This window comes from Cydia splendana, chromosome 6 (genome assembly GCF_910591565.1).
Source record: "Cydia splendana chromosome 6, ilCydSple1.2, whole genome shotgun sequence".
Lineage (NCBI taxonomy): Eukaryota > Metazoa > Arthropoda > Insecta > Lepidoptera > Tortricidae > Cydia > Cydia splendana.
In genome coordinates, this window is record NC_085965.1 from 10,671,595 (window position 1) to 10,815,773 (window position 144,179).

Below are 144,179 nucleotides of genomic sequence, written 5' to 3' on the forward strand. Positions count from 1 at the left end.
CTCCAGCCGGCCTACTACCGTTAAATCCATGCAGTTTTCTTATATACCTATTTTTAACATATCAGATAAGGCAAGTTGCTTGACGTAGTTAGATTAATTTATAAGTTAATATCATTATTGATTGCTTTCTAGATACCTATTTCCAATATCTAAAATACCTGTCTTTTCACGTAACTGAATGTTGAACATGTTTCGCACGCGACTGTTCAATACTTTAGCTATCTAAAAATATCTCTTGATATCTAAAAATCGTAAGATAACAACAGCCATAAATATGTTGAAAATTTCTTGAAAAGCTCTCACTCAATGGACGCGCGTGCGTTGCGTGCAGCGTCGCACAATATTTATTGATAATAATGGTGATTATACATTGATAATTTACAAGGAGTGGCTTATAATAAGGGCGAATGATATAAAAATTCAACTGTTTTTAAGACAAGTCATTTAAGTAAAGTTTATGGATCAATAACAGTTATATAGGAATTTTAAAACAACCGTGACACCGTAATAAACAAAGTACCTACCTGTTGTGACATACATAGTTCCCAGTGATACCCCAATAGCTGAAACTATTATGTGTTTCGACATCGTGATATCATTGATAAACTTGATAAAATTTCACTGGATTAAAGAATTTTCCATCATGTTTAACTTTACAGGGTAACTGCGGATTTCATGTAAATAGTAATTAAGTATTTAAATTCGCTCACGTTACCGACCACACACTTTAAACTTATTTAATTGTTTTTATTTTCATTATTCATTCATTTTAATGTTATTGTGACTGGTATTTAGGACCCTAGCACAAGAAATGCGCCCGAAGGGGGCCAATCTAATGCTGCTTTTGATGGTTCGCTAGAAGATACAAATAAAGATGTATCATCGGTGGACGTGTCGAATGGAGTCAATGCTGTAAGTACCTACTTAACGGGCGATTGTGCGTGTTTAACTGGTTGTTTAAAAATTAAAATACTTACTTACCTACGAGGCAATGTTGTTTTTCTTTAGGTATTTTAAATAGCTTTTGGTAAAATCTGCTAATTTCTTTCGTTTGTTTCAGATTCCGACAATTAATGTCGTTGAAGATGTGCCATATTCGGAGAATAGTAAACGACCATCAGCACCAGAAAAAGTAAACATTGTATCCCTTGAATCAGATACGGTCAGTACATTCATTTATAGCTGGGGACCCGGCGATACTAAATGTGTAGTTACTCGAACGTCGTACTCGTCGTGGAGACCTATTGGAATCAAATGATTAGAAATTAAATAATAAATAAATAAATATTAGGAGTCATCTTACACAGATCAACCTATTAGGCCCCAAACTAAGCAAAACTTGTACTATGGGTGCTAGATGACGATGTCCTACATACTTATATAGATAAATATATACATACTTATATACTACATAGAAAAGACCCACCCAGACCCAGACTCAGGAACAAAAATTTATGTTCATCACATAAATGCCCTTGCCGGGAATGCCGGGATTCGAACCCAGGACTATTCACTAGGTCAGACCGGTCGTCAAAAAAAGTTTGATTAAATGTTTTGTGACTAAATCAAAAATTCTGGAAATATCCATTTAAATCTTATCTATGTATTAATGACATGAAAATTGAATTCCATAAAACATTGTGGTTTTCTGTACAGTTCGTTTTTTAGCATTAGAAAAAAGGTAAAGAAACTTGACGTGTCTTTTTATTGAAAAACATTTTCGAAATATAAGTCACGCCAAATATGTAACAATTATGAATCATAATACGATAATTTACATTCTATTCCTTTCATAAATAATAGTTACTGATTTTTAAAAAGCGTTTTTCAATTAAAAGACACATCAAGATCGCTTAGTCTTTTTCTCTAATGCTAAAAAACGAACTATAGTGAGGATAAACTACTATTTAAATTATTTATTTGCCCATTTAAGTAATTTATTTATTTACAGAAAGAAGACCGAACACAAAATCGTCCAAAATGGGACAACGCCATAGAGTTCCTAATGTCCTGCATAGCCACGTCCGTGGGCCTCGGCAATGTCTGGCGGTTTCCCTTCGTCGCATACCAAAACGGCGGGGGAGCCTTCCTCATCCCCTACATCATAGTGCTTTTAGTTATAGGAAAACCTATGTACTATCTAGAAACAGTACTTGGACAATTCAGCAGCAGTAACTGTGTAAAAATATGGGCTCTTTCGCCGGCCATGAAAGGTAAAGTGTTACAGATAACCACTGATAACAATATAATTTTTACAAGCATTAATAGGGGGCAATTTAAGCCATAAAAATAAGACAGGAAATTGATATTCGATCTCGTGTATGACCTTAACTGTCGTCAACTCTTATCTCCGTTCATTTACCTACATACAACTCTGTCTTCGGCATTAACCCTCTCTCACTCTCCTTAGCATAATTAACCCTGGTAATGCATTATTACAGAAGTGCTCGCTATAATTGTTAAGTAGTATAATTTATATTTCACGTAAGTGCTACTGAGGCTATAGCATAAAATCTCTTGAAACATACAGAAATGACATTTTATCCTTAAAACTATTTACTTATCGAGATTTACCTATTAAAACTGTTTTTTTTTTTAACTATGTATTCGTGTATAATTTTAGGTACCGGCTACGCGCAAGCCTTAGGAGCCGGTTATGTACTTTCCTACTACGTGTCCATCATCGCGCTATGTCTTTATTACTTGGCGATGAGTTTCCAATCAACGCTACCCTGGGCCGTGTGCCGGGAGGAGTGGGATAACTGCGTGCCTTCGGGAGAGTCCGTCAATGCAAGCCAATTGGAAGGAAATGCAGTCAGCAGCGCTGAATTATACTTCACGTGAGTTTAATACTAAATACCTAAATACCTAAGGTGGTGGTACTGGTGCTCAACGCGCTCCCAGTACTTACATGTCATCTAGAAACTTAAGTCATTGTCAATAGAGGTGAAAGCAGAGTGTCATCTATTGGGCATTAGCATGTCGAGCACTAGTACCACCACCTTACCTACTACAAGACTTTGAGATGACTTTTCTATCATGATGTCTGATCATACATAATTACATGCATCAGTACCTAAATAAGTGTATAAATAAGGGTTTTCTTTTTATGCAGATTGCGAATAAGTATGTTGCTGTTGGTTGTCCATAAAGAAATAAAAATACTTACATTAAATATCGCATTAATCTATAGATTTTTACGATCAAGCATTACTAAATCGATAAATATTAAACTATCCCGATAATAGCAAGGTTAATCTATAGTATATCTAATTTGATTGAGCTCTTCATAACAAACGTGAATCGTAAATCATATTGTAATAAATAACTACAACAAAGTCAACAAAACAAGCTAGAATGATAAAATTTCGCAATACTAATCCGTGATAAACATTAATTTACAAAAACATGAAAGTTTCTTGAAACAACCTATGAGCCTCGTTTGAACTTTAACCCAAGGGCAGTTCTACTGATCCCGTTCTGCTGCGCGAAAATGGTTTTAGGAAACCTCGCCTGACTTTTTAATGAAGGACCATTAACTGTTACAGATTTAGGAAAAAAATTACAGTCAGCGACACTATCGTCAATAGTATTATTATTATTGCCAATAGATTCCATTTCTATTCAATATCAAAGGCCTCCTTAGAGACCAACCTCACAACCTGAGTTAGGTTAGAGCACTAGAAGAGCCCCAAATTAAATTAACGATTAATCGACTAGGTACCCTATAAGTTTATGTTGCGCTAAATCGTCTAAATTGTTGTTTTAATTGGTCATTGAACCCGCCTTTTCTCGACAAGTTTTATTAGATATTTTACCTACTCTAAGTATCCAACGGTTGAAAATGTCTTAAGAGTTATTATTTTGTTAATTCTACATTTGAGAATCTCCCATTTTCTTACAGACACACGGTACTTCGTCAATCAGATGGCATACACGACGGAATTGGTTAGTACTACCCTACCTTATTTGGGATTAAAATGATTTTTTACAGTTAAATATCATAATTTTGATAGACTATGGTTTAGTAACATAAAATGCAATTACCTACAGGGTTGCCGATTTGGGATTTAACGATATGCCTGCTGGTGTCATGGATTATCATCTTCTTTATTGTGGCTCGAGGAGTCAAGAGTTCGGGCAAGGCTGCCTATTTCCTGGCTCTCTTCCCCTACGTCGTGCTCTTCATCCTGCTTATCAGGTATGACACCTTTAACTAAAAGCATTTTATCCAAACCCATAAACCCAAATATAGGCACTTAATTATTGCAGCCACTATTAAATTCAGTAACACTATTTCTTTAAGAATATTATGTTTTTGTGTTTTATTCTTGAATCTAGTCATTCCCTTATTTAATTTTGTTTACATGAATTACAAGTTTTAAAGATATTTTATACATTCTACTGCATTTTTTTAATTTTTTTTATTTTTTCATGCCGTGCCGATACCGTACCGTGCCGTACATGCCGATTTTTTCCCGAACTTACTCGATGGCATAATAATAATTAATCCCCGTTTTACAGGGCTGTAACTCTTCCTGGTGCAGGAAAAGGCATAATGTTCTTTATAACACCTGAGTGGGGGAAAATTCTAAGATTAGAGGTTAGTAAAATAAATCCAAACATCTAGGTTTTTATGGCAAAAATATCCAAGAGTTTATCGCATTAAACAGCAATGTGAAAATTCTTATACATAATCACTCTTTTGTATAGGTAATATATTTCTGTACCTACTTTTAATCCTTAAACGGCTTTAACCATTTCAGATTGACATTCGTTTCTAGTCATTCGATATCGAACCCTAATTCTCATTGTAAAGATGTGTTTTTGTTTTAAGTATGATGGCAAGTATGTTGCCGCTATGAACTTAAGGGTTAAGGGATTTTATTATAAAGGAAAAATATTAAAACGAATATAAATAGGTAGTATAAATACACTTGGACTCGTTGTCAGGGGAAAGAGTTGTTAGTTTTATATTTTTGAAGAAAACCTTTCTCACTATTAGGTATCACGTTGTATATGATGCTACACGTACAAATCTTTTTCTGAATTAAATTCTATTTACAGGTGTGGTATGCTGCCGTGACCCAAGTATTCTTCTCGCTCTCCGTGTGTTCTGGGGCTCTCATCATGTTTGCTTCTTACAACGGATTCAGATCAAACGTTTACAGGTAAATTAATACAAGAAAAATTTGATGTTCTTGGACTTATCATTGATGTTATCGAGATAGCACCAAATCGGTACGGGTACGGGTGGTAATCCAGATAGGGGGCCCCGTCTTTCTCCAGCGGAACATAATATACAGGGTCTCCCATAAGTGACACGTCACAGTGACACTGGAGGTAGACCAGGCCAAGAGGACCCAAACCAACTTAACATCACCCCAGTAAAAGTGGCACAATTTTCGAGTTATTGCCAAATTAAGGTTTTTCAGTAATTTTGACCGTTTTTAACGTTGTTAGTGCCAGTGTGCACTCGGAAAGGTCTCGAAGTTAATTTTTTTATGTGTACGGCATCATGAATAGTTAATTCAGATAATAGAATAGGTATTTTATCGATAAACAGTGTAAAATGCAAAAAAATACTGGTTTAATCTTGACTTAAATTCACAGCGAAACATTAATTTAAGAATAAGAATAAGAATAAGAATAAGAAATGTTTATTAGCACAAATAATAATTAATAACACAAGATAAAATAACACAAAACTAAGATTCAATTACATAAATATTTGTGCCAAAAGGTCCCCACTCAGCTTTTTGTCACGTTGTGTATCCTAGGACACACAACGTGACGCTGATTTTCAGTGAGGCCTGGTAAAAGACTAAAGCTAAAACTAAAACTAGGTATATGGTGGCAGAACCAAAACATTCAACAATCAACAATCAACAATGAATAAATAATAATTATAAGGCTATTGATTTTATACATATGTATGTATCTTCTTTTGTCGGGCGCGTATGTGTATTTATGTGTGTGTGTGTATGAGTGTGTGTGATGTTTATTTGTTGGCACGGTTGCCTAAGTGCTACAATTTTTGTTTATCTAGCAGAAAGTTCCGGAGTTTTACTTTAAAAGAGGCGACTGATAAACAATTTCGTACTGGTGGTGGCAAGTCGTTCCAGCACTTTGTGGCAGCAAAACGGAATAATAATAATAAAATTTCGACTTTGACCACCTATCATGAAAAAAAATACTAGAAAAGTAATGAGCAAATAACGTCAAGCTATTGAGCATGTTATGCAGATTCAAAAATGGTATGACACATGTACCTTCCAGCAATAACATAGGATTTATTATCATCTTTCGAAAGCCTCATAAAAAATAAGTTAAAACTAGGAAATCTGCAATCCGTTGCTACTTAGTAAAAATAATGATTCATGTTAAGATATCTAATCCTGGATACAGAAATAAAAAAACGCCTATTCAGTATTTGCCGAATGCCTAAAAGAAAGAGATGGAAAATGGTTATCTCCTTTTTTAAGGATATCATTGAGTTGATAAAGGTTCAAAGAAAATAAAATACTGCAGGTTGAAGTTTAATCAATTTATTAAAATAATTTTATTTTTGTTTTTGGCGGGAAAGAGGGGGGCCTTTGCCCAGCAGTGGGACACTCCTATAGGCTAATAAAAAAATAAAAAAAAATTTTTTTACAATAGGTGCTCGTCTGCTCGAATTGTTTTACCCCGGCTCGTATTGGCACCGTCTTGTAAAACTTCAAGTTAATTTTCTTAAATAAATTTCGGATATGTTTCGTGCTGCCTCGAACATGCTGCCGTAGTTTCTCTTGGGACGTTATTGGCTTGGAGTAAAATTTATCTTTTAAGTATCCCCAATAAAAAAATCTAATGGGTTTAAGTCCGGGGAACGTTAGGCCATGCCACTGGTCGGCCGATCCATCTTCTTGGAACTGGAACCACAGCAAGATGGCTGCCCAGAACACTACGCTCGCAACCACCTCACACAGAAATTCCCAGATGGATCAGCCGATTGGGACCAGTGGCATGGCCGCCGCGTTCCCCGGACCTAAACCCATTAGATTTTTTTCATTAGGGATGCTTAAAATGCTTAAAAGATAAAGTTTACTCCAAGCCAATAAGGTCCTAAGAGGAACTACGGCGGCGTATGTTCGAGGCAGCACGAAACATATCTGAAATTTATTTAAGGAAATTAACTTGAAGTTTTACAAGACGGTGCCAAGCGTGCATACGAGCCGGGGTAAAACAATTCGAGCACCTATAATATTGTAAAATAAAATTATTTTAATAAATTGATTAAACTTCAACCTGCAGTATTTTATTTTCTTTGAACCTTTATCAACTCAATGATACCCTTAAAAAGGGAGATAACCATTTTCAATCTCTTTCTTTTAGGCATTCGGCAAATACTGAATAGGCGTTTTTTTATTTCTGTATCCAGAATTAATTAGATATCATAACATAAATCGTTATTTTTACTAAGTAGCAACGGATTGCAGATTTCATAGTTTTAACTTATTTTTTATGAGGCTTTCGTAAGATGATAATAAATCATATTTTATTGCACGAAGGTACATGTGTCATACCGTTTTTGAATCTGCATAACATGCTCAATAGCTTGACGTTATTAGCTCATTACTTTTCTAGTAATTTTTTTTCACGACAGATGGTCAAAGACGAAATTAAAGTTTCGCTGTAAATTTTATTCAAGATTAAACCAGTACTTTTTTGCATTTTACATTGTTTATAGATAAAATACCTATTCTGTTATCTTAGTTAACTATTCATGATGCCGTACACATAAAAAAATTAACTTCGAGACCTTTCCGAGTGCACACAGGCACTAACAAGTTTAAAAACGGTCAAAATTCATGAAATACCTTAATTAGGCAATAACTCGAAAACCGTGCCACTTTTACTGGGGTCATGTTAAGTTGGTTTGGGTCCTCTTGGCCTGGTCTACCTCCAGTGTCACTGTCACGTGTCACTTATGGGACACCCTGTGTAATATAATATATAAATTCTGAATCTTGTAATCGCCGCAGACGAGAAAGTCTCGGCAGCTCAGTTGGAAGAGTAGCAGGATAGTATCTTGAAGTCGCGATTGTAAAATATGTATTGTATCAGATTCCCTGTGGGAGCGTATGTTCGGATCCTACCGGCTGCGCCATGTAAAATATGTATTGTGACGGAGGAATAAATGACACACGTAAGCTGGTTGTAAGACTGATCTTTATTTTATTCCACTACCCACACATATCCAAGTAGGTATATGACAGCGATAACGTGTGCCGCCCGTTACTATTTCCTTCATTTCAAAAATGTTGACCATACCCTTAAGAAGCAAGGGGACGGCCGGTTCTATCCATACAGACGTAGTCCCCATTTTCCTCTCTGGAAATTGAAATTATGAAAAATATAATTTGATGTTTATACTAACCATAGCCTCTACGTTTGGCTTTATCGGATTTTTTGTTATTGTACAAATTTGAAGCGAAAAACACATTTCATACAAAAATTTAAATGCTCCTAACACTAACACTTAAAATGTTTAATAAATTAAAAATTCGAGAAAAAAACAAACGAAGGGGCATAGCTGTGGGTGATATAGGTACAACATATTGTGTCAAATTATTTTTAATAATGTTCATATCCAGAGAGGAAAATAAAGACGACGTTTGTATGAAAAGTCGCTTTCGCGCGTGTCCTCCATTTTCGTCTTAAAGGTAACCCTTTCATAACATCGTTTTGTCTTTCAGAGATTCCATGATCGTAACTACGTTGGATACGTTCACAAGTTTAATATCGGGTATAACAATCTTCGGTGTCCTCGGCAACTTGGCTTACGAATTGGGTTACGATAATGTGGAAGACGTCGTAGGTAGCGGCGGAACCAGCCTTGCCTTCATTTCATACCCTGATGCCATCGCCAAATCACCGTTTGTACCACAGGTAATTTTTAATATTTAATGATTTATGAATGAACAGAAGATCACAAAAACTATAACCCCGTTGGCCCATTTATAACCTTTAGAACAGTTCTCCTCCAAGGGACAGGCTTTGCCTAAAGTAAAAATTGTATCCAAGTGAATATTTCTCAAAGTGAAAGTTTTATTTTTTTGTACTAGGTTCTTCTGTCAATAAAGATACTTTGTGAGTACCTCTATCATCTACATAGAGCTGGCAAACCCTTGCCTTATATAACCTGATTTAATCTAGTTTATGATCATTACCTATGATTAAGTACTAACTTAAATAAAAATTGCTTGGCAGCTATTCGCGGTTCTGTTCTTCCTCATGATGGCCGTGCTCGGCATCGGGTCCGGCGTCGCTCTGCTCTCCACGCTCAACACCGTGCTGCTGGATGCCTTCCCGAGAGTGCCCACTATCTACATGGCCTGCGGCGCGTGCACCGCCGGGTTCCTCGTTGGACTCGTATATGTGACGCCGGTAAGATTATTGATCCACTAAACTGATAATCTTAATTAGATTCCAAAAAAGTGGGACAATGTTGCCACTTTTTACTAGCGCGTCTTGTATTTATGTAGAAATATGTAAATAAAAGTACTTTTTTAAATCGAAGGGGTAAAATTAGCAATAAATAAATTATCTTAGCGTGTTTATTTATAAAAAGCGATTTACTATTTTACAAACAAATTATTGCAGTGGCAACATTTTTTGGAATCTAATTACGATTTGCAGTATACACTACCAGAACTTAAGGGCTTGCGCAAACCGGCATATCGCGAGCGCCCGCCAGTCCGGCGCTGGAGGCAGAGGGAATATATGATGCTTTCCATTAAAGAAGGGTTCTTGTGCTTCAAGTGCAATAAGGACTTTTTTTATCTGAAATTCCAACAGAAATTGATTTTGAAATGTTAAGTATGAGGTTGAATTTTGTGAAATTTCTGACACCCTTATGCCCGGGTCAAAGAAGTCGTTAGTAAAGTTGGGTTCATAATAGTCATAAAACATATCTTCGTATCTTAATGATTGTGTGTACTTGCCTATCATTTACTTATTCGTCTCGATGGTACTCAAATTGAAACAAACGAGAAATGTCTAAAATGAGTAGTCTCGAATTTCAACATTTTACAAATTAGTTTCTTGATTTCAGGGTGGACAATACATTCTTGAGATTGTCGATTATTACGGAGGAACGTTTATGCGACTTTTCGCTGCCATTGCGGAAACCATTGCTGTCTTTTGGATTTATGGTAATTTCGTTTATTATTTAATTTTTTCTTGCTTTAATCAATTAGCCCGAAATCATCGAAATAAATTGTGTTTTCAGGTCTGGAGAACCTTTGCGTCGACATTGAATTCATGTTGGGTATTAAGACTGGCTGGTATTGGCGCATATGCTGGTCTATCGTGACCCCAGTTGTGATGATCACTGTCTTCATGTACGCGATGGTGACCACTGAGGCTCTTGTCTTTGGAGGCACATACGTATACCCGAGGGCTGCTTATAGTACGTATGAGCACAGAATAAATAATAGTACTGCCGTACAGAAAGGAAACTTCCTACAAAGCCGAAGTTTGACAGCGGTTCAGGGTCGAATCATGCTGTCCCTGTCTAATATATGGCACTATCCCTTTCGGCTATTTAGGGTTGTCAAAATTTAAGCCATTTTCTTATCTGTGGTCGTGCACGCAAAGGGACGTCAAGTTGTGTCAACCCTAATAATTGCTCCGAGCAATGCTGAGCCGAGCGGAGCCGAGTTTGGCCGAAGTCAGGAGTTTCGCACCCCTGGTATAAGTATCTTAATAATTGTAATATTGTTCGTAACTGACTTACGATGCCTAAGATACATTTGCTGTGACAAATGTAGGACGGCTACCGCGAAAATTGAAATTCAAACGACGTCTAAATATTTGTATCTTTATCGCTATAACAATATTAGAGTGATAGAAACGCAGAAAGACACGAATTTCGACGGACAGCGTTTGCCCCAGCCCCAGCGTTAACCCATTCAGCGCTAATCGCGACACGTTCTCGTTTTGCCTCTACGAAGCATTTTCGCTGCATACCGGGAAACCCATGTTATCGGCTACGACCGTAGCTCAGCGGTGAATGTGTATACCTGTATTTACAGTTTGCCTGCAGGTATGAGTCTCTAATAGGGAATACAAAACCCGGGCCGGGCTGATTGGAAAGCCGGGTAACAACGGGTTACCGCTGTCAGAGCTATACCTAAGTAGTAGGAGCTTATATTGATACCTACTAAGTGACTACATTTTTGTTTAATTTACAGTTGCTGGTAACATGCTGCAATACGTAGGCATGGCGCTGATCCCTATCTTTATTGTGGCCTCTTTATGGAAGTACACATCTCGTACATTTACTGAGGTTGGTATTGATAAGAATATAAATTATGATTAAAGCATAGGTAGCCATCTTAAATACAACAATTACAACACAACTCCAATGACTTTTTAGTTCACTGTACCAACCTAATCAACCTAAAATCATTAAATTTTCTGTTCATTTTAGAACTTGTAAAAAGATGATTATTAAAATTTATCACTTTCTTGCTACCTTATCTTCTAGCCATCCACAAACTAAATCTTGCCAAAACAAATTTGACTTGTAAAATGAAGATTCAATATACAATACATACAATGGAATGGGAGAGCTTTTTATAGGCCTTTGAGTGGCTAGATTAGTATTTTTTTGTTTCCAATACCTGTTTTTTTTTTTAATTACAGACTGCGAAGCGCGCGTTCAAGAAGAAGCCCAATTATGGTCCATCGGAACCGGATCTGCGTGAAGACTGGCGGCAGTTCAGCCTGCAGGCCAAGCGCGATCGCGAGTCCGTCAACAACAACTGGTTACAGCGTATCGGGCGAAGCCTCGTAGGAGGACATCGGAAGAATAAATAAAGCCTAAACTAGGGGTCGATAAACTTTTGAGAAGAAGTTTTGGGAACCGAAAATATCCACAAACTATGATGTTTGAGGTCTAAGAACTCTGAAGTGCTATGTTTCGGGTGACCTGAAGCCGCGGTTTGCCGACCCCAGCCCTAATTTAAACGTTTCTAATGATATCTCAATGTATTAAATTTAATAAATTATATAATTTATTTGTAAACCGTTGTTTAATTTAAGGCCAGGGGGCCTAGCCAAAACGAAACGCTAATAAATGTATCTCTATAACTCTACTATGCAAGTGTACACGCTGGTAGGGGCCTTATCAGATAAAAATAAACCGTTGATTATCTCCAAAATGGAGTTAATTAGAATTGTGGAAGGTCTTTAGGAATGTCTTTGAGGAAGTTAGGTACTTAATTTAAGCCCAGGAATGCATCCTAGGAGTTTAAAAAAAACACGGTTTACCTATAGGAAATAAAACAACACACTTGATACCACCAGAATATGTTTATTAATTATTATTAAATAATTAGTTTATTACATTTTATAACTATGAAGTGCATTTATGCACTACCTACTGTAGAAATTGTAAAGGTAATGTTCCGATAAAAATCCTAATTATTGGGAACAAAATAAAAGGAACATAATGTTAAAATTACGCTTTACCGATACGTAAGTAAATATGACTAATTCCGTCAAATGAGGACTTACTTATGTTTAGATTTTTTCTTCTTCTTACTAGACTTCTTCTTATGCTTACGTTTCTTTTTCTTTTTCTTGTGGTCATCAGAATCGGAGTCGGAATCGCTATCGCTGTCGCTAGCGGCTCGTTTCTTCTTTTTCTTGCTGCTACGCTTCTTTTTCTTCTTGCGTTTACGAGTATCCGAAGAGGATGACGACGATGTATCAGAGTCACTTGAGGATTCACTTTCGGTATCAGGTTTCTTTTTAACGTTAGCTAAATCTAATTTGATTGTTTCTTCTTCTAATTTAGGTTTTTTAACTTCGCTGGTTACAGTTTGTGACATCGACCGCTCGCGCTTTTTACCGACGGCATCGTCTTTTCCTTCATGATCAGACTCTACTGTCTCGTCGTAATCAGGCTCAAAGTGTGCTTCGTCCAAGGTGGACTTCTTTCTCTCTCGTTCAGCAGTCGTTTTTACGGCACTAGACATACCTTTATCTTGACTGCGAGAATCGACACCTGGTTCAGACTTTATCTTTTTAGACTCCCTTCCACCTTTATCTATGTCTTTTCGTTTTTTATCGCGATTTGGACTACGACTTGAAAATTTCTCTTGCAACCCCCTAGCGTCCGCTATCAAACGAGGCTTCTCCCCTTTTGATTCTATTCTGCTGACTGAATCTGGTTTTTTACTTCTATCTCTATCAACAGTTACTCTACGATACGGTTGTTCCTTCTTAGGTGTTTTAGACCGAGATTTTACTCGCTCTACTGTACTATGCACAACACGCGGTTCTCTCGATCTACGTACGTCATCCACTTTACCACCTAATCGTTCTTTTACAGACAATCTAGGAGGAGGAGTTTTAGATGTTCTCTTCTTGGTTTTATCATTTATTTCTATAGATCTATGTTCGGGATCTGCTACCGGAACGGTAATTTGAATATTATTCAAGGAACCTTTCGCCTGTGCGGCGTCGTCATACAGTTTGGCTCTATCGCTGCTTATTTTTTTTATTTCGATTGGTCTGAGGGAATGAATTGCCTTAGCAAATATGGCATTTTCAGCACGCTTCAGAACTTCTGAAGTTACTTTACCCGAATCCTCCTCATCGGGTGAGGTTATTTCACCCGGTTCTTTCTTTTCAGTATTGTCATCATCAACTTCCCATTTTGATAGCTCGGGTAGAGGCGCCAACATTTCCTTTTCGGTTGTGCCTTCTATATCTGCTTTCAAATCTAATTCGTCTGCAGTAATTTGTAATACAATTCCATCAAAAGGCTCTTCTTTGGGTCCGGGAACAACGTTACTCTCAATTATTGCCTCTTTAACGCCTTCATTATCTTCATTTTTAACGTAATTTTGTATTATTTCTTTATCTATTGCTTCTGCAGGTTCATCGCCATATAAATCATTTTGAGGTTCGTCTTTTACTACTCCCTTTGGAGATTCCGGTTTTTCATTTATATTGTTTTCACCAAGTTCATTGTTTATCTTGGTTTCATCGGCAATGTTATCACTGTCTACTTTATTTTGCTCGCCTACGGTGTCATCTTTATTTTTAGATTTTTCAACTTCGTCTTCCTCTTTTTCTTCCTTGTCGTCTTTTTTAACGATATCTTTGTCCTTTTTATCCTTTTTCTCTCGTTTTTTCTTTTTGTCTGTATCTTTTTCTTTCTCTTTTTCTCTCTTCTTTTTCTTTCTTTCCTTATCCCTCAATTTCTTTTCCTTCTCTTTATGCTCTTTGGCTCTTTCGGAAGACGTTTTATCCCGAAGTCTGTCTTCTTTCTTATCTCGCTTTCCATCACGGTCTCGATCACGAGAGCGACCTCTGGATTCGCTTCGCCGCTTATCGCGTGTGTCACGATTACGTTTGGGTGACCCACGAACTTTTTTCTCGGGTGTAGCTCTTTCATGCTCACGTTCTCTCTCTTTTTCATATTCTCGGTTCCTTTCGTGTCTATCACTACGAGGCCGTTCTTCGCGAGGTCGGTCTTCACGGAGCCTGTCTCTTTTCTCCATATCACGCGGTCTTTCGGCAGGATCCCTAACATCCCCATAGCGTTCCCTATCACGACCTTCTGGGTCCCTGTGTCTATCCTGCTCAAAGTTAGGATTACGTCTTGAAGGGCCTCTGTTACGAACCCCAGGTCTATAACCAGGACGCATTTCTCTTCCCGGATTGTTTTCATCTCTAAAGCCATCGCGGAAAGCAGGATCGTGGTAATTCGCAGGAGGTGGTTCTCTTGGGTCAACACTCGGCGGCCTGAACGGTACAGGACCTTCACGAAAACCATGAGGTGGGTTATCTCGAAAACCGCCATCCCTAAATGGAGCATTCCTAAAGTTTTCTCTAAAGGGCGCTGGCGGTCCTCCTCTAAAACCAGGATCACGGTATGGTAGGCCCGGGCCCACTTCACGGAACGGTTGTCCGTCTCTATACGGCATCGGGCCTTGGTCGCGGTACGGCCCGGGGCCTCTATAATTATCACGGAATCGAGGTGGATCGCCTACGTGAACAGGAATTTCGTTTTGCGCAGGCGGCATCGGCATATCCCTGTACCCTGGGGGACCTTCTACAAAAGGTGCTCTATAAGAATCTCGATAATTAGATGGCGGCATCCTCTCACGATCAATTGGTCCAGGTGGGGCATAAGGTGGTTTTTCGAACGGCGAAGGCTCAAATCCAGGCACTGGAGGTTCAAGTCCAGGAGGAATGTCTTCAAAGGGCGGTCCGTCATATCGGCCGCGATACCCAGGAGGCGGCTCCTGAATAGGAATACTCGATAATGGTGGAATGGGTTTTGGCCCCATGTTAGGGTACATCGGCGGTGGGCCATTGTTTCTTGGTCCATATCTGAGAAAAAATAAGACATATATTAGATAAAACCCTTAAAATACAGTGTTTTTTTAAACTCCGTTAACTTCGGGATATGGCTAAGTATATTTAAGGAAACTACTTAAATGGCAAAGATATTTTAAAAATAATTTTGAACATAGATCGTCTGAGATATACTAAACACCAATCAATATGTAAACAGGCCCTAAAGCAAGTACAAGCTCGCAGGGGCCTTATCAGAAAAAAAAATTGACTATCTCCAAAATGGAGTTATTAGAATACCGGTGTCTTTAAAAGTTCTTTCATTTGAGCTCAGGAATGCACCCTTGACATTAATGGAGTTTGAAATAAACACGTTGTATATATACAACGTAGATCATATCGTATTTTATAAAATACGATATGATCTACCTCTCATCAATGATTTTCAAACAGCTCTCTTCGTCACTAATCAACGAATGAAAATTGCCTCACGAATCAAACCTAATTGTCTAAGTTATAATATAATATGACTATTTATATCTTGACTAAAATTCGCGAGAGCTCGTAGAATTCTCACCACAGAATACCTCGTAGCAATGCGTTAAATACCATGCCTTGAAAGGGTTGACACCCAACAGCCTTAATTCTGGATAAAAAAAATGGTCAGTTGAAATTTAGCTACAAACTTACTAACAGTGAGTTGCACCACGCACAATTAACGAACTGATCAACTTTATTATGACATAGAGAAGTGACAAACATTACATATCTGCAAATTTTAACTTACTAAGATGCCACATACCGACGGATTGGTGCAACCGGCCTTATATGGGGTAGAAATGCAACTAATCGTAGACGGCAACCCGCTATAAAATAACCAGAGATCCTTATTAAAAATGACGAGATGCCGCGTGTCACCAGTTATGGTTCTATCCACTTGATACAGTTAGCATCAAGTGTATAGTTTGTAGCTTTCTAATAGACCCCCACGGCTAATCCTTTGTCTATTGTTAAGTAAAACCGCACTTGCTACTTGCTTACGCACCTCGATGCTACATTTTAGACTGGTTCTGTAGCGTTCGACTTGCCGGCACTCAGTAACCGTAAAGACCACACGGCGCGTACAGAAAAACGTTACGGCGCGTTACATGGGGGGGTGGGGGGGTCAAAAATGTCCAAAAATTGCGTTACGTAATACTTGAACGCTCCCCAAGGTATTTTTTTGCAGGTAAGTAGCAAGTGCGTTTTTACTTAACAATTGACAAAGGATTAGCCGTCGGGGTCTATTACAAAGCTACAAACTATACCTAGCGGATGAGACTATGCGAGATGAATAACTCCACACTATTAGTAAAATAATTGGACGTAATTGTGCGAAATTTATCCATCCTTTAAAATTTGTCTTTTCTTTTTGAAAAATTATATTAACAGGTTTTTGTGGATATGGATCCTTTTCCCTAAATGACGTCCAATTAGCGTGTAGCAGACAATTTTGGCGCGTCGTTCTATCCGCTACTTTATATGCTGACTCGTACCAGCGAGCGGCGAGACACTTACCAGTTCTGCAGTTCGCCTGAAAATCGTATTAAACACCTGCTTTGCGACTATCGTATGATATATTAATCGTAAGCTAGTTTTTACATGACTACGGCAAAGCAAAAGGGTATATTATATAATGTTTATCTGTTCATATGAGGGATCATAACTTCTAATAATTAATCCCATGAATAAGCAAAGAGTTCTGTTCAACAAGCGCCTGATGATTACCAGATACGATAATGTCATGCGATTCTTCATCGGCAACCGCACGAGAAATGTGTGCCATATCATTATGGTTTTTAATATTTTTTCCCTTACGCGAAACACTCTACGGCTTCCTTAACCCCCAAATCTTATGATCATAAGATTTGGGGGCTAAAGTTTACGAAAACTCGCGCACATAATTTACTAAACATTTATGTACCTAAGGCCACCTTGCTTTAGAAAGCTAGCCCTGTGCTTTAACCTTTTCGACGCCGTGTCAAACACAAAAGCAGTCACCCGGACGCCACGTCACCGAAGTGTCAAAACTGAAATTAAACTTTATGCATATGCACGTAGGTGACATGTTGCTCTGTGGTCTGTGACCGATTAATCAGTCTTTGGCGTTGAACCTGCGGTGCGGATATATCGGTCATTGGCGTCAAAAAGGTTAAAACGTACTAATATCAAACAATACGTTTTTTTTACATTTTATTTTACCCCTTTGCCTACGTTATTGATACGTAGCAGGGACTGAAAAGGTACCTTAAAAAACGGTTTTGACTGGTCTTTTTAAAGGTACCCGACCGTTAATAAAGTAGCATTTCGGTACCGATATCAATACTTAAGGTATTCAAACAAGCTTCCGTCCAATCGGTACCTGTAAATACGGTTTTGACCGTAGCCGTTAGCGATGGCCACCCGATTGAGCCGAAAGCCGCGTTTTATTAATTTAAGTTTTATTAAATTTATTACTTGTATTAATATAAGTAAATATAAAGGTACTTTATAAAAATGTCTATCAATTCAAAAAATTCCTGACATTTTCGTGTTCCGTCCCCATTCCTGACAGGCCAAAATTCCTGACATGTCAGGAAAATTCCTGTCATCTATTTATTTTGTTGGTATAGAGGAACAACTTCGAGAAAGAGTCGAATAGAAGGATACAGCTGGGCTGGGCAGCATATGGGAAGCTGCGTCGAGTCTTCACGTCATTAATCCCACAAAGTCTGAAGACAAAAGTCTTCAATCAGTGCGTCCTACCCGTGATGACATACGGAGCCGAAACGTGGACACTCACGGTAGGACTGGTCCATAAATTCAAAGTCGCTCAGCGAGCTATGGAAAGGGCTATGCTCGGAGTCTCTCTGAGGGATCGTATTCGAAATGAAGTCATCCGTCAGAGAACTAAAGTCGTCGACATAGCCCACCGGATTAGCAAGCTGAAGTGGCAGTGGGCCGGTCATATTAGCCGTAGAACCGATAACCGTTGGGGTAGGCGAGTTCTGGAGTGGAGACCGCGCATCGGCAAACGTAGCGTAGGACGCCCTCAGACTAGATGGAGCGATGACCTTCGCAAGGCGGCTGGCAAGAGCTGGATCAGAGTTGCCGCAAATCGTGCTCAATGGCGTGCAATAGGAGAGGCCTATGTCCAGCAGTGGACGAGAGTAGGCTGATGATGATGATGATGATGATGTTATAGCGGCAACAGAAATACATCATCTGTGAAAATTTCAGCTGTCTAGCTATCACAGTACACGAGATACAGCCTGGTGACGGACGGACGGACGGACAGCGGAGTGTTAGTAATAGGGTCCCGTTTTACCCTTTGGGTACGGAACCCTAAAAACGGCACATTTTTCGGTCTGGTACCTCTACCTGAAACGGTCAACCTTAGCGGTACCGTTTAAAAAGATACCTATTACATGTTATTTAATCGGGTACCGTTACTGTTGGATACCTTTTCAATTGATATACCTTTATTTTAGGTTACCGGTCTTTTGCCGTTTTATTCGGGTACCGTTACCTACTGTTGGATATTATACCTATTCTATTAAGACCTTTATTTTAGGTACTGGTATTTTGCCGTTTTATTCGGATACCGTTACTGTTGGATACCTATTCAATTGATACCTTTATATTAGGTTACCGGTCTTTTGCGGTTTTTCAGTAGTACGTACACCAGTTTTGATTTCTAGCATTGACAGACATTGAGCTAGGCCGCGGAAGGACGAACAGACAACCCGCACCACAGTATTGAAGTAAAAACATGCAGACCTAATTGGGTTGAGAGCCTCTGTATCGATGATATAAATAAACGGACACGTGGGTGTTGGACTACGCAAGACGGAAGGTTCTGCTTCATTAGCTATAGCCATCTGACTGACAAACGACGAAAAGTCACTACTTGTTTCGCAGCTAATGAGGGCCTTTAAATTTAATTTGTATTACTGTCCTTTTTCTTAGCGCTTTCCCAGTTGAAAGAGAGAAGCCCGGGATACATCGGTAAATTCCAAGAATTAGAACACATTCAGTGCCAGCCCGTGCTACGCGCTACGAGCGTAGCCGATAACACGGGAAAAACCGTATGTAGCGAAAAGCGCCTACGAACAGTGAACTCCCCTAGGGAGTCGCTGGCAGTTAAAGTGTTAAGAGAGCGAATCCCATCTCATATTCCTACCTACCTAATAGAGGAGAAACTAGACCTTATTGGGATTAGTCTGGTTTCCTTGCAATGTTTTTCTTCAACAAAAAGCAATTAGAGAATTATAATTAAGGGGTCATCCATTAATTACGTCACACGTTTAGGGGGAGGGAGGGGGGTCAAGAAAATGTGACATATTGTGACATGGGGGAGGGGGGAGACACAAACTTTGTGACGTCACTTTAACTTCATCAGTAACCGAAATTTTTTTTTAAATTATTTTATTCGCTGTACATTTAAATAACAAGTTTTTAAAACGATAATCGTTTTTATTCTTTTAATTTTCTTTTTTAAGCAGTTTTGGGTTATAAAATCTATATATATAAAACAAAGTCGTGTTTGTTCCAGCACCCATAACCCGAGAACGGCTGGACCGATTTTCATGGTTTTTGATTTGTTGGATTATTCTCGGCCCAGAATAGCAGAATAACTGTTAAAACCATTGAAAAAATTGACGAAAACAAAATAATAAAAGAAAAATCATTCCCATACAAAATGTTCCTAGGTATCTTACCTGTCAAACATTTGATGTTCATCCCGTCGATACGGTAAACTTTTACCTCAAATTAAAGAACGTATTTAAAAAAGGGTTTCGAACCGACAAGATATATCCACAATATTAGGATTACGCCGTATTTGAGATTTTAAAATTGTAAAATAGTGACAGTAATGACAATCATTGACATATTTATATTTATGCATGCACTATAGTGATGAGGCTAATAACCATAAGGTTACATCACGTTTGTCAAATGTAGCGATTATACGCGAATTAGTCGAATCGATTTTAATGCCGATTTTTGCAACTTTGTATTATTTGTTTGTATTATTAAATAACCTTTTTTTCACATCGAATCTCATTTTATTGTCATTTGGTTTTTGTTTTAATTGTATCGTTTTTTTTTTGTCGATTTTCATCAACTTACGGAAATGTCATATGAATCGAAACGACAGACTTGACCACAGATGAGTATTAATCGAATAACTTTTTATTCGACTAATTAATCGAATAAAAAAGTTAATCGTCAAATTTAATCGTCGATTAAATTATTCGCGATTAATTTAGTCGACCTAACATACGATTGAAATTGAATTAATCTGAATATTAATCGACTAAATTTTCGATTAAATCTCGATTGAAAGTTGACAAGGGGGCATTTTTGTACGTAAAAAAAAATGGGAGCCAAACACTTTGTCATAAAAGTCATCATGGGTGTCGTTTTATAGGTTTTAGGGATTGCCGGTTTAGAAAATGATAACTGTTTTAGAATCCAAGATGTCGACCGTGCACTTTGTCATAAAAGTCGTCATGGATGTCGTTTTATAGGTTTCAGGGAGTGCCGGTTTTGTAAATGATGACTGTTTTGGAATCCAAGATGTCCGCCGTGCACTTTGCCATAAAAGTCATTATGGGTGTCGTTTTATAGGTTTTAGGGAGTGCCGGTTTCGAAAATAATGACTATTTTGGAATCCGAGATGTCTACCGTGCACTTGATCATAAAAGTCGTCATGGATGTCGTTTTATAGGTTTTAGGGAGGGCAAAATTCGAAAATGATGACTCTTTTGGAATCCAAATATGTCTGACGTGCAGTTTGATATAAGGTGTTTTCGGGTATTACCGAATGTCGGATAATTCCGAAATTCAGATGAAAATCACCCTTAATTCCATCATAATAAAAGTCTCTTTCGGAATTATCCGACAGTTTTCGACATTCGGAATTACCCGAGTAAACCTTAAAAGTCATCATGGGTGTCGTTTTATAGGTTTTAGGGAGTGCCGGTTTCGAAAATGATGACTGTTTTGGAATCCAAGATGTCTGCCGTGGACTTTGACGCGATTAATTTAGTCGACCTAACATCCCAAGTAGCATGGAAGTGTCGGCAACATCAATATAGCAGCCAATTAAGAACTTAGAGTGATTTAAGGGACGTATAAGAGTGTCAGAAAAGATTTAAGCTGTATAAAAGGTACTTTACAGACATTATACGGCTCAAGCTGTATAAAATCATTATAAAGGATTCTGCGGAAGCATGGGGTGCTTTATCAGAATATAAAAAATCTACTATAAAACTAAAAGTGTTGTGAGAGACTACAAGCTAATTCTATCGTAAAAGCTGTATACAGGCTGTATTGTAGTAACACTTGGCACTTTTAGCTGTACAAAAGTATCTGTCAACTCCGTTTTAAAACATTAAGGGTTGTGAAACACTACAAGCTAATTTTATCGTAAAAGCTGTATACAGGCTGTATTGTAGTATCACTTGGCACTTGTAGCTGTACAAATGTATCTGTCAACCCCGTTTTAAAGCTATTTCTTATGGCGTAATCTTACTCTCCTATAAGAATAGTAGTTGTATAACTTCTGTCTGTAAGGGTATTATAAAACCAAATGAATAAATGGCAGCTATAGTACAGCTTTTTTCTGTATTACTGATAGAGTCGCTTATAACAATCTTTTGGCGTAATTTTACACTCGTATAAGTATAGTAGTGTAATGATTTCTGAAAATAAGTGTATTATAAAACTAAAGGAATATATGACAGTTACAGTACAGGTTTTTTATTTGTTATACGGATCTCTAAAGAGAATTATAACTTATGTACGGAGAACCGAAATACAGCCAAACGAATACAAATATTCTATTATAAAGCTGTTTTAATAACAAAAGCTGTAAAAGACACTCCATTTATTACACAGCACAGATTATAATGCTCTCCAACTATCCTGTAGGCTGTTTAAAAATTGTCGCCATTTTACAATAAAATAAAAACGTATTTGTAAATATAATTAAAGAAATACTTGCAAATATTTAGCAGACTAACGCCGTGTTATGATTACCAGCTAAAATAAATTGACTTTAGCCTTAGAATTAATATTTATAAATATTTTTGATACTCTAACCTTAAAAACAAACAGGAACTTTACCGATTTTTGATATTTTCCTTATGGTTTCTCTTTGTTATTTTGCAGGCGCGTAATTATTTTGCCAGAAAAGATACACAGGTTCACAATAAATAATAATCCGCACTTACCAATAATGTAATATTCCATTCAAGTCCTGTATAATATTTACTTTTACTTTTACCATCCACTATAACACTTTATTGTCGCCATTACTATATTACGAATGAACAAGATTAAGACATTTTAGTTTCTTAAATGATTATTATTCTCTTGTAATTCTTTCTTAGAACTCATTTAAAACTTATATTCTTATATCGTACTTATAAGAGATTATCTGTAGTGTTAAGGTTTCCTGTTACACCGAAATATAGCTGTAATGCAGCTATTATGCAGCTTATGTATTGCTTATACAGCTACTCTACAGCTCTAATAACGCCAAAGGCTGTATAATTTGGGCCCTTTTTTTACTTATAAGGGCTGTATAAGCGCTTATACAGCCTTTGTACATCCTAACTGTACAGCTTATAGTGTACAAATAAACTTTAATACAGCTTATATACAGCTTGCAATGCTACTTGGGATACGATTGAAATTGAATTAATCTGAATATTAATCGATTAAATCTCGATTGAAAGTTGACAGGTGGTCATTTTTGTACGTAAAAAAAAAGATGGGAGCCAAACACTTTGTCATAAAAGTCATCATGGGTGTCGTTTTATAGGTTTTAGGGATTGCCGGTTTCGAAAATGATAACTGTTTTAGAATCCAAGATGTCGACCGTGCACTTTGTCATAAAAGTCGTCATGGATGTCGTTTTATAGGTTTCAGGGAGTGCCGGTTTCGAAAATGATGACTGTTTTGGTATCCAAGATGTCTGCCGTGGACTTTGTCATAAAAGTCATCATGGTTGTCGTTTTATAGGTTTTCGAGAGTGCCGGTTTCGAAAATAATGACTATTTTGGAATCCGAGATGTCTGCCGTGCACTTTATCATAAAAGTCGTCATGGGTGTAGTTTTATAGGTTTTAGGGAGTGCCGGTTTCGAAACTAATGACTCTTTTGGAATCCAAGATCTCTGCCGTGCACTTTGATATAAAAGTCATCATGGATGTCGTTTTATAGGTTTTAGGGAGTGCAGAATTCGAAAATGATGACTGTTTTGGAATCCAAGATGTCTGTCGTGCACTTTGACATAAAACTCATCATGGATGTCGTTTTATAGGTTTTAGGGACTGGAGAATTCGAAAATGATGCCGTGCACTTTGTCATAAAAGTCATCATGGGTGTCGTTTTATAGGTTTTAGGGAGTACCGGTTTCGAAAATAATGTCTATTTTGGAATCCAAGATGTCTGCCGTGCACTTTGTCATGAAAGTCGTCATGGGTGTCGTTTTATAGGTTTCAAGGAGCGCAGAATTCGAAATAATGATTATTTTGGAATCAAAGATGTGTGTAATGATAATTTGAAAACTTCGCGTTATATTCCACAAGCTTATTTGAATGCAAGACATTGACATATTTTAGTATAATGTTGCCTGTTTCGTACAAGTCATATAATAGTGAACCGATAGAGTCTGTGCGGAAAGAGAAGAGTCGTGGGATTTGAGGGCGCGCCAGTGCTATTTGATGGTTTTTGCTATGCTGACAACACTGGTCACGTGATTATAGTACGACACTAAAGGTCATGATACTTGTATCCCTTTTGTTCCGGTTTTTTACCACGGCTTACTAAACGGAGCCTGGTGGTGGTGTCGGCTCGTAAAATCAATCCTCTGATTTAGCGCAGGCACTAGTTTTCTTTTTAAAACACACTCTTGTTTTTCACTCAGATACTAAAAAGTGACAGTGCGATTGACAAAACTGCTAAAACTAGTTAAGAATCTGCCCAATACAACTGTAATTTTAGTACCAAACAAGATAGAGTCTCATTTATGTACTGCCTAATCTGTGCAGTTCAACAGTTAGTTTAATACAAAACCGGGTAGATCGGGTAGAAATTGGGCAATAGAACTGTAATTTTACTATCTGGGATATATTTTATCTGGGATTTATTTATTTTATTGTAAACTTGACTTGTAATGTATGTGTACATTATTAGTAATAAATATGAATATGAATAAAAATAGTGCAGTAGGTAGGCCTTATTGGGATATGTCCGGTTCTCTCATCTCACGATATTTTACTTCGCCGAAAAGTCTGCTACATATGAAATATAATTTCGTAACTAACAGAACCTAGTAAACGAACTTACAAATAAAGAAATATTTTTATGAAAAAGTTTTATTCTTTGTAATCGAAGTCTGAATTAAAATATTCACTTTATATGTTTGAGCTAGCTTCAGAACAACCAGGGACTGATGTGAGGAACTGGATGTGCTTGAATCCGGCACGTAGATTACGAATTCTTGCATATCACCTATTTAGCGGTCTTTTATTCGAGATACCGTAGGTACTTTTACACAATCCTGAAAAAAAAATTACATATAAATATGCATAAAATGGCAAGTATCAAGACTATTTGCCAGTTATTTTAAAGATCATGAACGACCTGCATATTTATGAAAATTAATATATTTTGAATGAATATACTTACCGATTATGTACCGGAAACAAGTTACTTAGGGGGCTTATTAAATAGGTAAGTAATTATTTAATATTAAATACAACATCAATACCCGTGAATAACGGAAACACGTTCCGCGACTTTTTGTAAGTCGATAGTCGGCTTTTAGCCGTTTTCTTCCCGCTGACAAAACCGAACAATGTTAAATATAATTTTTCTTGTGGTTTTATGTACGGTTTCATCGTGTTTTGAAAATATTTTATACATAAAACTTGCGGTTTTTGTTAATAAAAATATACAATGACAGAAGTTTGTTTACTTTTTACAAGACAGGTGTCAAAGGTTTGATTGCCATATAAAATTTAAAATGTTAGTTCCCGTTTCTGCCACGACTCTTCTCTTTCCGCACAGACTCTACAACTAACCGAAAAAAATTAGGTACGTATACGTATTTGTTGATATAATGCCTGTAATACAATCATTGTGTAATCCGTATTTAACGTGCAAAAAAAAAACAAATGCATACATGTACCTAGAGTCAGACCAAGAATAGTCTGCAGCGGATTTGATAGCCCTCGCAGTGCAAGTGTTATTTTAAACGTCAAACTTCTATGAAATTATGACGTATAAATGACACTTGCACTGCGTGGGCTATCAAATCCGCTGCAGACTTTTTATGGACCGACTCTAGGTGAAACGAAGTTCACCGGGTCAGCTAGTTACTAATATTTATATCGTCAAAAATATTTTGATAAAATATTAATAATACTTAGGTACTTACTTAATTCGATTTGGCGATTTCGTAGAAAAAATGTGACATCACAATAGGGGGGAGGGGTTTGCCAAATGTGACCAAATGTGACAAGGGGGGGGGGGGGTCAAAAACCTAGAAATTCGTGTGATGTAATTAATGGATGACCCCTAAGCAATAAATTCAATTCTACCATAATAATAAAATTAACCTACCGGAAAAATAATTGAGATCTATGGGTGCCAAGTTCTAGTTCGCTTGGGATGTAATTAAAGTTCAGGATTTGACTTGGCAAATTTTTACGTATCTGGAAACCAGATATGTTTATTTTATCGGCCATACCATAACGTCACTTTTCATAAAAATATTGACTTAAAAAATCACATGTGTAATGCAATAGACATTCTGTCCTAAGGCATCGGACCCCGTGAAAACGAACTCGCCAGAAAAGTAGGTTAGGTTAGAAATGGGTTAGAATTGCGGCACCCACAAAGTCGAACTGTTGTCGAAATATTAGTTGAGCCCCTATTCCCACGATGGGGCCTAGTCAAAAAATATCCTCATTGACATTTATCATAAAAATCCTTATTTATCAATAAGTAACGCTTGGGGAAAAGTAGGTTTTACGAAAAAGTATCATTCAATTTTAAGTGACAGTTATACCAATAACATTTACTTTTTATGTACAAAACTTTTTTTTTCTTTTTTTGCGATGTTGATATTATTGATCTAAACTCATATTACATTTTTTTCTTTATTTTGTCCTTAGAAATATATGCGTGGTTCCTCGTGAACAGCTATGATAGAGATTAGTCTAAAATAACAGACACGTATTTTTTTACCAGCACAATCTCAACCTATTAGACGAAACTATCCTCCAAAATTTAGGATGTTTTTTGCTTTTTAGGGTTCCGTACCTCAAAAGGAAAAAAACGGAATCCTTATAGGATCACTTTGTTATCCGTCCGTCTGTCTGTCAAAGCCCTTTATCTCGGGAACACATGGAGGTATCGAGTCAAAATTAAAACCATATACCTACTCAAGTCTACAGCCCCTTGAAGCTATAGAAAATCAAACTAAGTAAACGTAAAAATTATATACGACCGTTTATGCCTCAAAAAAAGATATTTCGACACTCTCAAGGGAATCAAAATTTATAGGGTGCTTTCCTTTCGCCTAGAACTATGAAATTTGGCAAGTGATACCGTCTTAAATATAGTAAACAAGTACCTATAGGGAAAAATCTAAAAAATATACATTTGTAATTAAATCATAAATTCCTGAACTATTTATAATAGGTATGTACCTGAAAATTTGTACGGAACCCTCAGTGGTCGAGTCCGACTCGCACTTGTCCGGTATTTTAAGGAAAATATGAGTTTAAGTAAGCCGATATAACAAAACACGTGCTCATTTTTTTATGTTCTAATTTCTAATACATATATTGTGTCTCTGTGAGCTGTAGACCCGGCGATAAGCTTCAAAAATTTTAGAATAAAGAATACTTACTTCTTCGAGTAATTATCACAGCGAACTCACAAAATTTTAAGTGCCATAGAGCCTACTGGCGCTTAAGAGGGAAGTCTCGTACTCGTCCATACAAAACGTTATTCCACTTCTAAACATTTTCCATTCTCCATGATTTTTTAGTATGTTATTGACACAACGAAGAACTAGGTTTATAGGTTTTCCTTTTTTCAAAATTTGCAATACAAAACGAAATATTAAAAAAAAGCGAGACCTATAAGCCTAGAATATATTATGTTGAAGCGATCGACATCAAAATCAAAGTGATTTGTTAAGATTGAATTAGTAGAAAAAAATCTCCCGAAATGAGAGCTAAAAAAATACGTCTCTGTTATTTTTTATTTTAGACTACTCGCTAACACGACGATCGGTCTAGCCTAATGGCTACCCATTCCTATGACAACCTATGAAGCCCTGCCTATGAAGCCGACCGTTGTGCGTTCAAATCCCGGTAAGGGCATTTATTTGTGTGATGCTGATCAGCACGGATATTTGTTCCGGAGTCATGGGTGATATCTATGTATTTGAGTATTTATATAAGGACCGTATCGTTTATTATGGGTACAACTTTACTTAGCCGTTTTTCTGGTATTATATTTTTATTTAAAAATGGCTACAAATATAATGACCACCAAAAAATACTTTGGTACCTTAAATAAAAAAATCATGCTTACCAAAAAAAATTACTGAACACCAAAAAAATAAGGCCTAAAAATACAAAAGTACCACCACTTTAATTACGACTGCACTTCAAATTGTATTCAAATACCAAATATATTGAATGATCACCAAAAATTATTAATGATCACCAAATCTTGAAGACCAAATTAATGCGATATTTTCACCTAAATAAACCACTATGATTACCAAAAAATTTATACATATTACCAAATAAAGTAAACTGATGCCAAAATTACTAGCCCCTCCCGCTCAACCCCCCGTAGCCCGCACCGCATACCTACCTAACCTAATCTACTTTTCTAGTAGCATTTCGTTATGCTACTAGAAAAGTAAGTTAAACTGCTATCAGTTAAGTGGGTTAGGTTAGGTTAGCACTGCGACCCTTACAGAAACGAAATGGTACTAGAAAAGTAGGTTAGGTTAAGTTTCAACTGCTACCCATACAGATACGAAACGCTACTAGAAAAGTGGGTTAGGTTAGGTTTGAACTGCGACCCTTACAGAAAAGAAATGCTACTAGAAAAGTGGGTTAGGTTAGGTTTGAACTGCGACCCATACAGAAACGAAATGCTACTAGAAAAGTGGGTTAGGTTAGGTTTGAACTGCGACCCTTGCAGAAAAGAAATGCTACTAGAAAAGTGGGTTAGGTTAGGTTTGAACTGCGACCCTTACAGAAACAAAATGCTACTAGAAAAGTGGGTTAGGTTAGGTTAGAACTGCGACTGTTACAGAAATAAAATGCTACCAGAAAAAGGTGACGAAGTGGATTAATTAATTTAAGGCGCGGTGTGTAGTAAAATGCGCTTTTTTGTCACCATATATACAGACTTTTACAAGGATTTCATGCATTATTTTCTAGTATGTATAACTTCAGTCCTTGAACTACGTTATTGCTTGTCAGAAACACGACGGCTCATAATTTTCTCGATAGAATCTTAAGTTGAAAACATGCCTAACACTGTCTTTATTTCCTTATGTTAGAAGTACTACGACGAAAATGTATATGAAACTTACTTCAGTCGATAGCTTTTAAGTAAATCTTCATTATTGCTTGTCCTTTTATCGATACATTAAATTTTTCATTCATCATTTTATGAAATTCATCATTTTGCCTCCTAAATTACACCCTACGCGGCAATACCTTGCGCCCATTCCTCACGCCAGTACGCCCGTGATCACTGTCAGCGTCGGACCTATGCTAGTTTAGCGGATGTTTCATAAAATGGGTAATCACAGTATAAATATGCAAATATGTTATACACACAATGTTTTTCAACATACTTACGAAGAAAAGCAAAATAATTCTTAAATACGGTGACATTTCAGACATTCGTCCGTCATATTGTCATTTTATAACAAGTTGAGCAGCAAAGGCACACACCCATCTAACCAATCCGGAATTCAGTCACGATTGATAAATTGTGTAAACATATTTTAAAAGGCTATTAAATTAATCAATTGATTGAATTTTTTTTTAAACATAGATACAGGATTCAAATATGTGGAAGTGTTTAGTGTATGGTGGTAACCATTTCAACACTTTTGGTTTCCGAGATACCTACATGCGTTTTTGTGGAAGTGGTCGAAAAATGGCTATAATGGTTTTGTGTTTAATTGGATTAGGTAATTACATCCTAAGGAAAATAAGTGTATCGTAATAAAAAAAATGCGAGTGTCATGGGACAATCGGTTGAAACGAAGTTAAGAAAGAGTCGTGACGGAAACTCGTGACGGAAAACTCTTATACTTTTTTTCGCCTAGGCTCCATCCGCCAAGTCCGTACCGTGCGATATGGAACTTTGTTCCAAAAAATGCTTTATAGCCATTTGATTGATTTTGTGATATAGTCCTAATATATAAAATAAGGCTAATAAAGGAATGAAAGGGGGAGGCCTATGTTCAGCAGTGGACGTCTTATGGCTGAGATGATGATGATGATGATGATGAATAAAGGAATACAAGACAAGTAACATTTCTGTTTTGTTGAAAATAATTATAATTTATTTGTAGCTCAAGAAAATTTTAAAAATTAGCGTAATAAATTCGTGTAGTTTTGAAAATTGGTACAGTTATACCTTGTGATGTCCAGATAGACATACTAAAAGTCCTCGAGGGTAGGGGGTGTGTGGAGGGTGTAGCGGGGGTTGAAGATGTGAGAATAGGTAATACGCAACTCATGTCAACTATTTTTCGCACTATTTTTTATCATCAAGTGATGATGAACAATAACAGCCACATTTTGCCTCTCATTAAGCATCCGGACAAATCTGTCGGTCGAAGAATTGTAGCAGCCAGTCATTTCTTTACAACATCACTCAATTTAAGGAGTCATCCATTAATTACATCACACGTTTAGGGGGAGGGAGGGGGTCCAGAAGCTTTTTTTTTTCAATTTTTGTTCATAGCTCATATCTGTACGAATAGCATTATAATTACTCCGGACAAAAGTAAAACATAAACTTTACTACAATTTTAGTTATTTTTATTTTTACGTTACATCAATACTTTTGGAGCTAGAGGTTGTTAAAATTAACAAAGAGATAAAAAAAGACGAATTAAAAAAACGGGATTTTTTCGTAATTTATCATATCATAAATATTTTTTTGTGTTTAGAATAAGCAAGCTTAGCGAGGGCATGTCGGGCCATCATCAGTATGGGTTCCGCAGTTACCCGTACGTCAAAATAGTCTGAGTGATTGCAAACACTCAAAAACGGCTGGAGCTTTCAGGTTTGCTATATTTTTCCTTGAAAGTATACTAAGCACTTTCACGATTTTTTCATATTTTTTGGACACATATGGTTCAAAAGTTAGGGGAACTAGAGGGGAAAATACCACTTATTTTCTTTCAGATAGATTATTTCCGAAAATATTATGCTGATCAAAAAATGGTCCTTAAAGACCTATCCAGCGACACCCTACCCTATAGGGTTGAAGCAAAAAAAATTTCATGCCCACTTTTCATATAAGGGAACCACCCTATTAAATATTTTTTCAAGTTTTTATTTTACGACTTTGTCAGCGTAACTGATTTATATATTCTTGCTTATTCTAAACTAAAAATATGATTTATGATGAACAATTACGAAAAAACGACGTTTTCTTAAATCGACTTTTTTATATCTTTGTTAACTTTAACAGCCCTAAAGTATTGATCGTAACGTCAAAATAAAAATAACCAAATTTGTAGGAAATTTTATATTAAAACTTTTGTTATTTATTTGTATGCTATTCGTACAGATATTCGAGATATGAGCAAAAATATGAAAAAGATACCTTCACCCCCCTCCCCCCTACACCCTCAGCACACCCGCTAAGCTCGAGGACTTTAAGTATGTTTATCTGGACACTACAAGGCATAACTGTGCCAATTTTCAAAATTATACGAATTATTTCCGCAGATTTTATTTATTTACTTGAGCTATTAACTAACTCGAATGTCGAAGTAGAAGTGTTTTTTGCCATTACAATCTTTAAATTCTCGACTTTTACTCGTCAATTCAAAATTTGAAAAATAGTAAGTAATTACAGTTAGAGTTATAATTCTTTTTTGTGAAGATAGCTAATTTTATCTACTTATTGGAGCTATGCATAACTCAATAGTCCCACAAATTATCTTAGCTTTGCTAGTATTCTTCCTTATTTTCACTACCTACTTGCCCGAAATTGACTGCTAGAGTTAGACCAAGTCTGCAACGATTATGATAGCATAGGCAAGTGCAAGTGTTATTCATAATTTCAGAAGTTTGACGTTTAAAATAACACTTGCACTGCGTGTGCATTCAAAATCGTTGCAAACATTTCTTGGTCTAACTCTATTACATTTTAAGGTCTATTAGTAAGTACTAGTTTTTGTCTCATAATAATTTGGCATCATTTGATTAGATTCTCAGTTTGTCGCGGTATACACTCATATTGTTTATAATTAATAATTATTTACACTCACCGTCTTACCTACTATTTATAATTTCATTCACTCATCAAAATACGAATTTGCTAATAAATCTTATGCAATAGTAATTGCCGGAAAAAATCCCGGAACTGACAATTCAGAATACCGATGTCGTCAGAATAAGGACGTAGACGTGATGCGCGGGAACGGTGCGGTGCGCCGCGCGGGGCGCCCGCCTGCCCGTTCTACCACTCGTCTGCTTCACCCCCTTGAAAACGTAAAACTCGAGTATAAGAGCGCCTTAATAGTAGAGATGCACCGGATATCCGGTTACTATCCGGTATCCGGCCTATCCGGCCTAGATTTTACTATCCGGCCGGATACCGGATAGTGACCTACAATCCGGCCGGATACCGGATAGTAACATTGCTTGATTTCGGAGTAAACAAATTGGATTTAAGAAACAGACACGGTCATAATCGTACTTGTTTATTATTTTAAAACAATTTAATAATTCTACTGACTTGCACGCGCACTCATTTCGAACCTAGAAATGAGTCCGCGCAAACGTTTACTAGGAAACAGGTCAAACCTGCAGAATACGCACCTGAAAAACCGAAATGTAGGTATAGTTCCGCTAGCCGAATATTCGGCTGCCGGATACCGGATATTCGGCCGATGCTCAGGCCGAATATCCGGTATCCGGCCAAACAACTATCCGTTACATCTCTACTTAATAGGATAACGATATATTAAATGATTGCACATTTTTAATTAAAATGTGGTTACAATTTTGTGATCATTTACTATTTTTGCGTTTACAATGCTTATTTTGGAGCCATTTGCTTTAATAGGATAGCAAGATTTAAAAATTTGGTTATCATTTTACATTAAAATGGAGTTCTAATTTTGGTGGTCATTTACTATTTTTGGGTTTACAATGATTATTTTGGTGTCATTTTCTTTAATAGGATAGCAAGATGTAAAAATTTGGTTATCATTTCACATTAAAATGGGGATTGAAATTTGGTAATCATTGACTATTTTTGGGTTAATAATGATTATTTTGGTGTCATTTCCTTTAAAAGGATAGTAAAATGTAATAAAATTGGTAATCATTTCACATTAAAATGGTGTTATAATTTTGGTGATCATTCATGATTTTAGGGTGGTAAAATAGATTTTTTTGGTATTAAATTTTACTAAATCTGGTGATCAGTTAAATAGCAGCCTTTAAAAATTACACATATAGTTTAATTAGTGCTTTAATAATAAGTAACATTTCGTCCTGGGAGATCACGTAAAGGTCGTAAAGCATATGGTTTTGGACAATATTTACCTAATCCCCCCGAGTAACTACAACGATTCTGGACAAATACTACAAGAAAATTTGCGGTTTGCGAACAAGACGAGATATTATACAAAAAAAATCGTACTATGTAAACAGCAATTACATATGATTCGTAAAGCGAAACATATGGGCATAGTCTAATCATTTCTTTTATTTGGAAAAAAGTTTTGGATCCTTGCATGGTGGCCTTTTACAGAATATGGCATGTTACTTACGACAACCCCGACTTTGGTATACAATATAACCATCATGGAGCGTTTCTATCGACCTGCGGGCGCAGCAAGGTTCCATTTTTATCGCCTATCACTATGCGCGTCCCTTTCGCACTTACATACTTGTTAGAACGTGATAGGCATGGTGACAAGCGATAAAAACGCGACCGTGTTACGCCGCCTGCTCTAGCCATGGTTCAACGCCATGAATGTCCGTTTGGCTTTGGATTTCGGTAGATTCTTTTAGCTGTTTCCCTCATTTCGCTTGCGTCAGAAATTGACGGGAATCCAAAATGTTGCATAAAATGTCGTTATCATGTAAAAATTAAAATTCACCACATTTATTCTGTGGATGTTCAATTGAGCAATCATGAAAAGGCCACTTAGATGGCATGTTTTGGCAGCATATTAACCTTTTGTTTCTTTAAATCGTACCAAGGAATTGATGAAATAGTCTCAAATTAAGCTCGATAGGCTTGTCCAAATTATATCTGTTTGACGGTATTAAAATCATCATAAAGTCCCTAAAATAAAATAAATGTAAAATCTTCTTATATCAGATATGGCTTAAAAATACCCCCAGATTATACCTTTAAAACATAGCAATACAAAATAATACACACGTCAACAGTTAGACAAGGTTTTATCTGTACCCATAATAAACGATACGGTCCTTATTATATAATATATACTCGTATATATCGTTGTCTGAGTACCCACAACATAAGCCTTTTTGAGCTTACTCAATTTGTGTAGGTAATAATGTCTTATACAAATTAAATCAAATCTTAGCCGGACAGTTGGATACCTCTCCTTGTAAGTCTATGAAAGGGGCTGTCATCTGGCCTTATTAATATTACGGTGGTTATTAGTTATTAAACAAAAATAATGTCCTTAACCCTTAAATCCATAGCGACACCATTCTTGTCATCTTACTTTATTAACACAAAAACGCATTTCTACCATAACAATTACGTTTAATATCGAATGACTAGATAGAAATGTCAAATGGTTTAAGGGTTGACTCTCTTGGGACTCTCCTATAACTCTTTAATTCTCTTTAAAATTACGCTTTATGAGCAAGCGTGATAAAAAAAAATCTTTGTAGCTGTAATAAAATCTCCGTATGGCCTGAAATAAAAGTAAGAAAAAATGGGTACCTGCAATTAGTTCATATTCCTGTAGAGTAGACTAAAGATCATAATATTCATAATACCTGTGGGTGGGTGGGTCCTACTGATAGTTCCTGAATTGTCAAAAACTTGATTCATAATAAAACTGTTTATTTTCTGTACAACGGAACCAAACGGAAAAGCGCAGTCTTCCTCAGGCACTTTAGATTGTGGGTCGTTTTTTGTACGGTGGTTGAGGGGTATCGATTGAGAATGTGTCATGCAGGATTTTTTTTACTTCCAATTTGGAGATCTTATAAAGACTGTACACGATGTAATCCGGCCCTGCATGATGTGGTAAATTTCACAAGCGGGTTCTCTATTCGTAGTTGCTTTCCTCTGCAAAGCGGGAAAACGCTGGGATCGGCCACGAGCGTAGTACTACGAAAACGTTGGCCGTGAATGCGTTAAATGAATGTGTATTTTCAGCAGCACTTTTTTTTTTATAATTTGTGGATGTCATACGACATAAATAAAAATACAAACAATCTAACGCTAGGTTGTATTGTATTGTACGTGACTTTTAGCATTGTATCATGCACTGTACCTATATATTTTTGTCCATGGTCTTCTGACAGTCTTTTAGACTAGACAAAAAAATTCAGAATCGCTCTCCTTCTTGATGCGACTGGCAAATCATATTACTTTTTGGCAACCGGGTTTTTTAACCTAATTAGACCCCGCTGAATCCGAATTTGTGGAGAACCTTTTTTGTGGACAATTGTATGTTCAATATTTATGTATAATATCGTTTTGCAACGGACCACCGTTTACGAGTTATTTACGAAAAACTAAAAAAAAGTGACCTGTGAACTGATTGTAATTAACTTTCTTCCTTTAATATCGTTTTAAATATTGATCCTGGAGAATTTTATGTAGATGATTTATTCTTAAAAACCTATTTTGCTATGGGACACCGTTTACGAGTTATTTACAAAAAACTAAAAAGGGACTTTAAAATTGATTATAATTAACTTACCCGCTGCTTTGTCTTTTTAAATATTGATCCTAGCGAAAAGTGTTCTACATGTTCCTTGTAGCAAATTTTATGTTTATTATTTATTTATAAGATTTATTTTTGCTATGAGTCATACTTTACAAATTATTAACGATAAAATAAAAACAAGGAACCTTAGAATTTATTATAATTAACTTTCCCTCTTTATTATCTTTTTAAATATTGGTCCCTGCGAAAAGTGTACAGAATCTTTTTTGTAAAAAAAAATGTGTAGATTATTAACGTTTAACAACATTTTTTTGATATTGGCCACCGTTTACGGGTTATTTACGAAAAACTAAAAAAAGGGACCTTAGAGTGATTATAATTAACTTTCCCGCGTTAATATCTCTTTAAATATTGTTCCTAGCGCAAAATTGTACAGAATCTTTCTTGTAAGCAATTTTATGCAGATTACTTATGTAGTAGATCATTTTTTGCTATGCGCCACCGTTTAAGAGTTATTTACGAAATACTAAAAAAGGGACCTTTAATATCAAATATCTCTCTTCCGGTCAAGAATTCGATCAAGCAACCGGCAAATTCGGATTCAGCGGGGTCTAATTAGGTTAAAAAACCCGGTTGCTCAAAAGTAATATGATTTGCCAGTCGAAATCGATTATTACAAAAATATGACCAGTCTATTTACCGAGTTTTCCTGATAATTTTATTTAATTTAATAATCCAAATTATACCTTATTACATTGTGTTTTAATAATAGCTAACATTTTTCTAATTGAATTCAGGTTGAGGTAGTTCGGACGTGTTTTAACTTTGGTGTATTTGCCTTTTTCACAGAAAAAATGGCTGCTATATAAAAACAAGTTTTATTGCTTGGAGTAGACAGTCTTCCTGACTAGTACTAATGAGTAAAAAAAAAGATTCTGGAAATATAAATACAATTGTGGCATTGTGGCAGCGGTAGAGAGTGAAGATTAACAAAAAATAAGGGTACGGTGGAGTATTTTCGGCGAAAACTCACACACCCCAACACTATTATATCCGAATATTATGAAAAATAACAGAACTGCTTGAAAATGTGCATTCGGTAAAAAGATTTACCATATCATGCATGGCCTGATTTCATCGTGTACAGTCTTTAGGTTGTCTTAATCTGCTGATTTCCTACAATTAATATTTAATTAGGTATCTATCGTTAAAGGCGCAAACTTAATTTTAGCTTAGGGCGCCGCCGCCGCCGTTTAAGGTTGCAGCAAATGTATGTAACAAATTTTACCTAAAAAAATACCGGCCAAGTGTGAGTCGGACTCGCGTTCCAAAAGTTCCGTACATTAAGTCCGACTCACGCTTGACCGCACATTTCTAATAGGTTTTCCTGTCATTTATAGGTAAAGAACTATTTTGTGTATTTTTTTTCTAAATTTTAGACCCAGTAGTTTCAAAGATAAAGGGGGGGGGGGGTCTATTTTTGGCTATTTTTTTAAATAACTTCTAACCTAGTTATTATAAAATTATAAAAAAAATATTTGAAATTTTCAAAATGAGCTCTTTCATTAGATATACAGGATGATTCATGAGACGTGAGCAGGACTAATCCTGGACACTCAGTAACTGATAATAGATCGATCACCGTCGTATTTAGGTGAAACAACCAGACTTTTTCCTATTTTTTTACTTTTTGGTGAGGGTAAATTTAATTCTCTACAATCAGAGTCACCCTACAAGACCTAATTAATAAACTTAAAACCTCTTTAACCGTAATGACAGCATTTTAATTCCGAAGAAAATAAGCTGTCAAACTTGAGTGAGATACAACTTTTCAAAAGTAACATGCACGTCGTAAATAAAATAATAACTTTTTTTCAACTCGACTAGAAAATTAACGTTAACCTCACTAATACTGATACGAAACAGTTGCTTATAATTTACGAATACGCAGTGTTAGTCCTGCTCACGTGTCCTGAATCAACCTGTATAACACGATATTGTTTGAAAATCTATTTTTTAACTTTCTCATTTACCCCCTAAAAGTGGCCCCTATGTTTAAAATTCATTTGTTTACGTTACATGTCCGTCTTTGGGTCACTAATTTACATATGTGTACCAAATTTCAACTTAATTGGTCCAGTAGTTACCGAGAAAATAGGCTGTGACAGACGGACAGACAGACAGACCGACGCACGAGTGATCCTATAAGGGTTTCGATTTAAGGTACGGAACCTTAAAAATATGTTGTATTACTTGTGTTTTAGCAAAATATACCTATGTTTTGTTTTCTTGCATGATCTCTACGTGGCTCAACCCAGAAACTTTCAGTATTACCCAAGTATTCATTGTGGAAAAAGGGGACACAAGGAAATTTACATCTTAAGTTAAATTCAATATTCTCGAATGGTAAGTACATAAAGCTTCTGTAAATAATGCATTACTCATTATCTGATGAATCTATCGACTATTTCATGCCTAACCGGACGATGACGTCGTATGGTGGTATCGTTTCCTGGACAGCAATAATGTTTTGATCAGATTACAGATCCTGATCGTATTTATTTGCTTATTACAATCACAAAGCTACACATTCCAACAATAAAGCTTGGAACCCCAGGGTTTAACAGCCACCATGCGCGTTGTCGACCATTATAAAAGCCTTATTTAATAAAAATTAATGAGTTTCGTTGGAGAATTCTAACAATAATTAACGATTTACAAATATAACAATAATTTTATATACAAATAAACCTTACATTCTAACTTAACAGTAAGCAATACAAATGAAACTCAAGCTTCGAAATGTAAATAGTTTATTATGTTATCATCACAGTTATTAATATCACAATCATGTAAGCAGATTCATATTATAGTTATAGTACCTATTGTGTATTTACAAAATATATTTATCACACAATGTATAACATGCAAGCTACCACAACAGGCAAAAGGACTCGGCAAGATTTTAAACCCTCCCGAGATCTAAAATATAAGGTCCCGATATTAGATAATTAAATGAGTAGGTGTAGGTACGCAGACTTTTGAGAATATTTAATAAGCAGAGAAAATAATCTTGCATAACGCATGTTGATATTTAATTTCAGCGTCGGCGACGTCTGAGGTTATTAACAGTTTATGTTCTAAGTCAAGTATGGTATCATTTTCGACTAAACACTAAAGTGTCATTCTATGGAACTTGCTAACTATGTAAACAAAAGTCATTAGTAAATTCATCATTCAGAGACAATTTCAATATGGCGGTTTGTTTACATAGTTAACAAGTTCCATAGAATGACGCTTTAAAGGAAAGGTGTAGGACGTAAACTTCATCTAAATCGGTTCTAAGGTTATTGTTTCCCATACAAACTTCCACCTCCCTTTTCACATTTTTAAGGGATGATTTATGAGATAATAAAAACTATACTATGTTCTTCCCCGGGACTGCTCGCAATATTGTATTGAGATGACAGCTATCACAGTTCCCAAGCTATTTAAAAAGTATTTATTAGTACATAGTATTTAACAAAGATAATAGTCATTTGAAAACTGCAGGGTTTATGGGCCGTGTCGCCAAAAGTTGTAATACAATAAACAGAAAGCGGGCGTAAAGCACATAGGTATAAAATTTTTCGTCAGTTATCAGTACATTACGATACAAGTGCGAAATGTAGGGAATCGTAAGGGGTGGCGATAAATTGAAACACGACCGAAGGGAGTGTTTTAAATCCACACGAGTTGCTAATTACCTTTTCGCATGTGTATTGTACACCGTTTTACAGTACATATGGCCCTTTCATTTTCAACATAGGCACGTACCTATTGTGCTAATTACCGCACTAGGGCGGTAAAGTAGCAACATATGTACTGTAAAATATTATAGAGAGAGACTCGTTATTTTACATTTCAAGAGTTTAATTAAACTATTAATACATCAATAAATGTAGTGCTTAGATTAAAATAGCACAATAATATATACATATGTATAATGAAAAACGGAAATATAGCCAAAAAGAAAACAAATATTGCTATAACCTCTAGCCGGGTCTATATTAGGTGGCATAATAATTGCTTGTCCTTATCTAATGTTACGCATAAAACTAATTTCGCATGATTGTTATCGTGCTGAAACTATTACCATTTATGAAAAATTATAAAACAAACCTAACCTACTCTATTCTAAAGTGTCATTCTATGGAACTTGCTAACTATGTAAACAAACCGCCATATTAATATTGACTCTGAATGATGAATTTAATAGCGACTTTTGTTTACATAGTTAGCAAGTTCCATAGAATGACACTTTACACAATCTATGCAAAATATTTTCGAAAATACTTTCTGTTTCAGCTGGAGAAAAATTATGCGAAAAGAGTTTTATGCCTAACATTACATTAGGACGATCAATTATTATGCGACGAGATAGGTACCGCCTCTGGCCGGGTGGCCACGTCAAATAAACTTGCCATGATAAATGCAATTTCGATTTGTCAAAATTAAAATTCAAGATCGAATCGAATATGAGACCTTTTTATAGGTCTCTGGGCGGCTAGAGGATATCAGGTCAGGATACTGTAATATTTTAGGTAAGGTTGACGAAATATAAAGTGAGCCGATCTCTCGAACAAGTTCGAACAAGATCGGCTCACTTTATAAATATAACGAAATCGTCAACTTTAATTGTTACGGTTACCACCAGTTTGACACTAACATATTCGCTAGCTTGTGCGTAACTTACTTTCTATGCATCTCGCTCGTACTCGCATATTAGTGCGAGCGAAATATATATATAAAGTAAGTTACGTAAACGTTAGCGTATTTGTCAGTTTGATACTGCTAAGGCAGTCGTGGTAAGGCTACTGAATTATTGACTGATATTTTCGATCGCGTAAAATAGTATAACATCATGCTCACTACATCTTTCTCGGCATTTTACAGTTTTTTTTTTGACATATCACTGTAATTTCGAGTGGATACAAGCTGGTTTCTAAATTTCTATCTTAACTACTACACATTTTTATATTTAAGATGAAAGGGGACGACCGCTTCTCCATACAAACGTAGTCCCCATTCTTCTCTCTGGATATTAATATTATGGAAAATATTTTTACATAATTTGATGTATATTTTTCGATTTATTGATTGTTGTAAAAATTAGGAGCGAACAACAGTTTTCATATATTTTAAATGCTCCTAACTCTTATAATAATAAAAAATAAAAAAACAAATGTAGGGGCATAGAGTTAGACTTAGATAAGTCTGCAACGATTTTGATAACATACGCAGTGCAAGTGTTATTTATATGTCATAATTTGATAGAAGTTTGACGTTTAAAATAACACTTGACCTGCGTGTGCTATCAAAATCGTTGCAGACTTTTTTTGGTTTATCTTTAGCTATGGTTGACTATACAACAAATTGTGTCAAAATATTTTAACACATATTTAAGGCGATATACATCAAAACCACTTAGTGGGACGTAGGTAACACAAGGTAAACAAAAAAGGTTGCTACTCAAATTAAACATAAATTTAAACAGACAAAGGTACAGTCAACTGTAAAAATATGGGTGCACAAATCATCTCAAAAATATGTTCCATAGCTCTTATGTCAGCGAATTAAGAACTATGGGGCATATTTTTACAGTTGACTGTACATGTTCAGGGATGGAGGGTGTAATGTGGAGTTCAATAGAAATGGCAAATAATGTAAACAAACCAATTTACCTTCATTTCTTCGTAATCTTGCACTTTTTGCGGGCAACCATGATTTAATCAACAGTTAATATACATAAATCTGTTATTTATATCAATTACTAGAGTCTGTGCGGAAAGAGAAGAGTCGTGGCAGAAACGGGAACTAACATTTTAAATTTTATATGGCAATCAAACCTTTGACACCTGTCTTGTAAAAAGTAAACAAACTTCTGTCATTGTATATTTTTATTAACAAAAACCGCAAGTTTTACGTATAAAATATTTTCAAAACAGGAAAATTATATTAAACATTGTTCGGTTTTGTCAGCGGGAAGAAAACGGCTAAAAGCCGACTATCGACTTACAAAAAGTCGCGGAACGTGTTTCCGCTATTACGGGTATTGATGTTGTATTTAATATTAAATAATTACCTATTTAATAAGCCCCCTAAGTAACTTGTCTCCAGTACATAATCGGTAAGTATATTAATTCAAAATATATTAATATTCATAAATATGCAGGTCATTCATGATCTTTAAAATAACTGACAAATAGTCTTGATACTTGCCATTTTATGCATATTTATATGTAAATTTTTTTTTAGGATTGTGTAATCCTACCTACCTACCTACCTACGATAAAAGACCGCTAAGTAGGTGATATGCAAGAATTCGTAATCTACGTGCCGAATTCAAGCACATCCAGTTCAGATGAAGATAGTTCTATGAGTGTCCCTGGTTGTTCTGAAGCTAGCTCAAACATAAGTGACATTGAATATTTTTTATTCAGACTTCGATTACAAAGAATAAAACTATTTCTTATAAAATATTTCTTTATTTGTAAGTTCGTTTACTAGGTTCTGTTAGTTACGAAATTATATTTCATATTTAGCAGTGACTTTTCGGCGAAGTAAAATATCGTGAGATAAGAGAACCGGACATATCCCAATAAGGCCTACCTACTTATGCACTATTTTTATTCATATTCATATTTATTATTAATAATGTACACATACATTACAAGTCAAGTTTACAATGGGTGAAATATATCCCAGATAGTAAAATTACAGTTCTATTGCCCAATTTCTACCCGATCTACCCGGTTTCCTATTAAAATAACTGTTGGACTACACAGATTAGGCAGTACATAAATGAGACTCTATCTTGTTTGGTACTAAAATTACAGTTGTATTGGGCAGATTCTTAACTAGTTTTAGCAGTTTTGTCAATCGCACTGTCACTTTTTAGTATCTGAGACATAAAAACAAGAGTATGTTTTAAAAAGAAAACTAGTGCCTGCGCTAAATCAGAGGATTGAGTTGACGAGCCGACACCACCACCAGGGTCCGTTTAGTAAGCCGTGGTAAAAAAACCGGAACAAAAGGGATTCAAGTATCATGACCTTTAGTGTCGTACTATAATCACGTGACCAGTGTTGTCAGCATAGCAAAAACCATAAAATAGCACTGGCGCGCCCTCAAATCCCACGACTCTTCTCTTTCCGCACAGACTCTAGTTAAAATATATGTTAATTATTAATATTTCAATGAGAACAACCATCGTAAAACTTTTAGGTTATACCACAGAATAAATAGTACTACCGTACAGAAAGGAAACTTCCTACAAAACCGAAGTTTGACAGCGGTTCACGGTCGAATCATGCTGTCCCTTTCTAATATATGGCACTATCCCTTTCGGCTATTTAGGGTTGTCAAAATTCAAGCCATTATCTTATCTGTGGTCGTGCACGCAAAGGGACGTCAAGTTGTGTCAACCCTAATAATTGCTCGGAGCAATGCTGAGCCGAGCAGAGCCGAGTTTGACCGAAGTCAGGAGTTTCGCACCCCTGGTTATACGTCAAATGCTAACAAAATCTGTCATATTTGTTAATTTGACGTTTCTATTGAACTCAACTTTAAAAGTTCCATTGAGACAGAAATAACCGATACTTGTATGGGTCATTCCTATCGCAACTGAAAATTAACTTTCATTAAACCAGATTAAAATAATAACGAGTATAAAATAATAATTCTAAAAATTAACAACAGGTACAACGTCTTATTAAATCCATTTAATACAATGAATAGGTATAACAGGTACCCGTTTCATGATCAGCTTGTAAGTTGTAATACTAGGGCTCTCCATCTAATATTTAAGAGGCTTCCACCCCTTCCACAATTTACAAACTTTCAATGAAACTGTTTCCTGGTACAGTAAATCCCCCTACATTCACACCGTAACAACTGTCACTTTGCGATTATAAAATTTAATTGTGTCGATGAAAAATAATCAATAATTATCAATTAACTCCTTACCTCACTAACATGATGCCAAAAAGCGCTATCTCAAAAGAAAATTCATTGCTAACTTATAATTTAGTTCTATAACTGAGAATTCCATTTTCTTAATCATATGTTTTTGAGATAGCGCTATTCGGCTTAGGAGGGCAGTATATGGAGTCCACCAATAGCATCAAAATTCAACACAAATATGTTTTTTTATATTATTCAGGCTAAAACAAGCGCCAACTCGGTATGGTTCCTTTAATCGATTCATTTATGCGCTTTATAACATCACACAACTTTTTTCTTATTCTATTTTATATAACATGATTAGAAAATTACAAACGTAACGTGCATCACAGCAGAAAATATCACAGATCATTGAAACAAGTATACATATTCTTATACTATAATGTACAATGTAATGTTATAGTAAAACTTAGCATTAACAGTCTTAAGTCTTATATTAAAACGTTTTAATAAAACAAGTCGCTCGCCTTCCGTAGACACCCGTAGATTGTGTTGATCGTTGATATACGTTGCGCTGCAAATCGGCATCTCCGCTCATAAGTGCTCGTCGTGATGCTCGCCTTTTAAATCAATAGCGGTATACGGGATTCGCTGTTTGTAGTAGATTTGTGAAGAATATCAACGCCTAAATTAGCTTGACTTCGGTTGTCCGAAACAAAACGCAAGCCTACGCACTTCGCGAACACAGGTTCAATCCGCAGGGCAATTTCATTACGTTATATAGTATACACATTTTGATATAAGACGGTAAAGGGCGAATGTCGAGACTATCTAGACTTTTACAATCGTACCTGGGTCCGTACGGCGGCTCAACGTTTCGGCGCGGCGGCGACAGCAGCTCGTCGTATAGTCCGGGATACCTAGAAAAAGTAACTAAAATGAATATGTGAAATTCAATGGAGCTACTAAGCTAGCAAAGTGCGGCGTCCAAGCCAGTGGCCGTGGGTTCCGGTGCCGGCGTACCGGAGTTTTTCGGAATCGGAACTTAAATACTAAACGGTATTATTTTATGTTTGCCATTTAGCTTTACTAGGATATACAAAACATAGTGCAGAAACGGGAAGCATCGTCATTAGTACTAGTTTTCCCTCTGGATAGGGACAGTTCGAATCTAACGGATAATTAAAGTGATTTCATAGAAAAACCCAGTTATAGTGTGTTCAATTTTTTCAGATAATATTGCCAAGCAGACCCGGGCCTTAGGATGCAACCTGAACGCGCTAGTACCAGACTCGTCAGTAGAAAAAGGCGCGAAATTCAAATTTTATATGGGAACTCAACTTTTCACGCCTACATTTTTTTAAATTGCCGCTTTTTTCTACTGACAAGATCGCAGTGTCAGAGTATAACTTAAAATAACGCAATATTTACCGATGAGGCGACATCGCTCTAGGCGGCGGCGATCGCATCGCCGACCTACGAGGCGAGCGCATCGGCGAACGCAGAGGCGAGCGGTGCGGCGAACGGTGCGGCGAGCGGAGCGGGGTGCGGTGCGGCGATCGAGGCGGCGAACGGAGCGGCGACCGCGGCGGGGAGCGCAGCGGCGAGCGGGGCGGGGAGCGCAGCGGCGAGCGCAGCGGCGAGCGGTACCGCAGCGGGGAGCGGTGTCGGCGACGAGGGGATGGCGACCTGGGCCAATAAAGTGAGCCTTGATAAACGCTCCAACAGCGACAAATGTTACGGTATGTGCGAACTTTGCTGTCTTCTTAAAGGTTTCTTTGTTAAATATTTTTCATCATGATAACTACACCATCACAACTACTAAATGGAACTTACTCAAACAAGGAGGCCATAAATAATTCTTTGGTAAACTCAACTTATAGTGATTTATCGTTCATATCATTTGACAACCGCGCAAACCTACTCTAGACTTGTTCATCTCATGGCAATCAATAGGTAAGTGGCGCCAGATAGCAAGTGTAAGCTTACCTCGTCAGGGACAGAGACCGGTCGCGGGTGCGGCGCCGGCGCGGCGACCACGGCGAGCGGCGCAGGCGGCCGCGCGAGATCGAGCGCGACCTGGACGATACAAATTCATAATATACTTCACACTCACATCTAATGACCTTACTGATAGGGTATAGCGTTTTAGTTACATCCATTTATCCCCTCGAGTATAGTTGGAATTCTCTGAGGCGATTTCTTGAGCTCAAACCCTTAATCTGTTAAACAAAAGGTATTGTTTCCGTTATGTAGTGGTTACTACTGCTACTGCTAATAACCCCGTCGTAAGTCAACGGAAACAAGCCCGTTTAAAAACCAATTTTACCATCCTATTTATATAGTTCAAATTCATGAACTGCCCATTCGGAGCTAACACGTTTTGTTATCTATCTCCAAAAAAACGACCTGAATGCGGGTGAGTGTTTGTTCTCCGAATAAGCTGTTAAATGAATTCGAACCTTAATATTATCACGATAGTTGTTTTCCAAACGACATTGTTGGCACGTGCCGAAGACGGCTCGGCATAAAAGAAACAAAGCTTTTGTTTAACAGATTAGGGCCAGGCCCCGTAGACAACATGCCAATCGCTAACGCTCCGTAGCGAACGAAACGCAACTGTCACTGTCGCACTAATAAGGAAGAGTGATAAAAAGACACAAAAGCTATTCGATGGCGAAGCGATAGCAATTGCCGCCTGAACCGAAAAAATCATCTCAGAAAATTCCTACTATACCGTGAACGCGATATCAAGTCAGCAGAAAAGTTACCTGGGACTGAAGGCCTTGATACATCTTACTTAATTCAGTCGTCCCAACTAGCATCCTCAAAGTAGTGCAGTCAGACTACATTTACTTTTAAGAATGTTACTTGCTAAACACGGTTACACAACACATAATACTAAGTAGGTAATTTAGGATTCAGAATTAAGTAAGGTGTATCAAGCGTCTTAGAAGTTTTTGACATTTCAAAGTGCTGATGGGACTCGAGTAGAGATGGGCGCCGGCGGGTAAATACCGGGAAAATACCCAAAAGTACCCAATCTACCCGATATTTATCCGTATCTACTCAAATTGTTGGGTATAAAATTTTTTTTCGTATAATTGAGGAAATTCATTATATAAATAAGATATATCAATATTATTATCGTGTAAATATGAAAATAAGTTAAAATAAAATATACCAATCACAATCACACGAAATTTTTAGACAAAATTAATATATATTTATTTCAACGAGTGCAGTTCACTGTTTTGTGGTCTAGGAATGTCAATTTATAACGTGTATTTATTTATGCTATTTTATAATGTATTATTTACATTTCTTTGTTAAGTTGTTATTTCATAAAGATACTTATTATTGATATTATTGATCCAGCCACTCCAGCCGTTTAGGAAGAGTAGGGTGACAAACGCACATACAGGAGAATTATTTATATTAAGATATTAAACATTTGACGAATTCCTTAATCAATGAGAATATTATTATACTTTTTATAGAACTACCTACTACAAGACTATAAAAAAAGAGTTATTTACATTATCTCAATTCAATTTATTACTCCGTTTCCAACTTTTATTTATACCCACTCATTTGGGTAGAAAAGGTAAATACCGGGTAGATTGGGTAAATACCCGATATTTATCCGCCGCCCATCTCTAGACTCGAGCGATTAATATTCGCAAAATAATCCGACTAGTTCCACTAAGAATATGCAAGCGAGCTTTAAAAATTTAATGCCGATAAAAGGGTCATAACATAACGTAGACATGAGTGCAGTCCACAAAAATGGAAATTTTTATTCATGCAATTAAGTTTTAGAAAATAAGTAAGTAGTGTTTTTTTTAAGGAAATTAACCTTGATATAACTGTAAAATTGCTAAATTATATAATTATGCTTTACTGCCGGTTAATGTTGAAGTTATATAATTATAGCCACAAAATATCAGCTGATTAAATATTTACACTAAAGAAACAACAGAAAATAAATTTATCAATTTCTTTGAGAGCAGATTCCAGGTCTCTGTTTCACCTGCATCAGATCAATGTTACCATGTTCTGACATGTTATTTATGTAGCAGGAAGATAAATTTTAAACCCATAAGACCGTTAGTTGCTCAGATCCCTCCATCAACTAACAACCATTTTCGAACTAACTCGATTTATACCATGATAACAGACGAAAAATGCTCCCGATTGAGATCTTTCAAATCCTTGATAGAAAACAAGATAAACACAAGATATATATACGTTACGTGCAACCCATTAGGTATATTTGTCAGCGTTAAAAAAAGTACCGATCTCATATCTACTTATAACACAAATGGGAATTAAAGGAATGATTTAACATATGGGATAGAGCAGGCACAAAAGATAACTAGCTAGCGCAACCACCACAATTTACATTATAAACGTGTATGTACATGTACAACATGCAAGAATATACTGCCGGAATAAAGGCCTCGGCATATTAGTGAATTTATCTAGAGAGGTTAAACAACTAACGATGATGCACAAGCAGACTACAGAATGATAGGACCACGGGGACACGAACGACCGAGGCTGAAGCGCAAAGCATGAGGGCGGGGACACCCCGCCACCACCCGCGTCTGTTCCTTCACGGGCTCCGACAGCGAAGTATCTGCGACAAGCATGCGGCCACGTCGGGTCTACGATCATGCAGAGGCGGCGGCACATGGCACGCACCTAGAGTACCGGTGGCGGCTGGGCGGGCGCACTCGGGGGCTGCGCGGGCTGCGCGGGCTGCGGGGGCTGCGCGGGCTGCGGGAGCGCGGCGGCGGCGAGGCGCTGGGCGGGCGGCGGCGCGGCGGCGGCGGGGAGGCGCTGGGGGGGCGGCGGCGCGGCGGCGGCGGGGAGCCGCTGGGCGGACGCCGCCGCGAGTTCTCGCGCCGCGCCGCCCGCATCTCCTTCTCGCGGATCATCCGGTTGAACGCCTCGAGCGGGTCCTCGCCGTGCCTACAGAACAAAACGACGTCAGCGCCTTCGCTCTCCTCGGCCCTCGGGTCGCCCGGATTTTTACGAGTGTCCTTTAATTATTTTTTTATAGAAACGCGTGGCAATCTTTTGTTCTGTGGGCTCGCGGTCGAGTCGATGACCCGCGGGGAAAACTCGAGTGGGGAGGGGAGAGAAAATCGACGTGTCTTATTTGCGAATCAAATATTCGGAACGTCGAATATAATTTCGATACTCAAAAATATTGTTGGATATAGTGAACGGTATCGCTGAATAAACTGTCAATTTATTACGAATGTAACATGAATTATATAAGAATCTTTCATCTAATTTTAATAGCAGAAAAGTTACGCTCATAATAATCATAATGGCATAAAGTTCATCGGCAATTACCACAGTGATTACTGATGAGTGATGAACTTGATAGTAAGTATTATCGGAATAATGGAACATAATTATTAAATGTAATACAGCATAATTCACACCTAACAAGTTTACTAGTGATGGTGAGTATCAAGCTTTTAAAAAGAGATTACCGATTATGCTGATATATCGCGGCTTCGGATTACCGTCAACCGGGATGATTGGTATGGCGGGGCGAAAAGGGAAAAAAACCGGGAACGACATTTACCTGATAAATTCTTAAAAATTACGCACATAAATTGTATCATGCAAAATTTACTACTATTTTCAATCGCATGATACAATTTGTGTGGGTTGTTTTTCGTAAATTATCATATAAAGGTCATTCGTACCTATCCACTCCGTCATCCCTATTTACCCCAGTGGGCGGGACACGTTAGTTTAGTTTGAACTGGCAGGTGTGAATCAGCCTGTGGTGCGTCGGCTTGCGATAGTTACCCGTTGGGCTCGTCCTTAATGCCGGGCGGCGGCGGCTGGTAGGGCTCGGGCGGGAAGCGCTCGTAGGGCGGCCGGCCCGCCCCCGGCCCCGGCGGCCCGCGGCGCCCCGCCCCGCGCGAGTACCCCGGGCTGCACAATATCACACTCATTAGTTAACTCTTTAGGGCCACTTGCACCATCCCACTAACCCGAGGTTAAGCGGTTAAACCGTTAACTTAGTGTCAAATTGTACTGGTAACTCCAGGTTTAACCAGTTAATGGTGGAATGGTGCAAGTGGCGCTTGACCGCCAAAGACGTGAACTGACGCGCGCCGCTCCAGCCCAATATTCATTATCTTAACTAGTACAATGCAATGTTGACACATGTTTATATTAACTTCACTAGTAACAAACGATGTACCGCCGACCGGGGTAAATATATCCTTAGCTTGATAATAATAGTAGATTCTGTATGATACAATTTGTGTGGGTAGTTATTAAGAAATTGTCAGGTAAATCACATTTTAAATTTAGCCCCTATTCACCCCAGCCATCCCTATTCACCCCGGTTGACGGTACTTCATAAAATCTAACAAGTGGATTTTAACCTAAACTGCTACTAATAGCTGTATCGTTTTAAAGCTTTGCAAGTATATCTATAACAGCACTTTACAATAAATAAACACTTTCCCTAGTTGTATAGATAGCACTTTGGAAGCAAAACAAAATATTTACAGTGAACACTCACTCGTTAAATCTGTGTCCTGGTGGCGGCACCCCTGCAAGGAACGGTGGCGGCGCACCGCGGTTAAACGATCCCTGCAACAAAATTAACGTTTAACCATGGTGTTGTTAACCTTTAATATTATCCTACTTTTAATTTGAACCTTGTATTATAGTAAATTAGGATGAATTTCGTTTGTTGGAGAAAGCAATGAAACAAAAGAAAGGTTCTAACTAGATTGAAACAGTGTGTACATTGTAATGCATACATGCATAGGTGCAATGAAGAATATTTACTTACATATTTACTTAAATCCAAAGAAATCACAATATTATTTTACAGTACATATTACTACATATGGTCCTATTTTCCCGCACTAGTGCGTAAAATAGCACTTTTCGTGCGATGTCAAAAGTTTAAAGAGCCATATGTACTGTAAAACGTTGTACGATACACGTGCGAATTTCCTCTTTTCCGCACTTGTATCGTAAATAACTATTTTAGAAACGCATTTTGACGAATAATGAGGACCCATAAATGCATTTAAAATGTGTTCTCTTGTAAATATGTAGTTGAATTCACAAGAAATATTAAGTTATTTATTGATTTACCTGAGATGCCATGGGATCCCTTCCTTCATCAATAGTGGGAGTGCTAGCACGCTGCTCGTCAACTCTGGGTACCTAGTGAAAGCAATACTAATTTAGCACACATTTTATTTTTATTTTATTGTATTGATCAAATAAGTAACACAGCATTACAGTAAAACCAAGGGACTGTGAAACTACAAATTAAAAAAACAAGGAGACAAAGAAAACAATAGACACAAAAATTACATACAAATTAAACATTGGATTTGGGCGACGACGTAACAGCGTAACGACGCATAAGATTCTATGCATCATTGGTACATAAAAAACTACTAAACCAACAATGAGGATCGCCTTAAATGGCGTTATTCATAAACGCGTTACTGGCCTGAGTTAGCTATGAATCGTTTGACTTTATCTGTCATTTTGACTTATGTATATGTAAGAAAGGGATAAAACATAATTTAACTAAATCAGGGCCTTAAAGTTTTAAGAATACGGAGGTTAGTGTGGAAATAAGCCTCTTAAATAAATATTTTTGAAGTGAATAGTTCTTTAGCGGCGCTGTGCACTTTTTGTGATGGGGAAAAAATGTTAAACTCGCGACAGCGTAAGACGTAAGACGCTTCGTAAGACGGACACGTGACCTGATCGAAAAACTGTTACAATGTCATTGAGTTTTCAATTCTGCCGGTACTCCCGGAGCGCAACCCGTTGTATTTATTTTATACATAACAAACACTACAACTTCACAAAAGAATCGTAAGGTAGACGACTACTTATAGTGATTTAGGAGCGGATATAGCAAATGCAACAATAAGAAAGTTAACCTGGTGTCAAATGAGTGATACTTACATTCATTGGCATGTTGGGAGGTTCATCCATGCCAGGAGGTTTCAATCCTGGCGGTCCTGAAGCAACAGAGATATTGAGTTAAATAAAATCTCCGGTTTTAGATTATGCATTGAAAAAAGCGTTAATTTTTCATTAGTTTTTATAGACATCACTAAAGTTTTGTTAATAAATTGACCCATGATAGTCATGATTAACAATGAACTTGATTTAATTTGATTACTACGAGTAATTTCATCGACTTTTACTTATTATTACTGTTTGCCTGATTAGTTTTTTTTTTATTTTATCATTTACCTATTACAATACTGGAAACGGGAAAGATGAACTCTTAGTTATTATAATTGCATTAAAAAACTTCCCAGTTTTACTTGTTAGGAAGACATGAAGATATTTCTTCCTATCTGCATCGCAATATACTCTCTCATAAAGTATTTATTTTTCTATAATAATTGTGAAAAAAGGTCATAAAACTGCTTTAAGCAGAGAAATTTCTAAAGTTTTACTCAAAAAAAGAGTTTTCAATATTCTTTGTAAACTGGCCGGTTCATATTTATCGGTTTAGATACTGGATCAATCCAAAAAATCTCAATTTAAAACAAGGACACACAATAGTCTTTGTTTTCCACCTACCCGATTTCTTGGTCCAATGTCATTGCGTCTCACTCTCTCATTACGCAAAATGGGAGACGCAAATACACATTGGACCGGTGAAATTACACACTAAGATAAAAAACGTATTTAAACAAGATCAAGACAAATGAAACATTCGACGTAATATGTTGTAAAACAAATGATTTTCAGTGTCACTCGAGAGCTCCCGCTGAGTGGACACTAGACACTTTGAACAGACAGGGCGGTCGGTCGGCAGTACCGTGTCTTTTGCGCGGCCTTGGGGCGTCGTCGGGGCGGCGCGTGCGGCGGTGCGTGTAGCGCGGCGGCACCAGCACGGTGATGTTGTCCGACGAGCCGTCCGACGAGTGCCCGCACACATCTACCACATGTTACAGCTAGTCAGGCGCGTGTGCACCGTGCTTAATGGCGTGCGTTGAAGACGCATCAGTGTTTACAAATTCCATTTTGACAATATGTGTATAGTTGATATTTTTTAGGAGGACCAAAGTACCGAATGGAACTGGAATGGCTTGCGATGTTAATAGTGCATATTTGCTTCTCTTTATTAACGTAAATGAAGCTCCGTTTGTATAGAGATAGGTACAAGCAAGAAAATATGAAGTTAATAGGCACCATAAAACTCAATTGCATATAATAAGGATTTCGACCTCTGGCTAAAATTCCGATATCATATAAAGATAAACAAACATATTAGTGCATATAAAACTGCATAACATAAGGATTTCGACCTCTTGCTTAAATTCCGTAATCATTTAAACAAAGAAGTCAGTACAGATAAAATCTTCTTACACGGGATTATTTTAACGTAATATTGCGGCAATTATTCAAGCGGAGCCCATGATCGCCCATCACTCGTAAATTCACATGCAAATTGCGTTAATATATAAGTATACCTATGTAACACGATTATATCTATTGTAATTTATCAATTTTGCGCCTGTTTACACCATGATCCGTCGACGTTAAACGGTAAGATCAAATAAAAAATATCAACTATATCAATAACTTGCGTTCGAATTTAATCCTGTAAATTACTGGTAGAATGCTATTACCGCTTTGGTTTCGTGCGTATCATTAATTATTAAAATTTACGTGCAACTTTATAGATTTTGTTTAACGTGCACCGATAACCCTGCTGCCGTAACATGCGACAAACCATTCTAAGTAAACTAACTAAAACTCTAGCGAGACCGTAATGAGTTAGAAACCTGACCAAATTTAAGTTCAAACGGGATACTTACAACTGAGCAACATTTCCAATAATCCAAAATTTGATTATTTCTAAAAAATATTGTGAAGTGAGCGGCAATAGTGACGATTAACTGCCGCCACATTGTGATTCCGTTTTTAAACTCCGTATATTAGCGATGTTAAAACATTAATTCGTCGGCGTCGTTTGCAAGCGGGCATAAGTATTTATCAAATTAATTATATTTTAATCGTCATCGTCGTCGACGACGACGCCCCACCTGATGAAATCTACGTTGCGGGTTGCGGATTTGATTATATTTCATTTATATGACTTAGATTATCTAGATAATAAGTATCAAGTGGTCAGTACTTACGATATTGCTTGCATAATCAATAAGTTACTGACAATAACAGACAGTTTTACATATCCCCGAAAGTCAGTTTATTTAGTAGCACGTGTATCACTACTACGTGTCTGCAAATTCTACAGTGTAAGTCCCAGCCAAATACGTAATCCCTATTCATAGAAAAAGAACACTAAGTACAATTGTTTCATCCGTTAGCGAACTACTTGTCATAGACAAATATACAACACACATTAAACTATGTAATTACACTTTTTGTTTGTAAAAATACTCACACGACTCAAATTTAATAAACCCATCCACCATTGACTTTCATTATATAATAAAACTACCCAAACAAAAGATACTTTGTCGATTAATTAAAAATGTTGTATTTAGAGCTTAACTCAAGTCCATACAAGAATGGTTGACTAGTATCTTTTGGGTGGGTACTCGATAAATGTGCGTGCTTACCGTTGTTGGCCAGCGGCGGCGGGCCGTTCAGGGGTTGCTGCATTGGCACCACTGGTGGTGGTTGTTCTGTGGACATTTTGTATTGTTATAAAAGTTTGATACTAGAATATAATCTTTCTCTAATAATTTCTCAGGAGTTATTTTACTTAAAAAATAATTGCGTGTGTATAAAATATTTATATAGTACAACGAATCAGTATCATAGAAAAATATTTTTCTTATCAAGCAGAAACGTCTGCGAGCGATACTAGTTTTTTTTTTTATATTAACACATTCGACACCGCGTACCCGACTCTCGGGCACTCGTAAACTTTACTCAGATGCCGGCATACCCGCTAGTCGGGCAAGAGCTATAAACCTACACGCGACGCCGAAGTGCCCGACAGGCGGGCAAGCATTGCTTCTTCACTACCTCAGGGCTGCCACTGCCACTAACAGAAAAAATTGTAAGTCTTCTGATTATTATGTGCAAAAGTGTGTGTAAAAGTTGGTACAGTTGATTATTATATTTTATTACTTCACTTTGTATTTTTATTTACTTTACCTAATGCGATTACAAAATAAAAATTCTTATTAGTTGGTTACGTGAAATTGCATACACGGGTATGTATCAATAGGAGTTAGAATTTTCGTAAATAGTACAACCTAATTTGTGTTTACGAATATTTAGTAAGTATAGGTATACATCTATTTCATGAGTACTCATAGGATGATTTTTGTGAAACAAAATTCGGAGAAAAATAAACCAAGAAATTCAACTAAGTACCTAACAACATTCTAACTTCTAAGCGGCAGTTCTCAGAAAAAGACAATAGGTCAGTCATCATAAAACAGCACTGCACTGCAACTGCGTGGAAGCAAAACGTAACAAGTAGCTTTGAATAGTTACGATAATTAGTACGTTCGTACACATACAATAAAGTCGCAACTTCTTTGACAAAAGAATGTAGTTACTGTGATCATACACTTAACCCTGGAGATGTTGTTTACCATCCCTTATCTATTTGAAGTTTGCGACCCGGGTTTTTTTTCAACCCGGTCTCGGTGTAAAATTCCAATCGGAGCCATTCCGTAATGGTTTGTGATGTGCTTCGGACGTTGTTGTGTTGTGTTAATTTTCATTTTGACGACTCGGCTTGTTTTTTGGACAACTGTGATTTCTGCTTTCTTACTGGACTTTGTGGTTTTGCCTGTTGATGATTTGGCTTTGTGTGGTTTTATTCATTTCCTACTGCCCCACTGAATGCATTGTGATAATTGATAAAACGGGGAGCCTAAACAGATGAGACAGCAGATTTAATTTTATCCACGTACTTATACGAAAGTTACTTGGCACAGCCCTGAGCGTCCGCCGCTTGCCCGACTAGCGGGTTCGCGGCGTGCGGCATTGAGTTGCACGTCGTTGCCCGACTAGCGAGTACTGTCGGTTTCTGGGGTATTGTTTGAAATTTTGCCTGGTTGCGAAAGTGTAGGAAAAATAGAAAAAATAGAGTCCTGCCGGAGTTGTACATTTTTCCATATTTCTATAATATAAAAATGTACTGCATTACCTGGCCTAATAGAAGCAACTTTAGAAAGTGAATTTAGGTAGTTACCTAGATTGGGGAGGACGGGCGGCGGCGCCTGCGCCGGGCGGTGCGGCGCGCGGCGGCTGTAGCCCGTCTGGTTCCGGAACGCCGACACAGAGTTGCGCAAGAACCTAAAATGTTCACAATTCATAACGATTTTCTATGTACATTTTATTTCAAATTTTCTTACGTAGCTAACCTACCTTGCCGCACAAATTTGGACTTATTTCAATCTTTTTAACCTTTTGGACGCCAATGACCGATATATCCGCACCGCAGGTTCAACGCCAAAGACTGTCACAGACCACAGAGCAACATAGACCTACGTAAATATGCAGAAAGTTCAATTTCAGTTTTGACACTTCGGTGACGCGGCGTCCTCGTGACAGCTTCTGTGTTTGACACGGCGTCGAAAAGGTTAAGCAATATGTGACGTTCCACGGGAAAAGGTACCTTATGAGGGTTTCTAGTTTCGGAGATATGAAATGTTTTGTAAAGAGGTGAAAAAATGCTCAATTTTTTTTTATTGTGTGATCTGAAACCTTAATGCGTAACGTTTGTTTACCTGTTTTTATTTTTGTTATAAGTTAGTTATAAGCCTAGTAATGTCGTCTCAGAGTTTAGTAGAAAAGGTACCTTATGGAAAAAAGAATGAAAATTCCCAAAAAAACTAGTCAATACGGGAAAAGAAGTTTGGTAGAGAACTGTATTAGCATTCTGCAAAACTAATTTGATAATTTCAGTTCTGGTTGGGGCGCCTCGCAAATACTATAACCGTACATCGACCGACATCACAAATCCAAGTAGCCTGCTATTATACCAAAGTTACTCTCGTCAAGTCTTTCTTAACTAGAATAATCTTCATTTGGTTTGGTCGCATGCAGTAAATCAGCCATTGGTTGGTGCTGAAAAATGCCAATACCCGACGCATTACCTTATGGAATATCTGAGGTCATTGAACCTCAATGCCGCTTATCTTCAATAGCAACCGAAATATATTATTGATAAGAAATAGACGATTTATACCATCTGAACCCCAAAATATTATTAGTTTATCCTAACTGTTCCATCATCATCATGCCTCATCATGTAACTTAATCACAAGGTACCTTTTCATTACATACAAATTATTGGTCTTTTTTAAGATTATTATGACGAAGAACTAATTAAATTTGGGGCAGTTTAATGTAAATTAATATTTTCTATTCATAAAAGATAAACTGTAATATGATTGATATTTTGTAGTGATGTATTATTAGATTTATTTCCATAAGGTACCTTTTCGTAAATGTATGGAGCAAATACTGTTATTGTTATGTAAGTTTAAAGTGGCATAAGGGGTTAAATATAGTATTTAGTTGGGGTTTTAGGATTTATTTCATTTGAATGACATAATTTCTTTCATATGTGCTCAGAAAAATTGATTGTGTGTCACATTAAAAGTAAAAATATTCAATTTTGTGATTTTATATGAAAAAGTCAGAAAATACATTTTCACCTCTAAATCGGTATTGTTTTTGGCTTAAACTGTCTGTCAGTGTCGTTTTCTAATAGATAAAATTTAAATCTTGAGAGTCATTGCAATCAATCGTGAAAATTAAATAAAACTTTAATTTCAAGAGATTGGTTAGTATACACATAAATCAGTCGATATCAAAAGTTTCTATTTGCATTACAGAACAAGTCGCAATATTTTTTTAATCTCAGATATATAAGGTATTATTATTTGTAGTCAACTATGTAACTTACTTCAGGAACATAGTTTTTTAGGCGGCTAAACTTAAAACTTCTCTATCGTAAAGTTGCTCATTTCACAACATTATTTTCAAAAAATCATATCTCTGTAACTACGCAACCTAGAAGGTTGATCTTTTGTGTTATCGATAGCTTATTTATTGTAGATTACTGGGGTATGCATAACTCCATACCCGCCATAAGGTACCTTTGACCGTGGGACGTCACATATAAATTATGAAATTTTGTATAGGTAAATATTACAGTTTCTGTCACTCCTAAAACTAAGAAAAATCTATAAATTAAGTTTCCTAAAATAGTAAATACATGCGGAAAACTAAAGATTGAGTTAGTAAACTTGTTACCTATTCGGAATTAATGTTGTGGGCGCGATCTCCTTTTCGCGACAATCTGGGCACTCATGGTCCTCAGACTCCAATAATGCTCCTCGTATGCCTGTGATCAAAGGTTATAGGATCAGAATATATTTGTGATAATGTCAGCCATCATTTTTACAATATGAGACTAACCTAAAACTGAATTTTCTAAGCCCCGTAAGGGTGTCCCTTATTTTACGTATTTCAGAAAGTAATACCGCATACCCCCTAAATCGATTTCTTTTATCCCAAAACACCCTGAAAATAAATTTCAGGAAATTCCTATAACTGTCGCCCGTGCAGACTTTCATGCAATTCTCCCATACAATGCATGAAAATGACCAAAAAAATTTGACCATCTGTAAGCTCTTTCGTCGCTTTTAGCTCTTGCGTTTCTACACATACTTCACTTGTAGAACAGAAGAAGTGAAACTCTTCCCTTCTGTGTCTAAGCGACGTACGCATACAAATACCAGATTTCTTGCCCTAAGACGGTCTTCCCTGCAATAATTTTTTCTCAAAAATGGACGGCAAAGTCGACTTTGCCGTTTAAAAAATAGGTTGCGAAGCGCGTAGTTTATGGTCAGTCAAAAATTAAAAAGTTAAAAACATTGCAGTCTCGATTTTGGGACTGCAATGTTGCATACAAATTCCATTATTTGTCGAGTTCCAAACTTTTTAAAAGTTGAAATGCCCATATCAAATGAAGGCACAGGCCCATTAAACAGCCAAACAGATGATTAGTACCGCGACTATTTAGCTGTCTCAAATAGGTTGGCGTATTTTCGGCAGAAAAATACACTTCTATTTTTTTATTAAAAAAATAAAAAGGCGGCAAAGCTAATTTTTTCAATTGTTTTTACTTTTTTCTGTGAAAATATATACGTAAGAAAGTTGCTTTTGTAAAATATTTCTATGATATTTATATTTCTTGCACCATTTTTGAGAAAAGCACTATATATGACTCGGCTGGAAGGCTACTTGCTGGCTTCGGATTCAATTAAACGGACTCCCAAGGTCGTCCGTTTAAAACGAATCCTCAGCCTGCAAGTAGCTACTTCCGAGCCTCGACAATAATGTACTATTATATGCCGGTCTTCGCCATATTCACCTTAAAGTAGGTTGGCCCTCAATCAAGTTTATATTTACAAATCAGTTGCCCTTAGCAAAACCTTCATTCTTAGCCAACACTTGTCCTCAAACAACAGAGTTACACAGTAGACTAGTTACTCTATGTTAGTATACTCACACTCGTCACAGAAGGAGTTCCCGCAGCAGGGGATCATGACGGCGTCGGTGAGCAGGTCGCGGCACAGGCTGCAGATGAGCTCGTCGGGGATGCTGGGCTCGGGCGCGGCGGGCGCGTTGGCCGCCAGCTCCGCGCCGCCCGCGCTCTCCGACGCCAGGTACGCCTCACTGCAAGTTTAAAAAAACAACTTACTTCTAATAATAAATACTAGATTGTATCACTAGAATACAATCCTGCGCATAGGGAGGAATGTGTATGTACAGTACGAGGGTTGCACTGAAAATGTCGGGAATAGAGAAAACTGTCGCATCTAGACGGTCAATCTTTATTTTAATACATACTTAAACTCAAACTGACCACGCATATAAATTTTCTTTTGAAAGTAATCATTCTGTAATGCACACGGCTCATAATCCCAAAGTCCTTTTTGTATGGCGATTTTGGGGCCTTAGTGGTTTTGTATGAAATTCGTGGAGTAGCCAACGGAATTGAAGTTTTTTTACATATATATATATATATAAAAGATTTTTTTACTGTTGTCATATGAATATTTAGGAATGTCGAAATCTGCCGATATGCAACTTTTTTGGCAGTCTTTTTAATTAACAGCACAAATGCGATTTTAATTTTTGACGTCGCTTTGGAATGACATGCTTCTTTAAGATCACCCATGGGATAAAATGAAAGTGACTTTCATATTTAATTTTAACTGCAAACGAGCGTACGATGAACTCTAGTTCATAAAAAAATAACAGAAGCCCATTGTAACTTTTATTTGTTCGCTGAGGGCATATTGAAAACCGTTTAAAAATATGATCCGAAAAATCACTTGGCCAAAAATTCAAATAATGTTCGACATACAATTTTCAAATTGCCAGTAATTCTTAAATACAAATGACAACCAAATGGAATATACCTTAAAAGTTTTATAAAGAGTTACATTTTTATAAATTATATGCCTGTTTCTATTATGTTATTTCTAAGTGTCCCATTCCCGAATATTTCAGTGCGACCCTCGTATACGACGAGCCAGCCTCTAAGTATTACAACAGAAAATTCCACTGATCACTCCCAAAATGCAAATAATCCCCATACCCGAATAGGTGATGTGAAAAATATTGAAACATTCTCAGCTAAGTAGCGTAGCATATCTATGGTACTTGCCCTGTATGTCATCTGCATTACACCAATGATTAAAAGTACAGCAGTACAAAAAGAAAAACTTTTTCATCGAAAACGACTGTACGGCACGAGTATTGATAATTTAAGTGACAAGTCAGTCCTCAAGTGACACATGCACTTTTAGTGATAGTAAAATGTAAATTGCGGATTGAGACACGCCTAATTATACTAAGGCGTAAAAGTCATAAAACTGAGTTGGCTTAGGTCCATCAACCTACTTCGCAATACACAATTAGAAACGCGAATTTATGGACAACTGGAAGGCCGCATTTATTAGCGTTATGGTGCTTGCCTCTTGCCAGTAGTAAAAAATATAAAATAGAATGCAGTACAATATACTAACACATGTTTTGTATAGTATAAGTAGCATTATCAGTATCTTGAACATGGTTATAACTTCAGTTACAACTAACTAGGTAATTAATAAACAATAAAATCTTGCAAGTTGTATCAATATGAACTATTATGAGTATAGGTATTTAATCCAGATGACAATATAAAAGACATACTACTATACACTGCTATAAGTACATACTGCTATTGAATACTTTGGGGTCATAAAGAATAGGTAGTCAGTAATATTTTTTTTTTCAATAATGTAAATTTTGACAGAAATTTAAAACTTATCAGACATTAATAACATTATCTAATATTAATGTACAAATATGTAATGTAATAAGGAAATTGGTATTTAAACACTGATCATATGAATTGAGACATGCTCTATCAATCTTGGTAGATCAAGCCAATCTATATATTACGCAATCTAACAATGTTGAAGCAATACTCACTGATCCACGGCAGGTACAGCAAAGGTTCCACTTGGGGTCATCATGGCTCCCGGGGCTTTAGGTCCGTCAACTGGGACCATAAAACTACGAGGAATTCCTGTACTTCTTCTTATCTCTATTGGGTCAGTCTGAAAAAAGTTTTTTTTTTTATTTTAAATTATTTAAATCTACCAGATGATCCTGGTTCCATACTAGAAGTTTCTTGTTGCTATTCTGAATATTCTTCTCTGCGAATTGTGTTAGAAAATATGTACCTACCTAATGCTAACTTGTATAGTAAGTAAATGGCACATGATGAAATGGGCTGATAACTACCATGAAACTGCATAATTGGCAAATTTAGATAGAAAAAACTACAGTGAGTAACCCAAGGAAACATTACCATGACAAGAAATGGCAAAAATTTATTAACACAAAGTGAGCATGTGCGCGAGGAAATGCCACTTAGATATTGTCAATGTCTATTTAAATTACTACCACTCTTGATTAAATTTCAACTTACTGAATTAGCTATAGGGCAATCCTTGATCCAATGTCCATGCTTCTGGCACTTGTAACAAACATAATTTGATGGCACTACACCTCTCTGATTTTGTCCTCTAATTTTTTGATAACTGAAAATTAAAAGGTTAATGATAATGACACATTCAATTGGTAATTATAAAAGCCAGATTTTTTAAGACAACAAAGAACTACATTCTGATCATGATGGTGGTGAAAATGGTTGTTTAATGCCAGTAAAAAGCCTAGCCCTATGTCCTAAACTGGATACTAGCACAACTAGCAAGATAGTGAAGTTGACAATTATAATTATCCTACATTGCTTTCTATTGCTTTAACTCATTCTTCTTTTTTTGTTTACCCATACCCATACCCTTGATACCCATGACATAAAACAGAAAACCCATGCATAATATAATAATACAAACATACTATGCACTGTGCAATATGATTCATAAGAGCTGGTGTGAGATTTGTACTGAAATGTCAAATCCCCATTATTGAGATAACAACCAAAACTCACTAAATAATTATTACAAGTTCAGAGTTCAGAGCCATAGTGAACCATACTAGTGCCAAAACAAGGTTGATTTTTGTTGAATAAATTTTTGCAATTAGTGAGCTTTTGTTGTCACCTAAGAATATACAAACCACATCAGCTTTCAGCAGTCCAACCTGTTACATATTATGTAAGTACCTTACTAACTACTCAAGAGAACATGCAAATGCTTTTAAGCTAGACCTGTACATGATAAGAATTATACTGAGGAACTGGAGCTCACAACCAGAGAATATTGAAAGAAAATCCATTTTAGCCTTACTTGCTAGGGTCGTAGTCAAAAGTGGACTGAGAAATCATAGCATTTATTTTATCCTGTTCGCTACCTTCCATGCGAGACAGATCAGCCAGCCCTTTGTTAACAGAGACATCTTTGTGCAATGCCGCATTGTTGTTAGAGCCTTCCCACTGTTTCTTAGGTTGCTGGGACAGTGGTACTCGGGCCACTAGGAGTGATGTGTTTTTAGGAATTAAAGTACCGTCATCACTGTACACTGTGAAATAAAAAAGGAGTCTAGTAATATAAGCATACTCAATGGCTGCCCAACATGTTTACTACTATTGCTTGCATCAAATTTTACATCATGAGTTAAAATTATTAAGAATAGAATGTACAATGAGACAAAGTAAAAATTTGTTTTCTAAAACTAGCCATTTCTGTAATAGAAAATAGTATAATAAACTTACAAATAGATAAATTTAGGGGATAAGGATCACAAACATGGTAGACAGTTTTAAGAACACAAGCCATAATAAGCCAAATCATGCACTGCTACTACCAATAGGTTTGTACCAATAGGAGACTAAAACATATGTTTTGTAATTCACCACTCACCTTCCTTAGTCTGAGCATTAGTTATCTGCAGATCAAAGTCAGATGTCTTTCCAATCCTTTTCTGCTGGGAAATAGCAGCTTTCAAATCTCCTACTGATATATGCAGACCATCGAATGTGACCGTGTCATAATCTAGGGCACTTTTGAACTTATAGTGCACAGACATATCCGAAGATGGACGTAAGCCAATTTGTTACTATCATGTCAAATAGTTTGAATTTGCTTATATTCTATTAAAACTGCTTGCTGATTACTAACCTAAACTATACCTACGATAGAGACAATTTTTAAAATCTGTCACGTATTTACTAACTAAATTAAATATAAACTTCAAGATTAGCTTAAGTATGTCATGGAATTATATTTAGTTTCCTGAACAAACCATCACAATCACAATCACATTAAACAAACGCTATCGACGCTTGCAAACGCGAACTGTGATCGGCAATATCTCCGCCATTTTAATTTAATTTTTAAGTTTTTTTTTTCTACCAATGTTGAGCCTTGAGGTCCGTTTCGTACTAGTGCATAACTTACCTACTTAAAAGCGATAACACACTATCGCACCGCACCGCGACCTTGGTGCGTCGCACCCATAAGTGAGAGCGAGAAAGAGATATCTGCGTCACCACTTTAACCCGTCCCAGAGTCAAGGTTCGGACCAAAGAATATAATACTCACTAGGAGAAGAACGGTAACTCCATACAAAAAAATGTCCCCAACCGTTTATACGTTTATACTAGTGGCGCCGTCGTTGTGTACCAATGGAACTAAAGTTGACAACCGGTTTAGCCTGGCGGGTATTGGTAGGTATAGGTAGTATTGGTAGTAATTCTGTTGATAAACATATTTGTTATCTTCATATCACGAAATATATGAAAGATGCAAATATTACCCCTTGTTTGTGTTATTATCATTTGATTTAAATAAAAGGCATAGAATGTATGTTTATAACATTGTATTATTTTATTTATTAAAAAAATGTTTTACATATAGAAATATATACTGAAAATTAAACCCTGACAACTTAATAAAAAAATAGACATTAATAAAGCGCATTCACAAAGTTTTCAGTATAATACAAATAACTTTAGGCATGCCTACCTATTACACTTTACACACACAGATACACTACACTTTACACACGGCATTTTACACAGATTTCCAACTTGTATTCATACATTTCTTCACGGTTAATTAATACGCTTTCCAGATGCGTTATGACGCGGTTCCTTCTGAACCCACTAAAGCTATGAATTTCACTCAAATATGTATCTTCAACAGCCGTTGCTCCGCATTTAGCACATTTTCTATGTGCATTGCTGTAATCCATGTAGGTACAGACTTACAGAGTCTTAAGTGGTAGTACCGCTACGTTGTACTTATTATTTAAAGATTTAATAAATAAAATTTTCGTTGTGAACTTTAACCACAGCAGTTGGACAGAGTCATTGACAAATATTTTTTTTTATTATGGTGGGTAGACGTACCTACGCTCCATATATTTTATGAACATTGATAAAGACAGTTGGAAGCAAATATTCATTATAAAACTTAATCGCGTGTAGTTAAGTTTTAAGTGTTTTAAGTCCCGTTTTATGATTAATAATGTAAAAAATTCGTGAAAATTTAAATCTTAGTTGGGAGCAATGTTGCTGTAGAAAAATGTTTTTTTTTGATTACTGGCAACTTTTTCTAGGAGGCCAAAGCACACATAGAAGCTTCAGGCGCATACATGCGCAATTATTTGGGGACATAACTTTCTTAGGAAGTGAACAGGCCTTGGTTCGGACCCGATATACGGAACATTGTGTGATCGTGTGTAAACGGTTTTACTGTCTACTTCAACTTATTTATTGTACTTGGCAATTTTACCACCGGATGTAATATATCAAATAAAGTTCATTTTATATTTTATAAGGTTCCTAATATACTTTGTACGTGTATTATTTAAATACAAGCTTGAAAAAGATTTAATAATACAACTATTTGTAATATCTTGACAAAGTTCTATACGAAATTTATTTGTTTTGTGTATATATGTAATATAACATTTTTGGCAAATTGCCATGAACTTCCGGTCTGAGATAAAGACACACGCGGATCTATCGAGAAAAGAACGCGAATAATTATAAAAATAACTAGAAAAGAAAGACTTATTTAATAACTTTACACTGTCTGATTAATAAAAATGTCCAATATCGGTGCTCCGGACTCTTGGGAAAATCAAGCCGATGTCATAGGTGAACAAGGTGCAAAAGATTCCAATGATGTGTCTACAAAATTTTCCACGTTGAATGTAAATGCCGTGGAGTTCGTGCCTTCTTTTTGTATGCCTTCTCAGGCAAACGAAACCTCCGAATCCCCCTCATCACCACAAAAATCTGAAAGCGGTTCTACGAATTCTGCAGATAGTCCCGTCCTGAACGGTAAGTCGGTTGTCTTGTCATTTTAGCTATCTGCATTGAAGCATTAGAACTAATTATAACATAGTTTGCTGAGTATAATGATCTAATTTTCTAAAAAACGCACGTAATTAATTCATGACACTACATTTCCAAAATGTAAACGCTGAGTGCAGTATATATTTTTTTTTACAAATCCAGTTTTAACGGGTTATGTCGAGACACGCGGCGCCTATCCTATACCTACTTTTGAGTTCGCAACTTTCACCTAAGATTTAATTCTTCTACATTGAAATTAGCGTGAATTATCAGTTCTGCCCACTAGTGCGAGCCAATAAACACTATGCTGACGTAGATAACGACCATTATTTGATAAGAACTCTTGAAATGCAAGATTCACGCGACATACGTAAGTAAAAGCTTTCTTTTTGACGAATAAATTTGCTTCAATGTGTTTATCTATCAGTATTAATGTGTAAATAAAGTCAGTATACGCATTATAAATCACTAATCAGACAAAGGTAACCTTTCTTTACCTTTGCCTATGTCATTTGGCCTACCTAATAAGGTTATGATTCACTATTTGTGAATAGTAATAGATTATCAAGTCGTACTTATCATTAAAATATTTTGTAACTAGTTTACTATATGAAAATCATTATGTGGAGGCACCGATAACCTTGATATTTTTTGATGGATAGATCTGTAAATGTTTGTTCTGTGTGATGTCAACTCTTGACTGCTTAAAAGTTTCTTTTTCGTTTCAACCGCTTCCAATCCAATTCCCTCTCTAAACGAAGGCACGAACCCAATCTTCGGATATTTGATCATGTTTATTTACTCAACTGGAACATTTTTACATATTCAGTTTATCATGTCTGATTTTCTATTTGCTGTGATCATTAGTTTATAATGTGCATGTAAGTTTGTAATTGTGTTATTCTAAGTGAGTCCATTGATTAGTTAGAGGTTTGTCCTGTTACAATAGTGTGAGGAAATACATCTTGCATGTTTTTAAAAGTGCTTAACACTTTCCGTGCCGGGTTCCCCGTTTCCAGTGCAAAATGAACACACATACATCTTCTTGGCAGTGAATGTGTTAAAGGCTAGCCTTAGATTTGTCACTTGGGCACACTTAGAAAGCATTTGTATGTATTGTTTTATCTTACTAAAGTTTGGAATGAGTGGTTTAATTAGAATCTGTCTAAAGATTGCAAGTTAAATCTTTTTTTAATGTACTAATTTTTAAGATTTTATTGAATGCTAAAAAGATTTATATTTGTGTGTACCTGGAAGACTCAATCCAATAGGAATTGACTCATACTTAATCAATATTCCAATGAGTCATACATGTTAATGTCATCAATTTATTCTCTCTTATGCTACCTATACAGACAATGTTTTTTTTATTTTTTGAAAATCCTATGGGTCTAATGTCTAACCCAAAATGATAAGGTATCGTCTGGGGTTGTCCCATTCGTTTTTCGTCAAGTTCTTAAATTAGTCCTATTCTGCTTTCGCCACTCATTCTACATTTGTCACAATAGTCGGTGGCTTTCAATGTAGAATGAGTGACGAAAGCAGAATAGGACTAATTTAAGAACTTGACGAAAAACGAATGGGACGACCCAAGACGATATCAATGATAAGTACCTAAGTGGTTTTTAAAACCAGGATAGCATACATGATTCATAGATTTCTCATTTCCATGAACTGTAATCTGAGAAATCAGGTGTCATCTTGCATCCCTTAATATGAAAACTACTAATAGTTTAGAGATGGTTTCCATAGATTTGATTCTTAAATAAATTGATCCTGCATCTTTAGTCTTTATTATCTGTTAAAAGGGTTACAAATATATGAAAATCCTGAAATAGCCTTATTGTCCACTTGAAATGCCATTATTTTCTAATTCTAATCTAATTTTGTACTCTATAACTATGTCATACTTAAAAAAGTATTTAAAATTTGAGCAATTTCTTCAGAATCAAAAGTACTTAAAATGCTGTTAGAATCAGTAGTATTTGTGATTTTGAATTAAACACTCAATTACACACTATATCCTGAAAAACAAATGTCATTGACAAGTGCAAGATGTCAAGAAAGTTACTTTCAGTTAATACACTAGATTCCTCCGGGCCGCTCAAGCTTGTTGTCGCCGCAGGTTGCGGGGACGGCGGCGGTGACAGCGGCGACGGCGCGTCGGCCTCGCCGCGCGTGGAGGAGCCGCCGCCCGTGCCGCCCGCCGCCGCGGCCGCCGCGCCGCCCGTGCCGCCCGACGTGTCGCCCACCGTCGACAGCTGGGAGGCCGAGGCCGACGACGCGCTGCTCACACCAGAAGACAACAACGAACCCGATGAAGAAGAGATCGACCAACAGGTTCAAAACACTGTAATTGGCATGATTCTTCTTTTGCGTTATTAATAGATCTAGCATGAGATTAGAATGGGGTCAATTAACTTTTTTCTTATGCTTGTTGGCTTATAATATGTCTTACCACCAAACTTTTTTAGTCAATTTATTGGGTATAATAACATGTAAGGCATAAGTTTACAGTCGAGAAGGCAATAAACTAGTAAGTCTCCCTCCTGCCTGACAAGTAAACACAGGAAAACGTTGTTTGACCATGTCACAGCCTGACCAGCCAGCTTTGTAAGTTACAGATTCGCCAAAAATTTAACGCTTTTAGCTTAAAGTACTATTATAAAAAAAGTAGTAGTAGTAGTACTACTTGGCCTGATATTTTTTTTAATAATAGTTGATTAGTTTTAACTTTGCTTTGTGCATGAAAGGTATTTAATTGTTGATTAGAATCTACTAAAACATGTGAAATTAGAATTGGTTCATATTAAACTCAAGAATATTAATCATAATAACCAGAAAAGGCATGGATTGATACGGGTATTGTGTTTTGTATGTAAATATGTATAATTGTAGTTACTTGATCTAGCATGTAGTCACATTAGCTTAGCACAGTAACTGAAATAAATTACTTGTTTTTGAGAGAATTCAACTGCTTATATGATTATGACTAGTTACTAATGAATGATATTTATAGCTTATCAACATATGAATTGTAAACATTATATCTATTTGCTTTTAGTTAAATCTGCTTGTGGTTGATTAGTTATTAGTTGTTTGTTTAATTTTTTATATTCTTTAAAGTTTTATCGCATAAATATAGGAGCATTCACACATGTTGTACATAAAGTAAAAAACTCATTTCATTTGGTACATATTAAACTGTTTGACTACAGAGTGTGACAAAAAAGTAGACACACCTACAAACATACACTCAAAGAATATGTATAGGCATCAATCAGTTAAAAATCAGACACATTATCTTGCAAATAGTAATACAATTTTAATGCAATTTTATTCTTGTTACCTCAGGAAAATGATGAATTAGGCGAGTTGGCAAAGAAAGTACCCAAGAAGAAACCCCCCAGAGTGGAAGACACCCGGAGCAAGAAGGAACATGTCAATGTTGTGTTCATTGGTCATGTCGGTAAGACCACATCACATTAAATACTTTCGTTTTGTAACTCAACCTCGTAAGACCCAAGCCAATTTTAGCGCTTTCGAATTTGGAACTTTCTTTTATTTCTATAAGAGTTCATAACTCGAATTTAATTTGTACTTGTACATCAGCCTTGGGCAAAGTGCTTAGTGGACAAGCATGGTGACAATGCACGACATAGCAAAAATATGAACTTGTGTGGGCCCAATTTTTATATTGACTTGCTTGTATCAAACGATACAAGGTTATCAAACAAATACTTCAGGCCACAGCCGCACACTTCGGCAACATTAGAGGCCTAGTTTGCACATATACTCCATGTAATTAAGAATTTAGAAACCTGGAAACTACACTGAAACTGCCTGTCTATAAAAAGTGAAGCCAGTATGCAACTATTTCTATCTACATTGTTTGTAATTATCTATCTCATTAGCCGGGTCAATTTCCTAGCGCGTAAGCTCGCTCTGTGTGGACTCGACTATTGACGAAAATGCATCATGGTTGTTGAACCATTTTTAAAATACAACTAATTGCTCCACTGGCGTTATGTTATGTTATAATGGTATGTTAGATTTACATATGTAAGCTTATTATAATGTATTTAATTTATGTTTCTAGATGCTGGTAAATCGACAATCGGCGGTCAAATTATGTCGTTAACGGGTATGGTGGATAAAAGAACTCTGGACAAATACGAAAGAGAAGCGCGAGAGAAGTCCCGAGAGTCATGGTACCTTTCTTGGGCACTCGACACCAACCAAGAAGGTATGCAACTATGTATTATTTTCACATTTTTATACTGTTATCCATTGCAAATCCTTTCATTCGCCTACCGACAAAGAAATGAGCGTAATAACATTTATCAAATTAATTTTATTAAGTATAAGTCACGATCGTAAAAGTTTAAATCGATTTTTTACAACTTATATCTTCCTTTACTAAGTCAATGGGTTATTCCCACTAGTTACCACAAAGTTGTTACCAGTGCTAAAAGGTGGGCAAAAAATCCCAGTAGTTATAGTTCGTTTTTTTTAGGATTATAAAGAAGGTAAGCGATTTTGACGTCTTTTTTATTAAAAATCACCATTAAAAAATAAGTGACAGCAAATATGTTAGAATTATAAATCATATACGATCTTTTACATTCTTTTGCTTTCACAAGTACGAGTAATATAAACTATTTTTTTAAAGCGTTTTTCAATATTTTTTAATAAAAAGACACGTCAAGATTGTTTACCTTCTTTCTAATGCTAAAAAAAACGAACTATACCACTGGTATTTTGTTCAATTGAGAATACATTAGCAATTTGTTTTGTGCAGAACGCGACAAGGGCAAAACCGTGGAGGTGGGGAGAGCATACTTCGAGACTGAGAAGAAGCATTTCACGATCCTTGACGCCCCGGGGCACAAGAGCTTCGTGCCCAACATGATCGGTGGCGCGGCGCAGGCCGATTTAGCTGTGCTGGTACGTATTTTATCTACATATCAGTGTAAATCCAATGCGGTCAAATCCGTCTGACGGGAATTCCGTGTACGAGCGCGTTTTTAACTGTAGTACACTTGTTGACTTCACACACTTGTTTACAGTTTTGTAGTTGCAGCAGCAATAGGAGATGATATCTGTAGCTGACAGTTAAAAAAAAGGAATATCCCGCAAACGGAATTGGCCGCATTCATATTACTATAATAATTATGGGGAAAGTTTGTGGACTCATGTGTAGGGTTACCAGATGACAGGAATTTTCCTGACATGTCAGGAATTTTGGCCTTTTGTCAGGAATGGGGACGGAACACGAAAATGTCAGGAATTTTTTGAATTGGTAGACTTTTTTTATAAAGTAAGAACCTTTTTATTTACTTAAATTAATCCAAAAACATTGTAAAAAAATAATAAATGAGACCCACTCAACTTATCAATTATCATTGTCAGGAAATTCTAAATTTGTATCTGGTAACCCTACTCATGAGCTGCTGTCACTTTTTATTGGCGCGGAGTATTAATGTCAAGTTTAAGTTACCAATTGTGACCAAACAATAGCAGTCTCTAATGCCCAGTGGTGTATACTTCCTGATTCCCATGAAAGTTCCTGTGTGAATCAAATAAAACCATGAGTGTTTTATTAAATTAGGACGTAAGGTTTGTGTCATGATTGTTTTATATAATGCATTATAAAAGCGTATGGCATCAATCGGTCATTAATTGACTTGGAAATTTCGAATCGACCGCTGACAACAATCGATACTTCCATGCCCTAACTAATTACGGAAATGACCTAACTAATTATACTAGCGAAACTGACACAAACAAAAAAACGCGCAGGTGGAGCCGCGGGCACAGTTTCTATCCGTTCTATTTTAGATACTAAACCGTAATTAAAATGTATGCAATTATAAAATTTACTCCAGTACATGCCATTATGGTGGTTAAATGTTATGATATCACATAATTATAATGAGCTTTTAATGGTATGTGGTACTTGTCGATAAGCACACGCGACAGGTCAATGAGTGTGGAGAATGCAGTGCATTATTTCAAACAGTTACAGTTTTAATACGTAAAGCACGATTGTATTTATGTGCAACTTCAAAAGAAATTACGGTTTTTTCATTTGAATGTTTTATTTTTCAGGTAATTTCAGCGCGTAAAGGTGAATTTGAGACTGGTTTCGACAGAGGAGGGCAAACTCGTGAGCACGCTATGTTGGCCAAGACTGCCGGTGTGAAGCATTTAGTAGCTCTTGTTAACAAAATGGATGATCCCACTGTCAACTGGGATGAGAAGAGGTATGTATTGATAACATTTATCTCGTAAGACTCATTGTACATTACAGTGTACATTAGTATTCGTTGCAATCTAATTAGAACCTTTTTCTGAACGGAGCTTATGAAACAAAACAATTTCTTTTGTTTCATAGCTTTTACAAATGAACGAAATTCATCCCAATTTACTTTTCCAACATGGTTCAAATTAAAAATAGTAAAATGTTCTATGGTGGGCCTTACGAATTACGAGGTATATTACAAACAGGGCCCCATTTTAGAAAATAGAGAACAAAACTGCCGTTAACACTTTGGTATCTCCCAAATTTCGACTAATTACTTTCTTATTATTCACCAACTCCTTTCTTTTATTACAGATACAATGAATGTCGAGACAAAATCATGCCTTACCTCAAAAAGCTGGGATTCAACCCAGCTAAGGACCTCTCCTTCCTTCCTGTGTCCGGCCAAACTGGACAAGGCTTATTGGAAAGAGTAAGTGCCTAAGATTTGCTTTCTATAATAGTCTATTATGTCATCAAACGCGTCAAAGACCACACCAGCGGGCTCAGCACTGTTCCATTTTTATCGACTATCACTATGCGCGTCCCTTTCGCACTTACATACTTGTTAGAACGTGACAGGCATGGTGACAAGGGATAAAAACGCGACCGTGCTAAGCGGCCAGGAATAAAGCATTTACCTGGTTTGATGATGCTTGTGCTTAAATCCTTTCTTAGGTGAAGTAAATAATATTTATCTACTTGTTTTTCAGTAAGTACTCAATTGTTGTACATATTAGATTACGTTTTGTAAACTACATAGATAATTTCCTAATATAACCGTATCGTAACCGTGGTATTTGTCAGCGCAGTATTCTTTAACATAACTTTACATTAAATATATCCAGGTCGCATACACAATGGACGTAAACTCGTAAATTCATCAAAGTGCCTGCATATAATATAAACTACCCGTACATCAACCCACATTCAATGTATGAATAGTTTAAAAATTTACGGATGACCAAAAATGAAACGAATTGTCGCGTCTGCTACACACTGATCACCGAGTGTGATCGCGCGTTTCAATCACTGCGGTTATTTACACGTCTACCCGAGTCTATTTACACGTCTCCCCGAGTCTATTTACACGTCTACCCGAGTCTATTTACACGTCTACCCGAGTCTATTTACACGTCTACCCGAGTCTATTTTTGACTGGCGTATTTTCGGATGTTGTTGTTGATCGGACTACGGTGATTAGTTGCAGTTGCATCTTACAAGAACTGTTTGGATTCTTTTTTTAGTTAGTTCTCTGTATGGGCTGGAAAACAATGATTTTGCTCTTTTTACTATTAGTGTAAATATCCATTTATGGCCTTCCCGGCCTTTATTTAATTTACCAAATAACATACCTTTTGTAGGTATGGTCTACTCTTCTCATATGTGAAGAGTAGACCTACATGTCTACCACGAGTTTGCATTTGACATTTACGTTAGACTGCACCAATACATCAGTGCGAGCGAGACGGACTGCGATCGAGTTTACGCAGTCACGTCTAGCGTCTAGTTTACAACAGACTAACGAATCAACCAAAAAAAGGTTAGCAAAACAGCACAAATCAAACATTTTACATGAGAACTTCCTTAATAGGGGGTATTACTGCAATGTTCTGCCGCCAGAGTGCAGCACTAAGCTAGCTAGTAAACCATAGAGGAACTTATACATACTGTGCCTTAAACTGTTTTTCACAGACAATAAAATATGACATTGATGCATCAAGGCGGTTTGTTAACAAGGGCCTACCGGGAAACGCGAAAATCGAAATTTAGTTATCTGCCTCTTTATCGCTCGAATATGCAAGAGTGATAGACAGGTTAGATAACGAAATTTCGATTTTCTTGTTTCGCAGTGGTGGGTCATTTTAAAGTATTCTAGAATAATATAACAGTAAACTGAGATCGTATGTTAGGATTATCGCGTTATACTAATCAATGTAATATTTTTTTGTTACTTGCATTTTTTTTGGAATACTGCTCGGTTACCCTTATGTAATTCTGAATACTATTGTAGATATTTATTTGAAAGGCCAAACAACTTCCTTTCCTTGATTATAATATGTTTGTAAGGAAGGAAAATGCATTTTATGACGTGTAGTGTGTACATACATGATATCACATTTTTCAATGTTCAAGTTACTTGCCTTGCACAGATTTTATATTTGGTTTCAAGATTACTGTGATTAGATTACTTACACTAAAATTTAAGTTAATTATTACTCCATCCCCATTTATGAAATTCAGAAGATATGTCATTTTAAGTTTTTATAATTATGGTGCAATCAAATCATATATAAACTGGTCCAAAAACCGCGGCAAGGTGGCGTTTTGTGTGAACCAACCTTATCGTGTGACAATAAGAGTATGACTTGTCGTGTGTGAGTCTTATATGAAAAGAGTAACATATGTAATTATTCTAAAAATGTTGTAAGTTGCAGGCGTACATAGGCTACGGAATCTGCTTACCATCAGGCGGACCGTATGCTTGTTTACCTTTGCCACCGACGTAATGAAAAAATAATTCAGCCTATATACGTCCCACTGCTGGCCACAGGCCTCCTCTCATGCGCGAGAGGGCTTGGGCTATAGTCCCCACGCTGGCCCAATGCGGATTGCCACCGACGTACTATTAAAGAAATTTATTTCGTTATCCAGGTATCGGAAGACATCTGCCCCTGGTACCGCGGGCCGTCGTTCATCCAGCTGATCGACGAGCTGCCGTCGCTCAACCGCAAGATGGACGGGCCCTTCATCATGCCCGTCGTCGACAAGTACAAGGACATGGGCACCGTGCTCATGGGCAAGGTGGAGGCGGGGACCACGAGAAAGGGCAGCATCCTTTTCCTCATGCCCAATAGGGTGAGTTCTGTCATTATTTCGCAGTTGCCCAATAGGGTAAGTTCTGTCATTATTACGCAGTGGCGGATTTGCCCCAAGTCCCAGTAGGCCCGGGCCTTGAGCGGCAAATTGTGACAAAAAATTCGCTGATGATAACATGAAATAACTTAAATCGCGCTGCGAAAGGGTCGGCTATAGGGCCTGCCATAGGGCAAAGACTGCAAATCCGCCACTGTTATTAAGTTGGCTGTACACATTCGTCGAGAGCCTCTGAACCGCTCCGATCCTATCGGAGAAGCGCGAGTCGAGACACTTGTCTCTTCCTTGAAGAAGAGAGAGACGAGAAGGGAACAACATGTACACACTCGTTCTCGGCCTGTCTCGGGGTTCTCGACGAGTGTGTACAGGCCGCATTAGGCGGGTCCACATAGAACGCGCCGCCTCGCGAGGGAATTGGCGCGCCAAGCAGCTCGGTCGGTGGACACGTGCCTCGCCCGAGGCAATGCGGCCGAGGCACGTCTACACACACCGAGAAGCTTCGCGCGCCAATTTCGTTCTCGTTCTGTGTGGACCCTATTGATATGTGAAATGAAATTAGGCACCGTTTTAACCATAGGGATGGATATAGGATTGTTTTTAATATATTGAGACAGAGATATAATGCTATGAAAGCCAGGGCCCGTTTCTCAAAAGCTTGTAATTTGTAATAATGTCACTTTTTGACAGCTTTTGTTAGAAAGGGACTTCCACTTGTATTACAAGTTACAACCATTTGAGAAACGGGCCCCTGTGCCCTGTTTATCAAAAGCTTGTAACTTGTAATACAAATGGAAGTCCCTTTTTGACAGCTTTTGGTAGAAAGGGACTTGTATTACAAGTTACAAGCTTTTGAGAAACGGGCCCCTGGTCACAGCTAGTAAGAGGCCAATTATGGGCAGCATCCCTACTGTAAATAATTTGAATACTTTATAGTTTCAAGTTTAATTTTTCCTGCTGCTATAGCAATAATATAAATAGGTAAATAAGTTACTTAATAGAAAAAACACACACTTTGCACTGAGTTATATATAAAAATAGAGACTTCAGTGTTTAGTACGCAGAGTATTTATAACAGGAATACATACCAGTAAAAAAAAATTAAGTCAACACAATCAACCTTAATTTACTATTTAACGTCAATTAGTACTTGTCCAAATTTGTCTTTACCCGGAAACACTAACAATCTATTGTTTTCCACCAATGACATCATCACGGAAACTGGCCGGTTTTTATTTTACCTAGAAATAGATTGTACAAATGTGCCATTTTCAACCAAAAGGGTACTTATTGTCAGTTGTCAATAAGGCGCTATTATTTCCATAAAGTTTCAATTTGAAATCAAGCTTATCGACAACCGACAATATGGTACCTTTTAGTTGAAAACGTCACAAATAAGCATTGTTTGACAGGTGCAAGTGAATGTTGATCAGCTGTGGTCTGACGACATTGAGGTTACATCCATTGGGCCTGGCGAGAACGTGAAGGTCAAGCTAAAAGGCATTGAAGAAGAAGATGTGTCTCCTGGTTTCGTGCTCTGCGACATCGCGGATCCCATTACTACTGGAAGAGTAAGTTATTATTATTACTAGAAACATAAACTTATATAAGTCAAGTTCCATGAAAAGTACAGTTCGCACACGCTGAGTTATGTTTAGCTTGGACCGCCAACAATTACAGTCCAATAACAACCTTCGTGCTTCCCGATGATAGCCATGCAGGATAGGCGCGGCGCTCAAAGGGCTTAGTTATTTTTATTATAGTACATATGGGCCTACATTCCCACACTAGTGCGGGAAACAGCACTTTCCGTGCGTATGTCAAAAGTTTAAAGGGCCATATGTACTGTAAAACGTTGTACGATACACTTGCGAATAAGTAATTCGCAACTCGTGTCGATTTAAAACGGTCACTTCGGTCTTGTTTTGATTTATACTACTACTCGTACTCGTTTCGAATTTCCTCTTTTCCGCACTTGTATCGTAAATAATATTTCAAAGGGTATAGCCGGGGTAAGCATGGCCAAACTGCCCTTAGCGTAAAAATTAATTTCCTTTTACTGGATTACTAACCTATATATATGTAGTGCTTTCACCAAAAATTAAGCCTCAAAGGCTTCAGGTATTAAAAAAAAATCAAAAAAAAGAAAAACTATTTTTATTTTATTACAGCCAAAGTACTAATCCTATTTCTTTGTAATTAATTAGGGTATGTTGTATATACAATTAAGGTCGCTTCGAGTAAATTCGAGTTTTTCACACTGATAATCCCGATTTTAATTTTTGAAAAAAATATATGTTAAACATTATTAAATTCTACATGAAATATGTAAATTTGATAACTGTCGCAACCTCGCACGTATTTTTTTATTTTTATGCAAATTTTCAACTCAAATTTTTACTATTTTTTCAAGAGATAATTCAATATTTTTTTTTTTTTTCAGAAAGCGACCTTATTTGTATATACAACATACCCAAATTACAAAGAAATCGGATTAGTACTTTGGCTGTAATAAAATATAAAAAATTTACCTTCCAATAAAATTGTTATTATGTTTCCTTCTACGTCAGAGGTCTTCATTGAGAGAGTAACGCCTCCGGTGTCCCATAGATGCCGCTAGCGTCTATGTAGTCGCTCCGCCCCACGCCGTGACGTAGTTCCGCTTCCCCTCCCAGCAAACCGTTGCTCGCTTCCCGCGACTCGCCACCGCCATGTCATTGTTGAGGAGAAGTACCGTCGGCATAAAAGTAGCCTAGTAGCCTGCCAGGAAGGCATTACTCAGACCTCTGACGTAGAAGGAAACATAATAACAATTTTATTGGAAGGTAAAATTTTTATATTATGTGTTCCGTATTCTACGTCAGAGGTCTTCATTGAGACCTGTTTATTATCTCCTGGTGGCGAGTCAGCGGGCGCGCAAGCGTTAGGGCTACACCTACTGCATAGAACTCAGAGAAAGAATAAATATATACGCCTTATTGCAACCCATGAAATCACAGTGACTCGTTATAATGATGCATTATAACGAGTCACTGTGATTCCAAGTTCGAATCTGACGTTAATCTGGTTTGAGAGATTTCTCATTCGAAATCGCATCCGATCCGCAGAATCTCGGCGATAGAATCGTCTAAAGAAAAAGTAATGTTCCTAATTAACTTAAGCTAATTGGATAGTTTTCCAGCCAATTTAGTGATTAAGTACATCGTGGATCGAAAGCAATCGTAAGCGAGGCCGGCTTGTAATAAATAGGCGCAGTGTCCCCTAACATTTTGTGAAATTCTCACAAGTTGACGTACCCAGACTACCTACTTACTGGGTCTATACTTTATTCCGGAGCTTCTAAGAGTCCAGTCGGTAAGACACGTTAACTGGTTTAGAGCCGAATTTCGGACACAAAATAATAGCGTGAAAGTTATCTATGTAATTGCCCGGGCTACAGAGTAGTAGAGTAAGGTCATTGACCCTGCGGCCTGATGCTAACAGTAAAAGTGCGGCAGCTCTTCTATATAGGTACGTAGTAGGGCTATTCAAGTTAGGGCAAGTAATTTAAATTAGATTTCTCGCGTCCCAAGCTGGTGGTTTGGGAGGCGCTGGTCTCGCTATTAATGGTGTTGGAAGAAGGCATAGTGTCCGATAGGCTTATGAAAAAGTGTCGTTCTGAAAGCTAACATGGACAATAGAAATAGATGTCTGAGATAGCTCGCTACTTCACTGGATATTAGAGGTACCTGGCAGTCAATCTTATTTTTGATGCACCATGAAGACCATTTCTACATTGTGGGCGTACAGGCGGCCTAGACAAGGGGACGATCTAGGGAGTGCTCCCGGTACTGGTTTTCTATACAAACACAGTACCGGAACCGGGAATACCCGGTTCTCGCCATACAAACTAAGTACCGGGAGTATCCCCCGGACGATCACTTGAGTTTCTTTCTGTCTCTTTATCACTCTTCCATATTAGTGAAACACTGACGGTTGCGTCTCGTTCGCTACGTAGCGTTATCCCTTGGCATGTTGCACGCATGCGCCAGTCACGCCAGTAGGTACATCAAGCGGACGTCACTCCTGATCCCGCCAGCCCGGTGTTGGAGCGTCCTATCTGACAGGAGCTACGTCTCGATTCTTAAGGTCGTTGAGTCGTTAGGAAGGGCGGTCTGACGTTGTGTTCACTAGGACCGCCAGTAAATTGCAAGCTTACCACAGCTGCGTGAAGGCTCTCCTCATCACGCCATCATAGTAAACAGACTAGTCTGGGAGGTGGAGACATCCATGCCAAGTCGTATCACAGGCAGCTGCCAAACGCGTCGTGGTAGCAGTTCAAAGAGTCGGTTAAGAAATACCGTGGCACAGTGCGAGGGCTCTCGAAAGCGGAAGCTGGCCAACAAGGCGCCTATCAGGCGAAGCTAGTCTCGGCGGCTTCTGGGCGCAGCTGCCCCTCGGGCGCGCAGTGACTTCTTGATAAACCGTCGCCCTCGGGAGTTGTACCGACCTGGTAAGTAGCAAGAAACCAGCGCGACTTGTAGACGATTTGCCAGCATCAGTAGTTTTTGCGACAGCCCTAGTAACGGAAGGGGTGTAGTGTCGCCGTCGTTTTATGTATACTGTAGCGGTCCGGTTGTATGTTTGTAGTACACTTCTGTCGTCAGCGCTGCAGATGCGGCCCGATAACGATTACTCTTCACTGAAAGGGCCTTACCTCGTACATTGTCTACCATTATTGGGGATTGTAACGGACTGCAGGCATGATTAGGAGGGAAGACGCACGAGGCTTTTTCGGCAGCTGTCAGCCGTGTCGCTGGGAACTGCCAAGGTGTCACCTTCCTCTATGAACTAAAGTTTACGAATTTTAGACTAAACAGGAGGCTTTGAGTCTCATTTCTGCGAGAAACTCGGCAGCAAGGCAGGCCTGTATGTCGCGAAAAAGAAAACTTTCAACCGGGGTGCTGTGCCGCGTATCCCACGTGATGTCTGGGAGCGTGATGGTCTAATTCGCTTTATCCGAAGAAACGCCTATATTGAGCTAGTATAGGGGTATGGTAGCATGCTTTTAAGGAAATCGAACTGATGAAATCAAGTCTAAAATCGATTTTGGCGCTTTGCGTAACAAAACTGTTTCGATAAAGACGAAGACAGACAGATGAAAACTGCTGGAGTCCTACTGGCCCCTTTCTCTTAGCACCGGAAACTCAAGCTTGTTCAGGCGCAGCGGGTTTATTTGTCCCATTTTGTTTATTAGGGGCTTGGCGAACGAGTTCGTCTTTGTAAGACGGAACCTAAGCTGGAGAGCGCGGGCAGCAGAGAGATAATTATGTAATTATGTGAGGTCTGCAGACCTTTTCGATGCCTTCAACCTCGGTTGTGAGCGGTCGCACAGGATCGTGTCGCAAAGCTGCTCTCCGGTTGGATCGCTCGCTGGCCTCGAGACGTCGTAGGACCCTCGAAGCGGCACGGCTCCTCGTCGATCAGCACCTTTATGAAGCCCGGGGACGCGACGTATTTTCCTCTGAGTATCGACATATCTTACCGGTTTCAACTCCGGGCAGTCGAGCCACGCTAGGACGAGGCTCCTAACGACCTTGTCTGCCGTCGCCATCCTTAACCGAAACCAAGAGTTTAGCGGTCTGTTTGTGCTGTGGCACCATAACTATAGGCGCCTGCGTACCTCAATAGAACCATGTGGACAGGACAAAACTGATACCGTGGTGCCCAGCGTCAGCTTGGTGGGCAGCATCGGCGACGGGTAAGTTCGCGGTGGTATTCTTGCGAACAGAACATGGGCGCCATTGCAAGGGACGACATCGTCGTAGTTGCAGCATCGGTGGACAGCATCGGCGTGATTGTCGGCGCCATCATGGCAACCGCCGCCGCTCGAGAGGCGCCGGTGCGTGAGACGAAAGGCGCCATCGTGGCGGCCGGCTCGGGAGGCACCGGTGCGTGAGGCGGGTGATCATGGCGGCCGCCACTGGCTCAGGAGGCGCTGGCGCGTGAGGCGAGGACCCATCGTGGCGGCCCGCTCGAGAAGCGCTGTCGCGTGAGGCGGGTGGCACCATCGTGGCGGCCGCCGCCGTCGGCTCGGGAGGGAGGGAGATGGCTCCCGCCGGGCTCAGGTGGCACTGGTGTGTGAGGCGAGAGGCGTCATCGTGGCGGCCGCCGCCGCCACCGGCTCGGGAGGCGCCGGTGCGTGAGGCGCCATAGTAGCAGCTAGCTCGAAAGCCGTGAGGCGGGCGGCGCCATTGTGGCGGCTGCCGCCGCCGGCTTGGGAGGCGCTGGTACGTGAGGCGAGAGGCGCCATCGTGGCGGCCAGCTCGACAGGCGCCGGTGCACATGACGGACGTTACCTGCACGGGAGGCGCCGATGCGTGTGGCAGGCAGCGCCATCGTAGTGTCCTTCGCTGGCTCGGGGGGGTGAGGTGTGCGCGTGGCGGCTGGCTCGTAGTTGCACGCATCATTACGGCAACACCGTTGCCCTCGGCGGCGCCATCGTGGTGGCCTCCACCGGCGCGTAGGTCACCAGCGACGTCATGACGGACGGCAACCGACGGGCGAACGGTACCGCCGCTGTACTCGTAATGTTTCCACTGCCTCCACGTAACTTACCTTCCTTCCACTTCGAGCAGTCAGGACGCAGGAGCGGTCCGCCTTCACCTTGGCGCCAGGACAGGATCGAGAGGTCCGTTATCCACCTGCGCCGCGACCGCAGCAACAGGAGCAGGCGTGTGACGTGACTCGGAGTCCCGCGGACTGGAAGCGCCCGCACCGCGACACCTCGGGCCCCGGCCCGCAGCGTCTCGGAGTCACCTCGGACGACAGCAGAAGAAAGTCGGCGGCGCCGGCGCGGCGCGCGACACGGGCGGGGGGCGGTGTCGAGGCCGCCACGCGGGGGCGCCGGCGCCACAGGCGGGGGCTTCCCTGTCGCGTCGGCAACTAACAACACGAGGTACTCCCAGGCTGCGACCTGCCTGAGAACCGTGCCTGTCAAAGTAGGCATTTACAATGCGCTTCTGAAGGTCAAATAAAACTAGAATATCATTAAACTGGCTCACCGGATGGTTCGAGACAATCCAAACCTCCTTATCAGTCCTATAGAAGCGCGTCACCCAACAGCAGCGCGCGCCGCCCCGGGCGCCGCGCCCGCCGCCGCAGGCACGATGACCGCACGTTCCCTCTCCGAACGCGGAGCGACTTACGTTACCACTTGTTGTATGAAAAACTATTCCTACGCACTTCCTACTTCGATCTCGAGTTAACGGTAACGATTTTAGCAGCATGGTATGTAAAAATTAATTTAGCAAGAAAAAAAAAAAAAGTGGGTAGAATCGAAAAGCACTTTCGATCGCGAGATCGCCAAAAGACTATGTAATAATAGCGATCTTTACTATATCTCACTATTTAATGGAACAAGCTGTGGTACGGAAATTTTAAAGCACCATGCTGCAAAAATTTACGCAATAAACATTTGCGGACCATCGGACAAGACGGTCGACGAAACAATAACATGGCGGTGGCGAGTCGCGGGAAGCGAGCAACGGTTTGCTGGGAGGGGAAGCGAAACTACGTCACGGCGTGGGGCGGAGCGACTACATAGACGCTAGCGGCATCTATCGGACACCGGAGGCGTTACTCTCTCAATGAAGACCTCTGACGTAGAATACGGAACACATAATAAAAATGTTTTTTCTTTTTTTGCATTTTTTTTTTAATCTGAAGCATTTAATATTTTTTTATTAATTTTTGGTGAAAGCACTACATATACAGGGTGGAAAGGCACGACGATCCTTCCCGGAAGTATTAGGTCGTTTAAGTGATACAGAGACTATTGGTAATGGTAAGAATCGTTAATTGAGTAAAAAATAAAAATTGCAAAAATACTACTTTTTAACTGTGGTGATAACCCTATAGCATGTGCACATGACGGCTAGATTAAGGATCTCCGTCGGGATAGCTCGGGACTTTACACTTTTTTCCGATCGTTGACAGTATCGCAATGATGTATGAATGACGCATAAATGTCAAATAAATCAAATGCATGCAAAAATATTACAAACAATTTTATTACTTTCTTAGATAATTACTTTTTTCCAATATTTAATACTATCTTCTTTTCACATACGGTGTTCAAATGTACCTCCGTGTATTACAACGCCGCCGCAGCCCGTACCCGAGTATGTCGATGCACATGCGATATAGTGTATGCTCTTCGTCATTTATCCTCCGCAGAAAGCACCAATTAGCCTTTGTCTCATTTCGTCCGCAGTTTCACATTCCGTTTGGTTTGGTACACCATATCTTTTACACAGCCCCACAAATTTAAATAGCCACGAGCATCTAACATTTTTATTTGAAGAATATGACATTCAATAAGTATAGTTCAATGAAAATTTAATTTCAAACATCAGACGTCTTGACTATTTCCTACCACGCAAGAAGGTTTGTTAGTTTGGTATTGAAGAAGTATTTATTCTTGATTTATTCTTAGTATTTAATTTTTGCAAGTTCATTTGGTGCAACTAACACAACCTACTTGTTATCCAGTTTCCAATTATGAAACTAAAACCTTTTTATCAGTCAAGGAAACCAGAGATATTTATAAGACGATTGCGTACTTTTGAGTGGTTGTCAATGTCACCATTTGAACTGTCGTTGTAAACAATGTTGTGGTTAGTATTATTAATATTAAGGAATAACATAACTATTTCATTCAAGTATTGAACAAGTGGAACCACTAAGAAAGCGAAAATCCTGCAATGATTCTTACCGTGCTGTAAGCAGACCTAAAAATGGTTAGATGGCAACAAATTAGCATAATTTCCTGTCGAATACTGATTGTTTACAAGTAAGTTCATTGACCCTGTCACCTGTTAGGGTTAGAACAAAGTAGTTTTTTGCGTGGATGTTTAAAAGGTCATAATTTAGAAACGGTTGCCCATATTAACATAGTTTCTATGGAGAAAATATAGAGCTTAGGCTAAACTATCTCCCATTTCCGGAAAGGATCGTCGTGCCTTTCCACCCTGTATATAGGTTAATAATCCAGTAAAAGGAAATTTATTTTTTCGCTAAGGTCAGTTTGGCTATTACCCGGCTATACCCTTTAATGCAATTTCAGACTGTTGTGCACGGCGCAATGGAATGTATATTAAGTATTATTTTATAGAATAATTTAACTTTAATTTAATTTAATGTGTATTAAATTGTGTTTATTTTCAGGTGTTTGATGCTCAAGTTGTGATTTTGGAGCATAAGTCGATCATTTGTGCGGGATATTCGGCTGTCATGCACATACATTGCGCCGCCGAAGAGGTTACTGTAAAGGTAAGAGAAGGAAAACAAAATAAAATGTATTGGTTATTTTTATGCTCTAAGGGTTATTCTCGCTAGTTATCACCAAGTTGCTGAGCATATTCTCACCTGTTCCCAGTATAGTTCAAAACAATGTATCAGACTATGCGTCAAAATTATCTACCGTACTCTAACCCCCTTATTCATAAAACTTTACGGGTCTGATTTATTTAAATTATGTTTTATCCCTTTCTTACAAATACATAAGTCAAAATGACATAAGGACATACGATTATTAGCTAATTGAGGTTTGTAGCGCGTTTATGAATAAGGGGGTAATCTTCGAGCAACACCGGCTTCCGACACATCGGAAGGGAGGGGCCCAAGCGATATCTCACCGTACAAATCTTTCTGCCATTTTTCGCGGGGGGAAAGGTGCACACAGTCGCACTTCTCACACTTCTCACACACTTACATACAAAATCCAATCTGTAATGACGACACAAATACATAGAAAATGACACACGTCAAACACAAATCTTGCAAACCTCGATCTCTTTTTGTGTACTGACGAGTGACAAGTGTCACAACACGCACACTAACACATTTTCGTATATGTATTCTGAGAGATGAGAAGTCGGATTTGTCGCTCGACCGATCCGCAATTTGTACTGAGCGAGCAAAATCGATAAATCCAACAATTACATGAGACTAAAATATAATAATTGTGTTTGAATGTAATTAAACGTATGATATGTAAAAAAAAAAATGTGACGTCCCACGGTCAAAGGTACCTTATGGCGGGTATGGAGTTATGCATACCCCAGTAATCTACAATAAATAAGCTATCGATAACACAAAAGATCAACCTTCTAGGTTGCGTAGTTACAGAGATATGATTTTTTGAAAATAATCTTGTGAAATGAGCAACTTTACGATAGAGAAGTTTTAAGTTTAGCCGCCTAAAAAACTATGTTCCTGAAGTAAGTTACATAGTTGACTACAAATAATAATACCTTATATATCTGAGATTAAAAAAATATTGCGACTTGTTCTGTAATGCAAATAGAAACTTTTGATATCGACTGATTTATGTGTATACTAACCAATCTCTTGAAAATAAAGTTTTATTTCATTTTCACGATTGATTGCAATGAGCTCTCAAGATTTAAATTTAATCTATTAGAAAACGACACTGACAGACAGTTTAAGCAAAAAACAATACCGATTTAGAGGTGAAAATGTATTTTCTGACTTTTTCATATAAAATCACAAAATTGAATATTTTTACTTTTAATGTGACACACAATCAATTTTTCTGAGCACATATGAAAGAAATTCTGTCATTCAAATGAAATAAATCCTAAAACCCCAACTAAATACTATATTTAACCCCTTATGCCACTTTAAACTTACATAACAATAACAGTATTGGCTCCATACATTTACGAAAAGGTACCTTATGGAAATAAATCTAATAATACATCACTACAAAATATCAATCATATTACAGTTTATCTTTTATGAATAGAAAATATTAATTTACATTAAACTGCCCCAAATTTAATTAGTTCTTCGTCATAATAATCTTAAAAAAGACCAATAATTTGTATGTAATGAAAAGGTACCTTGTGATTAAGTTACATGATGAGGCATGATGATGATGATGATGGAACAGTTAGGATAAACTAATAATATTTTGGTAATGGTATAAATCGTCTATTTCTTATCAATAATATATTTCGGTTGCTATTGAAGATAAGCGGCATTGAGGTTCAATGACCTCAGATATTCCATAAGGTAATGCGTCGGGTATTGGCATTTTTCAGCAAACCAATGGCTGATTTACTGCATGCGACCAAACCAAATGAAGATTATTCTAGTTAAGAAAGACTTGACGAGAGTAACTTTGGTATAATAGCAGGCTACTTGGATTTGTGATGTCGGTCGATGTACGGTTATAATATTTGCGAGGCGCCCCAACCAGAACTGAAATTATCAAATTAGTTTTGCAGAATGCTAATACAGTTCTCTACCAAACTTCTTTTCCCGTATTGACTAGTTTTTTTGGGAATTTTCAATCTTTATTCCATAAGGTACCTTTTCTACTAAACTCTGAGACGACATTACTAGGCTTATAATTAACTTATAACAAAAATAAAAACAGGTAAACAAACGTTACGCATTAAGGTTTCAGATCACACAATAAAAAAAAATTGAGCATTTTTTCACCTCTTTACAAAACATTTCATATCTCCGAAACTAGAAACCCTCATAAGGTACCTTTTCCCGTGGAACGTCACATATTACATGTGAAATGTAACACTTTCTTTTTGAAAATTTGATGTCCCCGACCTCTTTTTATAACAAAAAACCGAGCAAACAGGCATTTTTGTGCAGCAGTGTTCACGCGCGCGTCTGGACTCGGTCTAGTGAAAAATCCAAGTGCAACTAGTTTTATTACCCGCGGTAGATTAGATTGACGCGCTAATCTTGTACCTCGGCAGAGGGGAAATAGTGCGAATGCCGCCTCCCTTCCGTGTTGCTCGAAGGGGGTAATAGTTTAACTAAAAGAGATGTGCCTCTTATGTAGGACAATGAGAGAGTAATAGGTACTTTTGAACGCGTACTATAAAGATATATCTCTATTAGGAATAGTATTCAAGGAAGGCAGATACTTGTAGTGCTTTGTTTCATCCCATCACCCAGTTGTAACAGAGAAAATAAAATCTCACCAGTTACCACTAAAGGGAGTGGAAAAGTACTGGGTTATTTTTCTCAGAGAAAAAAAAAGTACTGAGGTTGACTGAAGTAGCATGACAAATACGAATTTTTCCGAGAAAATACGAAGGAAAACAATTACGCACTACATCTGTAATAATGTAAAGTCTGTAAATATTATAAAGGCCAATGTGCTCAAAAATATCTAATCACTTTCTAAAGCCGTGTTCAGACATCTCTGATCACCTTGCCTGCTAAATGTGATGGCAAGAGTAGTAAATGGATTTGTGTGTGTGTAGGCACTAATCTGTCTGGTGGATAAGAAGACCGGAGACAAGTCGAAGACGCGGCCGCGCTTCGTGAAGCAGGACCAAGTGGCCATCATGAGGATAGAGTGCGCCGGCATCATATGCTTAGAACCATTCAAGAAGTTTGCTCAAATGGGCAGGTTCACATTAAGAGACGAGAGTAAGTTTTAACCTCATTTACACTATTTTACTGATTTTTCGGTTTCATGCTGAAGGGCCAGGCCGCGTAGCCAACATGCTGATCGCTTAGGCTCCGTAGCGATCAAAACGCAACTGTCAATGTCGCACTAATATGGAAGAGTGATAGAGACACAAAGCCTAGCTAGCTAGCTGGCTAGCCCGGCTGGGCCGTTCGAAAACGTAGCCTACTCTGATATCTGACTCAGAGGGAAATGTAAGGAAGAGTCTGGTTTCCTTCACCAAAGAGCTGCACATCCTCCTGTTTAGGGCTAATTACTAGACTACCGGAGCCCAGTTTTTACCTTATGTTATCATGTATACCTAGTTTCCATAATTATTTTCGGTACACAGAAAATAAGCATGTCTATAGAAAATTTATAAATATTTTATATCATCGAATCCTCTTCGAAATAGGCTAGTTAACTGTTGGCAAGTAAATTTTAATTGTAATGTAATGAATAAAAGACAAGTAAGGACGCTATACACATATTAGTGTCCGGCCCATGTGCAGGCGGTCAATGACACTGTGCGAGCGGGAAAGCCATATAATTATGCGCGTGCAATAGAGATAGGAAATGGCGCGTCATGTACGAAATTCTTCGTGCTTAGCGTCCATACTATGCCGCTATAATTGCTGGCTTGTGAGTACATAGTTACAAAACTATCCTAGAATCTTAAATATCCTCAATTCCTTGTCTAATTATAATGTTTCTTTTCTTTTCAGATAAAACTATTGCTATCGGTAAAGTCCTAAAAGTGATTGAGTAAACTGGCACTATGATTTGTAATTTAGCTAGGATAGGCCTTTCCAAAACCTATATTATCAGAGAACATGTAATATGTAATCCTGAATTTTGGGATCTGTATCATGTGAGAGCTCGAGTGGTATATTGCTTCAATACGTTGTAATGTTCACGTCTAATCTTTTATTTTCTTAATATTGATAGAACAGCTAGTCCTCAGAAAAGAAAATATTTTAACAGCCACTGCCATCAGGTGAAAATTCGTATCTCCACATGACGGCACCATGTTATGTATTCAACGTGCTAATTTTATTTTCACATGGCTCTAAAGGTATTGACGCTTTGTAAATCGTTTGATGCCTCCAAAATATGCCTAGCCGTTTGAATTTTACTACTTTTAAAATGTAATGTCTTATTTTATGAGACACCGCGTAGTATTATGTATTCGCGGATAGTCAAAGATAGCATTAACGAAGCATTACGTAGAGATCGTTTTGCCCTCTGTATCGTCATGTGAACGTAAATAAACGGATACCTTTTATTATGATGGTAACAATAAGTTATGGAATTTATCTTGAGACAGTGATTATTTATTTAATTTAGGCAAGCCGTGAATTAATACTCTTAATATACAAGAATTAATATAACTAAATTATATTCTGCTTTGTTTGAAACAAATTTGGTTAATACTAATTGACATCGCTTCGGATGCCTTAATTATCGTAAGAGGAGTCAAACTTCTATAGTGAACCGGTGAGCGAAATGTCAAACAATGAAATGCTTATTTAGGTATCACATTCTCTTCATATATGTACTGCTGTTCCCAAGTGAAGCTGCGAGACTATGAACCCGGTGAAACCATTCATAATGTAAGGCTCTATCTATGGGAAGGATCATCGACTTAGTTCTAGTAAAAGGTAGCCGGCTGTAAGCATTTCCTCTCTATAAATATTTAATTTGAAATGGTGTTACTTTTTACTGTTTTAAGAATTCTCGTTTGATGATCACCATAACTTTTTGTTTATTAGTTACGCTCACATGTTCATTTTATACACATAATATTTATACTATTGTAGTGTAACGTATCACTTTGAAAGTAAATAATTTTAATTGGTTTGCTGTAGGACACGCACATAAAGTTATTCAGTTTCGCTTGTACTGGGCTGTCAGTTTTACTTTTTTATAAGTCCAGACTTACTCGGCTTTGCCTGGATCACGTCTTAATTATAATATCCGCAATATTTTATCATATTATGGTAATAGATAATAATTTATTGCTCTAAGTGACCAATATCCGGGCGGAGCCCTATGGAGCCCCGCGGCCCCCGAGGCGGCGCGGGGTCGCCGACTCGCCGCTCCTCCAGTAGGAACACCGAGAGTACTTACTCGTATATACGATCGTGCAAACAGAGGTGGTTCGTTTTATTTTCAAGAAAATATACATGTAAAGGTTCAGCGCCCGAGTTGTTAAAGTAATGTATATTATGGATTTATAAAGTTTTCAGCTTTTTTAATATAATCAGGTTAATGATTAATATCTAGGGGCGTTTGTATATTATTATCAATATTTTGTGTATATCAGTGGACAACACTCGGCGCGCGCCGCCCCCGCCGGCGCCGGGCGGCGCGCGCCGGCACCGAGCGACACTGGCAGGCTGCGACTATATTATTTTGTTTAAATAAAATTTTATTAAGAATTACGTGTTTTATTATGAATTTTCATTTGTTAGCGACGACGATAAAGAATATCACGCTTTTCACATCACCTATTCGGAAAAGGGTTTTTTCAAGTGGCACTTTTCTGTTCTAGGACACTATATTTTTTAGCTTAAATAATATTTTTAAACAATAATGTCCTCATAGGTGCTGTAAAAAGCAGTATGTGTCACATGGTAGCAATATTATTTTCACCTGAGCATTGCTCCTCGAATCCCTCACTACGCTCACGTTTCTTATTTAGGATTGACATAGACTGACACTGACATTGGACTAAGAAGTTGGACAGGTGGATTACCACCCTAACATAGATGTCCCATTTTATCCTCGAACCGATTAAATTGCCTCGAATTTAGCCACGCGCGTTGACTTTGGCGGTCAAAAAGTTAAATTAGCCGTGTCGTGGCAGATTTGCTATTGCATTGCTTGCTGAGCAGTTATGCAGACTTATGCCAGAGCAAAAAGCAGAGTCCACAGCGGCGGAAATCTCGTTATCTGTCTTTATATCACTTGCATATACATACATTCTACGACTTATACGAGCGATAGGAACATACATCTAGGACTTAGGGGGCAGATAACGAAATTTCGTTTACGTAAGCCCTCAGATATTCTTAATAACGCTCGTCAAACAATTGGGTATGACTACCTGATAATCTAAAAAGGAAAAACTTAATTTGTATTTAAATATTTTTTACTTGATACACTAACTAAAATATTAAAGATGGAATTTCTGCAGCAAGTCAATAATTACTTACAGGGACCTTGCTACCTCATGCCAGGAAATTGTATGTGCAATGATTTTTCTGGTAACATTCAAGTAATAATGCAATGCAAATTCAATGCAAGTAATAAAGACTGCAGGCAATGTGGAACTACATCATCTGAAGCTACAATGAGTTAGGGACTAAGGTCAGAATATTTACAGTTTTTGACTATTTCCATCAAATAATAAAATTCCAAGCTGGAATGTCTTTACAAAACTTTTACACTATGTAAATTGAAAATCAACCAAAACTATTATTTAAAAATATAGCTATATATTTACAAATAATGTATTTTTTATAACCAGGTACCAAAATAAAAGAGATGCATAATATTTGACACAAAAACTTTGCAGTTGACTGATCACTAGATACCTTATCATTTCCAGGAACTGGTATAATTCTAAATAAATTTATAATAAATTAATGCATATAGAGCCATAATGACCTCATATGTTTATAACTCACCAATAAAAAATTATCTCTTTTTAATATAAAAACAAAAGACATTCTGAAAATACATCAGTGATTTACTACAGATCCAAACTGCATGATAATAATCCATTCACAAAAATTTATGTATTAACCAATACAGGATATATCAGTCTCTTCAATATCAATAATCTTTTATTAAGTACTTATACTATATTTTGGCAAATGTAGGAATTCAATCCTGTATTTTGATGTCATTCTTTGTGACATTTTGATTAACTTGATCATTTTCATGTTCTACAAAGTCATCAAAGAGACTTGGCCAAGCCTCTGTGTCATCATAGCTGCTGAGATCATCACCCACAAATTCACAAAAGTTCAAGAACATGTACCATGTGTCTTTGGGGATTCCTCTGATGTGAGTGTTCTTCTCTAAATAACTAAGCCAACGATCAAGTATGGGAGGCTCGTTGTTCGTGAAAACTAACCTCCAGAGCAAAATAGCTATATCTGATGGTAATATTCTTTGACCAGTGCTCACATCCAACCCAAATTTAAATGTAAATCTATACAAGTCTTTGAACTGCTCAGATTCTCTATTCAGCTCGCTTATTACCTCATTTAATTTATGTTGTATGCCTTTAATGGAGTCTGTCTTCATATTCTTTAAGCCTTGTATGAATTCTGTTTTTGTGAACCTACACATTTGACTAGCATTTAATTTCCAAGCAAGTACAAGGACCTTAAAATCATCTGGATTCAATTGTAAGTCATTACAAAGGTTTTCAATGCCTTCTGCAAGGATGGCTTCTTCCAATGAGTCCTTGTATTGATCAAACAACTGATTTATCTTACATTCTGAGACACGAGGTTCACTTGACGCCAGTGAGGACATTGTTCTCGGAATGGATGGTAACTTTTGGTAGAAAGGTTTAGGAACCTTGTCAGTATATGACTTCTGTGAGTTTACCATTTCTGTTGAACATGTTTCTCCAAAGGTATTTATTATGTTATCATTATTCATGTTACTAGCATAGCGGCAATTGTTCACAGTGTTGTCATTGTCAGGCAGTAGTGGCACTTCTTGTAGATAATCTGTAATAGTAACAGCAGGCACCTGGTGGGAAGCTACAATCTCTGTCATATCTGCAATGTAAAACACAAATGTTTTTAAAAAAGGATCTAATGTTGTAATGTACGAGCTTTCTAAAGACAAATAATTTGCAATTAGATTAAGGCCAGAGCACCACTGCTGCGCACGCTATGTACACAACCCACGTTCCTATACAACATTTCGTGGGCTTCTCCAACGGTTTGTATTAAAACGTGGGCCGTGGATGTAGCGTGCGTAGCAGTGGGGCTCCGGCCTAAAAGTATACATACAAAAATGTATGCCCATTGATAGCTTGGCTGACTCTACATGGATAAAATTTGTTATGCAATTTAATTTCATGTTACATTCTATTTCCAGGGATAATCATATCAATTTAAACTAGTAAGCAAGAGAAATAGTATTTACCATCTTTATTTCTATGGGAGGCTGTGACATCAGCATTAGCTTGATTTTCGAAACAGCTGAGACAATGGCCCATTGGACAATTTGTGGAATAGTTTCTTTACAGACATAAAACACTCATTGAAGTCACGAACGGTCCAAGTACACTTACGAAATTTTGTATCAAGAATACAATAAAACATAATGACAATCCGACTCGTGAAGTGTTTTCGACAAAAACCTGAAGTTATGTTAATATACCTAAAAGAAACAAAAAAAAGAATTAGAACTTGGACTCCAAACACGTAAAAATGTAATGTATGATTAAATAGTTACCCGTATTATAACACGGATTCATTCCTTTAGTATGTCGAATGATATGATATACCATACATGATACACCAAAACATTGTCACCGGATTGGAAATAATAGTCCAATCCACTCTAAAAATCTTGAGCCTTTAGAACACAAATTAGTAATGTTTGTAGCCCAAGCTAGCGATTATTCTCCTCATTATTGGGCTAACATTCATGAAAATTGTTATATATATTTTCACAAAGTTATCAATGCAGGTGGCAACAACTAGACTTCTAATCAGGCTGACGCAACTCAGAACAATCAAAAATTTTGTATGGAAAATAGTGACCTAACCATAGCCAAAAAAGCAAAACAAAACGTCAGTGCTATTTAGCTGTCAAGTCAACTGTCAGCCATATTGCTTTGCTTGTCATGGCGCCTTGCATGTATTACTCGCGTATTTCTTGGAGTTTAATTTTCAAAATCCTTTACCATTTGCAAATACAATCAAATGTGATAAAAACATATAGTGACTTCATAGATTTTGTGTAAATGCCACCGAAAATCAGAGCCTTTAAATGCGAAATATGTGGCAATCGCTACACTCGCGATGTTCCCGAAAAAAGGAAATTTATGGCGAAATTCCCGTTGGATGAAGACCGGTAAGTATTGCTTTAGATACTTTTAGCTTTATTTTGGTGTAAACACACCAAAACACATCGAAAATTGATATTTCATATAATTTTCATTGTCAACTAGGGATGTACTACAAGTATCGATAACTGCAGATTTGTTTATCAATGTAAATAATATAGTAAGATGAGTGAAATTTTCTGATAGAGTTTGACCTAGAAAAGTCTGCAGCGATTTTTATAGCCCACGCGGTGCATTGCAGGTGTTATTTCTACGTCATAAAACATGCACTGCGTGGGCAAGGTATCAAAATCGCTGCAAACTTTTCATGGTCTAGCTCTATCTTGCATGCGATATGACTATAATTAATTCTCCGAAAATTTTCCCTTACAGAAAAATTTCCTTTTGCCATTATACTTACCTATTCACATAACTTCCCAATTTTTTACAAGCTTTTATTTACCTTCTTTCACCTGACCGTTGTCTGTCTGTAATCAAATCTTGCAAGTTAATTTTGATTCACTTCCTGGTTTCCGATTGAGCTGAAATTTTGCATGCATGTATAAATCGGATGACAATGCAATATTATGGTACCAGCTCGAGATCTGATTATGGAGACAGGAGTTGGCCATAGGAACTCTATGATGAAACGACGCAACCTAATTGTGTTAGGGGTTTTTAGAATTATCTTGATGAGTATTAGTTGTTTGTTGTACGAAAAGTACAGTCAGCGATAAAAGCTTGTACCAAAAATTAAATTTTTGGCAAAAACTTATTTAGAATCTTCCTTTTCACGCTACACTTTGCTTGTAAACTGTAATTATATAACACATTTAAATGTTTTCAGGTGCAAGCAGTGGGTCAAATTAATTGGGAACGAAGACCTGGTATATCTTCCCATAGAAAAGTTACATGAATTAAAATTTGAATGCGCAGACCATTTCGAAAAAAAATTTTTTAATAAAAAAAACAATCGACTTAAAAAGACTGCCATACCTTCAAAAAATTTAAAAGCTGACCCACTTCCTGATGAATTGCTGCTTAATTTTCCTTGTCATGTTTATTCGAAAAGGAACATTCCCACGAATCTTGAATCTCTGGCGATTGGTGACAATGAAGTTTATTCACTACCCCAAGTAGAAGCCATCGCTGGGCCTAGTAACTCGGGTAAGTTTTAAACCTTTATTTGACAGTTATAAGTAAGTAAGTAAGTAAATATTCTTTATTGCACCAATAATTATACATTTTACATACATGTAAAACTACAAAGAAATTTTAACGGAAAAATAGAACCCGGTAACAACAGGCGGTCTTATCGCTAAAAAGCGATCTCTTCCAGACAACCTTTGGGTAGCAAGAAATATAGAACTCAAACAAAAGTCAACAGGTAGTGCACGGAGCGAAATATGGAGACTATTAAACACAAACACACATATTACATACTACTTATATTAGTATTACAACAAAACCTAATACACAAATAAATATACAATATACATAATATATATTTATACTTACATATATACAATATATAAAATGGCAACTTAAGGCAGAGATAAAAAGTATACTAACTCTACCTACCTCTTTTAGATGAGATAGTAATTTTATTTATATTTTTACACTAATGTTTACAGAATCATTCATGCCTGGACAGCAGCTGCCATCTCAAGCCATGCCATTAAGAATGCTTGAAACTATTCCAATCGCTGATGAAACTCAGCTGAATTTTTCCAATAATGCTTATTCAAACATTGTTGATAAAAGGAATGACAATGAAGTTTCACTGCCTCAAGTAGAAGCTGTCGCTGGGCCTAGTAACTCAGGTAATTTTTAAACCTTTATTTGACAGTTATAACTTATACCTCTTTTGGATGAGTAAAGGATTTTTATTATATTTTTACACTTTTAATATTTGCAGACTCATTCATGCCTGGACAGCAGCTGCCATCTCAAGCCATGCCATTAAAAAAGCTTGAAGCTATTCCAATCACTGATGAAACTCAGCTGAATTTTTCCAATAATGCTTATTCAAACATTGTTGATAAAAGGAATGACAATGAAATTTCACTACCTCAAGTAGAAGCTATCGCTGGGCCTAGTAACTCGGGTAAGTTTTAGCTTGTATTTGACAGCTAAATCTCTTGAAACGTTTTCCATTAACATATATCTAAGGACGGGCCTTAGGGCACTATGAATGATGCTAGTGCTAGTTCAGCGGTGTGCCTCACGAATTATAGCCAATAGTGCAGTCTAACGCAACTAGTTGCAACCAATCGCGCGCGCTTGATGCGAACTCATCAACCAATCGCAGTTGGTTGATTGTTGACTGCACGATTGGCTCGCATTCGTGTCCGTGACACAGCTGTACTAGTAGCACATTCTTATTGCCCGTATTAAGGCCTATCCTACGTTTTCAGTAGAGTCTGGCTACTGAAATATTACACAAAGTTTTGGCGGGAAATTCATGTTGGTCTTCGTAAACTAAAAGAATAAGCGCACGTGGAAGAAGTTTAAATGTTTGAATAAATAAACAGCTTTTGTTCGCGTGCGTGATGCCGTCACGGTTTCTGGTATATCATATGATAGTAGAGATTTTGAAACGTGTGTAGCGTGTGTACAAGGTAAGGCAACTAGGGTCCCCTTTCCTAAGAAATCTCTCAACAGGGCTAAAGAGGTCCTGGGTTTAGTCGCTACCATCTCCCTCATTCAGCGGTGCGAGGTATTTCTTGCTTTTTATAGATGACTATTCTAGAAAGACGTTTGTGTACTTTATAACTAAAAAAGGTGAAGTATTTGATAGGTTCAAAGAGTTTAAAGCTTTAGTGGAGAACCAGACAGGTAAAAAGATAAAATCGCTACGTAGCGACAACGGAGGAGAATTCACAAGTTCTGCTTTTCAGGCGTATCTCAAGAGCAATGGCATCGTGCATCAAACCACTGTTCTTGGCTCCGCTGCTCAGAACGGGGTCGCTGAACGCGCGAACAGGACCGTGATGCAGGCTGCAAGATGCATGCTGCAAGATGCGGGCCTGAGCAACGAATTCTGGGCGGAGGCCGTTAACACGCGTCAAAAACCGCTGTCCTACGAAAGCTGTACTGGGGAGCACTCCTGAAGAAAAGTGGAGTGGGAAAAAGGTATCTCTAAGTCATTTACGTATCTTTGGTTCTGTGGCTTATGCGATGACTTTGAAGCGTTCAAAATTAGATCCGAAAGGCAAAAAGTACATTTTTGTTGGGTATTGTCAGCATACAAAGGGTTATAGACTCTTATAATAGTGACAGAAATATAATAATATGATATATTTTTAGAACCGGCTCCGAATGCCCCTTCATTTAATATCACACACGATTGGTTTCTGAACAATTTTTTTTTTCCATACAAAAAAAGATGACGTCATAACTCTTCTACTTTTTTTTTTCTTTTGGTGCTACGGGTCAAATTGATTCAAATGGTCTAAAGATAAATCGTACCGATTTTTATACCTTTAACACCATTTGCAGCTAATTCCCGAATTTCAGGCTGTACCGCTAACACTAGTAGTGAGTGGTAAATCATAAATCATTTATTTTTCGTAATAAATATTTTTAAATAAATATTTAATATATTTAAATAAATAAATATTATAGGACAATTTTACACAGATCGGCCTAGTCCCACAGTAAGCTCAATAAGGCTTGTGTTGTGGGTACTAGACGACGATATATATAATATACACATATATACAAATACTTATATACATAGAATACATCCATAACTCAGGAACAAATATTTGTGATGAATACACAAATAAATGCCCTTACCAGGATTCGAACCCGGGACCTCCTGCTTCGAAGGCAGGGTCACTACCGACTAGGCTAGGAGGCCGTTAAACTTATCATTGTTACTTTTGTATGTAAATAAACTTGTTTTACATACAAAAGTAACAATGATAAGGTTAGACATAGGTACATAATTACATATTATTTACCATGAAATGGGCTCGCCTCAGCATAATGCCGACCCGAGAGTCGGCGCTGGTCTTCCGGCGAGTCCATTTTTGTGGGCCACGATCACAGCTGTGGTACGTCTGATGATGCCAATTTGACATAAAATTCTCAGAGTACGAGCGATCGAACGAGTACGGTCACAATACATGATTCGTCTAGCTCAGGTGAATGTGATGATCCGGCCGATGCAACTTATATTCCAGAGGAGGAGAGTATGGATACTTCGGACAGTTCAACGGGTTCTCCACATTTTGGATTCCTAGCGGGCACGTCCGATCCAGATGCTCCACGGACTATACAAGAAGCACTGAGTGGTCCAGATGCTGACAATTGGAGGGAAGCAATGTCTTGTGAGTACAACTCATTATAAAAAAAAAATCATTTTATTTTTCTTCTCATTTTTTTTATACTTTTCGCGGAGGTACACCTACAAAAAAAATATGCATGAGTAGCCACTAATACCCACTACATACACATATAAAAATATTTGCATAAATCTTCGTCCGTCATGTCAAAAAAAACCTCCGCGAAAAGTATAAAAAAAACGAGAAGTAAAATAAAATGTTTTTTTTTTTTATAATGAAGTATAAGGACATGATGCAGGTTAAACATATCCATTTTGTAGTCTATTTTATTGTTGTCAAATATAATTTTGTTTGGTTTATCTAACTTGAACAGTTTCCAAAATATGACACTTTCAATGATACGCTGATTATTTTACATTATCCTGAATAACTCGAAAACAAAAGAAGATCGAGGACTGATATTAAGCATAGAGTGTTCTTAGGACCTGCCAGTACACCACCTGAAAGAATGACCAAATCCGTCGTTGGGGGCACTTCTTGTTCGCTTAGGCCCACTTGCACCATTCCACTAACCCGGGGTTAAGCGTTTAAACCGTTAACCTAGTGTCAAATTGTACGGGTAACCATGGCAACTCCAGGTTTAACCGGTTAACTTCAGGTTAGTGGAATGGTGCAAGTGGGCCTTAGCCTGCTAGACCACCGGTTCTTAACCTTTTTCCATCCACGGACCCCTAGGAAATGAAGCACAAATCCAAGGACCCTCGAATAAAAAAAAAACAGCATTACATTTCAGACCGGTGAGAATAGGTGAGACTGCGGCGGACCCCCGTACATATACTCGCGGACCCCCAGGGGTCCGCGGACCACAGGTTAAGAAACACTGTGCTAGACCCTTTGAAGCTTGTGGGTATGGTATGCTAGAAGTATCTTAGAATTATGATGATCGGTGAGCGAGCGAGTGAGTGAGTGAGTGTGTCAGTGTCGAAATTAAGGAACTTTAACGTACAATAATTCTTAAACTACAAGTTCAAATTGAATGTTTTTGAGATTACATGTACTTAAAGCATGTTAAGCCCTATATATGTCACTGAAAATTTAGGGTTCTAGCTTTAGCCAGCACAATATTACAGGACGTCGAAAATGGCCTAAATCGCCCAGATGGAAGAGTGTAAAGTGTTCGCCTACTCCCATGGAAACAAGACTTAAGTTACCTAGGGGCAATCAAAGAGATCATACCTATGATAATAGAGGTCTTGTAGGTTCTCTTATGTATATTGCTATCTGTACCCGACCAGACATCGCATACGCAGTTAGCTACTTGAGTCAATTTAATGAATCATTTACTTACAGAGACCAGCCAAAAAAAAAAAGCAGCCAAAAGAGTCTTGCGCTACTTGAAAGGTACCTTGGATCTCCGTTTGACTTTTAAGAAAAGCAAGTAGCAGCTGGGTATCACCGGATATGCGGATGCAGACTGGGGCAATGACGACGTGGACCGCCGGTCGTACACGGGCTACGTCTTTAAAATAGGTGAGTCAGTAGTTACTTGGGAAAGTCGCAAGCAAAAAACAGTTAGCCTTAGCTCTACCGAAGCCGAATACTACTCTTTGTCAAATTCTTGTAAAGAGGGTTTGTTTATTAGTACATTTCTGAAAGAAATTATAAATAAAGAAATTGTACCGACAATTTTCAATGACAATCAGTCAGCGCTAAAATTGTGCAGAAGCTCTTTACATCATGCTAGGACCAAACATATCGATATACGGCATCATTTTATTAGAGAACTTGTAAATAGTAATAAGATTACTATTGAGTATCTGAATACTAATGATATGTTGGCAGATATACTGACAAAAGCGTTGTGTAAAGTTAAACACAGTAAGTTTGTGAGACAACTCACATTACTGTCATAGGTAAATGCATATAACTATGTATTATATGTAATAATTGTGTTCTTAATGTAATTACCATCAGGGTTTTGTTGGTTTAGTCAAACATGATAGTGATTACATGAAATTAAAAGACTCGTTTATTTTATAAACATTTATTGAATTACTATTCATAATGTGGATAACTGAACTTTGTTGATACGGTGTAGCGAAAGTTCAGTGCATATGTTTTTGTTAATTTACTTAATGTTATAATGAAGTGTAGGTCACTACTTTATTTTGTGTTTGTGTGTTTAAACAAGAGTGCTTTGGTTTAAGGGCCAGTGTTGGAAAGTGTCTTCGTAAACTAAAAGAATCTTGTTTTATAGGTAACTGCATAAACGCACGTGGAACAAGTCACAGAGTAAATAATAGTATAGTTGAATTATCGAGAAGATGGAATTGCATTTGTAGTGGTTGTATGCTGATAGTACAAGAAAATAGAAAATTCAAATATAGAATGCCTGTAAACAAACAATACTACTACATATGCAATTCCACGCTCTCGATGATACGACTATACTAGGTACAGAAGACTCACTCTCTAACAAAACGCGTCTGTTACGATCAGCACAGATATGGCCGCTAGGTGGCGACAGCGCCACGCGCGGCTTATGGCTTTTCCCAAAATTGGGGCGGAACGGATGTACTTTTAGCTACCTGTAGCAAAGCGACGAAATCGCGGAGTGAGCCACGTCTGAACAAGTTTAAATGTTTGAATAAATATACAGCTTTTGTTCGCGTACGTGATGCCGTCACATTCATTTCGACCTTTCTGCTGAACAGCCTAAATTTGTAATCAGTGCCTATTTCCTCGACAATATACATCTTCATATGGACTTATCATAGTTTCCTTTACGCCCAGATTTAACAATTCAAAAGATCTTGGGCTGGTCACACTTTGTGTAGTAAGAATTAGTTTTGATACTAGAAAATATTTTTGATTTTCTGTGCACACATAAGGTACCTAAGGAAATAAATTAAATATACGTTGACGAGCACTCAAAGTCAGCGCACATAATTTCTACCACTATGTAAAGTACAGTCAACGACAAACACACATGTTTACGATCCAATGTTTTGATTTTATTGATATTTTCCAGAACTTCTAGTTTATCTGTTTCTTTACACACTTATCCTGTTTATGAGATTATGGTATTAATAAATTCACATACTTTAATCAAAGTTATAGGCAAATGTTAGAACTAGCACTTAAAGTATCAAAATATCTAGAGCACCAACCTACTAAATTTTTTACGCTTGTAAACATTGCAGTTTTTCGTTATACAACGCTTCACGTCGACTTCGCACATCATCGTAATTGTTTACGAGCTTAAATAGTAGTTTGCGGACCTCACTCGGTATAGTAATTATTAATATTATTTAAAATAAACCCCTTATAAACCGCAAACAATTTGAATGAATGACATAAATTGACAACTGACTTAGAGCTTTTTTTAAAATCATAGACAATTGGTGATACAACAAAGAAATATCTGTCAACAATATTTGGCTGGCAAGACTCTATTTAGATTATAATTATATGCTTTGAATATTTACAGAATCATATATGCTCGAGCAACAGCTGTCAGGTCAAAGATTAAGTCACAAAGAAATATCCCAATCACGTAAAAGGAACCGGTCACACAGTTCAGGTAAATAGAGTTAATAATGTTAATATACTTGGTCAAGCGAATCTTGTCAGTAGAAAAAGGCGGGAAACACAAATTTTCTATGGGCCGATAACCCTTCGTGCCTACATTTTTAAATTAACCGCCCTTTTCTACTGACAAGATTTGCTTGACCATCTATATATGATGCACCAGTCAGTCCAGTCACCTGCAATAATTTACGGGATGAATATAATAGGTCCTACTCAGCAACATTTAATATGGGACCAACCCCGAAATAGCGAAATATAATTGACGCTCCCATACAAAATATCAACAAAATGTTAAATTGGTATTTTCGTGTAAGCAATACATGTAGACAGCAAGACCTGCCGTAGTCGAGTAAAAATATTAAAATAATATAGGTAGACCCTTATTGGCCCAGGGCCTGGCACTAGAAATATTAGAAAAATGTAAAGTTACATACCAGTACAGTGAGCTGCGAAAATGCATGGAGAAATTATGAATGAATTCATTGATTAAGTCGCCATACACTTTTACGGATACAGTACTTCTTAATAATTATCAACATTGTACAATACATTATGGCCCTTTAAACTTTCGACATAAGTATGCACGTGTTGTGCCAATTACTGCACTATTATTTTTTTAATTTATATATTTACAGACCCACCCCCACCTGCATCAAGACAGTCGCATTTACTGGGTCATGATTATTGTAAAAAAAACAAGAGCAGCTTCCAATCACCTAAAACCTAAAAGAAAAAAGATATCTGCTTCAGGTAAACTCTGCTTGTGTTTCTGTTTTCTTTTGCGTTGTTTCCTTTTATTGAGGTGTGTAATAGTATTTGTATTGTATTGTCAAGTTTGAGTCCTGATGATGAGATCCATCAGGAATCGAATGGACTCCTTAATAATTGTATAAGTAGTAGCAAGTGTAATTGGTATAAAAACTGTAACCGTTCTTGTGATATTAATAATAAATAATAAATAAATAGGTATTGTGACTTTAGTATCACTTCAATAAATCAAGCATATATATATATGTTTAAAAAAACCGGCCAAGTGCGAGTCGGACTCGCATTTCTAGGGTTCCGTACATAAGTCCGACTCACGCTTGACTGCACATTTCTAATAGGTTTTCCTGCCATCTATAGGTAAAGAACTATTATGTATTTTTTTCAAAATTTTAGACCCAGTAGTTTCGGAGATAAAGGGGAGGGGAATGGTCAGTTTTTGGCTATTTTCGTAAATAACTTCGAACCTATGTATTTTAAAATTATTAAAAAAACATGTCCCTCTTTGGGTCACTAATTTACATATGTGTATCAAATTTCAACTTAATTGGTCCAGTAGTTTCCGAGAAAATAGGTTGTGACAGACGGACAGACAGACAGACGCACGAGTGATCCTATAAGGGTTCCGTTTTTTCCTTTTGAGGTACGGAACCCTAAAAACGTGGCATTTGATGAAGTGGAACTGCTGATGATGATCAGATTGAAATTCTTCAACGACGCCTAGTTCACGTTAGGTTTTTACTTTTTAGCAAACATCTTAGAGATGGTAACTCCTTATTACCAAATGTAATTAAATATTTTATTCATATTTACAGAGCCATCTACATCGAGACAGTCACATTTACTAGACCATGATTATTCTAAAAAAAAGAAGAGCATCCTCCAATCACCTAAAAGAAAAAAGTTATCTGCTAAAGGTAAACAGCACTGTGTATTTACATAAAGATTTCAAAATTAGAAGGATCCTTCCGTTGTTTTTCAGGGTTCCGCACCCAAAGGGTAAAAACGGAACCCTATTACTAAGACTCCTCTGTCCGTCTGGCACCAGACTATATCTCATGAACCGTGATAGCTAGACAGTTGAAATTTTCACAGATGATGTATTTCTGTTGCCGCTATAACAACAAATACTAATAAAAAATAAGTAATAAAACTAAAACCCGACTACTACTGCAAATCGTATGAAACAATATAGAATTCTTATCTAAAAATATAATACAGGAAATATAGTCCCCAATCCGCATTGGGCTAGCGTGGGGACTATAGCCCAAGCCCTCTCGATGAGAGGAGGCCTGTGCCCAGCATTGGGACGCTTATAGGCTGAAATTATTATTATTATATTATTATAATTTTTTAAATTAAAAAATACAACGTAATATAATTTACTATTTTCTTTATACATATATTTACAGAGATTCAAAGGATCGCCGTGGTCGTATGCCACGCGATTATAAACTTTAAGGTAACGTGGCATACGACCACGGCTATCCTCTGAATCTCTGTAAATTTATAAAAAAAATAGTAAATTATATTACATTATATTTTTTAATTTAAAAAATGATAACATTAATAATATTTCCTGTATGATATTCTCAGATGCAAATTATATCTTGTTTCATACTTTTTAGAGCGCGATTTGCAGTAGTAGTCGGCTAGTCGGGTTTTAGTTTTTGAATTAATTTTGGGGTCATGATTTCGTACTAATGACTATTTGAAGCCACTTTATATTACTTTTGCGAAGGCATCGTCAATACAGAAATGCACGCAGAGCGCCGCATATATCGGGCTACGCCCGACTCCTTTGGATTTGGAACGCGTACACCGCGCCACGTACGTTGGGCTACGCCCGACGCTTTTAGTATATGACGCTCATAGTACATAATATATATTAACGTTCGTGACTTTATAACCTCTAGAGGGCGCCGTGTTCAAATTGTTGTGACGTCATATAGCCTATAACCAGCGGACGACAGACGATTCGAATGACATATCGACATATCGTTTGTCAAATTATAATGAGTACTTTAGAAGTTATGAGGGAACAGATGAACATACATACATACGAGTACATACCCACATACATACCGGTCAAAATCATAACCCTCCTTTTGCGTTGCCGTAGTCGGGTAAAAAGTACAGAACCCTTGGTGGGCGAGTCCGACTCGCACTTGTCTATGTTTGTTACTCCATACGGTAAAGTGCGAGTCGGACGCGCGCACGACAGGTTCCGTACCATTACGGTAAAAAAATCACATTTGTTGTATGGGAGCGACACTTATATATTTATTTTATTCTGATTTTAGTACTTGTTGTTATAGCTTCAACAGAAATACACTGTGAAAACTTCAACTGTCTAGCTATCATGAGATACAGCCTCAACAGCGATTTTCTTTAACTTTTTATCTGCAAATAATTGGGCTATTTGTTGAAATTGAACTGCTCATGAAAACTAGAATGAATGAAACTCCTCTAAGGCAAAATATTTTTGAAAGTCTTGATGCACTATGGTTGAAAATAATTTAAATGGCATTTAAAATTATTGATTTCAATTTATATTTTATCAGAAATAAAGAAGTATTGTGGTATTATTATATTATGGAAAGGAACTATATGATCTTTATGTTTATGTTTTTCGTTGAAATAACTCGGTTAAATAAGGTATAAATTTTATTTTACAGATTTACAAGTGTCACCTCGAAAAAGAAAATTATTAAAAAAAAAATGATTTCTACAAGCAGAAAATATCAACATTGCGTGAAGGAAATGTAATGCCCCGCATAAAATCATTAGCTCTGAAGACCTTAATAACTGCGTATTTACGCAATAACCGTAGAAATGCGCGAGGAAAAAGATGGACCCCAATAGAAAAAGCATTGGCAATAGCGATTTACAAGAAATCTCCCAGGACATATCGTCATTTGTTACAACTGGTGGCCTTGCCCAGCATTAGGACATTACAAAGTCAACTTCAAAACATGGAATTAGAGCCGGGCATCAGCCCGACTATAATGAATCATTTAAAAAAGAAGGCGACAGCAATAACTGAAAAAGATAGGCTGGTCGCTTTACTTTTTGACGAGATTGCTTTGAAAAAGCGTCCGATTTTAAACACCAGATCAGATAAAGTTGAAGGATTTACGGATTTAGGAGAAACTCGATACAGAAGTGGCAGATCACGCCTGTTTTCATGGTACAAGGCTAACATAAAAAACTGAAGCAACCGATAGCCTACTATTTTGTTAAGGGGACGATATCAGTGCAAAACCTTGCTGGTATTATTAAAGACATAATAAAGGCACTTGTTGATATTGGTTACACGGTGGTTACCACAGTATGTGACCAAGGACCCACTAATATTGGCAGTTTGAATTTACTCAAAAGGTGGTGTGGCATCCCAACTACTACCAATTATTTCATATTGGATGATAAGAGAGTTTATATAATGTTTGATATTCCGCATTTACTGAAATCGGTAAGAAACAATTTTCATAATGGAGGAGAAATTGTAATAAACGGGAAAAAAGGAAAGTGGTCTCACCTGCGAGAAGTGGCGGAAAAAAATAAAAGTACCTTATATTTCAAAAAACTAACAGCCACGTGAATCCTACATTTCGGTCGAAAATGAAAGTAAAACTAGCTGCTTACGTGCTCAGTAATACCGTCGCTACTATTTTAAAACAGATGGCTGAGAAGCACGGTGATGATGATGTTGAGAAAGCTCAGGAAATCTCGGATACTGCCCATATCATAGAAGATCTTGATAGGCTTTTTGATTGCACAAATGGTCCCTCGTCCAGAAAAGACATTATCAAGGGCCGACGAGAGAATGTTTCCAAGAAAACTAACCAGGTCGAATTGTGGAGACATTATAAACAAGTCATGAGTACTATGTATTTCCTAAAGACTGATAGTTTTTTAAGACTGAAGAACATCCGATGCGTACAGGGATACATTACCTCCTTATCATCATTGGAAGACATTTGGAAGTATATTGAATCAAAAGGATTCAAGTACTTAAATCTTCGGCAGCTAAACCAAGATAGCTTAGAAAATCTTTTCGGAATGATTAGGCAACATTGTCCCACAAGTCGAAACCCAACGTGCCATCATTTCACAGCCGCCTTATTGACAAATTAAATCTTTGCGTATTAGTAGATTACATTTACCTCATATTTTGAAGCTGAAATCAAACCGATTCATGAGAGACATATTACTGAGAAAGCTGTCATGGTGATGCTGACGAAATGTGATAATATGCTATGGATATGTAATGATCACAAAGCTCGGGTTATTCCCACTAGTTACCACCAAGTTTTTACCAGTGGTAACTACTGGGAATTTTTTTCCCACCTTTTCCACTGGTAACTACTGGGAATAAAAAATCCCAGTAGTTACCACCAACTCGGGTTAGTGGTAACTACTGGGAATTTTTATTCCCAGTAGTTACCACCAAAACTTTGTTAGTGTTAAATACTATTAAAAACAGTAGATATGAATAGTATAAATAGAGTTATTTTGAATTACCTAATAAAATCACTTGAAAAATCATCTAAATGGATTATTAAATTTATCCTTAAGTACATATATCATAGTTTTTGTACTAGTACCGGTTAAACTGTTTCAATATTTTTGGTCACTTTTAAGGGAGTTTACTAAAACACTAATCGACTTATAATTATTTATTAAATTACTCTATATATTTATACTACACTATTTATAGTGTTTTTATTAGTATTTAACTCTAACAAAATTTTGGTGGTAACTACTGGGAATTTTTATTCCCAGTAGTTACCAGTGGTAAAAGGTGGGAAAAAAATTCCCAGTAGTTACCACTGGTAACAACTTGGTGGTAACTAGTGGGAATAACCCCAAAGCTCGTCTTCTCCGTGTACTGTTAGTTCGTCAGTCATCTTTTAATCCGAAACGAATGCCATATAGAGCAAATCTAGCTTTCTTTAAATCTGAAGAACCAACTGCTGACATTCAAAAGGTCACAGCAACAAGGTACATCAAAATAATAAAACAATAAAAACAGCTTGTCATGGATAAAGCCAATCACTTAGAGTTAGTCCATAAGTTCTGTCAAAAAGGTTTTTACTGATAAAAAGGTTATAGGTAGGTACCTACAGATTCCTTATTATTCGTACATATACGTATAATTGAAAAATTTATTAAAGGTGAATTCATTCCTATATATTTTTTCTACTCGTCGACTGTAATTCTTTAATTAAGGTTTCGTATACCAAACTGCAATTGGGTACTTTTAATGTACGGGTTCCCAACTCAACTATAATATTCATTTCGAAAAAAAAACATACCTCAAATTCATTATTTATTATGTGTTCCGTATTCTACGTCAGAGGTCTTCATTGAGAGAGTAACGCCTCCGGTGTCCGATAGATGCCGCTAGCGTCTATGTAGTCGCTCCGCCCCACGCCGTGACGTAGTTCCGCTTCCCCTCCCTGCGAACCGTCGTTGCTCGCTTTCCGCGACTCGCCGCCATGACATTGTTTCGTCGACCGTCTTGTCCGATGGTCCGCAAATTTTTTTGCGTACATTTTTGCAGCATGGTGCTTTAAAATTTCCGAACCAAAGCTTGTTCCATTAAATAGTAAGATATAGCAGAGATCGCTATTATTAGTCTTTTGGCGATCTCGCGATCGAAAGTGTTTTTCGATTCTACCCACTTTTTATTTTTATTTTTATGGCTAAATGAATTTTTACATACCATGCTGCTAAAATCGTTACCGTTAACAAGCCTGGGAGTACCTCGTGTTGTTAGTTGCGCATTGTAAATGCCTACTTTGACAGGCACGGTTCTCAGGCGGGTCGCGCATTTTCGAGATCGAAGTAGGAAGTGCGTCAGTAGTTTTTTATCAACAAGTGGTAACGTAAGTCGCTCCGCGTTCGGAGAGGAAACGTGCGGTCATCGTGCCTGCGGCGGCGGGTGCGGCGCCCGGGGCGGCGCGGAGGCGGACAGCCTGCGCGCGCTGCTGTTGGGTGCCGCGCTTCAATAGGACTGATAAGGAGGTTTGGATTGTCTCGAACCATCCGGTGAGCCAGTTTAATGATATTCTAGTTTTATTTGGCGTTCAGAAGCGACGCGGGGAAGCCCATGTCACGCCCCGCGCCGGCGCCGCCGACTTTCTTCTGCTGTCGTCCGAGGTGACTCCGAGACGCCGCGACGCTGCGGGACGGGGCCCGAGGTGTCGCGGTGCGGGCGCTTCCAGTCCGAGACTCCGAGAGAACACGCCCGCTCCTGTTGCTGCGGTCCGGCGCGGGTGGATTACACCTCTCGATCCCGTCCTGGCGCAAAGGTGAAGGCGGACCGCTCCTGCGTCCCGACTGCTCGAAGTGGAAGGAAGGTAAGTTACGTGGAAGCAGTGGAAACATTACAGTACAGCGGCGGTGCCGTTCGCCCGTCGGTTGCCGTCCGTCATAGCGTCGCTGGTGACCTACGCGCCGGTGGAGGCCACTACGATGACGCCGCCGAGGGCAACAGTGTCGCCGTGATGATGCGTACAACTACGAGCCAGCCGCCACGCGCATACTTCACCCCCCCCCCGAGCCAGCGGAGGACGCTACGATGGCGCTGCCCGCCCCACGCATCGGCGCCTCCCGTGCAGGTAACGTCCGTCATGTGCACCGGCGCCTATCGAGCTGGCCGCCACGATGGCGCCTCTCGCCTCACGTACCAGCGCCTCCCGAGCCGGCGGCGGCGGTCGCCACGATGGCGCCGCCCTCCTCACGGCTTTCGAGCTATTAGCTGCTACTATGGCGCCACCTGAACCTAGCGGAGACCGCCTCACGTACCGGTGCCTCCCGAGCTGGCCGCTACGATGGCGCCTCTCGCCTCACGCACCGGCGCCTCCCGAGCCGGCGGTGACGACCACCACGTTGGCGCCGCCCGCCACGATGGAGCCGCCCGCCTAACGCACCGGCGCCTCTCGAGCTGGCCGCCACTATGGCGCCTCTCGCCTCACACAAAAGCGCCTCCCGAGCCTGGCGGCGGCCGCCTCACGCACTGGTGCTTCCCGAGCTGGCCGCCACGATGGCGCCTCTCGCCTCACGCACCGGCGCCTTCCTAGCCGGCGGCGGCGGCCGCCACGGTGGTACCACCCGCCTCACGCGACAGCGCCTCTCGAGCGGGCCGCCATGATGGGTCCTCGCCTCACGCACCAGCGTCTCCTGAGCCAGTGGCGGCCGCCATGATAGCGCCGCCCGCCTCGCGCACCGGTGCCTCCCGAGCCGGCCGCCACGATGGCGCCTCTCGTCTTACGAACCGGCACCTCTCGAGCCGGCCACCACGAGGCGCCTCTCACCTAACGCACCGGCGCCTCCCGAGCGGCGGCGGTTGCCATGATGGCGCCGACAATCACGCCGATGCTGCCCACCGATGCTGCAACTACGACGATGTCGTCCCTTGCAATGGAGCCCATGTTCTGTTCGCAAGAATACCACCGCGAACTTACCCGTCGCCGATGCTGCCTACCAAGCTGACGCTGGCGCCACGGTATCAGTTTTGTCCTGTCCACATGATCCCATTGAGGTACGCAGGCGCCTATAGTTATGGTGCCACAGCACGAACAGACCGCTAAACTCTTGGTTTCGGTTAAGGATGGCGACGGCAGACAAGGTCGTTAGGAGCCTCGTCCTAGCGTGACTCGACTGCCCGGAGTTGAAAGCGGTAAGACATGTCGGTACCCAGAGGAAAATGCGTCGCGTCCCTGGGCTTCATAAAGGTGCTGGTCGACGAGGAGCCGTGCCGCTTCGGGGGTCCTACGACGTCTCGAGGCCAGCGAGCGATCCAACCGGAGAGCAGCTTTGCGACACGATCCTGTGCGACCGCTCACAACCGAGGTTGAAGGCATCGAAAAGGTCTGCAGTCCTCACATAATTATCTCTCTGCTGCCCGCGCTCTCCAGCTTAAGTTCCGTCTTACAAAGACGAACTCGTTCGCCAAGCCCCTAATAAACAAAATGGGACAAATAAACCCGCTGCGCCGGAACAAGCTTGAGTTTCCGGTGCTAAGAGAAAGGGGCCAGGAGGACTCCAGTAGTTTGCATCTGTCTGTCTTCGACTTTATCGAAACAGTTTTGTTACGCAAAGCGCCAAAATCGATTTTAGACTTGATTTCATCAGTTCGATTTCCTTAAAAGCATGCAGTACCATACCCCTATACTAGCTCAATATAGGCGTTTCTTCGGATAAAGCGAATTAGACCATCACGCTCCTAGACATCACGTGGGACACGCGGCACAGCACCCCGATTGAAAGTATTCTTTTTCGTGACATACAGGCCTGCCTTGCTGCCGAGTTTCTAGCAGGAATGAGACTCAATGCCTCCTGCTTAATAGTCGAAAATTCGCAAACTTTCGTTCATGGAGGAAGGTGACACCAGCAACACTTCTGACAGCTGCCGAAAACCTCGTGCCACTTCCCTCCTCATCTTATGCCTGCAGTCCGTTACAATCTCCAATAATGGTAGACAATGTATGAGGTAAGGCCCTTTCAGTGGAGAGTAATCGTTAACGGGCCGCATCTGCAGCGCTGACGACAGTAGTGTACTACAAACATACAACCGGACCGCTACAGTATACATAAAACGACGGCGACACTACATCCCCTCCGTCACCACGGCTGTCGCAAAAACTGCTGATGCCAGCAGATCGTCTACAAGTCGCGCTGGTTTCTTGCTACTTACCAGGTCGGTACAACTCCCGAGGGCGACGGTTTATCAAGAAGTCACTGCGCGCCAGAGGCGCAGCTGCGCCCAGAAGCCGCCGAGACTATCTTCGCCTGATAGGCGCCCTGTTAGCCAGCCTCCGCTTTCGAGAGCCCTCTCACTGTGCCACGGTATTTCTTAACAGACTCTTTGAACTGCTACCACGACGCGTTTGGCAGCTGCCGGTGATACGACTTGGCATGGATGTCTCCACCTCCCAGCCTAGTCTGTTTACTGTGACGGCGTGATGAGGAGAGAGCCTTCACGCAGCTGTGGTAAGCTTGCAATTTACTGGCGGTCCTAGTGAATACAACGTCAGACCGCCCTTCCTAACGAGTCAACGACCTTAAGAATCGAGGCGTAGCTCCTGTCAGATAGGACGCTCCAACACCGGGCTGGCGGGATCAGGAGTGAGTGCCTACTGGCGTGACTGGCGCATGCATACAACATGCCAAGGGCTAACGCTACGTAGCAAACGAGACGCAACTGTTAGTGTCTCACTAATATGGAAGAGTGATAAAGAGACAGAAAGAAACTCAAGTGATCGTCCGGGGGATACTCCCGGTACTGAGTTTGTATGGCGAGAACCGGGTATTCCCGGTTCCGGTACTGTGTTTATATAGAAAACCAGTACCGGGAGCACTCCTTAGATCGTCCCCTTGTTTAGGCCGCCTGTACGCCCACAATGTAGAAATGCGTGGTCTTCATGGTGCATCAAAATTAAGATATATTGCCAGGTACCTCTAATATCAAGTGAAGTAACGAGCTATCTCAGACATGTATTTCTATTGTCCATGTTAGCTTTCAGAACGACACTTGTTCATAAGCCTATCGGACACTATGCCTTCTTCCAAGGCTATTAATAGCGAGACCAGCGCCTCCCAAACCACCAACTTGGGACGCGAGAAATCTAATAAAAATTATTTGCCCTAACTTGAATAGCCCTACAACGTACCTATATAGAAGAGCTGCCGCACTTTTACTGTTAGCATCAGGCTGCAGGGTCAATGACCTTACTCTACTACTTTGTAGCCCGGGCAATTGCATAAATAACTTTCGCGCTATTATTTTGTGTTCGAAATTCGGCTCTAAACCAGATAACGTGTCTTACCGACTGGACTCTTAGAAGCTCCGGCATAAAGTATACTCGTAGACCCAGTAAGTAGGTAGTCTGGGTACGTCAATTTGTGAGAATTACACAAAATGTTAGGGGACGCTGCGCCTATTTCTTCCAGCCACAGTCTCATCCAAGCCGGCCTCACCTACAATTGCTTTCGATCCACGATGTACTTAATCACTAAATTGGCTGGAAAACTATCCAATTAGCTTAAGTTATATATATGTAAGCAACATGACTTTTTCTTTAGACGATTCTATCGCCGAGATTCTGCGGATCGGATGCGATTTCGAGTGAGAAATCTCTCAAACCAGTTTAACGTTAGATTGGAACCTGGGATTACAATTTAAATTCTCATTTTCCTGTAATGTATCATTATAATGAGTCACTGTGATTTCATGGGTTGCAATAAGGCGTATATGTGACGTTCCACGGGAAAAGGTACCTTATGAGGGTTTCTAGTTTCGGAGATATTAAATGTTTTGTAAAGAGGTGAAAAAATGCTCAATTTTTTTTTATTGTGTGATCTGAAACCTTAATGCGTAACGTTTGTTTACCTGTTTTTATTTTTGTTATAAGTTAGTTATAAGCCTAGTAATGTCGTCTCAGAGTTTAGTAGAAAAGGTACCTTATGGAAAAAAGATTGAAAATTCCCAAAAAAACTAGTCAATACGGGAAAAGAAGTTTGGTAGAGAACTGTATTAGCATTCTGCAAAACTAATTTGATAATTTCAGTTCTGGTTGGGGCGCCTCGCAAATATTATAACCGTACATAGACCGACATCACAAATCCAAGTAGACTGCTATTATACCAAAGTTACTCTCGTCAAGTCTTTCTTAACTAGAATAATCTTCATTTGGTTTGGTCGCATGCAGTAAATCAGCCATTGGTTTGCTAAAAAATGCCAATACCCGACGCATTACCTTATGGAATATCTGAGGTCATTGAACCTCAATGCCGCTTATCTTCAATAGCAACCGAAATATATTATTGATAAGAAATAGACGATTTATACCATCTTAACCCCAAAATATTATTAGTTTATCCTAACTGTTCCATCATCATCATGCCTCATCATGTAACTTGACCACAAGGTACCTTTTCATTACATACAAATTATTGGTCTTTTTTAAGATTATTATGACGAAGAACTAATTAAATTGGGGGCAGTTTAATGTAAATTAATATTTTCTATTCATAAAAGATAAACTATAATATGATTGATATTTTGTAGTGATGTATTATTAGATTTATTTCCATAAGGTACCTTTTCGTAAATGTATGGAGCAAATACTGTTATTGTTATGTAAGTTTAAAGTGGCATAAGGGGTTAAATATAGTATTTAGTTGGGGTTTTAGGATTTATTTCATTTGAATGACAGAATTTCTTTCATATGTGCTCAGAAAAATTGATTGTGTGTCACATTAAAAGTAAAAATATTCAATTTTGTGATTTTATATGAAAAAGTCAGAAAATACATTTTCACCTCTAAATCGGTATTGTATTTTGCTTAAACTGTCTGTCAGTGTCGTTTTCTAATAGATTAAATTTAAATCTTGAGAGCTCATTGCAATCAATCGTGAAAATGAAATAAAACTTTATTTTCAAGAGATTGGTTAGTATACACATAAATCAGTCGATATCAAAAGTTTCTATTTGCATTACAGAACAAGTCGCAATATTTTTTTAATCTCAGATATATAAGGCATTATTATTTGTAGTCAACTATGTAACTTACTTCAGGAACATAGTTTTTTAGGCGGCTAAACTTAAAACTTCTCTATCGTAAAGTTGCTCATTTCACAACATTATTTTCAAAAAATCATATCTCTGTAACTACGCAACCTAGAAGGTTGATCTTTTGTGTTATCGATAGCTTATTTATTGTAGATTACTGGGGTATGCATAACTCCATACCCGCCATAAGGTACCTTTGACCGTGGGACGTCACATATATTTATTCTTTCTCTGAATTCTATGACAGTAGGTGTAGCCCTAACGCTTGCGCGCCCGCTGACTCGCCACCAGGAGATAATAAACAGGTCTCAATGAAGACCTCTGACGTAGAATACGGAACACATAATATAAAAATTTTACCTTCCAATAAAATTGTTATTATGTTTCCTTCTACGTCAGAGGTCTGAGTAATGCCTTCCTGGCAGGCTACTAGGCTACTTTTATGCCGACAATACTTCTCCTCAACAATGTCATGGCGGCGAGTCGCGGAAAGCGAGCAACGACGGTTCGCAGGGAGGGGAAGCGGAACTACGTCACGGCGTGGGGCGGAGCGACTACATAGACGCTAGCGGCATCTATCGGACACCGGAGGCGTTACTCTCTCAATGAAGACCTCTGACGTAGAAGGAAACATAATAACAATTTTATTGGAAGGTAAAATTTTTATATTTTAGGTTGTATAGTAGAAACAATTTAAGTTAGAAACGCGCATGATACACCATTAATATAGCAACATCCATAGACTACGAAAACCGCTTAGCGTTTCTTGTTAGTTTCCATAGGTTACGGTGGCAAAATCGAGAACAAAAACTGTCTAAAAATTGAATTTAACAAGGAGCAAGTACCAGGGCCTCATGAGTTACAAGAAGGTGTCGTTGGCCAACCCGCCGAGACGCGTACGTGTATGAAGGTATCGCAGCTGCTCGGAGGGTAACTTAGCTGTATACTTTTGGTTTGTTTAACTATATGATTCTACTAGTTTAAAGTGTTATTTTTGTTGAATCGTAGGAGTGCTCCGAGGAATTGTTCGGATTAATCCCTGCCGCTTCTTTTCGCCATCGCCCTACGCGACAACATTACCATCTTCATCACTTGGATGGTTGGCAGTCCTCAACTGTGCGTTTCTCCAGAAACTTCCTGCCTCGCACAGCCAAACTGTGGAATGAACTGTCGCCAGCGGTATTTCCGGACCGACACGACCTACAAACCTTCAAGAAAAGAGCGTACTCCCATCTTAAAGGCCGGCAACGCGCTTGCAACCCTTCTGGTGTTGCGGGTGTCCATGGGCGGCGGTAATCGCTTACCATCAGGTGATCCGTCTGCTCGTTTGCCTCCTATTTCATAAAAAAAATATATATATAATAGTGATACGAGTATAATCAATCTTTACAATCTCGTACCTCGCTTAGACAATTCTCTATTATATCACGATTGTATTGTACTATTAACGTAATTTTCTTTCGCAGTTTTGGAGCGCGCTGGTGGCCTAGTGGTAAAAGCGTGCGACTTTCAATCCAGACGTCGCGGGTTCAAACCCCAGCTCGTTCCAATGAGCTTTTAGGAACTTATGTACGAAATATCATTTGATATTTACCAGTCGCGGTGAAGGAAAACATCGTGAGGACACCGGACTATTTCCCATAAGGCCTAGTTTCCCCTCTGGGTTGGAAGGTCAGATGGCAGTTGCTTTCGTAAAAACTAGTGCCTACGCCAATTCTTGGACCCAAGGCTCCTATGAGCCGTGGCAATGTGCTGGGATAATGCGAGGAAGATGAATTCGCTTCCGCAGGTTTGCATAATTCGCACAAATTTCGTTTTATGATTATGACAGAGCGTTAGCGAAGGTCTCCAGTCAGATTTTCCGGATGTTCTCCTCTGCAGGTCGTATTTTTAATCGATTTTCGTGAAATTTTGTGAGCCGGTTTGGTAATTAAGTAGATTTTTTTTTCGTTACTAAGAACTAAGAAAATTATAGGTACTTAACCCTCCCTACCTTTGGTTACTAGAACTAGCGTAAGACAAAGACAGTATGATTCTCTCTGTCTATGTTTGAAATTTGACAGTCCCGTGCCAAATTATTAAAATAGGACATTCTATATCCAGTAGACTAGTTTATTAATTACCCGTTTACCCGTTGACTACTCGGAGGGATTTATTTTCAAAGTTTTTATTGTACATAAGAATCATTTTTTAATAATTATACGCAATAAAATTCGATTACATATTTTTATTTCATAATTCAAATTCAAAATGGCATATTTACAACGCGTTCGTACATTGAATCCTGAACGAAACAGGATTTTAAAATAGAATCTTGAGCGTAGTAAGGGATTCAAGTGTTTATGCCCAAGATGGAAATAATGTTGCTACCTATGGCACATACAACTTTTAACATCACCAATGAGGAAATTATTATATTCTAAAATATTATTTAACCTTAAAAAACATGCTCCTGCTTCTAGCAGGGAAGAATAGTGCCACTTTGATCCCTCCTAGCGAGAAAAACAAGCCCTTTTCACATCAACTATTCGAAAAAAGGGGTTTTTCTTCTCTGCTAGGAGGGATCAAAGAAACACTTTAGTTCTATAGGACGTTTATTTTTCTGCATATATTTTTAGCTTAAATCATACTTTCGAATTCATCGCTTCGTTCAGAATTCTATGTACGCCCTCGCCGTAAATAATATGTCATTTTGCTCCATCCTCCAAAATATTTCTGGTCCACATTTAAGTCCAACCATGTACCTATTAGTCCACTCAAAGAACACTTTAAATAACGTACGACTTAAATGTGGACTCGATCCTAACCTGAGTACGAAATTTGTTGACGAGGAGCCTATGTTTCAACCATACCCATTTTATCGATATCGATAAAATACGCAAGCGTGTAGGATACTACACTATGTAAGTCTGTTATGTTGGTACTATTGTTCTTTGACAGTTCTTTGTCGTACATGTTGGTAATGATTGGATAACCAAACATACACACAGACTAATCAAATCGCTAGTATGGAAGTCCCGTCTCTTAAAACGTAGTGATTATATTCTCTTTGCTTCTAATGGCAGTGGCGCCCTCCCTCGCTTTTCGTAAAGTAAAAACCTATTTGAGATCAGTTTTTTAACGTAGAAACATAAGGCAAAAAATAACAGTAAATAATCTAATTCCCGATTTACACTTTATTAGTCGTTGAGGTGAGTAGAGGCTCTTAATCAAAGCTCTTAATGGCCTCTCCAAACGTCACGATAATCACATGCGATTTGGGATACCTTGCCTGCCTGGTTAAAGCTCAAGGCGTATCCAGATTAGTCATTTTTACACCAATCTGATTAAATTGCCCGATCGAATCAGGAGGTGCGGACACAAAAATATCAGCAACACATACCATTCGTTGCAAGGTCTGTAGAAGTCTTAAATGCTATTTTATGCGCAAAAATACATCCCTGGAATGTCAATAAGGTATATTTTTTCATAGCCAGTCTTACGAAACTCCTATATAAAAAAATAATGTATGGAAATCTCGTCTCAGTTCGGCCAACCTAACAAGATAAATAATAAACTGGCAACACGAAGGCAGAATTGTCAAATACTTCAATTTTCAAAACTAAACCGTGATGAAAAGAAAATATTGTGATTCCGTGGTGTTTTACTTGTTTTCTATCATTCATTCGGTTTTCTCCATCTGAACAGTGCAATGCGTCGAGTTGAGCAATTAAGTTCCTCCGTAGTGTTTTAGTTATGTGTGATATTTTCCTATTCACAAACAAAAGACGTCGAGTTGAAGCAGTGTGCTCCTCCGTCCGCTGTTTTTGAGTAAGATTACTGAGATAGAGACTCATTATGGGTGGAAAGAGCAGAATTTGTGAAATTTGTGGCGTTAGAGAAAGACACCGGCCGGGATTCTTTGCCAATTTCCCGATTGATGAGCAAAGGTATGTTTGTCATTATAAGATTTACAAGCAATTATTTACTAAATATATTGAATTGTCGGGTTTCACTCTCTGTCTTAGTTTGTCTGTAATATTCTTATGTAAAATTTCTTTCTCATTTTCCTAATCTTCGTTCATGGCATTTATGACGATGCGTCATCTATCATGAATGCGTAAATCACTAGAAGCACATATACTCCACAGCATATAAAAGTATTTAAGTATAAATAAATTTGACTCTGAGTATCATATATTTTTTGGGGCGTCTTTGTATGGAGGTAGAGGAGACGCCGTTGCACATCCTCACAGAGGTGGCGATCACAATAGATCAGCGATGGTTGCAGTGATACATAGGCTTTAGAGCCTTATATAGCCCCTAACACGAACAAGAAGAAGAAGATCATACATTTATCAGTTATTGGAATTGCCTGCCTGCTTTACAAGTACCTAATAATAAATAAAATATGAGCTGTAGACCGTCGATGACAATAATAAAAAAAAAGACATTGTAATTTTTTAATCGTGAACAGATTTTGCACAAGTGCTTGCGCACAATTGATTGGTGCACTGTTGGGAAGTATCTATCTCATATAAATGAGCTATCTCAGGACTGTACTGATAGACTTAGCCAAGGCTAAATTGGTAGTGATTGTGATAGCCCAGACGGAGAAAACGTGATTTTAACATAAAACTTGTATGAGATTGATATTTAAATAACACGTGCACCGTCATGGCTATGAAAATCACAGTGAAGTTAACTTTAGTCTAACTCTAGTTGGCTAGGGCCTTCTGCGCCTGGCTTGCTCTAATCTGCCATCTGTAATAACCATGTAATAACCACAAGAAAATATTATTTTTATTGAAAACACAAAAACGGCTCAACTGATTGTGAATACTTTTTGTTAAATTATGAATCTACTTTTATCATATTGATTTAACATATTTAATATTCCTCAATAAATTTCCCCCCTGTTTAAAAGTCTTCACTTTCAGAGTGATTATTTCCACAAGTGTGTATTCACAAATTGATCGATCTATTCAAATTGTTTAGGGGCATATATGTCCAAGTGTCAGATAGGCTAGGTGTCATAATGTCCATCGTCAATTAGTCCGAATGTAATAATGTCCTAATGACGGAAAGTCCAGATGTGATAATACAGATGTCTATAAGTCCGGATGTTATGATGCTCTAATATCAAAATATCTAGGTCTCACAATGTCCAAAATGTAAAAAACGTCCACATGTCATATCATGGTGTCAAAATGTCCAGATGTCATATTTCCTGTATTTCAGGAATTCCCATAGTTTCAAAAGCTTTTAGGGTTAGGGCAACATTAGCAGAACTAATTGGCAATAAAATTGTATCATATTTTTTATTTTGATAATTACAAATAGGTTTCCAAGCCAAGTACATTGTACTTGCTAGTTATTTGTTCCCGGGGTCAATAATAAATGTAGTAAAAATTCAATATTTGTTTCATAGTTAGATTGGTAGCAGTGCCATCTTTCTCATAAACATAAATATTTGGACCATTTCATAGGCATAGCAGGGCATTGTGAATCCGATGTTTTGAAACTTGGACATATATTATATACCCCTAAACAATTAAAAAAAGGGGAATGACCCCTGTTCTAAGTCATGGCTTGTCCAACAGGTCTCCATCGCCATAAAGCGGGGTAACGCTGCTAGTATGATGGGGACCTTTGGACCCGGCATGGCTCAGAATGGGTTTTAGTTTCTTAAAGTTTTATACATACATAATATGTAAAATGTATAAGATAATGAAATAAATTACACTTAAATTAAAAAAGGGTTTATCCTAACTTTATTTGTCTCATGATGTACTGTTAGAATCAAATAGATACAGTGACAGCCAAAGTAGCATAATATTATATGTATACTAGCTTCTGCCCGTTACTTTGTCTGTGTAGAATGTTAATGATGATTTATAAAAACTATCCTATGTCCTTCTCAGGTTCTCAAACTATCTCCATAACAACCTTTCTATCTATCTGTCTATTATCTATCTAATTCAGTTTGAAATCATAGTCTTTAGAAACCATTAACTTTGTAACAATTTAGAGCTCTATATCTAGTCAAGATATAATAATTAGAATTATGTTTTTTTGCAGGTGTAGAACTTGGGTTCAAATTGTTGGTAAAGAAGATCTAGTGCATATACCAATTGAAAAGCTTCACCAAGTTCGTTTTGTTTGTGGAGATCACTTCTAAGCAAAGGACTTCAACAAAAAAGGCAATCGCCTGAAAAAAAGGGCTTACCCTAAGCTGCACCTCTCTGCACAACCATTGAGTGACCATCAATTAAAAGATTTTCCTCAACATGTTGCAAGCAAAGGTATGTGTAATCACTAATCAATCAGTTAAAAAAACTATTTTTATAATTAATAATATCTGGGAGACCAAGCTTTGCTCGGATAACATATAAAAACTCAAAAATGCGCGTTTTCCTAGAGATAAGACCTAGCTAGATCGATTTTTCGCCCCCATATAGCAAATTTCATCAAAATCGTTAGAGCCGTTTCCGAGAGTCCCGAAATAAATAAATATACAAGAATTGCTTGTTTAAAGGTATAAGAATTTAACTAATCATCCTTTAAAAATCTAACCTAGAATAGAGAGCAAAAGCTTGTTTTTTGTTGTTTTGTTGTTTTTATTGTTTTGTTTTAACTTTTGGTGCTTGTTTTTTCTTAAATGAATTTATTGAAAAGTATTCATTATAATATTTTTATTAATATTTCAGCTTTGGCTCCTACACCCATGGTTGACAATATTGCAACAGCTGCAATTGCGTCGTCATCCAAAATGCAGAATATGGCAGCCACGACCCAAAATATAATGAGTAAGTTGATCATTTTTAAACAAATATATTGAGGTAAACATCAGCACCCACTTACGATCTTGTGCCTCTGGTAGCCTCACAATTTTAGAATTCCGTAAATCTAATGGAAAAAACGGAACCCTTAGGATCACCCATATATAGGAGGCAACAGGCCGTCCGTCCGTCCATCTGTCTGTCTGTCAAGACCCTTTAGTTGAAGTAAAAACCATATACTCAGGTCTACAGTCCCTTAAAGCTATGAAAAAAACAAACTTAACTTAACTTAAGTTAACGCTCAAAAAAGTTATGGCTGTTTATGCCACCAAAAAAAAAAAATAATAATATTTCGTCACTCTCAAGGGAGTCAAAATTTAATTTTAATTTTCCGTTGATCTAGAAATTCTAGATTAGAACATCGTCTTTTACTACAAGTACAGGGAAAAATCGTAGAAGTCTTTTAAGTACATACATACGAGTACATCTAGGCTGTAAAACTTGTAAGCAATATAAAATATGAAAAAAGTACATATATTTTATCAAATTGTAATGTAAGAATAATAAATAGGCCAGTATTTTTCTGCAATGACGTTTAATATGCAAAATAAAAATTGTCTTTGCTTGAACTATTAAGTGTACTGTATTGCATGTTTTTATAATCATTCAGCTTCAGCCCCAATTCCCATGGAAGAAGAGGTCCCTGCTGCACCTGTGCTGCCTGCGTATAGCACAACTCCGCTGGCAATAGTCGAAGGTACCTAATTACTTATAGAATCTTGCTCAAAATGAGCTACTACCTGTATACATTTTACCCATACTAGCTAAAGCGTAACTTGCGAAAGTACCTCTATCCTTCTGTGTATTACGTTTTCACGGTAACCGTTACACCCAATTTTTTTTTAATTCGCCCAATAGTGTGACGAAAGGGAAAGGATAAAATGTGCATGCACATTTTAATTATCTACAAAACTCGGCACTCATTTAGGTATCAGTATGTTGGAACGTATTTAACGAGACAGATAAGTAGATAACTGAGAAAACGGCACGGATCATATTCCACGCGAAGACCAGCTAGTATAATAATAAACATGATGAGAATCTCGTGAAAGCCGAGAAGGACAAGTCCAGTAAGTACCTAGACTTGGCTCACGAGATAACCGCTATGTGGGATGTTGATTCGACGATCATTGTCCCGATAGTCGTTTCAGTGAACGGTCTAATAGCGAAGAGTCTCGACCAACATCTTGAGAGACTCTCGCTAGGTGGTTGGATCAAGGGTCAGATGCAGAAGGCGGTGATCTTGGACACGGCGCGGATAGTCCGCCGGTTCCTCTCTCTGCGGCCCTGACCACCGGCAGCTTGGGCCTTGCCCCGCTAGGTTAGGTTTTTTTATAATGTGTTTATACTTATTTTTTGTTTTTTTTTTGTGTTTTTGTATTTTACTTTTATATTCATGTTATAAATGACCTAGCCTAAGAAGAAAAATAAATAAATGGAACAAGAGAAAAGTATCCAGAACTAACAACACAAACATTAAAATCAGAATTAAAATTTTATTCATATTCATAATGGGTATATGAAAAAATTGCATAATAAATAAATAGTGTACTTTTACGAAGTCGGTGGCAAACAAGCATACGACCCGCCAGATGGTGAGCAGTCTATATTTTTTAACACCACTTCGTTGGCAAACAAGCATACGGCCCGCTAGGTGGTATACAGTCACCGTAGCCTATGTTTTTTCTATACCACATCGCTGGCAAACAAGCATAATGCGGCCCGCCTGATTGTAAGCAATCACCGTAGCCTATGATTTTTTATACCACTTCGGTGGCAATCTGGCAAACAAGCATACGGCCCGCCTAATGGTAAGCAAGTAGCCACCATGGTTTTCATCATCATCATCATCATATCAGATCAGCCCTTTATCGCCCACTGCTGAGCATAGGCCTCATGGTTTTAATAACTACAAACAAGGTGCACAGCTCTCATGTCCCCCGCTCCCCCACCATGTACGGCATTTGTCCGTGGCGTGCTCTGCGTGCGCCGCAGTGGGGTTTCGCCTGCCATGAGCGCTAGCATGTACGTGGGTGGGCGGCAATTCGGAACAGGCCACGCGTGCATTGCTGTGGAAGTATTTACCTACCTACTTTTTGGTAAGAAGCGTTTTTGCACCCACGCCACATGCGTAGTTCCACCGCGCCCAGCAGTAGGGCTTTATGCTAATTTAAAAAAATAGGCCTTTAAAAATTACATTTTACTACCCTAAAACTATCCATGCAAAGCCGAGGGAAGTCACTAGTAGGTATAACATAATATATCAATAGTTAAGTATATAAATATATAAAAATATCCATACTCGAGAACAAATATCTGAGTATGTACTACGAGTAATTATATATTTATAGAATGCTTGTTTTGATGTATTTCAGCTTCAGCGCCAAGCCGCATAGAGGAAGTGGCGCCAGTACCACCTTCAGGTAGCAAAACTCCTCTTGCGCCATCCACAAAGCAAAATGTAATTGGTAAGTATTTGTATTTTATTTTTATGTGTCTTGTTTACCTATACTACTAATCTTCATCATCTTAGTGTGTTACAAATGCATTTTAATTCCAAAAATTAGCGCAGGCACGAATTTTAACTTAAGCTTCTGCTATTGACCTTTCACAATCAAAATAGGGCTTATTTGGATTAGTCTTAGGACTAGGTTTCTTAGGATATCGAACCGGAGATCATGTACCTACAAGGCAAAAGTACCTACATATTATAATTTTCAGATACGTAGGTGTCTGTAGGTCGTACTTTATGCACATGACTTGATACACTTTTGCAGGTTGAGTTTAGTATGATGTGGTATACTTACTTATGGCAATTTCAATTTTCTCATCTTTTTAGAAACTTTTATTGATTTAACTTGCCCTGTTAGTATGCATGTATGTTAGTTATTGTGGGTCAAATCTAGGAGGCTAAGTTTGACCAACTTTCCCATTACTAATTGAGCTGAAATTTTGCATATACATATATATATATATGTCGGGAATTGTGGGCGTATCATACTATCGGCAGCACATCAGAACCTTCAATCGTGGATGACGAGGGCCTTCAATGAAATACGATGTTCAACTCACAATCTTTACTGCACAAGACTCATTACAAATCACAGCACGCGTTACGTTTCTTATCTTAAGCAAACCAGTGGATTAGACCCAGGAGCCGCCACAGACGTCATCTTCTCCCGTTCGTTCTCATCGTGCTCCTTCTGAAGATTGATTGACAGCATAACTTCAATTGTTCTGGACTTCAATTGTTTTAAGAGCGCACTCTATGACGTCTTGGCGGAACTGCGTCGAACGCCACTCAAGTGTACGTAACACCCTAGTTTGCTCTATTTGTCAAGGTTTGCATGACAAAACGCCTCTTGAAGGCGATAGATGGCACATTTCAGCCATTCTCCGACACGGCCAACCTGACATTGTACGGGTCCCTCCGTACGTTATCCATCCCCCTTTATGATTTTCACTGGTAGACTAGAGCGAAGATGAGATCTTCTTCTCCCAAAAGAGACTGTAGAGCGCAGATCATCTGCACCACCACGGCATCCTGACATTGTATGCATCACTGCATACATCTGCGGACAGAATACAACAATCTGAGGTATCTAAGCTCATTGCTCGGCCTACCTGACCAAAGTAAGTTCCTCCATAACTTTTGGATACTGACAGGCAACTCAACTCAACTCTTTCAATAACACGCACATAGATCATTGTTGTGAATGAACAAGTTCAGCATCAGTAGCATCACGATATTCAATCAGGCCATATTTCAACGGAAATGGGGTAGAGATACATTTCGAACAATTCATTAAGAGACTTAAAATGCAACAGCGTGAAAATAATATCACCATAATCCAAACAGCGTGAAAATAATATCACCATAAAGATACAATACAAACTAGCTTTTAAATGAACCTCACCACAGAGATTCCCCTCAGTTGAAACACATCTTGTATTGAGTTCTCGAAAATAAATGGTTTTCCATATTTAACTGATTTTATGAACATTATTTGCGCACCTATTCTTTACTTAAACGTTTAGTATTCCCTAAAAGTTTAGTGTTCCCACTAATAGATTTTCTTATTTGATTTCATTGATACCTTGATCCAGATCTATTTGCCATTTTAATCATTACCTCAAAATGTTAGCTAGGATCACAGAAAACAGCGATGAAATTAGTTTATCCGTTTGAAAGATACTTGGCCGCACGCACACAATGGCCTCTCACCCAAGACGCGTGTATCATCTCCGTTATCTCATGGTTAAAATGTTTAGTAAGTTTGATTTAAACTAGTAGTTCGCCCCGAACTGAGAACTCGCGGTTCGCCAAAAAGTTAGATCAATTTAATGAACCTACTACTTAGTCGGCAAAGGATCGAAAACCGCATGTGATTTATTGCAAGGTCTGCGGAGCCCATCACAACACCATAGAGATTAAAATAAACTGTATCTGTGGTAAGCCGTTATCTTTCTTGTCAAATGTCAAATACCTATATTATGTTTATTTTTATCTTGTTAATTATTTAAAAATGGTAAACTTAAAAACAATATTATAAAAGCCGAGCACTTTCATTTGATACCAAACTCGACCATACTTTCTTGCAAATAAGATGACCAGAAAAGCAAGACCCCTCACAAATAGCTTTTTAGCCTTTTAAGCTCTTCTAACTCAATAACACCTTGATCGAGCCTGCTCATAATTTAATGACTAAAATACAATGCCCTCAACTACACGTTTACCCAATTTAATTTAAATTAGAACAAATTTACTTAAGTTATTGTGTATCAAACTATCCTCTGATAGCTCAGCTTAAAAACATCGAAATGCCGGGACGTGCCCCTAGCCAGCCGTGTGTTCCAAGTTGAATGTAAGAACTTCACTTCGCTTCGCTCGCTCGTTCGATCACCCGCCTAAGTATAAAAAGATTGAGCCAGGTCAATTGATTTCAAACCAGCTTTCTACCATACCCTGAATATTTTGATTAAATTTTGGCACCATTAATTATTTGTGTATTCCTAAACACAATCATTAATACCATAAACAAAAAGAAGCATATTGTAATTAATCGACACGTAATTTTAAGTTTCGGAATAGGACTACGACAGTTTACTTATTCGATTCTCATATTAAATAGTTTAAACACGTACCAAAATTGCGTTCAGTTCAGTTTAAACCGACTTCTCTATTTTATTCCTTCTGTACGGACAACACATTTACAAGACAGCTTGAGAAATTTTCAAAACTTGATATATTATCAGGTAAGTCCAGTATTATACTTTCTACGAAAACCAAATTGTATTTTTTTTTATCGCTTTCATAATTTTATTAAGAAAAAGGCAAGAAAACTTGATCATTATGTGATATTTACACACTGACACGACTTGTCTTTAGCTGACTGACACAATACTTCAAAAACCAAATAGCTCTCAAAGATGTTCAAAAAGGTTGAACATGCATGAAATTAATAAAGAAGTTCACAACTCGTTTTACAACGAACGATCTAGCGTAACAGGTATTAGTGGCAGAATTTCTATTCTAAATCAAACCGCTGTAGGTACTCAAATTTTGCTAACTTCTTTATCGATCAAACAGAAAATAAATACGTTCGACTCTATTCGCTAAACATCGACAACTAGTTTCGTAAAAGATCATAAGGAACATTATAATTACTGTAAGGAGTACGAACAACTTTTTGTACTAGTTCCATAACGTGCGTAATAGCGTACGTAGTAACATACTTTAATAATTTTGGATAATAAGTGTAATAGACAAAGCGTTATTTTCCCTTTTTTTTCAAGTCTCATTTTTGCTGCCTTCTACCGAAAAATACTAAAATAGCATGCCAAAACCGTTCTGTCATTTGCCTTCACATTTAAGGGGAACAATAATTTTAACCATAATATGAGGAATTTTAAAATTTGTTTTAAATCACGTTGCGTGTGTTTTGTCCCTAATGGACGCACGCGCGCACAGCTTTGAGTGTCGAGCGAAAAACTAAAAATGTGTCTATCTGCACATAATCATTGACACGTTCTTTTTTTTTTTTTTTTTGGCATACACACATAATTAATCATTAATACTTTCTTTTCACATACATCAACCAATGCCTACAAGTCAACACCAACTTCCAAATAACAGTGCCAACACCTTGGCTTTACAACAGCTTGGTTCCAACACACAGCTAGCCTCATCGCCCGGTCCGAAACCCCCATGAATTGCAGTTACGAATAGGACTGTGCCCTCCAGCACCCAGCCCTCAAACGCCCTCTGGACAACTCAGGTTCCGGTTGCGACCGCCAACTCAAGTGATGAACCTCTCAAATAAACTATCCTCAAAGAGGCATGAACTTCACGTTTCGTTTCTTACGACAATGTCATAAAACCAACGCGGAAAGTGGTATACCTACGTAGAGAAATCTAATCCCAAAATGTGTCCCTTTAAATAGGTAGTGTTTTAATAAATCAATGAATAATATCCTTCTCAAACTGCTTACTCAGCTATTATTATTCATGCAATATGCAAAATTATCTTAACCCATTGAGTGATAAGTAAGTCAAATCAAGTGTCAAATCGAATCCAAAGTTAATCAATTAATTTTAAATTATTTTATCATTGTTCATCAAATTCAATTTGATAATCATAATGGCCCTTTGACAGATACACATCGCAAACAACATATCACTGAATCACAGAATTATTGAAAAATTAAAAGTCGGGTCTAAAAATTGTTCTGTAGTTACTGTAAACTCTAAAATCTGACTGCAAAAATGACCACAAAAGGATTCCTTCGGCTTCGATGCGGTTAAAATAATCACCATTTAGGTTCTTCAAATAGGAACACACAATTTTCACTCATTACGTTTACGTTTCGTTTTGACTAGTTAATTTTGGATGTGAAGTCATTTTAAGTAATCAAAGGAATGCACAATTGCACATGATTAAAACTAAGTCAGAACTATCCGTCAACGGTCATGAACTTTACCACTAAGTTCTCGGTTTATTTTTCATATCAAAAAAATATCACGCACATACTTACCACCATCATAGGCACAAGCTAGCAAAATAGAAATCATACTTAAAGGTCAGAATTTTATATTCACAGTGTGATCGAATAATGGCATCAACCAATCGTGACGCTTCTCACGATAATATTATTTGGTCCACGACACAATTTGAAATAGAACGTCTCCACACAAAAAAATTAAGGTGCATTTTGCTAAAAGCTATTCAAGTTGTGACGGTATTACATGCCATAGTGCTCAGAAAATCATTAAACAGCCTTACATCGTCTTAACAGCAGATTACAAGTCCACGTACCAAAAGTTTTTTTACATACATTCTGATTCTGACCATTAAAGGCTAGAGTAGATATCTCGTAGGTATCTGTTCTCATATTTTCCTAACTAGAACCCATCACGCCGGCTTTGTGAGGTACACTCAACACAGTTACAAATCATCCCACTTCTGATGTCGGGAATTGTGGGCGTATCATACTATCGGCAGCACATCAGAACCTTCAATCGTGGATGACGAGGGCCTTCAATGAAATACGATGTTCAACTCACAATCTTTACTGCACAAGACTCATTACAAATCACAGCACGCGTTACGTTTCTTATCTTAAGCAAACCAGTGGATTAGACCCAGGAGCCGCCACAGACGTCATCTTCTCCCGTTCGTTCTCATCGTGCTCCTTCTGAAGATTGATTGACAGCATAACTTCAATTGTTCTGGACTTCAATTGTTTTAAGAGCGCACTCTATGACGTCTTGGCGGAACTGCGTCGAACGCCACTCAAGTGTACGTAACACCCTAGTTTGCTCTATTTGTCAAGGTTTGCATGACAAAACGCCTCTTGAAGGCGATAGATGGCACATTTCAGCCATTCTCCGACATATATATATATATATATATATATTAATGGAATGACATGGAGCTGATTTGATGATGGAGAGGAGACAGGAGGTGGCCATGGGAACTTTGTGATAATACAACGCTAACTAATGGCTTTTCATATTCATATTCATATTCATATTTTTATTGATAAAGATAATTAATTACACGTCAAAAATACATATGTCAATCATAATTCATTAATTATAAATTAAAAATCAAAGTACATACAATGTAGACATCAGAAAAATTCAATAAATAATAGTTTTATATTAACAATATTTCACAGCGACAAAAAATGCCAATAATAAATTTCACACTAAAATACCTACTGCAAACATGGACTTTACAATTTACATATTTACATTTTGTGTGTGGATCGATGACACTTTATCGAAAAATTCATCGATGGTGTAACAGGCCATTTCTAATAATATTTTTTTGATTTTATTAGCAAATGTGATGTCACTAGGGGCATCTCTGATGTCGGCAGGTAACGCGTTGAATAATTTGACTCCTAACACACCGACGGATTTCCTGGCTTTAGCGGTAGTATGGGGCGGGACCAAAAGCAGACTTCCCCCGCGCGTGCTTCTACCTGACTGCTGCTCACGGGTTTTATACGAGCTGAGATTACTTCTAACATACTTACATGCTTCTAAAATGTAGACACTAGGTAAAGTTAGGATTTTATATTTAATGAATAATGCCAGTGCTGAGTGGTCGTAAGGTTTCCCCGCGATTATTCGTATTGCTCTCTTTTGGAGCTTGAACACTCGCTCGCGATCAGCCGCTGTCCCCCACAGATCGACACCATAAATCAATATCGAGTGAAAATAGCCGTAATATGCTTTTTTCATATTTTCGTCTGAAAGTGTCGGGGCCAGTCTCGATAGTGCGAAGGCTGCCGAAGATAACTTGTCGCACATAATGTCTATGTGGGCTGACCACGTCAGACCAGCATCAATAATAAAGCCTAAGTATTTAATTTGGTCAACTTGGGGTATTGGGGTGTTGTCAATACTTATTTTTAACTCTGTTTGGGACTTTCTAAGTTGGAAATGTATCAAGTTGGTCTTGTCCACATTTAACAACATACCGTTGGCACGGAACCACCTTGATATCTGGGTCATAACATGAGTCAGTTTTAGCGTAAGATTTTCAATACTACTATCGCTGACTATGATGCAAGTGTCATCTGCGTAAGTTACGTATTCAGCATCGGAGCTAGCAGCCGTGATGTCATTAACAAGCAACAGGAATAGGTAATTACCAATCGTGGATCCCTGGGGCACGGCACACTCGCCTGTGGGATCCAGACTGGACTTGCAGTTTAGGACGTGGGTGCGCTGCACTCGGTTTTTTAAAAACGACGCAATTAATTTGTGAAAGTGACCCCCCACCCCATAGCACCACATTTTTTGTAGAAGGAGCTGGTGATCAACCATCTCGAAGGCGCGCGACAAGTCGCAAAAGACGGCTGCGACATGCCGCCCTCCGTCGAGATGGGCGAGCACCCGCGCCTTCAAGTCGCGCGCCGCGCTCACCGTCGACCGTCCCGCTTGGTACGCGTATTGGTGTTTATTAAGGATGTTATTATCTACAAGGTGATTCATAATCCGCTTACTTAGTAATTTCTCAAAGACTTTGGAGATAATCGGTATCAGCGCGACAGGCCTGAAGTTCTTAAGAATATGCATCTCGCCTTTTCCCTTGTAGATAGGTTGAATTTTAATAATTTTGAGAGGATCAGGGTACACCCCTGCGAAGACGCAATCATTAAACAACTTCAGTAATAAAGATACTAAGGCGGGTGGGAGATATCCGAGTATGTTAGTAGTCATATCGTTGCTATCTTTAGATGGTTTACACTTTATTTGCTTTAATGTCTGAATAATTTCGTCGAGGGTAAAAGGTCTAAATTGAAACTCTAAGAGCTCAGCCGGTAAGTATATTTCTAGGTAAGCGAGCGCATCCCTAGGACACTCGCACGATAGTCGTGTCGTATCACGTTGCGCTCGCGTAAAATTAAAAATACACAATGGCTTAAAAACCTAAATTTCGATCCGTATAAAAGATATTGTTCTGTTTACGGATGTCTGAATAAATGGAAGAACAAGGAAGCAGAATTTTTGTTTTAATTCCGGACGATATTGAAAGGTATTAAATAGTTAAAATAAACATCCTTAATTTATTGAGTATTGGCTGCCCAGAAACAATATTAGGAACTGACCGACATACGGCGTGATTTGGGAAATGAATTAGAGATTCACTAGACATGATGATAGATATTTCATATCTGGTGAATCTCTAATTCATTTCCCGAATCACGCCGATATTTTCAAAGGAATACGGCTGTGGCATACCTACTTCCGTGAGAATCAGACATTATTATGTCTGATTCTCACGGAAGTAGGTATGCCTCCGGAAAAAAAATATGTTTACAAAATCAACGTTTGTATTTCCTACATCGTCATCATCTTCCTCGCGTTATCCCGGCATTTTTGCCACGGCTCATGGGAGCCTGGGGTCCGCTTGGCAGGTAAAGTAATTGGCGTGGGCACTAGTTTTTACGAAAGCGACTGCCATCAGACCTTCCAACCCAGAGGGTAAACTAGACCTTATTGAGATTAGTCCGGTTTCCTCACGATGTTTTCCTTCACCGAAAAGCGACTGGCAAATATCAAATGATATTTTGTACATAAGGTCCGAAAAACACATTGGTACGAGCCGGGGTTTGAACCCGCGACCTCCGGATTGAAAGTCGCACGCTCTTACCGCTAGGCCACCGGTCGCTCTACATTTTTATCTTAAAAATAATAAATCAGTAGGTACAAAAACTTGTCAAGTGACAACCCCGTGCCGACACTCACAGCTCGGTCATAAAAATGCGGCGCGCAAAGAAGATTCACGGTTCGTGCGCGGTTATAAGTTTCAATTTTGCTTGCAGGCGGAAGGCGGCTTGCATAATCTTATACCTAAATCTGACTTTTGTGAAGGAGTGAACTTTCTATATTACTGTAGTACTATTACTTATTGTGTGGTACAGACAGCGATAAAAGCTTGTACCATTAGAGAATATTTTGCCAAAAACTTTAATAATGGTTCATGCGTACATTAAATTATTTGTAGTATTCTGCTCATTCTCTTCCCTTTCAAACTAAACGAAATTATAATTAGTTATTATATTGTAATTTATCAATTTCAGCTCCGTCGCCCAATCCGATGAAGAAAAAACAGGCCCATGTGTCTGCGTTAGATTCTGCGTCAACCACCACGCAAACAATAATGGGTAAGAACTATACTTAGTTAAAAGTACTCTACTGAAAAACCGGCCAAGTGCGAGTCGGACTCGCATTCCAATTCTAAGGGTTCTGTACATTACCCAATTTTTACAATGTATTTTTTATATGTGAATCGCGAGCGAATTACCTTTAAAAACCCGTAGAGGTTGGATCAAAAACTAAGTAATTAGTCCGACTCACGCCTGAAAGCATATTTCTAAGAGGTTTTCCTGTCATCTATAGGTAAATAAATATTTTTAAAATATTTTTCCAATTTTTTGGCTATTTTCTTAAATAACTTCTAAACGATTTATTTTAAAATGACAAAAAACTGAGATTCTCAAAATGAGGTCTTTCATTTGATATGTAACACAATATAGTGTAAAAAACATTATTTTCATTTTCTCATTTACCCCCAAAAGTGGCCTCCATGTTTAAAATTCATTTGTTTACGTAAGATACTATTATAGTCAAATGCGTTCGATTATTAACATGAATATCTTATACTTACATATAATACCAACATATTTTATTCCTTTTTCTTCTTAGGACAAAAAAGGGACGTGCTGCCTAGCCAACATCGAGTGCTGATGGATCTGACTAATACTCCAGAGCTACTGAATGTAGATGTAGATGGTAGGTTGTCTTTGTAAAGCTGTCTATACTTATATCAAAATATTGGTTCCATGTCATATTTTTGTATCTAGCGCAGTACCAGCTATACCTCATATTGGAATGGGCATTGGTAAGCTATTTTACTAATTTATTGACAATACTTAAATATCAATGGACAACTTAATTTAAACGATTATTTAATATAATATATACACACTTACCTATTCTGTTCCTTCACCTTTGTAGGGCAAAAAAGTGATGATATGGCTCCTCTACACGATGGCCCATCATAGTGGCCCACTATGATGGGCCAACGTGTAGAGAGGTTAGTGGTGCCCGATGGCGTATGGCGCGCGGGAATGCGATGGGATGGCCGCGGTATCGGTTCGTGCTCTGTATCAATTTACGGTTTTTAGGGTTCCGTACCTCAAAAGGAAAAAACGGAACCCTAATAGAATCACTCGTGCGTCTGTCTGTCTGTCCGACCGTCCGTCTGTCACAGCCTATTTTCTCCGAAACTACTAGACCAATTAAGTTGAAATTTGACACACATAACACAAGAAAATGAATAAATAAATAATCATAATATAATCGAATTTAAACTGTTGTGACACATACTAACATTGAATAATTTTACGGTTTAGACTCACTTGTTTTATGTCACTCGCAGTTTAGCAGTTATTTAAGAAAATAGACAAAATATGACCATCCCTCCCCTTATCTCCGAAACTACTGGGACTAAAATTTGGAAAAAAATCATCACCCCCCACCCCACAAAATAGGTTACCTATAGATGAAAGGAAAACCTATTAGAAATATGCAGTCAAGCGCGTGTCGGACTTAATGTACGGAACCCAGAACGCGAGTCCGACTCGCACTTGGCCGGTTTTTTACTACTAGGCTAGGGTATGTGTGTTTGAGTATAATGAGACATAAACTGTTTCTTTTTTTCAGCTCCACTAGAAAATATTCCCCCGAAGGCAGGTGTACCATCAGCAACAGTAACCAGGCCTGATCTACCTCCAGATCATGTTATGCATGATCACAATTATCATTCCTCGGAGAAATTCATACCAAATGAAGTAGCAAAAGATCACCCCGTGTCAATAGGTATGTATAGGTATTATTGATAATTGATACAGGGTGTCCCATAAGTGACACGTCACAGTGAGTGAATTTTTTGTTTTCGTTTGGTGCACTAATTATCATTACGGCTACTTGACAATAGATGTTGCGACGACCGAACCGACCGACCGAATGCTCAACAAATTGCAAATCTATTTTCAAGTCCTTCTGCTTGTAATATTAGCTGAAAATTGTTGAGCATTATTTTCGTTCGTCGCGACATGTATTGCTGTCGAGTAGCAGTACTGTTAATGCACTACTTGACGCTAGATGTCGACTATGAAAATATGTATGTATGTATACTCTTTATTGTACAATACACAAATTTATAGCACAGGATGGGCAGTACAAAGGCTAATTTATCCCTTGAAGGGATACAATAATAGGCGATTTAGTAACAAAACTGATGTATGGAGTGAGCACTCTATACTTACTTATTTCTCTGTGCTCAAACCTAAGAATTCTACTTTTCCCGTGGTAAAAAGTACTTTTCCGATTTCTATGGAAAGAATCACGTCAATCCGTTGTTACTCAGTTTTAGCGTAAAAGAAGGATAAACAAATAAATAAACAAACAAATTTTCACGCCCACCATGACCACAGTCCACAGCCAAGTAGCAGAGCGGAGAGACCCAAGCCACCAGTGATCAGGCCTTTACATTATTATCATTAATTTGATTCATTATTATTTTTCAGACATCACAGTGAGTCCCCGGAAGAAAAAAATTCTGCAGAAATTAGAACAAAATAAAATGACCATAAAGATGTTGCAAAGAAAAGTGAAAGTATTGGACTCTATTGAGTCACCCGTGTTAAAGACACTTATTACATCTACGGTAAAAAATCAAAAACGAAAACCACAGGCTAAACGATGGACTAATTCCGACAAAGGATTAGCTCTTTCCATTTATAAAAAGTCACCAAAAGTGTATCGATTCTTGAGACATTTGTTACCTCTGCCGAGCATCAGAACCCTACAAACGGTCCTCCAACAAATGAGATTGGAAACTGGGATCAATGAGGAATTGTTGGAGCATTTAAAAAAATCACCAATAGTTATGAATGATCAAGACAAAATATGTGTCATTCTATTCGACGAAATGGCCCTTAAAAAACGACTGATACTAAATACCACTACTGACAAAATCGATGGATTCCAAGACCTTGGAAACGAAGGTGGTAGATCAGCAGACATTGCTGATCACGCCCTAGTGTTCATGCTGCAAGGTGTAAGGAAAAAATACAAACAGCCTTTAGCACATTATTTTGTTAAAGGAACTGTCAGTTCAGAAAGACTGTCGGTCATAATTAAGACAATAATACAAAGAGTCGTTCAACAAGGATTCTCAGTAATTGGTACAGTTTGCGACCAAGGACCTACCAATATGGGTGCTTTGAATTTACTAAAGAGGTTGAGCGGAATTTCCATTGATGCCAATTACTTCCTTGTTGATGGAACAAAAATTTTTACAGTATATGATATACCCCACCTATTTAAATCTATAAGGAATATTTTTTTGCAAGGGGGCGAAGTGTTGTGGGATAATAAAAAAGGCAAATGGAAGCATTTAATCGAACTCGAGGAGAAAAATAGAAACACTCTCCATTTCATGAAAATTTCGAAACGAGCAGTTCTGCCCAAATATAAAAGCAAAATGAAAGTTAAACTAGCAGCACAAATATTAAGTAATACGGTTTCAGCCATACTGAAACTACAGGCAGAATCAGTTGATGACACTGCCAAAAATGAATTAATGCAGACTGCCGAAGTTATTGAAGATTTAGATCAGCTCTTTGACTGTACTAATGGTCCGGCTAGTTACAAAGACATAAAAAAAAATTAACGAGAAAACGTATCAAAAAAAAGTTTTCATCATAACAAATGGAGAACATATAAAGAAAAATTAAAAAGTCTCAAATTTTTGAAAGCTGGCAACAATGTTACCTTGAAAAATGTTAGGTGTGTTAAAGGATACATAATATCAATTTCTTCCCTTCAGGATATATGGGATTTTGTAAACGCCAGAGGAATGAAATATTTAAACCTGCGTCAACTGAACCAGGATTCGCTGGAAAATCTTTTTGGATTAATTAGGCAACACAGTCCGACAAACAGGAATCCGACATGCTACCATTTTGGTTCAGCATTAAAATCGTCAATTTTGACGCGCTTAAGTTCGCCAGCACTACGCGGTGCGAATTGTGAACAAGACGACAACCGAATAATTTTCGATTTCCACGATGTCGTTTTTGGAACGAAAAAAGAAAAAGGAAATGAACAACAAATTCAAGAACCACACGAGCAGATATCCCCTGAGGACGACGTGCCTGTCCTGCATTTGGCAGAAGATTTGGAGGAGGATTAAGATTTAGTAAATTTCGACAACCAGCCAGCGGTTTACGTCAGTGGTTTTGTGGCAAAAAATATATTAAACGGCCTTACTTGCAGCAGATGCTGCTCAGTATTTCAAGCAGATGAGCAAACAGGAAAGGGCGAATACAGATACATATATTTAAGGGAGTGGGACAAAAATGACATTAGGCTGACCTACCCAAGCATTGCTCTTTGCAATCAAATCATGGTATTGACGAAGGTATTTGAAGAAAATATAAAAACCATGCTTTATGTTTCTGGTGTGACCCAATATTCAAAAACTATTATGCTTGGGTCCATTGATACATCGTGGTTATGCCCTGAGCATTTTGCTGACTGCGCTGAGAAGTTGGCAGTAATTTTTTCCATGTTACTTCTACGAAATGAATGTCGTAGACAAAATGACGTTTTTTCATTGGGGGAAGAAAACACTGCTGATGTATTAAAAAAGGCAGAGCAAGGTGGCACAGCAAAATAGATTAAAAGTAGACGTGTGCGCCGCGCCGGCGCGCCGCTGCCGCCGGCCTTTTTTGTTGTTAATTAGCTATTCCGAGTTGGTATTTGGATTACAATATGGATTTTTTGTATAATATATGTTACAGCTGTCAAATATACATCAATTATTAATTAAATGAAACAGAATAGCCAACTTGCATAAACTATTTGACACACCAAGTAAAGTAACTGAGTAATCCTAAGTATTCAAGAAAGATGAGGTGGCGATAATTATGAAGTAGGATTTGTTCCTGTTAATTGGGAATTCACATTACCTCACATACGAAGGCAGAATGCTCCATCATAAAATACAATTAACTAGGCACCAAAAACAGGGCTCATGTAGTGGAGTCAAGCAAAAATCTGAGAACATTGGTGAGATCCTGACTAAAAAAAGTCGTGTGCCAAAAATTAATGATATTTCTTAAGAAACCTAAAAGTTAAAAGGTCCGTGGATGAAGTTTGTAATTATTGTAAACGTAAATAAACGTCCTTTTGAGCATCAGGAAACTGAACAGAGTTTTAAATTAGTTTAAATTGTTATAGTAACCCCTTTTTATTTGTATCCGGCTAATTATCAAATTGAATGTTTTTTTTTACACCTATAACTATTATTTTTGGAAAAAATTGTCATTGTAAACGATTATGTACGTAAATGAAAGTATTAAAGAAAAAGTGTTCTATTATTTCATAAATGTGGATAAATAAGCGAGAGCTCAAGGTACATATTGTAATCGTGTCTGTTTAACTGAGTTGTATATATTTTATTTATTGAGTACGGTATAATGTAATGTAATGTATAATGTAAACGAAGTCAACAGATTTTTAAGGTATTTCTCAGCTCTCGCTTTGTTATCAAACTCCTAAAACCTGAAATCTTGAACCAACCAAGGATACGCGTCCGTGCAATAATTTCATCGATATCGATAACAAGCATTTTAAATTATGGGCATCACTATTATCGAATTTTCACATCACTGTCGTTGACACCTGTCATGTGTCAGTGACGTTTAGTGATGGTAACACTCAATTTCCTTATATTGGTAGTATTAGGAAATAACTCTCGTACTTTTCATTTTTTCGCACAAATGTATGAAGTCCCGTCTCTTAAAACGTAGTGATTATATCCTCTTTGTTCATAGCGTTGGCGTTTGAAATTTTGAACCAAGTAGTCGGTTGTCGGTTATTAGGTCTATCATAGGATCATATTATTGTTTGTTGTGCTAGTTTTTATTTGTTTCAGCTTCGAATTTGTAAACATGAGTGTAATCGACGAAACATGGGACTTCACAATAGATATGAAACAATTAGATAAAAAGTTATTCTGTGAATTCAAATCTGATGTGGGAAATGTATCTAAACAAATCGCAAACCAGTTACATGGTTTCCAAACACAGAACCTAAATTACTCTGGAAGTTCATCTAAGAACAGTGACGACGAATTAAGAAAGATAACTGAAAGAAACAAACAACTGGTACACGATATTAAATCCAAAGTTGAAGAATACGAGCTACAACAGGTGAAATACAACAAATTTAAGTCAGGTTTGTATTTTAGTAACAAATATGAAATATATAGGTATATTTATTAGTAATAAATCCCCTATGAGGGCTGGTTGTGTCGCAGTGGTATCATGCATTATGGGTTCAACTGTAGGTCCCCCAGGCTAGTTCGGCCCAGTGCTTAAGTACATCTCTGTGTTGGTTGTGGCCTTGTTTCATTAATTTCATTAAACTACCTTTTTTACAGTTTAGGTCAAACTTATTGGTACAATGTCTGTAACGGAAATATTGTGCTGTCTATGCAGTTATGCACTAAAATTTATATTTTTATATTGCACACATTAAGAGAATAGTATGTATTAGATTAAAAAAATCATACACATACATGCAGTAACACTCAAAGCCCTAACTAATCTATGAGTCGTATGTAACCAGTTATTAATGTCTATTAACCCTGTACTGTACCTAACTCCCACCATAGCAAAGTAGCTTTTGACAGGTCAAGTTCTTTAGAGATCTAACTCTAAGTTTGCCAGTAAACAAATTTTCTTGGGGGTTTTTATTTTAATTCTACCCTTTGCTGACCTGATATCAATTTGATGATTTACTTTATATTTCAGAGCAAAAATTACTTGCAAAAGAAATCAAGGATACCCATGAAGCATTTTTAATGGCAAAAAAGTATTACAAGAAGTTTTTAAAAATTTACTTCACCATTGAATCAAGGAATGATGGGAAAGATGGGATATTTCTACAGTTCTTCACTGAAGCAAAGAAAGAATCCAAAGGAAATTCAGTTTATTTGTTGAGGGACTCAAAAACTAAACATTATGAAGGTGAGGTCACTTTTCTATGGAAATAAAATTCATCTTTCAATCCAAACTTGGACCTTAGACCCATGAAGGTTTAACTGTTTGTTGCTTTCACAGTACACCAATCTTATGAAAGGGAGTGTACATACAACTAATTGGCATTCGTCACCCTAGGGAGTGCAGTTGTGCACACCAGATTGTTTGGCTGAAGTAGAAATTTAACATATGATATCACTAACCCAAAGCTATTCCCGATTATTTACTTGAAACAACATTTCAGTGTTGGAGATAACACCAGGGCAAGAGATTTGTAAAGAAGTTCAACAGAAACTTCAAGCTACGAATGATGTGCCCGGTGCTCTTTGCTACATCAGACGACATTTCATGAAAATGAAGAAAGGAAAAAAGGTAGATTCATAGAAATCACTACATTATTATATTTTTATACACACTAAGTACCCAAATGTTACTTTGTAATCTTTTTTCACACTAAAATATTTTGACTCGTATTAGACTTATTAGCAACAATTATTCATTCCTCCTGTCAAGAAGTAAAAGTATTATATCTATCTTTTGCCTAGATGACAACAGGTAGAACTCGAAAATAATTCAAATGTTTATATATTGAAAAATATTCGTTTATTTATTAGGTATCAACAAACATGAACTACATGAAGAGATAAAATAAATAATGATTCATATTTTTTAACTCAATTAGCTGCTGCTTGCTTTGTAACATTGTATAATATATTAATATTCACCATTGATTCCTTAGGGTGATATTCCACCTTAGTACTAGCGGTTGACCAAAATCAGCTGCAAATGGTGTTAAAGGTATGAAAATCGGCATGATTAATCTTTAGGCCATTTGAATCAATTTGACCCGTAGCACCACAAAAAAAAAACAAACGGAAAGGAGTTATGACGTCATCTTTTTTTTGTAAGGAAAATAAAAAAAAATTGTTCAGAAACCTATCGCGTGTGGTATTAAATGAAAGGGCATTTTGAGCCGGTTCTAAAAATATATCACATTATTATATTTCCGTCACTTGCATTCAATTAAAATAAAAATAATTTTCTAAACATACCAAGTTTGGGCTCCTCCAGATACGAAACCATTGCATTATTTTTTGTAAAATATACCTCAAGTAATACCCAATATCCTCATATCTAACCCCAAGAAATTAATTTCTAAAATATTTAGTTTTAGTATTCTTATTAAATTTTTTATTATTACAAATTGTGATCTATCAATCTATCAATGAAACGGCCTCCTAGCCTAGTCGATAGTGACCCTGCCTATGAAGGTATCGTCTTGGGTCGTCCCATTCGTTTTTTGCCAAGTTCTTAAATTAGTCCTATTCTGCTTTCGTCACCCATTCTGCATTTGTCACTATCGTCGGTGGTCTTTCTCATCTTTGGTCATATTTGTTGTTTGCCTTTTTCTTATATTTTTATTTAACATTTGTTTAATTAGTGCTTTAATAAGGACACCAAAATTAAACCCCTTTACTTTTCATTTCGAATATGGGGAAATGCAAATAGGGGAAGGTAGGGTCAAATCGAGACTTAAGGGAAATGTTTAATAAAATCTTTATTTTGTACGGTTTTATCCCATGCCTAGTCTAAAGCCGGGTGTACGGTACACGGGGAAAAATCGCGTATAGGATTCGGTACAGCGTGTACCAAATCCTATACGCGATTTTCCCCTTAGTAATACTAATGAAGTGCTCCAAGTTCTTCAGGTTCCCAACCAGTACAGCCTTCATGGGCCATTTTCTTAGTTTTACTTTAGACATTTTTACTTTAGTTGACAAACTTACCAAGAAGGTTGACAGCAGTTACCAAAGCTTTTATCAGTCTGAAACTATCTAAGTAGCCATACTGCCGTGCCCTGGTCTATGACCAGGCACGGCACGATGGAATAAGCCCCGTGTCTCCATTTTGGACTAATCTCCCCTACATGTGTATTGTTTAGGGTAGGTACTTTCAATTAATATTTTAAGTAAAAAGATCATTGTTTATGGAAACAAAACAAAAAACAAGACGTAGAGTAAATGGGACGAATATCGAATGGGACGAATATCGAACGGGACCAATATTGAACGGGACAAATAAAGAATGTGTCCAAATTTCAAAAGAGCCTAAATAAGAAAAATACGAAATTAGAATATGACCAAAGACGATAGGACGAATAACGAATGCACAAAAAAAAGAAATTGACTAACATCGAACATGCCCAAAGAAGATGATGACGAATACCGGAATAAGCCGAAATAAGAAAAAGGCAAACAACCAAATATGAAAAAGACCACCGATGAACTTGACGAATGTAGAATGCGTGACGAAAGCAAAATAGGACTAATTTAAGAAATTGACAAAAAACGAATGGGACGACCCAAGACGATACCCCTATGAAGCAGGAGGTCCCAGGTTCGAATCCTGGTAAGGGCATTTATTTGTGTGTTCATCATCATCATCACACAAATAAATGCCCGTATACACATATATACAAGCCCTGGTAAGGGCATGCCCTTACCAGGATTCGAACCTGGGACCTCCTGCTTCATAGGCAGGGTCACTATCGACTAGGCTAGGGGGCCGTTTCATCGATAGATTGATAGATCACAATTTGTAATAATAAAAAATTAAAAAAAAGCACTAAAACTAAATATTTTCGAAATGAATTTCTTGGAGTTAGGTATGAGGATATTGGGTATTACTTTAGGTATATTTTACAAAAAATAATGCAACGGTTTCGTATCTGGAGGAGCCCAAACTTGGTCTTCTTCTTCTTCCTCGCGTTATCCCAATATTTTTGCCACGGCTCATGGGAGCCTGGGGTCCGCTTGACAACTAATCCCATGATTTGACGTAGGCACTAGTTTTTACGAAAGCGACTGCCATCTGACCTTCCAACCCAGAGGGTAAACTAGGCCTTATTTGGGATTAGTCCGGTTTCCTCACGATGTTTTCCTTCACCGAAAAGCAACTGGTAAATATCAAATAATATTTCGTACATAAGTTCCGAAAAACTCATTGGTACGAGCCGGGGTTTGAACCCGCGACCTCCAGATTGCAAGTCGCACGCTCTTACCGCTAGGCCACCAGGAGCCCAAACTTTGTATGTATTGAAAAAATTTTTCTTTTAATTGAATGAAGTGACGGAAATATAATAATGTGATATATTTTTAGAACCGGCTCAAAATGCCCTTTCATTTAATATCACACACGATAGGTTTCTGAACAATTTTTTTTTTTCCATACAAAAAAAAAGATGACGTCATAACTCCTTTCCGTTTGTTTTTTTTTTCGTGGTGCTACGGGTCAAATTGATTCAAATGGCCTAAAGATTAATCGTGCCGATTTTCATACCTTTAACACCATTTGCAGCTGATTCCCGAATTTCAGGTTGTACCGCTATCACTACCTGTCTAATTTCTTGGTCCAATGTCATTGCGTCTCACTCTCTCTCTCTCTTATTAAGCAAAATGTGAGACAAAATATACATTGGAGAAAGATATTGGACAAACGGAATACCACCCTTAGATATAAGGAGAGGTTGCACACTATAGAACCCCTCAAGAAAGACAGATATAACATCTTTGTTTTGCAACATGACGTGGACTGTTCTGTGAGTTCAGTTTCAGCTATGGCACAGATACAAGATTGTAATTCTTTACGGCTATATTTTGTAAATAAATGAATACTTGCATATTAATATATATTTTACTTTTTTAACATGAGATTTTCCCAACTTATAAATTTCAGAAAACATTTCAAGTCAAAGTAACTATTTAAAATATTATTTAATATCGGTAACAATATTTGGCTCACATTTTAATTGCTAATTTGTGTCATCATATATTATTGTGTGCCTTGTTTATCATTCGACAAATAATTTGTTAAAATTAAGCCTTAGATCTATGTAAGCTATGAAAGAACTCGAAAATTTATTTAAGCTGATAAAAAATACTGAAAGTGAAACCAGTTATACCGACATTTACGTAAATCATGTTTAAAAGCAATATAAATAATTATGTTTAATGGAATTATAATAACAGTTGGCCCCTATACAATACTGGTATAACAAAGTATTTATAAGAAATTCACACTGATATAACGGTCAAATCAAAAGCAATCAAAATAATTACTTAATACCTTCGAGCCTTCTACCTAAATATGTTACCAGAGCTTGCAAAACTTACACTCGAAAAATTACTATCTCTGTTAGTCGAATAAAAAACATATATAATCTATGCAGTTTAAATTACACAACCTTCTGTACGTATTGATATTGACAAAACGAATAAACTTTCTTCACATATTCATGACAACATTCACACATTACAATCCACATAGTTTTTTTTTATATATAAAAAGCTTTTTAAACAGTGATTAGTAAACTATTCTAGAATTTAGTCAACTTAACTAAGAGCTCACTAGTAACACCATGGTTAACTTTATGAAAAATGTAACCTGTCAGGCGGTATGATGTGATGTGATGAGTTAAATGAATCACTTAATTTATAATGTATTCTTATTTCTACTAGATACAAAACAAGTTATCATTGTCACAGGTACTCAAGTCAAGGACTTGGAATTGTTTTAAACTTTAGTAAGTATTTTGAATACAGAAACTTAAATTAATGATTATTAATTAATCAAACATTGAGTTCAAATGAATATGAAATCAATATTTGCATTTCCTTCGGAGTTGTATATTAAATTAACCCTGACAGGTATGAGTCATAAATATGAATAAAAATATAGTAGAGAAATTCCTAACATACATTACTTGTTAAATTAAAACTTACAATAAATGTTGTATAAAATATCAACACACATAACTTTAACAATGTAGATACCCTTTGTTTGTTTATTTTATACTAGGAAAGGAATACAGTCTAGAATAATATTTACGTGAATAAATGAACATAATACTGTTTAACCGGTTGAATGTTAATAATATGTAAACTTGTAAAGCATAGCCAACAAGATGCGACTTAAAGACACAGTCAAAAAATAAAGTTAAAGACAGTAAGGTGTATTCGGGTATTACCGAATGTCGGATAATTCCGAAAATCAGATGAAAATCACCCTTAATTCCATCATAATAAAAGTCTCTTTTTGGAATTATCCGACAGTTTTCGACATTCGGAATTACCCGAGTAAACCTTAGTTTATCTCAGTAATCAGTAAGAGTAATTGCAAATTCACGTTCCAAGTTCAAATAAAGGATGCCTAGTACTACCGTGAAAGATAAATTATGTAAGTAACAAGAAGAGTTATACATGTGGCGGACTGAATAAAATCAGTTTTAAGAAAAATAATATTAACAGGAATTAAGTATACATACTTGTTTAATTCATATCAATGAGTAAACAGAGTGATGGGAAAAACATACTACGACAGAAACAAAAGGATACGTTGTTAGAGTAAAACAAGGAGGTATAAATTCTAAGAGAAAACTATGCCCCAGAGTACCTATGTCAGGCAAACTAGATGGCGCTATACGCCGCCATGTTTTGTGGCAACGTTTGACAATCCAAACTCTTTAAAAAAATCTACTTTAAACTTCGAGCAACACCGGCTTCCGACACATCGGAAGGGAGGGGCCCAAGCGATATCTCACCGTACAAATCTTTCTGCCATTTTTCGCGGGGGGAAAGGTGCACACAGTCGCACTTCTCACGCACTTCACACATAACTTTAACAATGTAGATACCCTTTGTTTGTTTATTTTATACTAGGAAAGGAATACAGTCTAGAATAATATTTACGTGAATAAATGAACATAATACTGTTTAACCGGTTGAATGTTAATAATATGTAAACTTGTAAAGCATAGCCAACAAGATGCGACTTAAAGACACAGTCAAAAAATAAAG

General features: G+C 37.8%; 6 protein-coding genes across 10 annotated transcripts; 4 read left to right on the forward strand and 2 right to left on the reverse strand.

Moving 5' to 3' along the window:
- Positions 1 to 1,060: 1,060 nt before the first annotated feature.
- On the forward strand, positions 1,061 to 11,865 carry LOC134791385 (sodium-dependent nutrient amino acid transporter 1-like). The gene is made up of 13 exons (XM_063762395.1): positions 1,061 to 1,162; positions 1,952 to 2,213; positions 2,624 to 2,840; positions 3,905 to 3,948; positions 4,054 to 4,201; positions 4,525 to 4,603; positions 5,068 to 5,171; positions 8,739 to 8,931; positions 9,253 to 9,429; positions 10,097 to 10,196; positions 10,274 to 10,453; positions 11,238 to 11,332; positions 11,692 to 11,865. The coding sequence occupies exons 2-13, from the start codon at positions 2,006 to 2,008 to the stop codon at positions 11,863 to 11,865; spliced, it is 1,719 nt and encodes a 572-aa protein (XP_063618465.1). The 5' UTR covers positions 1,061 to 1,162; positions 1,952 to 2,005.
- A 476-nt stretch (positions 11,866 to 12,341) lies between these two features.
- On the reverse strand, positions 12,342 to 63,401 carry LOC134791397 (E3 ubiquitin-protein ligase RBBP6). Of its 3 annotated transcripts, XM_063762410.1 has the most exons (17): positions 62,949 to 63,401; positions 62,376 to 62,607; positions 61,556 to 61,667; positions 61,054 to 61,181; positions 59,081 to 59,247; positions 57,820 to 57,910; positions 55,748 to 55,851; positions 54,153 to 54,218; positions 51,511 to 51,566; positions 50,677 to 50,748; positions 50,090 to 50,160; positions 49,363 to 49,491; positions 48,235 to 48,504; positions 45,517 to 45,606; positions 44,959 to 45,216; positions 44,379 to 44,447; positions 12,342 to 15,396 (listed from the first exon to the last, which is right to left on the reverse strand). In XM_063762410.1, the coding sequence occupies exons 1-17, from the start codon at positions 63,112 to 63,114 to the stop codon at positions 12,561 to 12,563; spliced, it is 4,917 nt and encodes a 1,638-aa protein (XP_063618480.1). In that variant the 5' UTR covers positions 63,115 to 63,401; the 3' UTR covers positions 12,342 to 12,560. The 3 variants fall into 3 exon arrangements, with proteins under 3 accessions (XP_063618480.1, XP_063618481.1, XP_063618482.1); XM_063762411.1 differs by lacking the exon at positions 48,235 to 48,504; XM_063762412.1 differs by lacking the exon at positions 62,949 to 63,401 and having other exon boundaries at positions 62,440 to 62,577.
- Positions 63,402 to 65,001: 1,600 nt separating this feature from the next.
- Positions 65,002 to 89,498, forward strand: LOC134791386 (eukaryotic peptide chain release factor GTP-binding subunit ERF3A). 3 transcript variants are annotated; one of them, XM_063762396.1, is made up of 12 exons: positions 65,002 to 65,377; positions 67,518 to 67,744; positions 68,747 to 68,861; positions 69,492 to 69,638; positions 70,194 to 70,339; positions 71,504 to 71,658; positions 72,012 to 72,129; positions 74,352 to 74,555; positions 75,983 to 76,141; positions 83,778 to 83,882; positions 86,870 to 87,038; positions 87,783 to 89,498. In XM_063762396.1, exons 1-12 carry the CDS (start codon positions 65,140 to 65,142, stop codon positions 87,824 to 87,826), a joined length of 1,827 nt encoding a protein of 608 aa, XP_063618466.1. In that variant the 5' UTR covers positions 65,002 to 65,139; the 3' UTR covers positions 87,827 to 89,498. The 3 variants fall into 3 exon arrangements, with proteins under 3 accessions (XP_063618466.1, XP_063618467.1, XP_063618469.1); XM_063762397.1 differs by having other exon boundaries at positions 67,518 to 67,732; XM_063762399.1 differs by lacking the exon at positions 65,002 to 65,377 and adding an exon at positions 65,454 to 65,762.
- Positions 89,499 to 90,657: 1,159 nt separating this feature from the next.
- Positions 90,658 to 92,792, reverse strand: LOC134791387 (DCN1-like protein 3). Its single transcript, XM_063762400.1, has 3 exons — positions 92,545 to 92,792; positions 92,233 to 92,469; positions 90,658 to 91,859 (listed from the first exon to the last, which is right to left on the reverse strand). The coding sequence occupies exons 2-3, from the start codon at positions 92,303 to 92,305 to the stop codon at positions 90,949 to 90,951; spliced, it is 984 nt and encodes a 327-aa protein (XP_063618470.1). The 5' UTR covers positions 92,306 to 92,469; positions 92,545 to 92,792; the 3' UTR covers positions 90,658 to 90,948.
- Positions 92,793 to 134,162: 41,370 nt separating this feature from the next.
- LOC134791855 (uncharacterized) lies at positions 134,163 to 134,948 on the forward strand. The gene has a single exon (XM_063762985.1). The coding sequence runs from the start codon at positions 134,163 to 134,165 to the stop codon at positions 134,946 to 134,948; it is 786 nt and encodes a 261-aa protein (XP_063619055.1).
- A 2,238-nt stretch (positions 134,949 to 137,186) lies between these two features.
- On the forward strand, positions 137,187 to 142,404 carry LOC134791410 (uncharacterized). Its single transcript, XM_063762431.1, has 4 exons — positions 137,187 to 137,518; positions 138,097 to 138,312; positions 138,569 to 138,696; positions 138,939 to 142,404. Exons 1-4 carry the CDS (start codon positions 137,233 to 137,235, stop codon positions 138,969 to 138,971), a joined length of 663 nt encoding a protein of 220 aa, XP_063618501.1. The 5' UTR covers positions 137,187 to 137,232; the 3' UTR covers positions 138,972 to 142,404.
- Positions 142,405 to 144,179: the final 1,775 nt, after the last annotated feature.

Coding starts and splice junctions, on each gene's coding strand:
- LOC134791410 (XM_063762431.1), top strand. CDS start 137,233: ATGAGTGTAATCGACGAAACATGGGACTTCACAATAGATATGAAACAA. Junction 137,519..138,096: donor ATACAACAAATTTAAGTCAG/GTTTGTATTTTA, acceptor TTTATATTTCAG/AGCAAAAATTACTTGCAAAA. Junction 138,697..138,938: donor AAATGAAGAAAGGAAAAAAG/GTAGATTCATAG, acceptor TTTATTTATTAG/GTATCAACAAACATGAACTA.
- LOC134791855 (XM_063762985.1), top strand. CDS start 134,163: ATGAATGATCAAGACAAAATATGTGTCATTCTATTCGACGAAATGGCC.
- LOC134791397 (XM_063762410.1), bottom strand. CDS start 63,114: ATGTCTGTGCACTATAAGTTCAAAAGTGCCCTAGATTATGACACGGTC. Junction 59,248..61,053: donor GCTGTACCTGCCGTGGATCA/GTGAGTATTGCT, acceptor TTAAACTTGCAG/TGAGGCGTACCTGGCGTCGG. Junction 55,852..57,819: donor ACAACATTAATTCCGAATAG/GTAACAAGTTTA, acceptor TGAACATTTTAG/GTTCTTGCGCAACTCTGTGT.
- LOC134791387 (XM_063762400.1), bottom strand. CDS start 92,305: ATGGGCCATTGTCTCAGCTGTTTCGAAAATCAAGCTAATGCTGATGTC. Junction 91,860..92,232: donor CTCCCATAGAAATAAAGATG/GTAAATACTATT, acceptor TTTACATTGCAG/ATATGACAGAGATTGTAGCT.
- LOC134791386 (XM_063762396.1), top strand. CDS start 65,140: ATGTCCAATATCGGTGCTCCGGACTCTTGGGAAAATCAAGCCGATGTC. Junction 65,378..67,517: donor AGATAGTCCCGTCCTGAACG/GTAAGTCGGTTG, acceptor TTGTCGCCGCAG/GTTGCGGGGACGGCGGCGGT. Junction 74,556..75,982: donor TTTTCCTCATGCCCAATAGG/GTGAGTTCTGTC, acceptor ATTGTTTGACAG/GTGCAAGTGAATGTTGATCA.
- LOC134791385 (XM_063762395.1), top strand. CDS start 2,006: ATGTCCTGCATAGCCACGTCCGTGGGCCTCGGCAATGTCTGGCGGTTT. Junction 2,841..3,904: donor AGCGCTGAATTATACTTCAC/GTGAGTTTAATA, acceptor ATTTTCTTACAG/ACACACGGTACTTCGTCAAT. Junction 4,202..4,524: donor CTCTTCATCCTGCTTATCAG/GTATGACACCTT, acceptor CCCGTTTTACAG/GGCTGTAACTCTTCCTGGTG.